Genomic DNA, 142487 nt, shown 5'->3' with positions numbered 1-142487 from the left:
TTGATTTTTTTTTTCAATGGGAATGCTTTGTTTTTAGCCATTTAAGCGTTTTGACGCGAATTCCGACATTGGCCACATGAAGGAGCCCGGTTACTCAGCCATCATCACTTAAAAACCATATACTCATAACTATTGTCGCTTTTTGACGCGAAAATCGACACTTGTAGTGAAGACCACCGGTTACTAGGCAACGATACTAGTGGAGTACAGTCGAATATTATTCATAAATAAGCCCCAAATTAAAATTAACAATTACACAAACTCACTTTCTTAAACATGGAGAACTAAGATTAATAGTTGAACCAATTTGCATAAAAATAATGCTAGACAAATATTTACAATACTTAGAAAAGTTAACCAAAAAGTGCAAAGGTCACAAAATCTCAAATATTCACCAAAAAGATACTCTTAGATTTAACTATGTGATATTTAATACCTTAGAGTGTAAAATCTTAGCAATAGAAAAATTTGAAATATCTAACCATCGTTTATCAAGAACAATCACAAATATGCACCAAGATAGGCAAAAATTGGATAAAATTTGACAAAATCAAACAAAAAATTTCAACAAAAATGCCTATATTTGCACTTTTTCAATAAAATACCAATATACTACCATATGCTATCCCCCCCACACCTAAATCTTACATTGTCCCCAATGTAAGTAATAAAGAAAAAAAATACAAAACAAAAAGGGACAAGAAAACTTTCTTGATCATCAAAGGGGGGTTGTGGCACAGTGTAGATGAGAGACAGAAGGCATGTAGAGTTCGATGGCAAAACTAATGAAAATGAAGGCTATGATCAGCAGCTAAGGATGTCAGGTGGCTCATGATGGATGAGGAAGAATTACGCGCGATGAGCAGCGATAATCAGGAATCGACGACCCACGATGAACAGCGCAATGGAAGCGGTAGAATTTGAGGTCCTTTGGTTGCGGTCTTGCGACTGGAAAAGAAAAGAAAGGAATAGAAAGGAAAGGGAGAGAAGAAGAAAAGAGAGAAAGAAAGAAGAACGAAAAAGAAGAGAGAAAGAAAGAAAGAAAAAGAAAGGAAAAAGAAAAAGAAAAGAAAGGAAAAAAAAAATTTCATTTTGTTTGGAACCACTGCGTTAGACGTGGGCACGCCCAATTACCCATGAATTTTCTGACCAACCCACAGAAATTAAGATCTTTAAGTGTGACCACCTGATGTGGGTACGCCTAACTGCCCTTGAGTCTTCTGACCAACCCATGGAAATTAAGATCCTTAATCATGACTACTTGACGTGGGCACGACTAACTACTAGCGAGTTTTCTGACCAATTTTCAAAAATTGAGTTCCTTAAGTGTGACCACCTAGCGTGAGCATGTCTAACTCATGGAGAGTCTTCTGCCCGCGGACGAGAATTGCCTTTCTTAAGCGTAACCACTTGACGTGGGCATTTCTCACTGCTAGTTTCTTGCCACAAAAGCAACAATTCACTAAGCACAACTAACACTTAACAAAAACTCCAAAAACATAAGAAAACCAAAACAAAGAGCCTTGGGTTGCCTTCCAAGCAGCACCTCTTTTTAACGTCTTTGGTTAGATATTGCCTTATTTATTCATAGGATAAAATCTTGTGCTTCGTTTCAATGTTTCATCCTCTATATAGTCCTGATAACCCTCGTAAATAGAGTAATCATTGAGCACATGAGGTACGATCTTCCATGGATTTATAGATAGTGCCAACCAAATAGGTAATGACCTTAATTCTTCACTCACTCCTCCATCACGAGCACTTATTGGTTCGAGATATTTTGCTATCGTGACTCTTAACTTATTCCTGTCATGAAATTCAAAATCTTCTAGTATAATAAAGTCAATCTCACTAACAGAAATTAAAGAATAAGAATCATGAGAATATTGATTAATGAATGGAGGAGATGTCACCGCATTTGGAGATTGTTCATTGGATTCTAGTTCTAGAGTCGGTCATGCTGTACTTGCCCTATATATAAATTAGAGATTTCTCGTGAATAAATTCTGGTATATCGGGTTAAACAAACTCTTCAAAACCATGGTGAATCAAGTAACCCATTGCACATTTAGAGTCACTGCTCCTGTACTAGAATTGACACGAAACTGCTTTGTTGGCACTTAAGATTATTATTATTATTATTGCACAGGCACGACACCTGTCACTAATAGGATCCTAAAAGTCGTAAAATTATTTTAAATTAACAGAATTTTTTTAGTTTAATTACATATATATACTAAGTAAGAGATGTTTTAATAATTTCGAAATCAAAGTTTTATATTCAACAATTTTAGCTCAATGATAGGTATTCTCTTTCAATTTCTAGCAAAAAATAATAAATAAAATTAATAGTCACTTAAACTTTTATCTATAAGCATATACTTCTAGTTTTATACATTTTAGTTGAAGATTTTCGCTTTTTTTTTTTTGGCTAAACTGGGATCTCAATATACCAATAAGCTATTTTAGCATTAAGGCTGATAAGTGACTAATTTACGTAATAATTGTATGACATTTTATATTATTTTTAGTCACTTTGGTTATATTACTGGAAGAATATGAATCATTTTGGCTATAATTGGTGAAAAATGCTTTTAAATAATTAAATGAGGTTTTTATCACTTTTTACTTGGATTTTGTGTATTTTGACAGTTTTGACATATTTTTATATTTCGGCTATAACTTGAGCTACAATGTTCAGGTTGGGATGATTCTTGAACCCATTTGAAGATAAGAAATAGATCTACAACTTCGGTGAAGACATCTGAATCCAGTTTGAAGGTTTTCCAAGTCAAAAAACCGAATTACAATAGTCAATTTCTACTGGTCGAAGCTGAAACAGGGCAATGAGTAGTCAAGGGTTTTTCGGTCATTTCTCAACCCACACAAATCCAAATGAGGTGATTCTTGCATTGGAAAGCTAATTCAAAGGGTTACAACTTTCATGTTTTGGTCAAGAGCTAAATCAGCTTTTATCATCAAGAAAAGTTCAGTGGAAGTTGATGCAAAATCGAAGCAGAGCTGGAAATTGAACTAGAAGTGACCAAATGGTCACTGTAGCAATCCGGCCGGAATTTGGCCGGATTTGTGGCCGGATTGTGGTCAGAAAAGGCTGCTATGTACTCGTAAAACTCAATTTCACCTCCACCAACTCACAGGTGATGCTAGACATGTGAGAAACATTCCCAGCTATAAAAGGGAGGTGTAAACCTCAAGTCTTGACCAATCTTTCATCTTTATATAGCCAAATTCATTGAAGATTGAGGGGAATATAGAGAGATACGGGAGAAAGCTTGGACTGCAAAAATGTAGCTCTGTCATTCTTCTTAGTGTAGGATAGTTTAGTTTTAGACAGTTCATCTATTCTTGTTTATTAGCTAGGCAAAAATAAAGATAGAGGATAAAGGAGGCAAGGAGATGAACTCATGTGACAAGGGTTACATTCCTTCCAAACTCTTTATCTTTTGTACTTGATTCCAAGTTTAGTTGATATACAAGTTCTGGATTTTATGTTCAATATGTGTCTCTAAAGTTTATGCCTTGGGTTTGGTTGAATTTTCTATAATTGTTAGTGTTTATTATTTGGTTATTTGATTGCTAGGATTTGAGCAAGTTATTTAGCACTTTGGCTCTTTAAATCATGATTAATCTGGTACCATTGATTGTGATTATCTAAGGTGTTGTTTCTGCAATGAAAATTGAGATTTAACATTAGTTCAAGAAGTGCTAAACATAGGGAGTACACTCACGAAAGTAGAGGTGCACCTATGTGGTTTTTAATGATTCATTTCATGTAATTTCACTGAAGAAATGAACTTGAAGCTAATTTCATAATCATGAGAATAAGTATGGATTAGTTATAAGCATAATTGATTCACTACGAAAATAGGATTCAAATGCATAAGGAAATTACACCATAACTAGCCTAGATGTAGTACTCAATGATCCAAATATAGCACTTGTATGAGTAGTTAGGGATACCACGACCTAAGGAGCTTTTATTTGTTATTTTGTATAATTTCAGTAGGTTAAATTTGTTATAACTCATTGATAGTCTAAATAATAGAGAAGTTTTAGTAATACCGATAATTGTTCACTCTTCCCTGTGAGATCGACCCGATATATACCCTAAACTATTAGTTGACCTGTATACTTGCAGTGAACGGGTGTAATTTGGTTTTTTTTTTTAACTTCTACGTATGTAAAATACTCGTCAAAGGCTATTTATTTTATCCTCATCTTTTCCTTGTTTTAAGGGTAAAACACCACAAAGCTTCCTGTCATTTGCCAAATGTTCAATTTAACTCCCTTTGGTTTAAAAATTTACACTCTAACTCCCTGTGATTGCAGCTAAATTGAAAGTTGGATGGAAAATATCCAATCTAATGGAAAGAAGATAGAGCAAAATTGATATATTATGATTAATATATAAATGTGTGTGTATATATGTATGTACACATATTTGTTTATACTTATATATATTTATATTTCGTGAAAATCCAAGTTGGAGTATGCATCTGTCTGAGCTGTGTGCCTATGGAGCATATGCCATTAATGAACTTGGACTTTGCAAGCTACAGAGGCAAGATTCTGAAACAACCAGGTCTTGGTTTTACTTTTCAAGGAAATTTCAATGGACTATGATGAATGGTAAGGCAACAAAATTGGGCATCAGTTGTCTTTAAATTACTTCATCTTATCATCAACTATGTGGTCCCGTATTGATTAACATTAGCTTTGGCATTTTCTTGCATTTTTTCCCCTTCACTGACATGATTCAGGTTTCGTGTCTGCTCTCCTAATTATCTTGATACCTTTTAACAGCCATTGCGATAATTAAGACTGCAACATTTTCCTTTTCTCTTGTAGGTTGGTGACTTCACTGAGTTGGGATTGTCAAAGGTAAAATGTCAGATACACTTAGGGAGCGTCCGTGGCACCCTCCATTGCATAGGGTCTGAAAAGGATTTTGATTCTTAAAGTTATCGTGTATTGGCACATTTCCTTCCCCCCCCCCCCCCCCCCCCCCCTCTCCCCAAACAAAAAAATGGCTAAATAGAGTTTATTAAGTTTCTAAATTGTGGAATGCTCATTGTAGGGGTCCAAATCTGGAGCACGATTCTGAGCCATGTCCCAAGGAGTCCCAAATTGATTGTTCAGATTACTTCTCTAAGTGGTCTTCTCGAAATCTCTTAGTTCCTTTGTAGGGCGGGGAGGAGGCCCACATTAAGACTGATTTGAAGATTTTTGCAGGAAAACTTTAGGTTTTTTTTTTTTTGAAAAATAAATCTGATTCTTGTGATATTTTAAAGTGTTTTAAAATTGAAGTAATCAAACAAATAGAGATTATGTAATAGTAATCAAACAAACAAAGATTATGTATCTACATATGCGTTGATTTTTAATTGGGAAAATAAATTAACTAATAGTAGAACTTGAACAAATTAACTAGTAGCAGAAATAATAAAAAACAAACAGAGATTATGTATCTACATATGCGTTGAATTTTAATTGAAAAAAAAATGTGAAGTTAACTTGGAATTAGAAATTTTGAATCCAGGCCGCTGAAGAATACAAAAAACGCAATTGAGCTCTAAAGAAATGAAATTCAGTTGTAGTTCGTTTGAAAAGTGCAGCTATAAAGTTCCCAAACCTGCTTCAATTTACATCCCGCCGAATCTTCAAGCTATGAGCTCACGACATTTGAGGTTCAAGAATGCCGGTCATGATGGAAACCCCTCTTCTCCATCCATCAATAATACCAGGGAGACAAGGTTTTCAAGCTTAGCAATTGAACCAAAAAGTTCATCAATTCCTGAGCTTCCTTCGATCCGCACACCCAATTTCCTAATGCTAGTTAATTAACAGCACTAGTTTGTTATCAATCAGACTATTTAAATGCACATTACACAGAGTTTGGAGATCCTTCAGAGTATCAAACTTTCAGTGGTAAATGTAGAGATTTTTAACCTTCCAAAGCATATTGGGGACCTCCACTAAGTCGAAAATGTATATGTCAAGCATTTGTAGATTTTGGAAGCAACCTAGAGAGACATGGTTCAAAGTCGTGGTCGCGGTCACGGTCGCGGCCTGGAACGTTCCACATCGGTCTCGACATATCGGTCGCGGTCTCGGTGAGACGCAAATTTTAAAGTATTTAATATTCTAAAAATTATTAATAATATAAAAAAAGTATGCTAAACAAAAATAATAAAAAATAGCAAAAGAAATAGCAGAGTCAATCTGTCACGGTGTAACTCGGCCGATTTCTCGTCTTAACTCGGGATAACTCGGAGTGACTCGGTGTGACTCGGCCGAGTCAATCCGTCACGGTGATGTCTCGGCCGATTTCTCGGCGAGTCAAGTATCTCGGTATCGTTTCGTCACGGTATCGTATCGGTAGGGGCCGATACGGTGACGACTCGGCCGAGTCGTCTCGGTCTCGGCCGAGACTTCGAACCATGTAGAGAGAGTAGATGCCTTTTGATTCTCGTGTATCTTAAACAAAGATACCTTAGAAGACTAAGTTCACCAATTTCTTCAGGTAAATACGATATATTCATATTTTCCAGGTCAAGCGCTCTAAGCAATTTGAACCTTGCAAAACTCAAATTAAACTCGTGTTCAACTTCAGTAACATTAAAGAAGATCAGGATTCTCCAGCAAACAACAGGACTAGGCAAGTCTTTCAGAGCAAGAATGAACAAGAAGATGCCAGCATTAGGTAGCTCAGTCGATGTCCCAGATAACTTTTTATCTTTCTAACTTTATTGACATGTGAAAGGCCAACCAGAAGAAAACCCCTTTTCTCCAGCAAACGTCTGCAATTTCAGGGAGACATGGTTCTCAAGCATAGCAATGGAACTGAAGTGTTCTTCAATTCTTGAGCTTCCTTGTATCCTCACCCCTAGTTTCGTCCCCAGTTTCTTGAAGCTGGTTAAGAACATGAGGTTGTTATCAATCAAGGCATCCAGGGTACAAAGAGCCACAATAGTCTCTTGTCGAGAAAAAAACGGATAGCGGAAGTACGGTTAACAAAAATAGGAGTGCTAATAACATTTTCAAAAAAAAAATAAATAAAAAGAAAAGACAGAGTACTTGATTAAACATATCGCAATTACTAATAACATTCAACTCATTTGCTAATAACGTCATAAGTCACTGCAAAATACCCCAAACTAATACCCAGGTTTGTACTCGATTAAACTATTGACATCTTCATCATAAACTAGCAAACTACAAATCATCCTTCTTTGGATTTTAACTACAAATTCATTAAGTCATTACTTGCTTGATTCATCTGAAGCCTTTAGCGTAATGGCTTGCATGTTAGTGTTTGGTGCAGAAGGTTTAAAGCTTCAAATTTCTGAATTTAAGCCCACTGATAAGGGTGTATCTCAAACACCAGTGAAGAACTATTGTGTTTACTAGTGGGAAAAGCATACCACACCTTATGGGTATGCAACTTAAGGTAAAAAACTTAAGTTTTTTTTTTCTTTTTCCAAAGCAATGCAAGTTATTAGTAGTTTTATTTTTTTGCTGCAAAAAAAAAGTTATGATTTTTTTTTCTTTTTCTGCAAACCACAGAAAAGGTTAGTGGAATTTAAAATAAAAAAGTTATTAGAAGTTACTGAATTTCAGCAGTTAACTTTAGTAAATCTTTATTTTTATATAGGTAAAATTAAAAAAAAAAAAAGATGACAAAAGATTTTGACACCAAACCCATGCCACATGTGATATATGGAAAGATTTCGGACATTGGATAAAGGACAAATAATTTTGTGCTTAATACACTCAAATACTCAAGTTAAGAACTTCACAACTTGAAAGTTTCACATGTAACTCATACTTAGTTTCTGACAAGATTCTACTTAACTTCAAATCCATTCACACACCTTTCCTTTTGTGAACTTGCTTACACAAACATTTAATTGTTTCGCAGTATGAAAGTTAAGTATTTGCCTGCTCTACACATTACCAATGTGCTTTTGTGAATCATGAGAACTTCAATATTCTTTCTCGCACAATATTTGCTGTTGTCATGGCTTGGACACTGTGAAAAATTATAACCCTTTGCCACTCTTGTTCCAAGGTCCTGTTCATGATTTACCCAAAAAAAAGACTTCAACTTTTTGTAAGAAATTATAATTTCTCAAAAACAAAAACTGATTTTTTACTTTCGTCATTGATCCAATGTAGTGAGATAATGTAGGAAAATTGTGTAAAAATTCCGAAGAACACAAAAAATGCGTATGATCTATCATTGAACAAAATTACATGTAATCCTGTAACTTAGATCATTTATTCTCCAACTACTAGAAAAGTGATATGAAGCGAAAAAAATAAAAAATAAAGGATTAACTTTTTATGTATCGACAGTATAGTGATTTTTTTGCACTAACAGGCATGGATATTTATCATATATGCATAATTTGAATTTCAAATTTGAATTCATATTATGTAGTATAATCTAAACCTACTATTATAAAAAATATATATATACACTGATAGTATATAAAATATACTCACTCAAAAATAAATTGCCATACGATACATAAAAATGTTTGCTACTTGTACCAGGAGCTTTTTCATTCATAACCATACTTAAATTAACCTAAGTGTTTTTTTCTAGCAAATCGACCTGAGTTGAAACTTCTACTTAAAAAAATAAAAAAGATAAAACATGATTGAAACATAGGAGCAAGAATAAGCCAATCATTTGACTGATTCCTATTAATAGAAAATGGACCATTTCTCAAAACTTGTGATCCTCAAAATCAAGAATTATGAAGACGTTATATGTTGATATAAGTAAAAATAATGGAATACGTAGCGCAGATTAGTTCGGAAAAATAATTTAAACCTTTTATTTCTACACTTAGTACCAGTAAACGACGCCAACTAAACAAATCTTACATTGAAAAGCATGATGGTAGGAGCAAAGCCACATTCATCACTTGTAAATATACGAAGATTCCTAAATCAAGAATTTCCAATTACAAAAATTGGTAAAGCTTCATAGAGTAACACATCATTTCACATGGAACTGTACTATGAGAAAGTATACCACACCAAACCTTAATTGAAGGCATTTGTTTGGATGTCCACACACAAAAGCTTTTTAATTCATGATTTGGTATAAAATGATGATTCAATGGACTTACCAGCCCAAAGAAATTGACCAAAGTCTTTCCCTTGGCTGTTGGCTCCCCAAGAACTTCATTATTACTCTATTACTATGATTATCATCGTCAACTTGAGATATCAAAAATCCCAAGATTTCTTTCTTTTCCAACCCAATAAAAGAACAATTAAAAACCAAAAGGTATCAAGTCTCATATTTAAGAAGCCAGCCGCATTATCTCCATCATCATTATCATTGTCAGCTTATTAATATTTATAATCCAACAAGAAGCCAAGAACTTGACTGATTTAACTAATTGAACAAAAAAAAACAAAAACTAAGGAACAAAAAGTACTACTAACTCCTTTATTACCATAGCGTCGCTAGCTTAGAAGCAATAAATAACAATAACAAGTTACAAAAGCAGTAGTAGAAATAATCAGAGAAATAGAAAGTACATAACTACATATGCATTCATTTTTTATTGAACAAAAAAAAAAAGATTAAACGCGAAGTTCACTTGGAATTGGAAATTTTGACTCCAGCTACGAAGTTCTCTTGCCCCTTGTTACACTTACGAACGCGTCTAAGACCCTTCGAGCCTTGAGCATCCCTCCCAGCATTCTAGGGTCAAGAGTGCCGGTCACGATAATGTTTGGGACATGACTGACCTTGTATGAATCCATTCCATGAAGCCTAGTGATGAATCTTTTTGGCATGTCCTCTACCTCTACCTTTTCAAGAGCTTTCATGAACCTCAGCTCTTCAGGAAGCTTTTCTACAAAGTAGCAGTTGCTGATTCGCAAGCACCTGAGCTGTGGCATTGCACCTCTTCCGATTTTGATCTCAACCAAATTAGGCAGCTGCTCAAGCTGAAGGACTGTGAGATTGGGAAACTGGTTCTCTGAAATAGATAGTTCTTTTCCCGCGTAGGCATTTTTCAGTTTCAGAATGGAAAGGTGTTCTAACTTCTCCAGTGTTGGCATGGGGTCTTCTGCAAGTCTTGTGGCACGCAACGACAAATGAGAGAGTCTTGGGGGAAAATTATGAGGGCTAGGTAGCTCAGTCAACCTGCCAGATACCCTTAGCCGTTTGACATAATTGAGGTGGGAAAGGCCAAGCAAAGATGGAAACCCCTCTTCTCCATACCTGATCAATACCAGGTGGACAAGGTTCTCAAGCTTAGCAATTGAACTAAAAAGTTCATCAATTCTTGAGCTTCTTTCTATCCACACCCCCAATTTCCTCATGCTGGTCAACACCATTAGTTTGTTACCAATCAGATTATCTAGATATACATCACACAGAGTTTGGAGATTCTTCAAAGTATCAAACTTCAGTGGTACACGTTTAATTGTTTCACAAACATATAAATGCCGGAGATTTCTAAGCTTCCATAACACATTGGGGACCTCCACTGCTGAGGCGAACGTAAATATGTCAAGCGTTTGCAGATTTTGCAAGCAACCTAGAGAGAGTGGAAGCCTTTCGATCCTCGTGTATCTTAAACAAAGATACATTAGAAGACTAAGTTCACCAATTTCTTCAGGTAAATACGAGATATTCATATTTTGCAGGTCCAGCACTCTAAGTAGTTTGAACCTTACAAAACTCAAATTAACTTCATGTTTAACTTCAGCAAGATTGAAGAAGATCAAGGAGCGGAGAGGAGGGGTTGAATGCTCAAATTCTCCAGGAAAGTTTAGTCTTTCAGAGCAAGAATTAACAAGAAGATGCCGCATTTAGATGAGGGAAAACTACTACTACTTTCTCCAAAGATTTTAAGAAACATTACCTCCTCTGCTTTTGCAACAGCTAAATCACGCAATAGATCATGGACTCGACAACTTTTGACCTTCCCATTAGCAGTCCATGCCACCACCTGGACCAAGTTCCTGTACACCAACTCATCCAAACGATCTGCTGCTACATCCTCCAATATTTCTACTCCTTTTTGATGAATTAAGCCCTCAGCGATCCACATATGGAACAACTTACGTGTTGAGATGACAAAGTCTTCTGGAAAGATAGCAAACGACAAAAAACAAGTCTTGAGATAAGATGGAAGGTCGTTGTAACTTGATGCCAAAACAGCTGAAACTCCTTTCCGGCCCCTTGACCACTGGTCGGTGAGAGTGTCCAGCACGCTTTTCCATTCACTCTTTCCTTGTAGTAGGCGTCCTATGACGGTAATCGCCAGAGGAAGACCATCACATCTTTCAACGATTTTTCTTCCGATGGCTTCTAGATCTGGGGGCAACTTGGATTCTGATGTCAAACCATGAGCAAGTGCCTTCTTGAGAAACAATTGCCAGCCATCTTCCTCTCCCAAGGTTTCCAACTTATAAGCTTTGCTTAGAGCATCCGCATACTGGGGAACCTTCTCATAGCGACTAGTCATTAGAAGTCTGCTGCCATTATTTACATTAGGAAATGCTGCTGCCAGAGAATCCCAAGCTTCTTCTTCCCAGATATCGTCAAGAACTACAAGGTAACATTTGTCTTGAAGTTTCTCCCGAACCATCCTCTCCAGATCTGCCTCTTGCATTCCTTCCAACAAGTCAAGTGACTCCTTGGTTTGTTTTTCGACTTGCTTTATGATTCCCACCAGTACTTCCTGGGCACTGCACTTTTGAGAAACATAAACCCAAGCACGGCAATTAAAATATCCAATCACGTCAACATGATTGTAAACTTTTCTGGCAAGAGTTGTTTTGCCAACTCCTGCCATTCCAACAATTGATATTACTCTGCGGCTGCTGTCCTTCACCAGAAGTTGTGCAACCAGCGAGTTTGTTTTTTCCTCCAGGCCCACCAAATCCTTGTCCTCGGTGAAAGGTGAGGATCTCAGCAATTTCCGCAGCTCCTCTCCTCTTGTGCTCGTCCCTTCTCCAAGGACTTGATCAATACCAAAAGTCAGGCGACTTTTCTCAATATCGAGCATCTTTTTCTGGATGGATTCAATTTTCTTCCCCACCTTGTACAGACATAATAACCGTTTGGGAAAGCAAGACAAATTTTCCAAGAAGCCCTTCTTCTTTAAGGCCTGCATCTTAACAATAAACGTCTCAATGACATCTTCAGATTCATACGCTGCATCTCGAAGTTTAGACACCCAGTTGCGGATCATTGGGTTGTCATCTTGTTGTTCATCTGCAAACTTCAAGAAGCACTGAATGTCGATCAGCAATGTTTTCAGGCTTTTAATTTGTTCAGGAACATTTTTGAGGAATACGATCTGCTGAACGGTTTGCTGAATCAAGAGATTGCCCAGCTTGTCAATCACCAGAGAAACAGCGGCTTCTGCCATATCCAATGTTTTCTACGCTAGTCTTGATATCAGTGTAAAAACTAGGAAGCCTTTTTGTACTTGATCGAACAACAATATATGGAGGGCTTTTCTGAACGAGGAGAACAGGCAGGTGATGCAATTGACTAACAAAGATGGAACAGAAAACTGTAGGAAGCAGATGAAAATTTGTGGAAGACTCAATAATCAAAGTAGTAATAGTAATGAAACAAGAAAGCCTGCTGGGGCTGTCTTCTTTGAGTAACTATAGATTTATACATAGAGGCATTGATAACAAACAGTGAATTTACAATGGCAACATGCATTTATTTACTTTTCTTTTTATCAGTGTCCATGCGTTTAAAGTATACAATACACAAATCTATTCGATATAAATATGCTTTGCCTGTCCTTTGCTGTGCTAAGATAAGCGTTCGAGGCTTCGAGCTGCACGCCTACAGAAACGCATATAATGAGTTTAAACTTGTCAAGTTATTCGACTTGCTTGAGCTTAGCTAAATATGATTGAGCAAGCTTCTGATGAGTAACTCGAGTGAGCTGAACTCATTGCAGCACTATGTCCACCCTCTGTCGTACTTTTTGTCCATGCTGGGGTTTAAAAAACTGATATAAGTAATTACTAAGTGACAATGATATATTTCGCCAGCGGGTGCTGGTCTAGATCGGTGGTAGTTGATTTGATTCCCCTTGATATCTTTAGATGCCCTCTTGTAACATGCCGAAGTTTAAAAAACTGATATATGTAATTGCTAAGTGAAAATGTATAAATACATAATGTTTTGTTCAGTTGTCTCTGATATTGTTTAAAATTCTAGACAATATTCTTGTATAAAGTTGTTTTATGACAATTATTGATATTTCGCCTTGAAGTGCTGAATACATTAAGCAAAGTCCTTTGATAAATGAAGCAGTAAAATATGATCATGTTAGCACATGAAATTTATTTTACTCCCCAACCAAATCGTATTTGTGGCAAGAGATAAAGCCGTCAAACCAATGAAATTCATTTCACTCCCCTCAATGTTAGCATATGATACTGTCTCTGAGTTTGATTACTGCAGCAATAAATTACAGTAATAATAATTTTATTACTTCCCAAAAAAATAAATAAATGAATAACAATTCTATCAGTGCAGGCAAGAGATAAAGCCGTCCCCAGGCAGCTTGGATAGTGGCACTAATAAAAGCGACTAGTAGGAAATTAATTTTCTAGGATGCTGCGACAATGGAAATTTCTTGCTTTTTCATTTAATCAATATTATTTTAAGTGTTAGGTAGAACTTGATTTTCATCTTCTTGGTCTGTGAGAATAAATTATAGCGCAGGACAAGCATTTTGTACTATTCTTTAATCTCTGCTTTGGACGGCTTGGTCGCGTCACAATAGTATTAAAAGAAAAAACCTATATCAACGGGTATAAAAAGTGCAATCAATGTATAAGGCTAATGCTCAATTGTTTGAACCTAAAACATATGATCCTTCAAAATTAAAATCATGAAGTATCAAAAAGTCGAAAACGCCTTTGAAAACACTGCTTGAGAGTGCTTAAATTCTTTTAGTTTTATTGGCTGCTTCTGCATAACGGTGACAAGTAGAGCCCTGGCGACAGGCAGGAGCACTCTACCAGACAAAAAGAGAAAACTAACGGAGCACTCTATGGTGAGCAAGAAAAATTAGGGATGAGATTTAGGTAGATTTAAATTTTAAGAAAAACAAACAACAATAGACTCATATTTTAACAAAATATGATATATAATTTTAGTAAATTATTTATTTATGATACGCATGGGACCAAAGAGTTATATATGTTTTTCAAAAGAAAATTATTATCTTACTCTCTATCGAAATTATTAATTTAACTCGTTAGCCTAAGTCAAGATCAAAAAAATTATTATTTAATAAACATTATTAATTTATCGAATATTTATTTATAGAGATTTTACTATACTCTAATAAAGAACCAAAAAATAAAAAGAAAATAATTATGTCACTGTTTCTTCTTCGTCTCCTTAGTTTAATTTAATCGAGTAGGTAATCCGTCTCATTCTTCGACAACTATGATCCACTACCTGATCGCGTTTATTTTTTAAAATTTTTATTTCCGTCAAAATGCTAAATCCTTGATCAATGGAAAGAAAAATTTAATTTAATCGAGTAGATAATCCGTCTCATTCTTGGACAGCTATAATCCACTACTCGGCTACGTTTATTTTTTTATTTTTAATGTAAGGATATTTGAGAAAAATATTAGCCAAGATTTAATTTTTCAATAAAGTTAACAAAATTTTCTTAAAGTGTGTGAGAAAAAAAGCATGACTATCGGAAGGAGCAATTAACTTCCTGGCTGTCCAAGCACGAGAGGCGTTACCTACTCGGTTCACAATGTCGTTTGTCCTTTCTCCAACAACCAATCGCGAAGGGCACCAAATAATTAATAATTAATAATTAATCTAACACACCACGCATTTTTTTTCATGCTCATCAGGGACCCAGCATTTTGAGGATAAAAAAAGTAATAGCTAACTTTCCTTTCCTTCTCTTTAGTTTATTTTAATCGAGTTGGTGATCTCTATCTCATTCCTGGACAGCTAGGGTGTTTATGATTACTTTTCTATCCTCAAAATGCTGGGTCCTTGATGAGCATAAAATAAATGTGTGGTGTGTTAGATTAATTATTAATTATTTTGTGCCCTTGGCGATTGGTTGTTGGATAAAGGACAAAGGACACAGTGAACCGAGTAGGTAACCTCCCTCGAGCTTGGACAACTAGGAAGTTAATTACTTCTTCTGTTTCACTTTGATAGTCTTGATTTTTACTAACACAGTTTAAGAAAATTTTGTTAACTTTATTAAAAAATTAAATCTAGGCTATTATTTTTCTAAAATACTCTTATATAGTTTAGTGCATTTTTACATAATCCATCATGTAGTTTCAAAAGTTATACATAACTCTCTCATGGTTTTAATTGAAGTGTCAAAATAACAGAATTTGCATTCCATAATAGAATTAACTAAATGTCAAAAGTATCCCTATGTAAATTTGAAAATTCTTTATTAACCACGGGAGCGTTATGTATCTATTTTGAAAATTACATGGAGGTTTATGCGATAAAATAGCAAATTATAAGAGGATTCTATGGTAAAACACAAAATTATAAAGGGTTAAAGTGTTATACATATTATGTTTATATATTTTGATCATTTCAGTCATTTTAGTTTTTAAACAAAGGTATCCGTGAGTTTCATTACAGAGGATTATTTTTACCACTTTAACACTTTAGTTCAAATAATGAACGAATTATGTATAGTTTTTGAAACCATAAAAAGATTATATGAAAAATTGCTAAATTATAAGGAGTGAAGTGCAATTTACACTTTATTTTTTCTATTGTCCTTCTTCATGCTACTAGCTGCTTCCTTTCTTTTTCTTTTGTTGTTTGTCTACTTCGAATGAATTTCTTTAATTTCTTAACTTATTGTTGTATATTTGTTGTAGTTTTTTTCAGAAAAAAAAAAAGAGCAGAGAGGATTATGATTGATATAAAAAGGTTACATCCTTACCAGAGTTTACCTTCAAATGCATGACTCAATCACAAAATCTATATGCTTTAATACAGTCATATTACATGCTTCTAATCAAGAACAGACAAAAGAAACTGAAGGAATTAAGATAACATAGACATCATTGCATGTGCTTTAGGATTGGGACCATTTTCAGCATTGTTTTGCAATCCTAATTGCTCCCAGAAGACTGTCTTGCTATGCAATCAGTCAATCAAAGCCTTGAAGCCCTGGGCGTGGAGCGCAAGCATCAACAGTGTCTTGAGGATACACACGAAAAAAATATTAGGGGTTCAAAGTTTTTATATTAACTTTTATAGTACTTAGCTCAAATTTTTGTATTATTATTGTTCAATTGTTAAATAGTATATAATTTTGCGACATAGAGTATGGATGGAAAAAAATTGGTAATTAGGCTTATTGAACATTATAAATAAATATTTAAAACTAATTATGGGTGTAAAGGTTGGTATAAATTGATAACTTAGTTTGCAAAAATGAATTTAAATTAGTTTACAAAAAATTAAAATAAATGGATTATATACGGGTAATTGGGTTACCTAATTCATTTTTTGACTTATCCATTTTACCCATCTAATTAAATGGATATAAATGGATTGACTCACTTATACTCATTATCCATTTTAACAAACTCAAAACCGCCCAAACCACCCATTTTGACACCTCTAGTCTGGTGCACCTATTAATAATCTAAACAACTAGGGGGAAAGCCGTGCTAAGCGCGGGAGTTTTAACCTATGTGATAACTGGTTTAATTAAAACTGCATGGTAATTGGTTTAATTGAATCAGTTGAAGTGCATGAAATTATAAGTAAATTGGCCAAATCAACAAACTTATAAAGGAAAACAAATTTATAAGCAAAAGAAATAGGATTGTAGTAGATAATCACACCATACCACAACAACAATAACAAAAATATCATTATCCTTTTCCCTATACCATTATAACACAATCATAGACATATCCAATCAACAATTAACATGCATAAACTATAAGGTTAGATTTAGATCCTACCCTGGTCATGAAATTAGAGTCAATAGATAATCTTTAGTCGCAAATTAACCACCTGCAGCCACGAACATCAGATTTTGAAAATATAGTTAGAAGATGTAAAAAGGTTCCAATGGATATTCATATGTATGTATCAAGTATTCCATAATGAAATTTCCATATTCACACAATAGCTGTTGAGAAAATATTGCATTAAAAAACTCACAATTTTTATTATATTAGCTAAATATCCAAAACTCTAGAAAGAGAGAAAGTAGTTGAGCACACTCACAACAAAAAATTGAGCACATGCACTTGAAGCAACATTCTTTAGTATTAAAGCCTCCATTATTGTCAAGTGGAAGAGCACTATAATTATACTTGTAACGGATTGGAAATATGAACCAAAATCAATCATGTTCATTATTAAGTGCTTCTGGAACCAATCATCTTTAGCATTAAGACTCTCTATTATTGTAGTTATAAAAGCTACTCAACAATTATAAAAGAAGATGAAGAGCATTGCAACTACATTTGTAAGTGGTTTAAACATCACTTAAAAGCTTGATAATCACGTGGAATATAAGCCAATTACAAATGGGAGGACACAATAGTCAAACCCAACTCAACTATACATTATAATGTTCCACATTTGGCTTAATCGCCTGCATTTGATTTTTTTTTTCCCTACCTAAATTATCCCTAAAGATGACAGATGAAAATTTTCCAACAGGCACTTACAAACTCCTTTTTTTATATATAGGATACAATAATGATTCATTTGTTTCTTATAGTGAAAGAGATACTAATTCCTAACCATTTAGATGAAAATAATACCGTGTTATATGACACATGGAGTTCATTTCGGAAATTTGACTTTCAAGAGAGGAAAAAGGCACACAATCCTTAACCCTTCTGTGTAATTACCTGATTAAATCTTAGTTTTGTTTCCATTGACATTCTTGTCACACAATCCTTAATCAATTTGCATGCAACTATTTCCAGTTGCGAGGATGCAAAAATAGACTTGAAATAGTAATTATGGTGAAAGGATTTTTATGCAGTGATGATTGATTAGTAATCACTCAATTACTCTGTAACTCAATTGTAATCATTGGTATTAGTTGTTAATTTGTCAATAAAGAAAGAATGATGAAGTTCTAGAAAGGGGAGGTGCCAATGATTATAGACAATTGAAGAAGATCTTTCATGACAAGCGGAGCAGTAGTGTAGTGACGAGCATAATCCATTCTTTGGATTGGAACTTCAGTGCTATTGCTATAAACTTTTTCATAAAAAATTTTTTATTTGGTGCTGGGTTCAACTAGAAGTGCATTCGAGTCGAGTCGAATTCAATTAATGCACTACTCGAACTCGAGTTTAATTAAATCTAATCGAGTCAAATTGAGCTCATTCAAGCCTAATCAAGTTCACGTAATAAAAATTAATATTTTATATCTAATTTTAAATAAATGATATTATTGACATTTCACAATAACAAATATAAAAAATTAAAATATAGATTATAAAAAGTTCGATTAGACTCGTCGAGTTTTTGAGTATAAAATATTGGAGCGCGAACTCGACTTGTGAACTCAAATTCGATCTAACTCGATCAAAACCACCTCGAGTCAAACTATTAATCAGGTAGCTCGCGAGTTTGAGTTGAATTACCAGGTTGAACATCACCATAGGTGCAAAAGATGCTATACAGATCCACAATCGGTGCTACTGCTATAGACTTTTCCGTATTCCTTTCTGTCCAGCATCCTTCAAATCTCGCCTCTCACAGGAATTGCGAAAATAAATTGCTCGCTCACGAGACTCGGCAAAATGCTCCCCCATCCCATCAACGGCTGACACCAATTCTGGCCTCCATCGAGTCAAGTGTTTTTTTTCTTTTTTACGATGGTTGGCCGGTAGCCATCATTTTTAAAAAAAAAAAAAAAAAATTGCAGCTCAGCTCGGCAGCCCAACATTTAAAAAAAAAAAAATGGCTTGCCTGCTAGGCTAGCAGGCATAGTTTTATACCGATCATGTCAGATCATTATTCTTGCGAGGAATTAGCCCACATAAAAAGGCTTGTCGGCTGGTTATGTTGAATCGGAAACATTCTTTTTATTTATTTATTTTGATAAAAACTGGAAATAATTTTATTAATAACTACTCTGGAATTCAGCTTGCAGTACAATATGAGGTGGAGCAGAAGCCCCTTAATGGAGAGGATAAATAAGATAGATTACAAAGGTAGAAGTACCCATTCAAGACATTTATGCAGAAGCTTCCATCAAATTCGAATGCGAACTTAGTTTCTTCAGCATTCAAGAGTAAAATATTCTGAGGTTAGGGACACTAAATGCCGTGTCCGCAGCAAGCCTGCTGATAGAATCCTTTGGCATGTCCACAAGCTCAAGCGTATCAAGAGTAGATATGTGCTTCAGCTCTTCCGGCAACTTCCGTAATCTGCCGCAATTCCTGATTCTCATACACAGAAGCTGTGGCAATGCACCTTTCTCCGCCTTTATTTCATCCAAATGATTTAGGCGGCTGAGCTCAAGGAATTTCAATTGGTGAAACCCATGCCTAGAAATGATCAGTTGTCGGCCGTCATATGCATCTTTCATTTTGAGGAATGACAGCCGTCCCAATTTCTCTAGTACTGGCATTGGGTCATCCGTGAGATGTGTGTGTTTCAAAGCCAAGCGAGAGAGATTTGGAGGAAAATCAGGAGGTAGCATTAGCCACAGCCCGGATAGCTTAAGCTCTGTTACATGATGGAGCTTAGAAAGTCCAGCTAGAGTTGGCCGCCCTCTTCCTCTAGTACTATAAAGATGTAACGTCGTTAGGCTTCCAACCTCAGATAAATGCATGCAGAGTTTGTCTATCTCTGACCTGTCATCCACCCAAATCCCCAGTTTCTGAAGACTTGTCAGAGTTAACATGTTATTGTGCATAATGTCATCAAAGCGTATGCCTGACAGAGTCTGGAGATTCCTCAATCCTTCAATCTTAAGAGGCACATCACATTCCATATCATACGCATATAGATGCCGTAAACTTTCAAGCTTCCAAATGAAATTTGGAACTATCACTGTGGCATGGGTCCGTATGTCAAGAGTTTGTAGGTTTCGCAAACGACCGAAGGAATGAGGGAGCCTTGTACTCGATGTGATTCTTAAACCGACGGGATGAGCTATCTTAAATCGATGCATTATACTGAGTTTGCCTCTTAAACCGAGGTATCTTAAAAGCCTGACTTCACCAATTTCTTTTGGCAAATTAGAGTACATCTCAACATTCTCAAGGTCCAGTATCCTAAGCTTTCTGAAACTTTTGAATCTAAGACTAATGTTTTCCTCGTAAATGCGGATATTGAAAAAAAGTAGAGACCGGAGAGGAGGGGTCGAAGACCCAAAATAATTTTTAACCCAAGGGAGACTATGAACAGCAAGGTACCTGGATTTGGCTGATATTTCATCATCTCTGGTGTCATGGATCTGAAAAAAAATTTCATCCTTTGCCTTTCTGATTGCAAGCTCTCGCACTAAATCATGGACTCTGCAGCTTTTAATCCTCTCATCAACAGTCATTTCCGCCACCCGGACGATATTTCTGCTACAAAGTCGTTCCACATCATCATATGCTGCAGTTTCCTCCAAATTTACTGCATCTCTTTTCTGCATTATTCCCTCTGCTACCCACATATGGATCAACTTGCGCACGGAAATCACGTGGTCTTCGGGAAACAAACCCAAATACAAAAAGCAAAATTTCAGATTGGCAGGGAGGTCTGCATAACTTAATTCCAGAATTGCTGATACTCCACTCTGGCTCTTTGATAGGTTTGTGTTGAAACTATTGAGAACTTTCTCCCATTCACTCTTCAACTTTTTCTTTGCCAGTAGCAGGCCACCTATAACCGTGATGGCCAGTGGCAGACCACCACATCTCCTTGCAATCTGTATGCCTACTTCTTCCAAATCCGGAGGACACCCAGCATTATCCCCATGGCCTAAGGCTTTTCTGAGGAACAACTGCCAGCTATCTTCCTGCCCCAAAGTTTTCAGCTCATGTGGTTTGTTAAGAGCATCTGCGTGTTGGGCAACATCCCGATTGCGACTTGTAAGTAGCAATCTACTTGATGTATTAACATCAGGAAAGGCCCTAGCAAGACAATCCCACGCTTCTTCCTTCCATATGTCATCAAGCACCACAAGATAACATTTATCTTGTAGATCTTGATAAAGCCTTTGTTCTAAGTCTTGCTCTTCCATCTGTTCCAACACTTCAAGTGGCTCTTTACTTATTTGATCCAATTGCTTTATGATTGATCTCAGCATCTCTTTGTGATCGTAGCTTGAAGAGACGCAAACCCAAGCACGGCAATTGAATCTTGCCCTGACATCAGCATGGTTATAAACTTTTTTGGCTAGAGTTGTCTTACCAGCACCTCCCATGCCAACGATTGAAACCACACAGCGGTTTCTGTCCTCTTTCAAAAGTTCTGCCACCAGGGATTTTGTTATCTCCTCGAAGCCCACTATATCCTTGTCCTCGTTGAAAGGAGAGGACCGCCGGAGCCGTTGAAGCTCTTCTCCCTGTGTACTCATCCCCTCTCCAAGATTTTTTATGCCGTATTTTTCACGGCTATCAGCTATGTCACTGAGCGTCATCTGTAAGGACTTAATCTCTTTACCTATCTTGTAGAGGTTCACAAATTTCAAGGGATAATATGTCAATTTGGTGACGAGTCCCTTGTCCTTTATGAACTCAACTTTGCTGGCAAAGATCTCAATGATATCCTCCGCATCGTAGGCAGCATCTCTGATTTCAGAAACCCAGAAACCCAGTTGCGGATCCTTGCATCTTCATCTTGCCTCTGATCAGCATCTTTCAGGAAACACCGCATCCGGACCAGATCATTTCGGAGTCTCTCAACTTGTCGTCGAACATCTTTCAGGAAAGCAATTTTTTGAATCAGCAGATCGCCAGTTCTCTCAATAACAAAAGAGAGAGCAAGGTCAGCCATCCTGGAAAAGTGAGATTTGCTTTCAACAACCAGTAAAGGAGGAGAGAAGCCCTTGCTGTTGGGTGCAGCTGCAAAACTTCTAATCTCTGTTGTTTTTAACTGATCTCAGAAGAGAGGCTCGATTCTCACGTGGTTCATTTTCTCTTCCAGTCTAAAAGAAAGCAGCTCGATTCACATGGTGGGTAATTCTGGTGCTGCTGGTGGCGTCTTTTTGGGATGGTGGAATGGATTGCCGAATAGTTTTGGTACGCGGATTTGTCTTCAATGATGGATAACTGTAGTATTAATTTTTTACAACATATGGATAGATACAATACAACCACCAATGTGGTTATGCACACTGGCATTGTAAGTATCGAATGAAAAGCAAACCAAATGATAAATTCTACGAATCTTTGGGACAAATTTGTGCTTCCAAAACGACGTAGGAGGAAAATAGAATCATTTTTAGTCCGATTAATTAGGAATCTAAAATGTAATAGAATTCGTTTATTAAGAGTTAAAAAAAAAAAAAAGCAACCAAATACGAAATTACAATAAATAACCCAAACCACAACGCATGAATTCCCTTGCAAAAATTATTCATGATACATATTACACTTTAAAAAAGATAATAATGTGTCTGTGCCTTAAAAATCTAAAATTAACTACTGACTAATGCTGTAGCTCACATGCATCTATCATATAATAATTGCAAAAGTAACTGTAGAATGCTCTGCGACTAAATACATTAACTTTTCTTCCTTAATATGCAAGTGTTCTATGTGTAAGCAAAGATAATGTTAATTAATATAAGGTGCATTAAATAATACTACGGTAAAGTCTTGATCCTTGGTTTGAACAGGCAACGATGAATTTTCCACGGGCCATAACCAAGGCAGCTTTATAGGTGGAAAAAGAACAAAATAGTACAAGATTCCTCTCTTATCAGATATAAAATTGGAACATCACTTCAGTTCTTCCAAGTCTAGTTACATATGATACATACGTGACATTAAGTCACTATAAAAAGGAAAATAAATTAAAAATTATAACATAAAAAACAAATATTTCTACCTAAAAGAAGTTAAAATTTTTTGAGATAATGACATTAGTCAACATAAAAGGGAAAAAAATTAAAAATTATAACTAAAAAGCAAACCCCTAAGTTACAAAATTTTATAATTCAAAAATTTTTTAAACATTTTAGAGCGAAGGGTTTGTTTTTGATGTTATAATTTTTAAATTTTCTTTTCTTTTTAGAGAGAATGATTTGTTTTTGATGTTATAATTATAATTTTTCTTTTTATGTTAACCTAATATCACTTTCTCAAAATTTTTAAATTTTTAAGATAGAAGGTTTTTTTTTATGTTGTAAGTTTTAATATTTTTTCCCTTTTTTTGTTGACTTAATATCATGTATATGTCAGATATAGTTAGATTTGGTTAGCACTAAAGTGATGTTTCAATTTTACCCTTGAAATCTATATCAAGTTTTCATTTTGGGATTAATTTGCTTTGTTTTTAAAATGTGAGGAACTGATTTGCTTCATTAAAAATAGCTTTTTTCCTAAAATATGTGGGTTGAAACATATCATTTTATTTCTTTTTGTTGAAATACAGAAAAATCCCCTACAATTTTAAAACATGCACTCTAATATCTCGTGGTTTGAACTAATTTAAAAAAGTGATAGAAATCATCTGAATTAACTAGTTTGAGATACACACACCACTATTGAGAGTATGTACTGGAAACAAGTAAATTTTTAAATGCAGAAGGTCCCTCGTGGTTAAGCAAACTTACAAAAATAGCCTCTTATGATTTCAAGTTATATAATTCGATATTTTGTGGTTTGAACTAATGTAAAAAATCGACAAAAATCATTTAAATTAACAAGTTTGAGACAAACGCGCTTCTATTGCAAGTGCTTGACTTGGAAAATAATTTCTTAAATCAAATTTTTAGCTGATATACCTATTGAACCTTTTAGAACTCATAAAATTTTTAAAAAACAATCCAAAACTCCTAAATACAATTCACCTTGTTTCTATACATAAAATAAATAAATAAATAAAAATAAAATACCACCCCATCTCTTTCTCCACCGCCACTCTTCTCTTGCTACCACCACCCTCCTCTCGATCACTACCCTCTCCCTCTTCGTTTTCCTCCTCTCCCTTCTTCCTTCTTCTCTTCCCCTTCCTTGCATCCTACTCTCTCTCCTCCCTTCAAGGCCATTTCTCCACAACCTTTCTCCTTCCAATGACCATAATTAGTTGTGGGAGAAAGAGAAGGGGTCGTGACCAGATCACCCTTTCCCCAAACCCTTTCCTCTCCCTTCTACAATAAATATGACCACGAGAAGAATGTGAGTAGATGCAAGAAAGGGGTCGCAAAGGGAGGGAAAGGAGATGGAAGAGAAAGGGGGCAGGAAGATGAGGTAAAGATGAAAGGGAGGGTAACAATTGAAGGTGGAGAATGCTTGTGACAGCAATAGGTAATCATAGAGGGTTTTTTCGTAGATTAGCTTAATCATAAGGGATTTTTTCATAGATTTACTTAAGAAAAAATCGTTCAAAACGTTCCTTATATTTTGCAAAATGCCTTTTTTCGTCCCTCACTTTTAAAAGTGTAATTTTACGTTCCTTACAATTTCACATTGGTCAAATTTGGTCCCTACTTAAGTTTCTGACTATTTTTTGGCAGGAATCTATCATGTGCCTTACACGTGATCATTTTTTAAGGGTAAAATTATCAAATCAAAATTTATATAATCCAATTCATAGTTACTCATATTTCACAAAATGAATTTTTTTCGTCTCTCACATTTCACAAAATGAATTTTTTCATCCCTCATATTTTATAAAATGAATTTTTTCATTCTTCATTGATCATGTGTATGAATAGCTTTTTTTAAAAAAAAAATTCATTTATATATCTATTTGATTTTATTTGAACAATATGAACAACATGCAATATATCGCTATTTGATTTCGCTTAAATATACTGTTCATGTGAAATCAAATAGATATATACAAGGGTTTAAAAAAAATTGTTAGTTTTTCACTCATGTTCATTTTCTTTTACTCAAAAATTGAAAACAAAGAAGACATTTAATTCTAAACATTATCAAGTATTTATATCAAATTAAATTTGGATAAAAAATAAACAAAGGAAAAGTATAATAAAAAGAAATAAGTGATTTGTACTTTCAAATTTTAAAATAATCATAAGACAAATAATTCAATTGTCGGTCTTAAAGGTGGAGGGTAGAAATTTCAAATTTAAACTGTAATTTATTAGCATGACTATATATTTCGAATTAGGACTTATTAATTAGATATCCTTACTATATAACTCAATAAATGAATTATTACCAAAATAGAAAAGATCACAAATGTTGAATAGGTTCACATGGTAAAATCAAATAGATATATACATGAGTTTAAAATAAAAATATTAATTTTAAATCCATATAAATATCTATTAAATAGCATGTGTATAACTACAATTAGTCTGTCTAGATGAAATCAAATAAAGATATATTATACGTTATTCATACTGTTTAGGTGAAATAAAATATATAAAGCCATGGGTACACATGGTCAATGGGGGATGAAAATATTTATTTTGTGAAATGTGAGAGATGAAAAAATTTATTTTATGAAATGTGAGGGATGAAACAATTCATTTTGTGAAATGTGAAGAACTATGGATCGGATTATATAAAGTTTGATTTAACAATTTTGTACCTAAAAATGATTACATGCAAGGCATGTGGTAGATTTCGACAAAAAACTAGTCAAAAATCTAGGTAGAGGTCAAATTTGATCAAAATGAATTTGTAAGAAATGTAAAATTATACTTTCAAAAGTGAGGGATGAAAAAAGTTAGTTTATAAAATGTGAGAAACTTTTTGAACAATTTTCCCCTAATTGGGATGGTCTTGTAGAGGCCATTTTAATATTTCGCAGAGTAAAAACAGTCAAAGAATGTCATTAATATTTTCTTTTTCGAAATATCTTTGCAATATATAATGTCAAGGGATCACTGTATGGTTGAAACACACAATGCCATTTTTGAAGTTCCTATTTAGCCTTAATTAGCCCCAATCTATTGCAAGACAACTCTATAGTTTTTCTTTTTGTCAATCGTTATCATCAATTTCTATTTCTAATCCTACTCTAACATATTTTAAAAGGAGGCCCAACTAAATCCATTGAAAAATGATAGAAACTAAATCACCATTGGATCAGACAGGTACACAATGCACCCGCATGCATTTGAAAAGCCACATATAATGGTAGAGTGATGAAATGTTAGGTTTAAAGTCTTGACTTCTTATTCCATCAAGACTTTAAGGGTCTGTTTGATAACATAAAAAAGTGCTGAATCTGAATTTTTTCAGACATTCAGATGTTTTGAGTGTTTGATAAATAAAAATCTATTTGCTGAACTTGTTAATTAGTGCTGAAACTATGTGTATTTTTTTCAGCACAAGAATCCTAACTGAATGCTTAATTCTGATAAGAATCAATAGAATTATTTCAATTACCTTATCTTATCTACCAAATCTACTCTTGTTTGTTAATTATGTTCAAAATTCTTATCTAATTAAACAACATAATATTCTCTATCTAACGATTTTTAGTTTTTCTTTTCTCCCTTTTTAATGACTTTCACATCTTTTCCATACTCCTCATATAATATATTTCATCTTTTATATTAATTTGATTTAAAAATAAATATTGTCATTTTCATACCTAACAATTTTAAACTAATTAAATCATAGATTTTATTTCTTTTTTGAATGAAAGGATATAAGGGCAAAATTGTCAAATTAAACTTATTAAGCATTCAGTTATAAATATTTATCAAACAACATAAATAGGTTTAGTATTAAAATTCAGACATTCATATATTTTTTTCAGTGCTTAAAATTCAGTAAATTAATTGTTTCAGTATTCAGATTTCATAATTCAGATTTTAGAATTCAGATTCAGTTTTATCAAACGGAACCTAAGTCATTGATGACAATTAATACATAGTTATCAATTCACATTATCCATTAATTAGTAATTACCACTCTCTCATTCCAACTCCCACGTTTATGTGTTCCACTCAACTCTCTCTCTCTCTCTTCCTTCTAAAGCAACTTCCCCTTTCTATACTATCATCCGGAGGAGAAGTCCACTAATTCCTTTATGGATATAGATATGGTTTGATGCCAATATTTCAAATATTAATAAAGGACTGTGACAGAATTTCCATATTTGTAATTTTTATTAATTGCACACCCATTAGGGTGTGCCTTATTCACTAGTGATATATAATAGTTGGACTATGTGTTTAAAGAATATTTAAACAAATTTTGAAAATGGTCCTTCTAAACTTTACCCATGTTTACGCACATTACAAAACATCTTCGCTAGCAACCACTGAAAACTATCAAGGACTAAAAAAATGTTAAGGAATAAAAAAAAGAATGTGATTTTCCAAAAAAGTTTTAATGTGTCAATGATTCCTTAAAATTCATAAATCATAATCATGCATTTGAATTCTTATATCTATTGTAAGCCATCTTGGATAGGAACCTACATTTAGGTATGAGAGAGAAATATGTTTTTGATCCCTAATTTTTACTGACAATCATTAATTGACCAATGAATCTACTAACAAAATATTTTTTTGGGTACATAGGAAAATATTTTTAAGTTAATAAAAAAAAACCAATTTATTGAACAAAAATAATTTAAAAGCAAAAGTTGGAAAATGCGAGAAAGAAAAGAAAAGGAGAAAAAGAAGAAAAGCCACGAACTCGCCCAGTTGTCCTTCAGTCACAAAACATAAAATATACACGTGTAACTTCCTCCATCAGAATCTACAATTATCAGAATCTACAAATATCTGACGTAACATCCTTTTATTCCCCAAATTGCCCTTGTATTTTCAAACAAGTGAGTCACTCTTACCAATAGTGCAAATGAGTGAGTTTAATGTTTGTTTGGTCAAATTTTAAACTCAAATTTGTGTTGAATAAATTTGAGATCAAATTCAAACAACTTAAACTACTTGTCGAGTTGAATTTAAGTTTAATATGTGAAAACTCAAAAACTTGTCAAGTTTAATCAAGTTTCACATATACACATACATATAAATATATATATTTTTCTATTTGTTAGTATTAAATATCTATTTTATTTCTCATACAAATTTATATATAAATATAAATTTATATTTCTTAAACTCATTAGGTTCAATTCAACTCGAAACAAGTTCGATTAGGTTTGATGAATGCGAAATCAATCTTGAGTTTGAGTATTGTAAAATAAAATCGAATTTAAACTCTAGTTTGACTTTCAAAAGTACGATGGATGTGCTTGAGATTGAATTCAAGTTTTTTAACTCGAGTCAAGTTCAAGTTCGAGTAATGCATCGAACTCGATTAGACTTAGATTACATTCCTGCCCTTACACCCAAAACTGTAATTTCACACAGTTGTAAACTACCATTAAAGAAATGCATCCCATTTCCGAATCAGAGATTCAATCTTCATACCCCAAAAATTCCTTTAGAAGAAAGGTTAAAAAAGAAAAAATCCCTAAAATAAAAAATGCAATCAATAAATTTCAATATCACAACCGATTTCAACGCGGTCAGGAAACCGACGTGGCCGAGTCGACTCGGCAGTGGACTCGGCCACTGCCATGGCGATTTCGAGAGAAGGCAAAGGTTGAATTGCAGACATGATAGCGATTATTCTTCGAGGTTTTGTAGGATTGTAGCTTGTGCTTCGGAGAGCCAGAGTCCAGGTGGTTCTAATCCGGGTTCGGTTAGTGGGTCGGGTTCTGGACCTGGGTCAAGCCAGGGTTCATTTCTTTCCCCGGGCCAAACTTATGCTCTGTTGAAGCAACAAATGGAAGTCGCCGCAAAATCTGAGGTTAGTTAAATTAGTGTTTAATTAACAGTTAATTAACATCATAAGTTGAGTTTGTTAATGTTTACTCAATGATTTATTAGCTAAGCATCTTTAGTTTGAATTTGTTGATTTTAATTTGGCATTCCTGCAATTGTTAATGTCACTTCTGTGACTTTTTTTTATTGATGTGAAAACGCAATTATACCTCTATATTTGCCTTTGATTACATTTTAGAGTGGTTGTAAATTCAACAGTAATATGGGTAATTTTGTCTTTCCATGCATATCACACAAGTCAATGTGAGTGTCAATAACAAAATATGGGCTTGTCAATATTAATATTGAATAGATATTGATTCTGACTTACCTTGACAATGTTGGAATATTTAGAGAGAATTCTAGTTTGTCAATTTTGCTGTGATTTGAAACTCTGTGTGTGTGTGTGTTTGTGTGTGTTGTTATTATTATTTTTTGGGTTGATGGTTATGCTGGAAGAGGTTAAGTTGGGAGAAAGGGTGGTTGTATAATAGTAGAGTTGTTTGATTATAGGATTACGAGGAAGCAGCAAGGCTGCGGGACTCATTGAAGACTTTTGAGGATCAGGAGCCAGTTTTGCGGCTTAAAAGATTATTGAAAGAAGCCATTGACAATGAGAGGTTTGAGGTATGTATTTCCTCTTTGCCTAAACTCTTTCTGTATCAAGGGATATCATATTAAGAGTGGAAACAAGACTTAAGCAATTGAAACGTAAGGAAATGCTGAATGTTGAGACAATGTTCAATAAATTGGATTTGAAGTGAATTATGCTTCTTTAGCCTTTTATATATTGTTGAAGCATTTATGATTTAAAGTGCACTATAATGCTGGTTTTGCATTTCTTTTATGGTGTTGTACATAATATCACCACAAGGTTATTAAAATGAGAATCACGGACTATTAACTAAATTTCGTAGATTATACTTTTTATTTGCTGTATAAACTAAACAATTGGCAAGTGTAATGTATCATGCTGACTGTGGCATTCAGTCCTTTTTGAATATTTGCTTGTTGGGTAATAAATTTGCTTACCTCAGCCTTCGGTACATCATTCCACTAAAGTGAGCAAAAGCACTTGGCTAAGATGTATTCTTTGCTAATCTCTTGAACTAGTTGTTTTTGATACTCTTTGATAATCTTTCTTTCTGTGGCCTGCTGCTCTTGGTCACATGCATATGTATGCAACTGCACATCCAGGATGCAGCTCGGTATCATGATGAGCTGAAGGAAATTGCCCCACATTCTCTCTTGAATTGTTCAAGCGATGCTACAACCTCGGTACGATAGCTATTTGAACCTAATGCCTCATTTCTGATATTTCATCCTGTCATTTGGAGTAGCCTGTCATAAGTGTCTTTCTTAAACTCACACTTTTTTATTTTCAGTTTTTAATGGTGGAAGCATGTTCACTGTTTTGAGGTTATCATATTGTATCAGGCGTTGGCAGCTTAGATGTAAAATTTTCCTTTTCTAATGCAAACTCTGAACTGTTTGTAATTAGCATGCAGTTGAACTTTCCTTGAATATATCTGGATTCTTCAATCATAGCACAAAATGTTGCAGACTAAAGTTTCATATGAAATAAGTTGCTGAATTTAACAGGATGTTTTAATCCGACAGTTTAAGAAAACTTGGGCTTCCTGCAGACTTATACAGCTACACTACTTGTCAAAAACCAGTCCATAGGCACTTAGTTATGTATAGCTAGGTGTGTGAAGTGCCTGATCTGTTAGTGCACTTTTCATGCTGCTTACTTGCACTCGACAACAATTGTCCTGTACATCAGATTATAGATGTTATATAGACTGATGAAAGTTATATAGTTACTGAAGCCACATTTGCTAAAAGTTATTAATCTTCAAATTCTTCCAAAGATATTCATTAGAGATTGCTCAGTAAAGTTATGGAGAAGGAGAAAGTTGTTTAAAGTTTACCACTCACCAACTACTCTTTTCATTGCTCATTAGCAGAACCCAAACTTTGCAACTACTGTTGCTAGTGGTCCTTCTAGGATTTTGGCCTATAGTTTATAGGACAAGAGATACAGGCAAGTGCTTTTGTTAATAACTCTGCAACTTGGTCTTTGTCTAGGAGGCTAAAGTATGCTACAGTTACAGTCAACTAGGGAAGATCTATGTGAGAAATGATATAGGAGATTATGTGATGCTTGTCATGTTGTGAATTGTGGTACTTCCGAGGAGTGTGTTTAGGGATATTACACAAATTTGCTATCGTTGTGGAAGAGAAGTACCAAGCAGAAGAATTGATAACAATATGGCCCATATAGTCCCATGGCTAAAGGAGCTTAAATAACACTTATACCAGATATAGCCCATAGCTCACTTTTGGTCTGATAATTAAATAGCTATAGCATTCGCAAATCGCAAGGAATTAGCGTTCTTCCAAGCAAGTCAAATCTGGAGGTGTGGTATAACTTAGAAAAAGAAGGCATTGCATGGACAGAATGAGGTAAAGGAAATCAAGAAAACGGAAATTGTTTTATTCATGAAACTTCAATTTGAGTTTACTAGAAAATTCATCCAAATTCAGGTATATGTTGCAAACTATTTGGATGACTAGAAGATCATCACAAAAGGAGTAGTTGTTTAGGGATAGTGGTAAACAAAAACCAACGTCCTTCTTATAGATGTTGGATACAGTAAAGAAAGAAAAAATATCTTTGGAGCATGTGTTAACATGTGCACCAAATGTAAAATTTTTTGGGACAATGAGGGCAAAGGCGCAAGATCCCCTTATGGGATGTTGTCCTTTAACACTCCAGAGAATCCTTGAAACTGAAATGGGCTCATAAAGCCTGGGTCTAGTTATGGATGACGGTCCCATAGAGTCCTCAGGAGGAATTGGCTTGATGCACAGGCGAATTTGTATCTAGAGCCCTCTTAGGCTGGTTTAAAAGCCAAGGGCTAGCTTTGATGTGAAAGAATCCATGCATCTAACTCAAAATGAATCCTAGCTAGTTCGGGCCTGGCATGGCATCTATATTAACTTGTTTAGGATCCCTTACCCATTTGGGACTTTGTCCTTTAGGACATGTCTACTTTAGCTACAGAAGTAATCTCTTTGGGATCCGTTTCTGGCAAAGAAGGATGCAGGAATTTTTCTGTTGGTGGGAATAAGTGAACTGGTCTATACTGGTGATATCTGTTAGGTTTCTAAGCATGAGATGCAAGTTATTTCCATAGACAGACCTAGAAGAGGAGTAGGTCACCAACCCCAAGATCTAGCAAATGACCATGCAGGTTGCTTCTTTGAAATGGTTTTTTCTTCTTTGAGAAATGACCAGTATCATCTTCAAAACTCCTGTTTCTTTTGCCTCTTAAAAAGTTTAAAAAGTAGAATTAATTCCTTTGGAAGGTAAAAATTTTCCCTATAAAGTTGTAGTTAGATTTTTTGCTATAAATTTATCTTATGTAGAAAATTTTGATCTCAACAAGTGTAACTTCTGCACCTGTCTATGTTAAATGATAGTTCTTGAACTTCAAAAATGTAATAGAGCCTAACATAGGACACTCGAAAGGCAACATAACTTCATTGCTGGTTCCAGTTTCAGAAATGGCATCACAAGTAAGCGAATGTTTGCCATATGACAGTCCTGAATGCTAGTCATTTCCCACTGAAATGACCTAAATTATCTACAGTCTCTTGAGGTATAGTAAAAAGCCATGATAGATATTTATAGGTGCTATGGATATGTGATGCATTTTTATAAACAAGTTTTGAAGCATTACAGTGCTTCTCAACTCAAATATACAAATTCAAATTGATCTTTTTCTGGCTACCATGCCCGTTTGGTATGTGGGAATTAATTCTTTCTTCACAAATCAGTTGTGTGGCAAGATTTCTGAAAAATTGGGCGACATTTATGCATATAGGGAAGTATTATGCAGGTAGTAATATTTTAAGTTCTAGTAGTGTATTGTGAAGAGTGCACCATCTCTCTCTCTCTCCCCCCCTCCCCCCTGTGTCTGTACAGAATAGTCCATTCTAGACTTTTCTCTACAAAAACATCCAGTTTCCAAGCTTCCTTCACAGGTTAAAAAGTTTGGCCACTGTAAAGTTGTATTAAGGAAGTTGTCATATTCTTGTTCCTAGGCTATGTTTGGTTGCCTGTATAGAAAATTTTCACTATTATAAAAACAAATGAACAAGAGAAATAGTGGGATCTTACGCCTTTTCTTGAAGATGAGCTCGTTCCCCTGGTTAGTGTACTTTATACAGTTTGTGTAGTTTGTGCCCTATTCAAACTGCTGTTCTTGGTGTCTGTATTTGTTACTTTCTAAAAGTCATAGTACAACTATTTGAAGTTCAAGTTATTTACATTTGAGGTCTATTTTGTTTAGTCCTACCACTTGAAAGATTTCTTATACTTTCTAAAACTACCAGATTTATTTCCTATGCAGGAAGTGATTTCTGAACATTTTTTAATTTCATTTGACTTCTGATGCTATGTATTTATGAGTTTTTCATCTCTTACATGATGGATATTGGACTTCTTTTTCATTGTACATGTATCTGCATGTATAATGTACATATACTGTATAGGAAGGATAATTTAAATACTTATGTTCATGTCCTTTTTTTTGTCATGCATCAGTACTAGTGCTTTGCACACCTTATCCATGCACGTTAGGAACTTTGCTTCATCACTCAGTGACTTATTACTGCTTTTGAGTTTGGGATGGTTGAGCAGTTGCATTTTCTAAGGATGTAGTACTGTTTTCAGGGCATAAGGGTCCAAGTTAGGAGTGTCTACATAGAAGGCCGAAGTCAGCCTTCAAAAGGCCTGTATTTCTTTGCATATAGAATAAGAATCACCAATAATTCAGAACGCCCTGTTCAACTTCTTAGAAGGCACTGGATCATCACTGATGCCAATGGGAGAACTGAACATGTCTGGTAAGTTAGATTTGCAGTCTCATATGTCATATACAGACTGAAGTTATCAAAATTAGATTTGATATCATCATCTTAATAACCCTAAAAAGCTGCTGACCAATCTAAATTTCTGGCTGTCATTTGTCTTCTTCCGACAGGGGAATTGGAGTTATTGGCGAACAACCAGTTATATTACCTAATACTGGTTTTGAGTATTCATCTGCATGCCCATTGGGCACGTCGAGTGGGAGGATGGTAAGATAGTCTGTTATTCTTTAATGGTTATACCTGATGTAAAGTGCCTATAGCCCTTCACGTTGTAAAATGTAAGATGATATTTTATTCTTTAAAGTTATACATGACGTAAAATAGCCTAAAGCATTTTAAGTGGTAGGATGGAAAGATGATCTGTTATCTGTTACTTATTAATAGTATACATGCCATAAAAGCCCTAATTATTTTCTTGGCAAAGTAAATCAGTAGAAGTTGTGGAAAATTTTTTTTTAGAAACAAAGTTGATGGCAACTCCTCAACAGTATTAATGCCAACAAAAGAGGAAAACAAATATATCTTCTCCACAAACCAAATTACTGTGGAAGTTTAAGAGAAAAATGAATGTTTAGACCATTTGAAGCTTCATTAAGTCTTGAAATGACGTTATGAAGTAGATTATTAGGTGGTAAGAACCAGTTTTTATATCCAGTAATTCCATTTTAAGCAATGAGATATTTAACCATTCTGGAATACATTAAGAAAACACATGGGTGTTTATCTTAATACAGCCCCTGGGAGAGGATGGAAAGGTCTAAACTATTGTTCACTGTTGAAATCATCTTTTTGATAATAGAGATGATTAGTGTTCTATGCGCTAAACTTTTTTCCCTTCTCCACCCCCTCTGAGTACAAAAGGTAGTTTGACAAGTACATATTGATGCCACCTTATAGTCCTGTCATCTGCTGTTCTGCACGATATTGTGAGTGCAATAAATTTTAGGGCTAAAGGGGTCTATCCTGCAGTTTGCCAATCTTTTGGTAACAAACTAATATTATTTTTCAATGCATGTTCATTTCAATTTCCTGTTTAAAATTAGTGGTATATTTATGTTTCTGCTGGTTTATTACTTGAGTAGGAGGGGGACTTCGAGATAAAGCATGTTGATAAAGTAGGCTCAAGGACATTTAATGTGGCTATTGCACCCTTTTCTCTCTCCACATTTGAAGATGGTGGATATAGTTTTTGAGACGAGAACTGAGAGAGAGACAGCACTGAGATTTAGTTGAAGATGCATCAATTAGGAAATGCACCATGTTTTAGTAAATTTGTAGACAGAGAATTTGTAGAGTAACTTGTAGGACATAGCCTTGTATCCACAAACAATGCAAGAATTTATGTTCAGGTCTCCGAGACTTTGGTTCGTTTGCTGCTGTCTGGTGAATAGAAACAACTCTCACATACAATTGTACATGCCTTTTGTACCTGCATTGTATACTCACATTGGATTATTTTTAAGTGCCAATTTTTTGAACTTGTATGTTTGTCTGATAAAATACTTATAGGTGAACTTGAAAGTAAGCTTCAGCAGCTGGGGTTTGCAAGTAGCAAGTCCTATAGCTGTGGTAAAGTTAGAAGGGACGTATTGAGTGCCTCTCCCACCATATTCCCCTGTCCACTGGTTTGCCCTTGTAACCCCCCACCACCCCCGCCCCCCCTCTCTCTCCAAAAAAAAAAATTTCCAATTAAAGAACAGATTGAGATTATCCAAAATGGAGTTTTCCTGCCACTTTGGAAGGCAAAAAGTGTCATCAACCCCTTGGTTTATGTTGTTATGCTCCAAAGAGGTAGAAATTTCCTAGTTGCACAAATTAGAGAGTACCAACATGGAAGACATTCAATTAATATCACCTTTAATAGCATAATTCATAGTTCCAAGTATGAATTCTTTTTTGTTTTGATACTCATGAGGTCTTTATTACAGTCATCCGATGATTCTTGAGTCCTGACCTGATTCCTCTTCATCAATAGATGGATTTTCCAATTTAGGCGATGCCCAAATTCCAACATTGAGCAGAGACAATTTCACACCTTCTTTTTCCACATTTCTCTCCATCTGCATAAAACAGTTTAACATATGAATCATCTCCTGTAGAAAGCATGACAAAAACGATCAAAACGGAAGCAACAATCAAGGACCAAACAGAAAGTGAAAGTAGAAAACATTCTTGTTAGGAGTTTGGGACATTCCTCCTAGAACACAAGACTCTTGATACAAGTACTCTGTTCTTGAAGGCCCAGTGACGAGCACTGAACTAAGCAACACGTAAGATGTTCAAGGAACAGCATCAGTTTTATGAAATTAAAGTGAATTTTATGGCCCTGTTCTCATCGGTTTCTGATTCTGCAAAAGCATAGTGATATTTGTTATTTGAAAATCAGATTTTGAAAAACTATTTTTTAGTATCTCATTTGGCTTGCTCTTCACTGATTTTTTTTTTGGACTTAATTCTAGATTTTAATTCTGTAAAATCTGTTATATGATGTTCTCAATGCCTTTCCTTTCAGCTTTTATCTTTTTTAGAGCTTAGTAAAAACAGCCAAGATGAGTAGTCACAAAATACATGCTTCTTTTGAATTTTGATTTTGGCATTTCAAAAATCAACATTTAGAAAAATCAAAATCAATTGAGAATTTTTCTTAGAAATTTATTGTGCAAACCTATATGCTTAGCAATCTGTTGGCTGATAGGGGAATTTAATTGGTAAAACGTCATTAATATCCTTGGATATAGTTAAGTAACCAAAATACCCTTCTTACTCTACAACTTATTGTATATACGCATATTGAGGTCTATTTGTAATTTGTATGGAGAGAGAGGATTCGGGTGAGAGAAAATAAATAAAATCTTGATATACTTAAATTATTGGTTAGGTTTAGAGGGAAAAGGGTAATTTGGCTACATAACAAAATTTAGGAACATTAATAACTTTCTACTCATTAAAATCTGCAACCAATGAATTGATTGGAGTAGATAAAGAAATTTAGGAATGGCAAGGGGGCGAGGGACACTTGTCCCCTCCTGCCCCCACCCCGCCCTACTATCCCTATGGGAGCACCCACCCCACCCACTGTTATTGTGTTTTGTTAATTGTAATTAGGAATTTAGTATAAATATATTAGTAAATTTAGCATAACTAATTAATAATTTCTATTAATATACATGTATAATTATTAGTATAATTAATAATATTAATTATATTATATATACTAATATACATTATATAATACTTATAACTAATAATATCATTATTATAAGTTTTTAACTATTTATATATACATATATAATTTTTTTAATCGGTGATAGGGCAGGGAATGGGGCGGGGGATCTCATATTTTAATGGGGGAAAAATGCCCCCCGCTAGCCCCACCAGCTCTAGTTCCACGGCATTCGTCCCAATTGCCATCTCTAAAGAAGTTTCATAGTTTGGGGGGTATATAGTGCTGAAATTAATTGTTTGTGGCACTTCGAATTTGAGAAAAGTTCAGAGGGGTACTTTTGCAGTTAAACCTTCAAATAATGAGGACATCTGGATTTTTACGTGCTTTTGAAAAAGTGCTGCCTAACAAATTATTGTATGGCATTAAAGACTGGGGAAACTTCAATTTCAGAACAAATTTTTGCTCCCCCCCCCCCCCCCCCCCCCAACACAACAAAAAAAAGTTAATGTACAACATTTTCTGGGTGGAATATTATGGCAAAATAAAATACATTTTACAAGTTTTGTAAATCAATGCATACAAGTCAGTGCAAACAAAAAACAACAGTGTGAAGTACATAGCATTATTTAGTTAGTACAAATATTTAACCTTTCTTACAAAAAACCAAAAATTTGAAGGGGAAGTTTTGGGTCATTTGGATTCAACCAAAAATATTCAATCCAACGCATAAGTTTGACTTTGTGAAATATGTAGTTCCACCAATGACTACATAGTTCGTGTAAAAGTTATATATACTAGTGTTAATGGCACACCTAATATATGTGCAATTAGGGAATAATTAAAATAAATAAATTTTGTATAAATTTTTTGTTACATACAAAAAATTTATCTAAAATTTTCATGAAAGAACTTTGCTTTACATGATTATAGTAATATGGTAGTCACAATACTTGGGTGGTTATGAGTAGTTATATTGGCAAAATGTGATTAGGTGATTATGGTAAAAATTTAATTTTTAAAAGAATAAAATTGAAAGTTCAAAAGATGACAAAAAGTGTTTACACTAACTATCATTGCTCAAGCATTATATCTACTAGTGCTTCATGCACACCCAAAATGTGCGCAATCAAAAAATACATAATATTTATGGTCATATATTTTAAATAAAATTTTTATTATTGAAGCAAACTTTAATCTTTTAAATATTTTTCACAAAATAATTTTATATTGGTAGTTATAATGTTTAGGGGTAGTTATGTTGAAAACATATACATAAATAGTTAAAAGCAAAAATAGTCATAAATAGTTATAGGTAGTTAAAGTAAAAGTTGTTTTTATAAGGGAAAAAAAAAAGCTTATAAAGTGCCAATAAATGTTAATCCTAATGTTAACCCCAAACCCCTTTCTCAAGCTTTATATATAGTATAGATTAGTGTGCAAGGCACAGATTACTAAAAAAATTGTAAAATTTTTTTATTATATTTATTGAAATCATTTTGAGTTCATTAGTGGGTAGCTTTGATGAGTAGTTTATTATGAGTAGAAAATTGTTTCACAAATTGTTAGCAGTTGTCGTCCAAATTAATTGTGGGTTTACAAAAGATATAGCCATAGTTGTCATCTTAATGATGGTTGTGGAAGTTGTAAAATTGTTTGATCCTATCATAAAGGGGAAACTTTGGTAAAACAAAAAAGATTATCTTTCCTACTCTAACAGCGCTGTATAAATGATAACTATACAAAATCTAAATTTTAAAATTGAACTTTTGCACCCATGTTGTTAATCTAATGGTGATAGTGTATACACTGTAAATGTATATAAGAGTTACTCAAACAAAAAATGATAGCAAAAGCTTACACCCATCCAAACTCTTACTTCTGCTTTATTATAAAAAGCAAATGACACTATTGATCGCTAAACTATGCATAATTCTCTATATTTTGGTCATCAAAGTTTACTACTTATTCACCTAAGCAGACCATATAGATAAACCCATTTTTTTAAGAGTTCACTTACAAAAATTGACTACAAATTATGATATTATTATTACCAAGCGATGGAAACAAATATGAGAATCTCTAAAGCATCGTTTGGATTGAGGGAAAGGAAAATAGAGGGATTTGGTTTTTGTTGATTGGATGGAGGGAAAGGAAAGGAGAGGAATTAGAGGGATTTGGTTTTTGTTGTTTCGATTTTTTTTAATGCAAATGCATAGCTTTTATTGATAGTAGAAATGTAGCTTGACAAGAGAATCTCAAGTGGATGAACTATACTCTTTACAGTAAAAATTAAGAAGAGAAACACTTGGGAGATATACCCCACTCCAAGCACAACTTCCAAGTTTCCTGATTCTTTGGAATTTTTTCCATTGCAAGCATCACATGATGAATCGCATCTATAATTTCCAGCTTAATACAAATATTTGTCGTAGGCTTTGATTGAAATAAAGCAACATTCCTAGCTTTCCAAATATGATAAACCATAACAGCAAATGCTAACCTTTTGATTCTAGGAATAAAACTGTCACCCACCCAATAATGAGTAATCCATTGTAGTTCCTCCTCCAATTGAGAGAAATTGTTGTTTGGATTGACTTTTTGATAAGGGAAGGGAAAGGATAGGGTGGGAAAAGAAGAAAGAAGATTTAGTTATTTTGTTGAATTATACTTTCTGTGCAAAAGTGGGCGGAAATTGAGGGAAATAAAACTAAATTAATTAAAATAATATAAATTCTTTTAAAAGATCATTTTTCTCTATCTTTTTCATGAAATTAACACTTAATCTTTTCCTTCTTCAATCCAAACAAAAAATTAGTTTCCTTTCTTTTCCTTGCATACTTAACCCAAACAAGATGGAAAGAAATCACTTTCCTCTACTTTCCTTTTCTTTCTTTTTCTTCGGTATCCTCTCCTTTTTTTTTTCTTCCTTTTCTTCAACCCAGGTGGAGTTTAAAGGAAGTGAATTATTTTTTAGTTTGTTTTTATCGTTTAATTGTAATGTTGCTAAATATAGGATTTTCCTTTTTTTTTTAAAGGTGAACTTAGAAAGATAGATGAAATACAAAAATCTACATATCTACGTGATGCATTATTTTGAAGTTGGTAAGAATTGAGTTTCCTCATCCTAGGAGACTGATTTATCTAAAAAAAAAAAAATTATTGGGTAATATACTTTTTGGATACCATCGGTGGGGATGGCAGAATTCGATAGGATTTTGGAATTAGAGTAGAAATTTTTCTAATTTGCTGCTTCAACAAAGAAAAGGAATAACTTCTTTATTAGTAGTAGTAAGAATTTCCTCATTACATGAGAAACTCGTTCTCTTTTTTTAAAAAAAAAAAAATTATTGGGATATATGTTTTTTTTGGAAACTACCACATATAACGGGGTAGAATTCGATAGATACTAGAATTTCACAATAATTTCTTACTTACTCTTTCGACAAAGAAAAGGAATAACTTTTTTATTAGCACCAGTCTTGGAACAATCCTTAACAGAATTGTTTAAGTATGGAAACTTGGAGATGTCCTAACAATTTGAATATAATCAAGTAAAATTCTACAATCTCTTTTGAATACCATATCTATGATTGTAAGCTAATAAACTCCTAAAATCATCTAATGATTGATATCTTTTTCTACATATCTAACGGTGAATTGATACTCATTGGATATAGCACGCAAAAGATACCGTGCAAAAGATACCATAGGACTCTCCTAAAATTGGTCTCCGTGAAATATTGTACCATAGTTATCCTCTTAGGAAACTACCGTAAGTAAGAATGGTAGAGTTTGAAAGGGAAAAGGATTCTAATCCTTGAAGAAGTATTATTTATGCCAAGAACTTATCATTATAAATAGCAGTATAGTGTTAGGTTTATTCTGCACCTCCTCCTTCGTGTTCTTGAACTTGGTCTAACAAAATACCCAGCGTTGCGGGGCGTTTCAAAAGTCCAGGGGTTATCGCCTTCATCATAACAACATAATACAGTAAGTTTCTTTAGATTATGTATTTGCTTTGCAGTAATATTTTTTTTAAGAGTATTCAGTTGTTTTTTTCTCACTTTTCTGTTCAAGTACTACGTAAATTGTCTATTGTTGTTCAGTTATTTTACTTGTTGGATATATATAGAGCAAAGGTCCATTGACAAATAGATATTACGTGTTAGGTTTTATTGGTTACTTTTATTTATTGTTTGAAAATTACATTAACATCATGAATGGGTTCTTTTTTTAATTGGTAAATTAATAGGGAAGGGATTGCGGTTGAACCACTAGGAATTTTTAGCGATTCAATGGTTCTTTCCCTCGGAATCTAATTAAGACAAGGTCCTTCGCCACAAGGGCAATGCGAAAGCGGTATGGCATATCACCCGAAAAATTGGACATCAACTGGTGGATTAAAATTAGCCCGCAAAGCCTTGTAAAGTTAATAGGTGCAATATATTTAGCAAAAATAAGCTATCATTTAACATTGTCAGTATGTTTATTCCATTTTTTGGTTATATTTGTAACCACGTGGTCCACAGGGGCAAAATTACGGGCCTGGTCAATTTTTTGGATGTTTATAATAAATTTCACTTTAACTTATTGTAGAAGTAGAAAAACTTTGTGCAGGGATGGAGCCAGAAAAATTCTTAGTGTGGGCAAAATTAATACTAAAATTTTTACCTACTCTTTTTCTAGTTTTTTAAGCAAAAAAAAATTTCACCAACAAGTACAAATGATGCATATATTCCATGAAAAACATAAAAAGACAAATTCAAAATTATTAATGTAATAATAATTTTATTTCAAAAGCAAACTAAATTATTTACAATTGCTCACTGCGAGTTTTTATATTTTGATAACTAATTTGGTTGTGGAAATAAGAATGGCTTTCGGTTGTGGGCTAATTTCTTAGAATATATGTAAAAAAAAAAAAATATCGCATAAATGTATCTCTGACAGCACGGCAGCAAGAATGAGTTTTGCAGACCTGTCTGACAACTGCTGAATTTCTGGTGTCAGACAGGTCTGCAACTGTCTGCACGGCTGCGGCTGGCACTCCCTGACCACTCCAGCCCCTGTCGGATGACTTTGGGAAAAAAAAAAAAAAAACTTTTAAACGTATTTTGATTTTATAGCATGGCATGAAGGAAGAGCTCTTTTATAGCAAAAGGTGGCTGCCACTCGTGCAAGTCAAAAGTGTGTAATGAATGTATCTCTGACATTACACACTACCACTATTTTTCATAGCATCTTTACGTGGAAAATTCTTTTTCCATTTTTCCAATTAAAATATTGATTTTTGTGCTGGCACTTTTGTACAAATAAATTGCCGTATAAATTTATTGCTCTCTTAGCATTAGGAAAGTTTTTCCATTTAATTTCACTTCTCCAATTACCATTGGGATCTCTTTTAATTAATGCCCATTTAAGACCCATTAGACAAACCTTTAAAATACTTGTCTTATTATGAATAGACTTGAGAGATCCCTTAAAATACTCAAACTCAAATTAGTTTTAAGTAGTACTACCTAATAGGGTTAGAAAAACACTGCCTTAATTAGTGGAAGCAACTGATTCCCATTTCAAGAAAAGTCCAAAAATTAATATATTTAACTTCAATTTGCATGATAAATGAGTTCTTCTTATGGAGATTGCCGTCGTTTGATTTCACCTACAATGATAAATGAGGACTACAACATACAGCCTGGGCCTCGCTATAACCTAATAACCTTATGCCATTACACACTTTTGACTTGCACGAGTGGTAGCCACCTTTTGTTATAAAAGAGCTCTTCCTTCATGCCATGCTATAAAACTAAAATACGTTTAAAAGCTTTTTTTTTCCCCAAAGTCATCCGATAGGGGCTAGAGTGGTCAGGGAGTGCCAGCTGCAGCCGTGCTGACTATGCATAGCTGCGGCTAACACTCCCTAACACTTGTTGAATTTCTGGTGTCAGGCAGCCGTGCACAGTCAGCACGACTACGGCTGACACCAGAAATTCAGCAGTTGTCAGCTTTCTTCCGCCCCTGACTTTGTGTATTTGATAGTTAGACAAATTTTTTATTTTTCTTTTTTTTCTTTCTCCTCCTTTTTTCCCACATCGCCATTGCTTTTCATCCTCCCTTCTCCTTCACTGCCGGCCATTGCTCTCCCTCGCCACCGCCACTGATATCGACAGCTACCACAACATTTCCCCTATTTTCTCCCTCTTTCCCTCCCTCACTCCTTCTCCTTCTCCCTCCCTCCCTCCTTTTTTCTCTCCTTCCCTAGGCTCCTTCCCGCCCCCTCTTCTCTGGTCATGCAACTATTGGTCGCAAGGGGGGGAGGAAGAGGAGAAGGAGCAGGAAGAGGAGGAGGAAAGAAAGAGAAAATGAAGGGAGGGAAGAAGGGGAAGGGGAAAAAGGGAGGAGGAGAGGCAGAGGAGGAGAAGGGAGGAAAAGAAGAGGACATAGAAAAAAAAAGGAGGAAGATAGTACTGGTGTTGGCGCTAGCAGTGGGTTGAGGTACGAGGGGGGAAGAAAGAAGAAGAAAAGGGGGAGGAAATAAAAAATTGTATGTTTTTGGGATATTGTTGAGGTTATGTATATTAAAAATTTTGGGGGTGATTTAGAGAGGGATGCAAAGCCTGAACAGTTACTAGTAACAACCATTTGGAACATTATAACTCTATGTGAACAAGGTGTAATTCTACGTGAACTTCTTGTATATTCTTACAATAGAGGTAGATATTCTGTCACTATTCATGTGAGTTCCATATGTGATATTAGAGGTGTGATATTCTGTTACTGTTTATACGAGTCCCATATGTAATACTTATATCTCTGTTAAGTTTTACAAATAGTTTTACACTTTGTTCACGTAGAATTACATTGTTCCGAAATAACCCCTCAGGCCCCGCACCCTTTAGAGAGTTACTATAGACAAAGTTGAAAAAAAAACTTATCTATTAAATACCATTCAAAAAACTTGGTATCCAAATAAACCCATTATGGGTTCAAAATGACCAACCTAAGTTACAAAGTAGCCTGTAGACTTAGGGTGCATTTGATAAAATTGAAGTCTAAAATCTGAAATCTATTAAATTAGTGAATTGTTAAGTATTAAATTTGATACATTTGAGTGTATATCACATTAAGTGATAAGTAAATAGCTTATCACTTATTTTTTGGAGTAGATTTTGTTTAGAGAATTCAGTGCCATTTAATAAATTTAGATGTTCTAGTTTGGTTATCAAACACGTTTAAATATATTAAGATCTAAATCCATTAATTTTAAGTATTGAATTGAATTATCAAACATGATCTTAAATTCTTATACAATTCCTTTCTTTTTCACATCTTCGTTGTGGGACTAGGTACCTGACATTATTTTGCATCCTCGCAAAGTCCATCACAATATAAATTATCCAATCAGTCATGCTCGAACTCTAGAAGTAATCCTTATCCGATGTAACATTTAGTCTTGTAGGTTCTAGAGGTGGCCCTCGTCGAGTATGGCACATAACTTGTTGCGTTTCCTCGTGTAGTCAGAATCATAATACCGTTTGGCCCTAAATTCACCCTGCAAAAGACTACACGAGATTTACTTTAATATCAACTATAACGCTCTAGGTTCATGGGTTAATCTAAATAACTTTTGAGTAGAATTACGAGTTCAAAATGATTAATCCAAGGCACTAAGTAGCCTGCGGGTCTAGATTATCTTGTTTTCTTTTAATTTTTTCTTCAATGTGGGATTAAGGGCCTCCCAAATGTTTTTTCATTATTATGTAATTATTGAATTTGTAAATGCTCTTAAATTACAATAAACCCATCCTATGGATAAATATTTGAGTTTATAGATTTCTTGTTATTTTGGCATCATATATTTTCTCATGCTTAGGGTGTGCTCTTGTAGGAGATCTTTAATAGATAAGTTTTTTTTAACAACTTTATCTATAGGAATTCTTTAAAAAAAACTCAAAATTTTTAAAATACACGTTCCAAAATTTTGTTTGCCTTTCATCTTCTCCCACTTTACCATCTTAGTTCACCTTCAGTTGCGCGGCCATAGGTTGTGGGGGTGGGAGGAGAGGGAGGGGGCAAAGTGAAGGAAGAGGGAGTGATGGTGGAAGGGGAAAGGAGGAGAGCAGGGGGAGGAGAGAGGGAGGAAAGGAGGCAAAAGGCAAAGAGGGAGGAGGAAAGGGAGGGGGGAGAGAGAGAGAGAGAAAAAAGAAAAGAAAAGAAAAGGTGGTGGTGGCAATGAGTAGGAAAGAAGAGAGGGAGCAGGAAGAGTAAGATCTAGCATGGGGAGGAAGAAGAAAGAGGAAGATAAGGGAAAAAATAAAGAAAATGAAAATGAAAAAAAAGAAAGTTTTTCAATTTTTTTAAACCCTAAATACGCAAAATTTTCTACAATTTTTACAATAAATTTTCAAATAGACACCCACAAAATATGCGTTCTAAATTTATTTTTTTTTTAAGACAAAACATATTCCCAACAAAAGAGTTTGTTTCTGTCACAAGATTGTAACCTTGTCTTCAAATAGTCATCTTAAATCGCCATTTTTATCATTCTTTTTCTCAATAAAATACTAGCAATAACACTTCTATGGTAAGGTTTCACTCTTTCCTAGTCCTGCTCCAACTTCATCAAGAATGGACCATCTAATCTAATTAATTAAACAAAAATATACTTTGCCTCCACTAAAAGATTTTGCCGTCGTAATTTTCTTAAGTACATGAATTTTTTGCATAATTTTCTTGAATACATGTTATTTTGATCAAGTGACTCCATAAATTTGCATGTTACATTATGCTAATAATTTGTTAAACTATTTGATTGTAAGTTTACTAGATTTTATTTAAAAGTAAATTTTATATATATTAACAGTTATACATTGTTATGGTTGGTCAATGACACATGCCAAATTTGAAATCTATATGTGCTAAATTTCAAATTCAAAATTTTTTAAATTATTTTTCATTTAATTCTTTCATTTAAGTCTAACAATGTAAACACTGTCAATGTATAAAAAATTAAATCTTGTATTTAATTCAGGGATTACATTTTTTCTTTAAAAAAGCAATTATTTACTAGTATTTCAAAGAAGTGTTTCTATTTTATCGGAATTTTTTAGCTCTAACAAAATTTTAAGGGTTAGGGTTTGTTGACTCAGAGTACCTCTCTTGTGAAGATGCCTGCAAAGCGATTACTTGAAGGGGATAGTCATCATAATGTCAAGAATCCACCCAAATTTAAGCGTGAAAGGGCAAGTCAAGGTTTTTCAGAGGTGAAGGACATGGATGAAATTTATAAAGCTGCAACTGCTATAGTTGCGGCTATGAAAGCCAACCTATTGAGAACTGCAGGACCAAGTGAAGTGAATAGTGAGTACATAAAGCCAAATGATGCAAATAATGTCAAGTCTTTTAGGGCGAAGTTGGATTTGAAGAATGTGAAATTTAATTCAGCAATGGCATCTAGGGGGCTTCATTGGGATGTATTGTTGCCTAAAGCAATAGATGATATGTCTCACTCGAATACCTCGCATCAACCTCTACCACTTGGTAGTGATCATCAAAAGTTGAAGGCTACAAATTCAACAATAGCAATAAGGGAGATTGAGATTGATTGGGATGCTTTGCCATCCGATAAAAGTAATGATTTGTCTAACTTGAAGACCTTCCCCTTGCCCCTGAAATGTGCCAGCGAATATGGAAACACAAAGATTCAAGAAGGGATTGTCCTTTTCCACAAATCACCAAATTCTGAAGAGGCTCATCCTTTGGCCAACAGAAGTTCTAATTCTGAAACAAAGCCATTCAAGGTGAAAGTAGAAACTAATAAGGACATAGATGTGGATGAAGACAATGATGACTGTATCATTGTTGAAGAGAAATCAAGTAAAGTTTGTCAAGGAAATTTAGTCAAGGACCTGTTCGTTTCTAGTGACGTCACCCAACAAATTTCCAACCAATATTTTCAAGGGCAAACGTTTAGACGATGCGAGGTCAAAGAAGAGGAAGATGATAAGGAAGAATATGACGAGGATGTTTCGGTCCTATGTGCTTTTGAGTCGAAGAATCTTCTTCAATCAGGATTCAAGGACCACAACAAAAGTCAGATAGACCATACAGTTGAGATTAGCTCTTCATCTGAGAAATCTGGGGAATCTTGTGTCGGAAAAATTGGCAAGCATTCTGATATTTACTGGGTTGATGATTATAACAAAAAGAGTATGGAAACAAAGGAGGCCAATGATTTGATAAATATGAGTATTGTTCCTTATGATGCAGCCATTGACATTGTGAGTCGTAAAAAGGTGCAGAAGATCCGTAGTCTCTATAATGAGCTATTCAAAAGTCTCCTGCATGAACATGAAGAAAAGCGGAAAGGAGAAAAAATTTCACAGCAGATACATGTTAAAGCAGCAATGGTTTTAAAGAAAGAGCAGAGATGGGTAAATGTTAAACCCTCTTTTGGACATGTTCCTGGTGTTCATATTGGTGACCGGTTTCAATACAGGGCCGAACTTTGTTTGGTTGGCTTGCATCATGAACTAAATGCTGGTATCAATTATGTAACCGTTGGAGGAAAAAATTATGCCAATAGTGTTGTGGATTCAGGCCGTTATGAGAACATGGTCAAACGTCCTAATATTCTTCTGTACTCAGGGCAAGGTGGAAATCCTAAAACCAGTAGTAAGAATATAGAAGATCAAAAACTAGAAAAAGGTAACCTTGCCTTGAAGAATAGCATGGATGGGAAATTGCCAGTGAGGGTTATTCGTAAAACCAAATTGGCACAGGATGCAATTGGTAAAGAGATGTACATCTATGATGGTCTTTATGCTGTGAGTAGGATTTTGCCTGAAAGATCTGCGGTTGGCAAGTTAACCTTTATGTTTGAATTGGTTCGAATGTCAGACCAACCAGACTGTACTGCCTTAACAATCAGCAAATCATGAAGAGTATAAGTTCAATAGCCAACTTGGACCATAGTAAGGCTATGTTATGATGCGCGATGCCAACAGGTCTAGTCAAGCTCAGGAGACAGGTATTAATTTTAATATGTAATTCTTAAGTTTTGAGGAGTGAAGTCAATAGTCTAGTCAAGCTCAAGACTACAAGTTCAAGTTCACTTTGATTGCTAATTGTCCATTTCTGAGAATAAATTCTTATTCCTTTCCTCCGCTACTTATTACCATGTTTAAGTTACGGAGTTCACAACCCTCGATCTTCTGTCTCTCCTCTCTCTACCCTCAACCTTCTCTCTACTCTTCTTGCTCCGTAGGAGAGAGATTTTGGCTTTAAGCCAATGTCTCTCTTCCTCTTCCTTTGTTCTTACTTTTATTCAGTAAAGTCTTTTCCAGGCTATCCTGGTGAGAGCTTTTTTCTCTCCCACTCTATCCTAGTGAGAGTTTTGTTTAGATTTTATTTTATTTTTTGTTATTTATCTTCTCAGATCTAAGAATTTCTTCAGATCTATATGTTAGATTGAAAATTTTTTGGATCTTCTCATCAGATTTCAACATTAGTTTTGAGCTTGGACTAGTTAGGCACAGATATCTATGGAGCAGTTCATTCAATTGGTCAGATTTAATGGTTTGTAATTCACAGTGTAATCCTTTATATTTTGTAACTCTGTTAAATCTAATGATTTTTTAGATCAAATATATCTGCGACATGTTCAATGTATTTTCTGCCATTAGTGCAGATTACTTTATCAAGCAAATCATGCTGAATGATTTCCAGCTAGATTATTAATAATATTGACTAATGTTTTATATATATAAAAAAGGTTACGGAGTTATGAACCAATTTATCAACCTTGGCTTTGTATATGTCATAATACTTATATCACACTAAGGGTGCGTTTGATAAAACTGAAATATGAATTTATTAAGTTATTGAATAGTTAAGTACTAAATTTGATATATTTAAGTGTATATCATATTAAGCGATAACTGAATAGTTTATCACTTATTTTTTAGAATAAATTTTATATAGGAAACTCAATTCCACTTAATTAATTTAGATGTTCAATTTTTTATTATCAAACACACATGAACATGATAAAATCTGAATCCATTAAATTTAAGTGCTGAATTGAATAATCAAATAGCACCTAAATCTCATAAAAATTGAGAGCCGATTTGTATCCACTATGCAGATTCGCGCTCGGCAAGACAGATGTGCTAGTAGGGCGGACAAACGAAGTTTTTAGCCATTTTTACTTTTTAATTGCTTCGTTTTCTATTCTAATTAGATGTATTTAGGAGTTTCTTACATCTTAATTAACTTCCCTATTGTACAATTTTCTATTCCTTATATGTAACTAGTAGTAGTGGTGCTCATAAATAGATTTAGTTAGGACTATTGTATGAATCCAATATCTTTCACAAATAAATCAAATTAACTCTTTGAGTTGTTGGCTTTGCCATGTCCCTGAGGGTACGCTCTAAATTTTTAGATTCTTATTGAATCTTTTTATTTTTGAGGTTCAAAATATATATCGACCTTGGTTCTTTCTTATGAAAGGTATTCATGTGACCCTTTCTTCTAAATCACTTTTGTCGTCGCGCTAGTTGGTACCAAAGTAGGTTTCTTCTGCGATGACCTCTAATACACATCACGAAGGCCTAGATATCATTAACGCTCACTAGCATCAATAGATGCTACTCTAAATAGGATAATACATAAACTTAAGGTCCAGTTTGGACAGCCATTTTCAGCTGAAAAATTGCGTCGTTTTCCGTGATCACATTTCCCTATTACCTTTTCTCCTCATATACATCAAATTGCTACAGTAATTTTTCTACAAAAAATTCAAGAAAATGCAATCCAAACAAGGCCTAAGTATGCAGCTACAAGAGAAAGCCGTAAACAACATGTTAACATGTTCGAGATTGATATGCAGTTAGGAGATTCGCTCATGACAAACCAATTATTCATGATGTCTCTCCATGACCTCATAATTATCAGATTTATGAGGGTCAAGACCAGATCAATTAATAACAATATCATATCTAAGAGATTATAACACCATTTGTTGTAGCAAAATCTGAGCTAGAAGTAACAGAACCTGAGATCGAGGAGCAGGAATATATCTGTGAACTTGAGAATAATAGGAAGGATTATATTTAGGATTGTATTTATGATCCTAGTGAAGAAGATGAAGAAGCTAAATTTATTCCATGTTTGTCCATAGTAGAACCTAGGGTAGATTTAAATTCTCCAACCATAGAACTCGAGGTGTTGGAAGAATTTAAGAATCTAGAAATTGATGAAAGTTTTGTAGATTATGCACCAATAAATCCACCCCCATCGGATTTGTTGTCTAACAATTTTGTGGAAACAGTTGTTTTCCCAAATAGAGAAAACATCACTCTTGGTGAAGAAATTATGTTTGACAAATTTTCTTCAGCTAAAGATTTTCTTGTAAAAACTAAAAAATTTAAATTTTACATCACCCCGGCATGCACAATCAATTTTTTAACCTTTTTTTTTTACCCTTTCATCCCTACCTACCCCTACCTGTCAGGCACATGATTCGATCCTTGAACTTGACAATGGAAAATATTCAAAAAGCCTTTCTCTGGCCATTGGAATTTATTTAGTTGCTTCTCTAAATTAAAAAAAAATAAATGTTATTTGGAGTCTATTTTTTGTTATTTGCACTCCCACCATTTGCTTTATCATATAGTCTAACAAATGAAAACTATATGAGTAAAACAATAGCGGAAGTGTGAATAACAAAAATGGAAGTGCAAATAACATAGATATCCAACTTACTGATTTATGAAATGTGGCTAAAAGAATTCGAATGAAAGCTGATTAACAAAGATATTGAAAAGTATACTAACCAAATATCGCTTAATTGGTAAAACACTTCATCTGTAATTTAGAGATCACAAGTTTGAAAGTAGAGAACTAGTATTGATTTTTTGTTTTTTGAAGAACAAAAAAGATGAAAAGTAAAACAAACAAAAGAAATACATTGTTTGTCCCATCTTGACTAGACTTAATCACTCAAAATCAGTATTCAAGCAATCGATAACAAATGTAAGAATAGTTACTTTTGATCCTATTGTCATTTCCATGCATGTCAATAACATTTTCAGGAATATGAACCAAAGAAAAGCTATCGCCAAAGAAAAATATCAAGCAAAATATGAAACTAAACATGGATTGAGTTTCTAAACATTCTTTTTTTTTTTTCAAAAACGGCATCGTTTTATTACTAGTGAAAACGAATTACATCATAACTGGGCAACTGCCCATACAATCTGCTTGTGCATGCTCAAGCAGCCAAGCTGGGAAGTTTTCCTTCCATTCAGTAACTTGCTCCAAATTGACAGCTAGTTTAGCTAGATTGTTACTAACAGAGTTGTTTACCCTATTTGTAAAGGCAAAACAACATTCATCAAATTTTGACTTAAGTTCCCTAATATCATGCACTGCTGTTGTAGTGCCCACATCATCTTCCTTCCCACAGACTATTTTAACAACCTGCCTGCAATCAGTTTCTAACTCCACCTTTCGCCAACCATGTTGCTGTGCCACTAGCATAGCCTCTCTTAATGCCTTCGTTTCCTCTAGCTTGGGATTGGAACAACTTGAGTTTGGTATAGCCCAAGCCCCCAGCAACTTTCCTTGGCAGTCTTGCTACCAATCCCCAACCTGCTCTATCACATTTTTGGTTCAAAGCTGCATCATAGTGAACTTTCACCTAGCCTGCCTTTGGCTTCCTCCAGCCTATCAAGGCTTCATCCTTGCTCGCACTTTGTTCTCTAGCACCCACCCCCACTTCCTAAGTGTCCTGATACTCCTTCCACTCCCTCATAGTTCTATCAACAGTTAGCCTCGAGTCCCTTTGATTGTCATTGAACTGCCTCTCATTTCTTGACTTCTAAATCTACCAAAGCAAGTTAACAGTTGAAACAATACGCTCCCTCCTATTCTCCTTCTTTGCTGCCCCCCTCAACTCTTCCCACCAGTTCTAGAACTTATTTGTATAAACCTCCAGCCCTTCCCAGCTCAGTGGTGTAGCTTTCCATATGATCTTTGCATTGTTGCAAAAAAACAAACAGTGTTCAATAGTCTCCGTACTCTCCCCACAACATTTGCACATATGGTCCCCTTTTAAACATCTCTCCCTGATTACAGCATTTACTGGACGAACACCATGCAAACATTTCCATATGAAGTGTTTCAGTTTATGTTTCATATTTAATCCCCATAAAAAGTTTCAATTCTATTTTGTGCCTATTCTAGTACAGCTAGTGTCGGTCTCTGTTCTTCCCTGCACCCCCTTCCTTCTCCTTTTTTTTTGCCATTCTATATCCTAATTTGACTGTGTACATCCCAGTAGTAGACCAATTCCAATAAATTCTATCTTTCACTGGCTGCACACTAAGCGAAATTCTCAGTATACTCTTCCCTCCTCAAACACTTGTTTAATCAGCTCTGTATCCCACTGCCCTTCTTTGATAAGTTCACTCACCCTCTGAATCATGATTCCTTCCCTTCTCTTAGTCCTGACTCTGCCACTTTCTAAGCTAGGAAGCCATCGATCCTCCCAGATATTAATGGATTTCCCATCCCCCACCTTTTTTCTTATCCCCTCCTGCAGTAGTTCCTTGGCACTCAACAAACTCTTCCAGCACCATGAATTAGCACCAGAGGCCTTTGTGTTCTAGATGGATGCACCTTTGAAATATTTAGCTTTCATTATCCTGCTCACCAGTAGATTAGGCCTAGTCAAAAGCCTCCAGAGCTGCTTAGCTAGCAGTGCTAAGTTAAACTCATGCAAGTCTCTAAAGCCTAGTCCTCCATCTGCTTTGACCTCAGTCATTCTCCCCCACCTGAGCCAGTGAATCTTATGCTCCTCCTCCCTCTGTCCCCACCAAAAATTAGCCATCTCTGAGCATATCTCCTTGCATAAAGCCTTTGGTAACAAGCAACAAGACATCACATACGTAGGCATAGCCATTATGACAGACTTAAGGAGCACTTCTTTTCCAGTTTGACTCAGCAGCTTCTCCTTCCACCCTTTGAGCTTTGCAGTGGTTTTCTTCCTTATAAAGTCAAACACTTGCCTCTTAGATCTCCCAATAACCAAGGGCAGACCTAGATATTTGCTCTGCAGCACTTGTCTCATCCCTTGCAGCTCAGCCATCACACATTCCCTATATGCATTCCTAACATTCCTACTGAAGAAGATGGATGATTTCTCCATATTGATCAACTGTCTAGAAGCTCTTTTGTATACTTCTAGAATTTCCTCAAATGATCAGTTTCCTTCCCACTTGCTTTGCAGAAAATCAGTGAGTCATCTGCAAAGAACAAGTGAGAAAGCCTAGGGGCTCCTTTAGCAATCCTCAGACCTATCAGCTTTCCCTGTTCATTAACTTGCTTTAGCAAAGAAGAAAAGCCCTCTGCACATATCAGAAACAGATATGGGGATAAAGAATCCCCTTGCCTTAACCCTCTAGTTGATCTAATGAAACCTGTCTTCTCACCATTAATGTTCACTACATAGGTTACACTAGTTATACAGTTCATAATCCAATTAATCCATCTGGGACAGAACCCCATTTTCAGCATCACTTTGGCCAGAAACTCCCACTCTGCCCTGTCATACGTCTTAGATATATCTAGTTTGATAGCCATATATCCCTCTTTCCCAATCCTTTTGTTTTTTAGGAAATGGACACATTCATGAGCTACAAAGACATTATCTAAAATTTGCCTTCCAGGAACAAAAGCAGATTGTGACTCACTAATGCAGCTATTCGGGACAGTTTTAAATCTATTTGTGAGCACCTTGGAGATGATTTTATAGACCACATTACACAAACTAATAGGTCTAAACTCTGTGATTGTGCAGGGGGAATCTGTTTTAGGAATCAGACTTATTAAAGTCTCATTGAATGACTTAAGCAAAAAACCAGAATGGAAGAAACTTTGCACTGCCTTGACAACATCAGACTTAATAATGTGCCAAAATTTTTGGAAAAAAAATAAGACATACCATCTGGCCCGGGAGACTTGTTTGGATGCATCGAGAAGATTGCTTGACTTATTTCTTGGTTTGTGACTGGCCTGATCAGTCTCCTGTTCATCTCAGCAGTGACAGTCTGTGCTATTCCTTGTAAAATTTCTGCAAAATCATCTGGCTTTTTTGAAGTAAAAATCTATGCAAAATAGTCTAATATCTCCTGGTAGGTTTCCTCTTCATTTTCACACCACTCCCCACTCCTTTTCTGCAGTACATTGATCCTATTCATTTTCCTCCTACCATTCACCATAGCATGGAAATAGCTAGTGTTCTTATCCTCCTCCTGTAACCACTTCACCCTAACCTTTTGGCTCCAATATAATTCTTCCCTCTTATATGCCTCAGCCAGCTTCTTTTTTAGATGTAGTAACTGAGTCCTATTACCTTCATCTGTCTTCTCTTTGATTTCCTTGATTTCTTTTTTCAGCATTTCTATCTGTTTCTTTGAGTTTCCTGCACATCCTTTACTCTACCTCAGCAAGGTCATTCTGACTTGCTTGATTTTACATTTGACTTTGTATAGTTTGGAACCTTGTTGCTGCTCTCCCCAAGCCTTCCCTATCATCTCTCCTATGTCCTCTTGCTGTAGCCATCTTCTGTCAAATATAAATCTTTTCTTCCTTCTCCTTCTATTAGGCCATGTATCCAACACCAAAATACAGTGATCAGATGCCTCAGTTTCTACATGGAGGCACCTTGCCTTATCAACCTTTCCAGCCCAATCTCTAGTACCTAAAATCCTATCTAACCTCTTTTTTACTTCACTTTCAATTCCCCAATTATTACTCCATGTCCATGGAATTCCCACATATCCTATATCAACCAATTCATTATCATTTATGAAGGATCTGAAATCCTGAAAACTCACCTCTGCTCTATGTGTTCCTCCTCACTTTTCACTGTTAGACAGAATATTATTAGGATCTCCCATTATGGCCCAGTGCTTTCTCCACATCACACTTCGCCTGGTAAGTACCTTCCACTGCTCTCTTCTGATTCTTGTATCTGAACTAGCATAAGTGCCTATACACCACCAGTCAAACTTTGCTTCATTATCTTCTATCAGCAGCTCTATAGTAAAGCTGGTAAACAGAATCTTCTTTACCGCCAACTCCTTTTTCCATATTACAGCCAACCCCCCTGCTATACTAACTGGATCTACCACAAAAACATTGTCAAATTGTATCCACTGCTTCACTTTATTTAGGTAGCTCTTATTCTTCTTAGTTTCTGATAGAAACACTAGAACTGGAGAGTGGAGTCTCACGACTTCCCTCAGTTGGGGAATTGTCAAGGGACTCTCCACACCTCGACAGTTCCACACCAGAGCCTTCATGTAAACCTTGGAGCCCCTTTTAGGGTGGGCTCCATTCCCTCAGTCAAGTCCATCCTCTCACCAGATTCATTCCCAGCTTTAGCTCTCTTCCTATTTTCCTTGCCTTCTTGCCCCTCAAACACCTCCCACTCTCCACTCTCTAGCTTCATTTTCCCTTCCCTAGCTCACTCACCCCCACATTAATCTCTCCTAGTGGCGTCCTCTTACTTACCTCCAGCACAATCCTTCTCCACGTCTTATTGCCCCTTTTCCTCCCTGTAGACCTGCCCTTTTGTTCACCCTCCTTCCTTTGTCCCTTGCTTTCCCCACTCAACACCTCACCTTCCCTCCCCCCTAATAATCCCTCAGCAAGCCTGTTCTCATTTGCTCTGCCTTGTACTCCATCAATCCACATCAAGTCATCATCCCCTTCCCCCTCCTCCAAACTTCCTTTATCCTGTTGTTCCCGCAGCCCCCTTCCCTCTCATATCCCCCTCATCTCCACCCTCCCTAACTCTGCCTATTCCTGCCTCCCCATCTCCCTTACTCCCCCTAGCCTTTTCAACTTCCCCTCCTTTAGTACTTTTCCCCTCTCCCGCACTCTCATTTCTTTCACCCCTCCTAGACAAACCATTTGATTGCTTACCTTTGTGAAAGTCCTCAGTATAGGTTAATAACAACTTATTCTCAACTCTCTCCTCATTCCTATTATTCCTCCTCATCAGCCTCCCATTCCTATTCCTCCTGTTTGGACTTCGAGGATGACTCGCTCTCAGCCAATTTCCATACTGGGAATCCCCCTCTATAGTCATCCCTTTCTTTCCACAATTCCGTTCACTATGCCCAATCAGACCGCAACCGAAATAGAAATCTGGGCATTTTTCATATCTAAATTCAATCCACCTCTTCCCACCACTACAACTAACTATGATCCCCTGAGGTAAAGGCACTGAAAGATCAATCTCAACCAAAATTTTCAAATGTTTACCCTTCTTCCCTTCACTCTGTGGGATAATCACATCACATACCTTTGGGAATATGCTACCTATCTTCCTTCTAGCCTCTTTTGTGGCCCAATGTAAAGGAATGTTCCAGATCTGGACCCAAATTAGCGTTTTCTTCAGAGCCTCTGCATCATCCTCCAGTCCTGCTACCCATTTCAGCAGAACTAGTGGTTGTCCATCGTAGATCCATGGCCTCCTACTCATCACTGCATCTATGTCTCTTTCCCTCTCAAAAATAAACTGAAACAAATTGCGTCCAATTTCTATTACTTTCACATTCTTCACCTGAGACCACATACCACTCACAAAGCTCCTCATTCCACCTATGTTCACCTGCTTGTCTCCCCATACCTTCCCGATCAAACTCAGTCTACATTCCAGTACTCTTTTTGCTACTTGCTCCTCCTCCAGGCAAACACCCTCTCTTTCCTCCTCAGAGAGCTTGAACTTTCTTAGAACTTCTTCATTATTCTCCATTCTTCCCACAGCCTATCCACTGCCTTTTCCAGGTTCCTTCACAGGCCAGCACCAATCTGGAATTAGTCCGCATCCTATGATGCCTCCAGTCAAGATCCAAAACCAAATCTGAAAAAACGCACCAGCACAAAATCAGAGCAAAAACAACACAAAACACGAAAACGAAACGAAGAAAAAGAAAAAGACACAAGTTCTGTCACTCCTAAAACGTAAAGGACTAGAACATTGGGATAAATCTGGCTACATCTCCTAGAAATTCCGAGCGCAATTTCAAAGAAGTAGGTAAGTTTGGTAGGTTTCCTTCTTTGGGAAGTTTTTTATTTTGGCGCCTAGATATGAAATTATTTTGGGAAAGTTTGAAACACCTACAGGGGGTGATTTTCTCTCTCTAGAATAGAGAGAAAGTTGCTCTCATAGAGAGAGATTGTAGATGGCAGTGAGTTTCTAAACCTTCAATAGATTAAAATGTTGGTTCGAGGGCAACTTTTTGTTACTGTTTTCGGTTTTCTTCATTGAAATAGATAAAACTTATCAGACATTGATTAAGAGCTTGAGATCATGTTGCACGGGTTTGTGAATTGACATAATGGCCATCACTTATATTTTTCTATTGAGAACTTTATGTACTTTTCTTTTCTTTAAAGACATTGGATACTGATTATTTTTTGGGTATATATATATTGTTTTAATTCCACAGAATGATAGTATAAACCAATAGTAGTACTACGCTTGATAAATCTCCTAGGCCTTCAAACAATTGTCCAAGCATATGCCTAGCTCCTTTGCATCTGCGAAATCAAATACTAATTGTTAGTCTCAAAAACAATGCATCTCTGTATATTATCGGAAGTTTTTCTTAATCCTATTGATAATGTAAGCTTACACCTCTGGCTGTTTCATCCGAAGTGTCTGATTTTATCTTTTAACAAAAACAATTGCGTTGAAAAGGTACGTAGCTTTAAAACTACACATTAACAACAGACCCATTTATATTGAATGTTCAATAAATTCATATTATGAGCAACTTTTTTTTTCAAAATTTTTTCCAACAGGGGAGGGATGGAATTTAAAAAGCAAGCAGAGAGAGGAGATTTGAGCCCAAAACCTCTGCATTCTAATGTCTCAACCTAAATAATACAAATAGATAATTACATGTTTGTACCTTTAACATATGTATACACGACACAGAATATACGCCAGCATCACTTGTGATTAATTGATATTAGTTTTATTAATTGTCGACAACGTCATGTCATGCTAATGAAATCAAATTAACAATTAACAATTAATTGACTATTTAGACACTAGCAAAATTATGTATGTTAAGAACCACGAGTAAGAAGAGCCTGTGCCAATATTATGGGTTTATGTCATTCCTTGCATAAGAAATTTGTTCATAATCCATGACTCTATTCAAGGAAATGTATCTAACTTACTGTGTATATATATAATCACAATTATTACACCTCACAAAAATTAATTACAGTTTTTCAAATTAATTACACTTTTTCTATAAACTAAGGGTGCATTTGTTAAAATTGAAGTCTGAAAACTGAAATATGAAATCAATTCATTAAATTATTAAATTGCTAAACACTAAATTTGATACATTTGAGTGTATTTCACATTAAATGATAGTAGTAATAAGTAAATAACTTATCACTTATTTTTTGAAGCAAGTTTTTCCATAAAATTCAGTACCACTTAATTAATTCATATGTTCTATTTTCTATTATCAAACACATCTGAACATGTTAAAATTTGAACTCATTAAATTTAGTATTGAATTAGGTAATTAAACAAAACTAACACTTGAAAGCTTTATTAATAAGTATCCAAACTGTATATTCAATATGAATTAAAGGAAATATATACATATATATAATATCATCACATTGATCCTTTGCATTTAATTTATATATTCACTATTAAGGTGGTAAGAATGTTGAAGATTTTGTTAGGTAGGCTTAGGCAAATACAACATCATTGTTTTTTGGATTTGTCTAACCCCCAAGTCTTATTATAATGAAAAGGTGAAGTTGATCAAGGAAACTATCTAAATGCAAAGAAGGGTGAAGATTTTATTGGGTGCATTTAATACAATGGATTTTTTTTTAGTGGAAGTATAATGGATACACATTTTAGTTACTTAAAATTATAGCTAAACTATCATACAAATACATACTAATAATTATTATCCTAAGTTAGATACATTAAAGGTATCAGAAAATCCAATCACTAAATTGAATTAATGATGCATATCTTAACGTAAGGATGGAAATGTGATTCAATTAATCCTCAAGAAAGCAAAGTATAATTATATCTACACTTGATAGATGGCCCAGAATGGATGAATAGATAATATTAATTGAAATATTATTTAGAATAATTATTGTAATACCTTTTGTGATGTGATATATATGAGATGAAAAAGTAATTGAAACTACAAAAAAATATATTGGAAAATATATTTATAACACGAGAAATATTATTTGAAAAACTTATCTATCCAAACACACCCGCAAATGAGTCCAAGGTGAAGTGGAACACCTTTTTTTTCTTCTTTCTGTCATGAGTTTATGGGAGAGTACTCTAAGTCGTACAAATTTAGTAAAATAAAGATGATTTGAGAGTTCAACGTAGTATCTCACAATTAATCATCCCCGCCGGTTGCATTGGCGCGGGTTGTCTCCCTGGCTGCTGCGTTCTGATCTTGAGGACAAGTGAAGAAGAACTTTAAATTATTTAGCACTCAAATTGGTTACAAGAATATAGTGACTGATATTCCAGTTTTTGAAAAAAAAGAAAAATCAATACTGTATTTTTCTCAAAATGGTACAGTTTCTATTTATAAAGTTCTTTCAAGTCCTACACAATTTGTGTTTCAATTTGCACTTCTTCAAAGCCTTCATAAAAAAATGTAGATTTTACATCTGAAGTCCCAAATTTTGTAGAATTAGTAAGTTGCATGTACATTTTATTGCTTCATATGCATTTAGTCACTTATCTGATTTAATTTCACTTTTTCTAACAGGAAAAAAAAAACTTCGAAATCCACCTTCAAATCATGCAACCAACAACGTAGTCCCCGCTTGTACTAAATGTAACAAAACCCTCTGAATGTCACTCTCTTATTCCTCTGAAAAATTGGTTTTTTCATCTTGTGCTTCTATAGAGTTTTAAAGGGCTATTTCTTGTTCCAATCCATACTTATGGCGCTTGTGGATTGACTTTTTGCGGCACGTCATTTTTTTTTTTTTTTGCGGCACGTCATTTGATCAAGGAAAACTAACAGAAGGCATAGAGTCATAGACCATGCAAAAAGACAAAATAGAAAGCACATAGGAAATTTTCTGTTTTTCTTGTATTAATTCATTAATTTCTGGTCCTCCTAATGGTAAGTGGCAAGTATACATCTCCACAAGAATTCACCCCACTAATATTTTGAAATCGTTCTTGTAATTTGTCCTAATTACTACTTTATCATCTTGTCGATACCATACAAACTATTGACTAAAAATTTTTTTAAAAAAATTCCCTCCTCCAACCCTTTTTTCCTGGTAAAAGGAGAGTAGGGAATGCGAGCAAGGAGATTGAACTCACTATACCTAATCCACTAGAACAATCAGAGTTTACTACTGGCGATTCGTTTTATCGCCCAATTGCTAAACGTTCTCCAATTTTATGCTTCATCAATATACGACCAAAAGTTTGGCATTGTTATTGACAATTTTGATGCATAAATAGACCATCTCACAATCAGTTGTCGCGCCCCATTTTTGAAATAAAAAAGAAAGTGTTAAAAATAAATATTTTATTTTATTTTAGAAAATAAATAAAAAGGGTCTAAAATGGAACTTAGAATATGCGACGGTTTAGACCCAAAATAATAGTTTAAAAAGAGTTTTTAGAAAAAGAGAGTTGTCATTTAGTATTGGATTTAGGTGTACCAAGTCACCCAAAATATATTTTTAAATGAAAACAAATAGAACTCTTTTTAGATGACTCCAGATCTTTAAAAACGAGAGAAAAGAGCTCGGGAGTCGCGGCTGAATAAAAAGAAGGCAAAGATTTGATTCATTCAAATCTAAGGCACTCTTTCAACCTAACCAAGGTTAGTTGCGAGATTTAGTCAAAAATTTTCCTAATCTAACCCTTAACTTATTACAGTTGGATGTTTCCTATATAGATGTAAAACTAAATCTAGGGGGTATCGAGAGAGACAAAATGTCCCTTTGAAATTTAGTTGGTGCAAATCATATTAATTGTGAAGTCCACGAATGATCATTTAAAAAGGTCACGAATATGCAAAAGATAATACTTAAAAAGGAAATTATGATATATACATGACCTAGAGGGTAATGTAACATAACAGATATGAGAGACTAAGATTTGTGACACAATTTTTCTTCTTATAGAGGGGTAATAGCATGGTAATGCTTAAAAAAGCCATACTCTCCATTTCCCATATTTAAAGGGTGACTCTTTTAATTTAGACAAGTAAATGGACTAGCCTATTTTTCTAATTATCTAAATGAAACACAAGTTTAAATGATATGATTTGCACACATAGGGATAAGGGAATAAGAGAACATATCTTGAAAATATCCTAAAAGGAAAAACGCATGAAATGTGATAAATGCCACACAAAGTATGAATCTAGCACGAAAATGGCCTAGAAGGGTCTAGCATTGGACTAGTTCATTTCTACAAGTTCTCACTAGCATTGGACTAGTAAGAATCAGGGAGAAAAGACACAACTAGTGTTGGACTAACGTGGTGATGTCATACACTCACCATAAATAAATAAAGCATATAAAGCATAATTAAAATAAATAAATACATAAAACACATAGAGCATATAGAGCACATAACACATGGGTATAATATCTAGATGCAAAACCCTAGAGAAAGTGAATAAAACACATAAGCACTTAAGACCTAACTATTACATTGGGAACCCTAATTATAATCTAAAAGGGGAAATATAAGATAATAAACCTATCTAACCTATCTATTATATTTATCTAACTAATTACATTTTTTGTAAAAATAAACTTATCTATTATATCGCCTATCTAATTACATTTCTTGCACAAAAGGATATTACGTATCTATTACAATTTGGGCATTTAAATGCTTCCAAATAATCATAAAACTTAAATTAAACAAATATAAAATGAATGAAAGCTTAAAACAAACAAATAAAAGAAAAACACCTAAAACATATAAACATATAGGAGCACATAAAAGGAATTTAAAAGATAATAGGGGTACCTCTCTTTTGAAATAGCAGCTAAATGTGGGGAAGGGAGAGTTGTCTGTTTTTCCAAAATCAACACACGGCTCAATTCACCAATTTAGTTGATAATTTTAAAAGATAATGCAAACATATACTAAACTCCCCTTTTTATTGTGAAAAATGTAAATAAACATAAAGCAACCAAACTTTACAAATTAAATACATTTAAATGAAGCACAATTAGCAATTAAAAAAGAAAAACAATTATAATTGAGAAATAATAAAAACTAGGGACTAAATTATAAAAATTAAGAAGTTTTTGGGGTTAAATTATGGTTTTTAAAAAGATTAGGGATTAAAGTTCAGAGACCACAATGCAATTAATTAAGGACCTATGTGAAAGAAATCTAAAATTTTAGGGCTACAATAAAATTACTCAAAGGATTACGGGCCAAATTGCAGAATTCTTTTTCTGATTTCACAAGAAAATTACATTTTATTCAAAAGACAGCCCAGCCCAATTCATTTCTACAACCTTAAACCTAATAAGTATTTGGGTTTGAACTCTAAAACCCAATATTACAAACCCAAGCAAAATAAAACAGCAATCCACTTCTCCCCAGTAAAGATAATATTCCAAGACAATTTTCCTTTTTCTGCCCGTTTCTCTCTTTTTCTCTCCTCTTGTTGCTTGGCCGACTTTTCTAACCCTCTCCCTGCTCCTTAAGCACTCATCTCTTAGCTTTTTAAACGAAACCAATAAGCTAAAACCTTGAGAATAAAGGCTGAGATGAAAACCAGGGTTTGGTAGCTTTATTTGGTCCTTTAGATCCATTTTACCAGCTGTTTCTTGCTGGATTTTGGGTGGTGAGGTGTTCCGGTACAAACTAGTCTTGGGGGGAAAGAAATGGGAAGCAAAAAGGAATTTAAATTGCTCAAGAGAAAAAAAAATCCAGCTGTTTTCTTTGCTTCTTGTATTGCTGCGAAGGAAGAAGAAGAAATCGTACACGCAAGAGGTAAAAAAAAGTTTTTTTTTGTTTTTGAACAAGAAACGCATGGGCCAATGGGCCTTTTCTTGACTTCTTCTTCAGGCTTTTTGGTCGGTTTTTGCTTGGGTTTTTGGGTGGATTTTTGGTAGGAATTTTATTTGGGTTTTTTGGTTGGGATTTTTATTGAGTTCAAACAAAGAAAATCCCTGCTTTTTTTTTTTCAATTTTTGAAATCCCATTTTCATTTCTCCTTTTCGGCTTTTCCCTACAAAATAACACAAAAATAAAAATGATTACTTAAACAACAAAGATGCAATAAAAATAAACAAGTTTTTTTTTTTTTTGAGAAAAATTTGGTGCCTACATCAGCTAAATCTAACCTTCACCTTCATCTCCATTTGAGTGGCAAGGCAAAACCACGACATGCTTCATTTTTAATTCAGAATATTCCCGAACTCCATCAATGGTCCAACTAGGAATTATATACACATCATATTTTTTTTTTCCAAATTTATCTCCTTCTGCATAAAACAACTAAGGAAAGATGTCATATCCTATGGAAAGCATGACAAGAACCAACCAAAATGGTAACGGAAAAAAAAGAAGAACCAAATAGAAAATGACATTAGTAAATAGGTGGTGGAAATGATGCAAATGCACGTAATTAGAATTAGACAGAGAACTGAACAATTTCAACTTTTGTCCACGAGGATAGAGGCTGTAAAAAGGATGTTCTAGGTAGGCCATTAACCCTCGAAGAACATAAGACTTTGGGTACAAGGACTAATGTTTATGGCCACGGGCCTTTGGTCCAGTGGTCATCCCAAGCCTTCTTAGGCTTGGTGGTGCGGGAGGTCGAGGGTTCGAACCTTACCTCCCACAAAATTTGTCATATTATGTGACGGTCTTCATTGACCAACTTCGATGGAGTTTCTACTCACATCGAGTCCCCTCCCCCCTCCCCCTAAAATAGGCTTAGCTTAGGTTATACCCACTAGCCCCTACCACAGCCTCTATAGGTTCCTCCTCCCCCTAAATTAGGATAGATTAAGTTATATATATGTATCGTTGCTGACAAAAAAAAAAAGTACTATGTTTATGAAGTTTTAGCTACTAAAAATGACTAAACAAACAAAACCCAATAGTTTTGAAGAACAACATTAACTATATCTAAAGCCTCAAAGACAATTTAAGCGAAATGGCATAAGCAATCTGTAATGCAACAAAATCGCATGAGCCAGAGACCACCTAGACGAGATATAGTCATCATATGACATATACCATTATAGTAAAGTCCTCAAGAGAAAAATTGGGCAAGGCTTAATTCCTCAGAAATCAATGCATTTTTACTCTCATTAGTTAAAGTTTAATAAGTCATTATACAAAAAAAAAAAAAGTCATCATAATATATATGTGGATGCAGATTAATTTTGAGATAATCACCGCAATTTAAACTGCTATAACAAGTCTTGTAATTCCAAAAAGGGTGCAATTTTTCAGAAACACAATCAATGATCAGGAAAACTTGGTCGGTGTAAAGTCCTCAAAAAGCCTAGCCTTTTGGAAGAGCATTCTCAAAAGTCAAAACAGTGAATTAGGTTTCATTGAGTCCATAAAGTAGACCATAACCAAGTAATGGTTCAATGTTGCCAAAATTCAATCCTTTCGGCAATAGTTTCGGAAAAAAGAAACGTCAACCAAGGTGTATTGTTACGCAGCGCCAAGAATAACAGTTCCACGTTCATCAAAAACTAAAGTGCAGTTTGGCAGTTATAACAAACTACACCAAATTACAATAAAAAATAGTGAAATTCTACCATCCCTTTTGGTTACCATATTCATGATTGTAATCCAATAGATTTTTACTATATCATTCAATAATTTAAATTTCTAAAAAAATTTGAGGTCTGATAATTCTTTTAATATATCCAACGGCCAATTAAAACTCATCGACATGGTATCCAAAAGGTACTGTGGAACTCCCCTCAATTTTATTTTGCATTTACCTTCGGAGGTAAGGTTTATGTCTTCAAAATTTGGCACTGTGTAATTTTTGTTCTTAAAGTTTTGACAAAAACAAATTTGGTCCCCAGTATTTGGCATCTGGTGTGATTATAATCCTTAAAGTTTTAGCAAAAACAGATTTGGTCACTAATGTTTCCTATTTGAAGTAGATTTAAGACAATTGATGAATTTTCTCAATTACTAATGGAATCAGCCATGTGCAGTCATGTATTTGTTAAATTAATTTTTTTTAAAAAAATCAGGAGAGCACTAACTTTGAATAATAAAAATAACTCACATAATAACAAATAGCTAATTTTAACCAAGAAATCATTAAAAAAAAAAAAAAGAAATTCGTTGTACCGTACTAAAAAATTGAGTGTTAGATTTTCTATTTGGAGGCAGTGGGTATAGAGAGTGCAAATGAGTTCAATATCAATGAATTAGATGCTGTGACGGATTTCAATTTCATAGTTTAATAAATTTTATTTTTATCTTTTTTTAATGTTAATTAGTTAGCACATGTGTTACTATTCCTTAATGTTGTATTTCTCTATTTTTAAATTCAATTTAAGCAACACATTGGGAACTAATTTTGTTAGTAATTGTCCTCAATTTACTTTAAATTGCAGACATTGGGAACCAAATTTGTTCTTGTCAAGGTTTTAGGAACTAAAATTATACCTGTGCTAAATATTGGAGACCAGATTTATTTTTACCTAAACTTTAAGGAATAAAACTGCAAAGCTAAACATTAGGAACTAAAACTACATTTTTGTCTTATTAACATTAGGAACCTCAAACTTTTAACTATTCTTGATCACAGATGAAACAGGAACCTAAAAAACCAATTTTTTTTTTTTTTTAGGGTGGATCACTTAAAAAATGGAATGACAATTGATTTAGGGGTGCAAAGTTTATTATTTATTGAAAGATTTTTCTTCAGAGCTCAGGCAACTTCAGCTGTCAGTATTATGAGGTCCATTGTGGATGAGATACAACATGTGGTAGTAGCTTGGTGGAAGATTCCACTAACACAGTAACCTTGGAAATTAGCTCTCGAATGGGGCCTGTCCCAGAAGTGTTTTTGCTGATCTACTTGTATCTAGTATAGGCTTTGCTTTACTATGTAAATCTACATTGCTGATCTTAACAAAAATTCTTATAGTTCCCCCCCCCCCCCCCCCCCTCCTCCAAAACACCAAAAACGCCAGCAAAGGAAAGGATCAACTAAGCAAATGCATATATTCATTTAGCCCAATCCGCTAGCATGAGATCCATGGCAACTTCATTTGGTTTTGGTTGAATTGCAATGGCAACTTTACATGAGATCCATTAGCTATGCTATAAAAACAGGATTTGATTCTTAAGACTTCAGTGATTTCAAGTGGAATTATTAGTTTAGTGAGAATCCGTCTTGCTGCAAATCACTTCACCACTCTATGGAGAATTTGAAGAAGGAACATGCTTGTGAAAATGGTTCAACTTTGAAGCATAAAATTGTTACATTATTGATTTTGCTTTCAAACTATGTAGAGTTGCTAGAAAATTAGCTTTAAGTTCGATTAAAATTAACAACTCCTTATTTTGGAGTTTCAGTATATTCTTTCTCCAAGAAAAAAAGAAAAGTTTGACAAATTGTCTTTTGAGAATTAGTCTTGTGATCGGACCTTTCAGCAGTCACAAATAGACTTCATCACCTTCAGTACTGTTTTTCCTCACCCTCATGTATACAAACTTTACATAAACATCTATTTTAATATAACATTTTCATTAGTTCCTAAAAACTTTTTTCTTCTCTGATGTTTTTCTTTCTTCTTTCTTCAAAAAAAGCCGAATGTATTGTGTTTTAGCGTCTTGTCATATTCCGGACGTACTCTTTTTCTTTCTTGGTCACTTTATATTGTACGTTTGATTTTCTTCATTTAGGTACGATCTTAACTTTTCAACCGATTCAAATAATTTAACTTAGATAAAAGTTTCTGAATCTAATGAAAGCAAATTAAGTTTAGATACTGATTGATGTTTTATAGCTCATTAAGCTTTCGGGTTTCTCATCCGTCATGATTCTTATTCTAAATTAATTTCCTGTTCCCTACATCTGTTTGGTTCTTTACAAAGGAATTTTTCTTATTCAAGTCACACGAGACTAGATATAGTCCAATCTAGCCATCAAATTTTGATTGACATCTTTTCTTTCTGTTTTTAATTGCTTTCTTTGGGGAGAGATGTGTATTCATGCAGAGAAGTTTTTAACATCTTTGTACTTGTCAGATTTCTCTTCCTACCTATTTACTATTTGTAATTTTCACGAAAGAAAGACCGGAAAGAAAGCCTATTGCCCTGCAACTACTAGTTCAGCATCCCACATGAACAGCTCTCTGGGCTGGACAGTTATCAGCACAGAAGGAATGAACCATAAATGAGGTGCCCATTACAACCTCCAAGCTTGACTTTAAAAGCCTCTTAACATCTTCTCATGTCTTTCAGGAGCTGAATTGGGATTGATCATCAACTCAAGTATCTCCTCGAATAAGAGGTATGCCCTTCTTCTTCTGTCTACTCTCTATGCTTTTAGGCACTTTTAACTTTTTTTTTTTCATTCTAAAGATTAATTTGTAGGAAGCAATATCTGTCCAAATCTGTATGTAATTGAGCATATACTATGCTGTGACAATGATGAGTGGATTTTGAGTGAAATAAAAGGAAAATCTTAGTAGACTTTGGTCTTGTTGATGTTTTTAAAGGTCCTTTTTCCTTTTAGTCTTCATTAGGAGTAACACCATTTGCACTTCAGTAAATTCACATTATTCAAAAAAATTGTTGGAATATCATGTAAACACGTTTTCGACTCACCTTTTTATTATACATTCCACACTCACCTTTTTAACTGCACATTCAAACAGTAATCAGTGCTATTCTTGCAAAAAAAAGCAACTGAACTGGAGGTGCTTTTGATAGGGTAAAAACATGCACTATTCTTCGTTCTTGTGGCAAATTAATAATTACTTTGCTAGGCGAAAAGAATGTCCTTTAATCTATTCCCTGATTTTTCACTATCAGTAAAAAATATCGCTTAATAATCTTTTACCTTTTCTCTGTACTTACTAGTAGTTACTACATGATTTTATCTTTTCTCTGTAATAGTAGTTACTCCATGATTGTGGTTTTGGCATAAGAACACGGAGTTGCTTTACCGGGTGCTTTCCAGTAGCTAACTTTGGATCCTGGAGATTAAGTTTCTAGCAATGAAAGGTAATTCTTCTTCTTCTCTCTTTTATTTTTCCTCTTCTTCTTCTTTTTCCTCTTTTAAGCATTCTAGTGATCTTTTTCTCTCTTCTTGGACCACCTTTATGAAATCCCTTTTTTTTTAAATGGAAGGGTTAATTCTACAAATTTCGTTCACTTGCATTTATTGTACATTGGACTATGAATCTGAAAAATAAGTCAATCTTGAAATTTTGCATCAAATTTTGAAAAAAAAATTGTTTTTCCTCTTCATGTTTTAAAAGACCAAAAATAACTCAAGGGCTACTTTTTATTAATAACTGGTAATCATATAGGATGTAAAAGCTGCAATAATTAGTCCATGAATTGTCATCTTGAACTCAATGTCTAGACTTAGACAAATTTGCCAAGTCCATTTTGTGACATATTACGTACATGTGAATGGAATAAAAACAGCCTAAGCCCTAAACCTTAAAAAAAATAATTATCCAATTTTTCCTTGTGTGATAATGAAAAAAAAAATTAGCTAAGAAATACTAATCATTGGAACAAAACGAAAGAACCCTTTTACACAAAGGCAGCATTATCTGTATCTCTAATAAAAGAACCCAAAATCTCAAGATTATAATTGATGAATCATTATTTTGTTGCCCCTATGTTGGAGAATGTCCTGTCCTATTCAGTGTTGGCATGGCGTCAATCCATCTTTCAATGTTTACTTATGGAATAATTAATTTTACTTCTTGAAAAAGGAACAATTTGCTATACGTGTGTTGGCACCCTAAGATTCCAAAATGCAGGGTCCTTTGGCCCATCTAATCACGGGGTGTTTGATTGAATTCATCCACTAGTAATGTAGCATATGACCACGCAAAAAGCTACTACTGCCTAAGCCAATTGCTTTAACTTTGGATCATCACATGTACCGAATCTTCTTTGTATTGTTTCCTTTTCTGTTTTGCTGAGGAGATTCTAATGCTTGGTACAGCCTTCATGAGACATAAATCATCAATTGTCATCGTCTGCTCTAACGAGACATTGAGATATAAGAATGATTCCTCTTCCTGTGAAAAGATGAATATAAGATTTATTGTCGCTCTAATTGTCTAGTTTGGTTGGTCAAATTTCAAATAGATAGGAAATAAAGGGTATGTCATGCAATTAAAGCCCTTTATAGTGGCGTTCGTCAGTGTAAAATAGGTTTATCCTAATACGATAGGCAAAAAATTATTTTATTTTACCCGCACATTGTAAAAAAAAAAACTTATTCTTAGAGTACAGATTTCATTTCCAAGTTTGCTAACCAAAATAAAAAAAAAAAAAAAAAAAAAAACCGCGCAGACAAATGCATACACATATGTAAACATCACACTTTACAGACTAATCAGCGCCTCTAATTGTGAATTAGCATATTGATGAATTGTGGATTGAGCCCTAACCTTGCCCTTAAATTAAATTAGACTCACCATTTCATTAATTAAGACTAGTCTGAATAATTAGTTTATATCATAGTATGTATTTGAACTTTGGACTGATCCTACTACAGTAATGATATTTAAACTTTAGCAATCTCAAAAAATTGCTTGAGAAATACTTGAAACATTTTACCCTAGGTTTCATGATTATTTGAAGAACATCTTTAAAGTTGCAATCCTACAGTTGAAAGTAGACATGGGGGACCTAGACATGATTTTAGCCCCAAATGGTCAATATCAACAATGTCGGTGTATTTTAGAAAGTCCTTAACAGATTGTTTCAGATTTAGGAAGTACCAAATCAATCCCAAAAAAAAAAAAAAAGTGATGAAGTAGTAGTCAATCGTCAAAAACATTTATGCTTATAAAAAAAATCCCAAAAAGTAGAAACACAATAATGTTGTAAAATTGAAGATGGCTATTTTTTGAAGTTTTTATAGAAAAATATATTGTAATGATTTGATATATATATATAAGGAAAAAAGATAATTAGAAAATTAATTTACGGAAAGCGTAAAAATTTTTCTGAAGAAAAATAACAATCCAAATGAGACATTTTTCAACCTTTTCTATCTCAAAATATAAATGAAACATTTTGGGAATACATTTATAAAGGAATGGAAATGTGTGTTGTGAATCCCATAGGAGCAAACATTGGGGAAAATTTTTCTGATCTGAGAATGTGTTGCGAGTGAATTCAACAAGAGTAATCATTGGGGATAGTTTTTCCGATTTCTAGTCAAAATCAAACTTGACTACATTTTGAAGACCACAAAAAGTGGGGGAGGTCCAAGGTGGACATAACACGATTTCCCAAAGAAATAACTTCAAGAGGAAAAGTAGTGATAAATAAATTTAAAAAAAAAATACAAAGAAAGGAAAAAAAAAAAAGAAGAGGTTTTCTGTTAATTCTGTTGACCAGGGTCCCCACGAACATGAGGTCCCACCTACACCGACATAGATCAAGACCTTTCCGCAAAGAGTATACGAGTGTGATAACGAGTCACCTCTTCAAACTTGGGAATTTTTTTAGCACCGAACTAAGGATAAAACGTGTACGCAATGTATATATGTGACAATTGGTGTTCTCACCCTAAATTCCGATCTTTCTTGTTCCTTGCCCCTCCTGGTTTGCCTCATTAAGGTAAGGCATGTAGCATGCGATGAATAATAGGTGATAGGAGACAAAAAAATGTGATTGTGTGTTTTACTTACAAATAAATTATCATATCAACTGACGGGAATGTCACATCCTATGCATGTGCAAATTTAAAAAGAAATTTTTTTTAAAATATTTTAAATTTTTTAATAGTTGTTGGGACTTTTGTTTAAGAAATACGGATGAAAGAATTGTTGTGTTTTTCCTTTTTTTTTTTTAATAAAAAGTTATTGGTAGTTATTGTCTCATCGACAGTTTTGTTTGGCTAAAAGAGTGGGGCGTGTGTGTTCGTCGTAGTGGTAGTTACGTACGGAAAGTTTAATAAATAATATATGGGTAGATAATAGTGAACATTGGTACTTTATATTGTTTTACTTTATTCTAAGTTCTTGGGTACTCATGTAGGAAAAAAATGAATGCCTATATAGCGAAAAACAAATGTATACTTAAATAAAATGATCATTTTGAGATTATTACAAAGAACTTGTACAATAATATGTACTTGAGTTGTAAAAGTCAATGCTGCATGTAGTACATGATTGTATAATTCTTTAATTCCTGAGTTATTATGGTGGACTGAGCTAATTTTTGGAAGCTCTAGTACAAGTTAGATTCGATATAATTACTGCAATATGCAAAATTTTACCATAGGATTGAAGATCTGGACAATGTGAAGAGTTAAAATATGGCTTTGATTGGTGGACTAATCTTGATCTTTATGCCAAATGGGGGGTAGCTATAATTATTTCATAGAGACGTCCTTGTACAGACCTTTATGCCTTTATTGTGAGTTCAGAACAAGTTATTTAAATGTTCAAAAAGAAACTCAAAGCAATCCAACACAAAATCCATGTAAACAGAGATGGGTCCCAATCCCATATTCCACTGTTTGAGGAATATCAAAATCCACAAAAGAATTAAACGGGGCAGCTGCACTGTTACACTATACAAGAAAAGGTGACAATACCTTCAATTCTTGAAAAACAATTAATTGTTTAATATTTGCATGGGACTTTATGCTATATAGAGATTGTGACAGGAGATATAGACTAGACTAGTCCTTTATTGTGAGATGATCATATGGGGATAAACAAAAAAGAAGCTTATGCTCCAAGAACAGAACAGAACACCGCCCTTTATATGCCCCTGTTTTCCCTTTGTTTGATTATTTTCTTATAAAGCAAAGAAGCAAAGCATCTCCTCCCTCCACATATCTTGCTTTTCCCTGTAAGTATTCCCCTACTTTTCTTTGCTTGCAATTAATAACAATACCCTTCCCTTTTTCCATCTTTATGTTTTCAAATATTTTTGTATGTGTGTATCTTTCTGTGTAAATTATGCTGCGCATTTATCTTTCTCTGGAAATGCACAGTGAAAGTTTGGAATCTCTGCTTGCTTCCTGCCATGAATGTTGCTCAGTTTTCATACCATCATCTTCCCTTCATTGGTTCTAGCTGGCAATATTCAATGCTTAGGATTTCCACAAATCATTCACTTCTTTTGTAGTTTTTGATTCAAGTATTTAAGTACAGCATTTTGTGCTTTCATGGACTTTGTTTTTAAAGTCCTATACCACACACTTCTGTTACAAGTCTCAAGTTCTTGTACTGAAAAGCCTGCATTTCACAGAAGATAGTTGAAACTCTATTTGTGTTGTCTAGCTTTTGGATTCATTATCAGTTCCCAAATTCTCTATAGGAATTGTTTCTGTTAAATTATTCATCATCCCAAGTTATCTTTTGATACACTGGGAAAACTTAGCCCTTTTTCTTTTTTGCCTTGAATACAATTTTTGTTTCATACAGAAGGAAATTTCTTAGAAATTTGTTTATTCTTTGGTTCCAAAACCTGTTCTTTGGGATTTTTGTTCCCATTTTGGTTTATCATCCTTTTCCAAATTTAATTTGGAACCAAACCAAAGCTGAGAACTGGCAATATTCAGCTATTGTGTTGCTGAAGATTGAAGCAGAGAATTAGACGAGTTGGATATTTAACAGCATGAATTTTTTAACAGGACCTTCAAAGAATTCTTGGGAGCCAATCATGACTGGGGACACAACAACCCCAAGTTACTGGCTTAACTGGAGGGTGTTGCTTTGTTCCATTTGGTTATTAATCTCGTTGGTTTTAGCATCAATTCTTATTTCCAAGTATGAATGTTTGCGCAATTCGAAAAGTAGAAGTAAGGAAAGACTCAAAGATTCAGCCGGAGTTTTGTATGAAGATGAAGTTTGGAGGCCCTGCCTCAGAAGCATACATCCTGCTTGGCTGCTGGGATACAGAATTGTTGCTTTTATTGTGCTAGTATTAATGCTGATCCTAAATGTTGCCGTTGATGGAGGAGGCATTTTTTTATACTATACACAGTAAGTTCCCTGAATTTCCTTTTCTGTTTCTTCTGAGCTATCTAAAATCAAGGTTCAGGCTTAGACAAATGCTTTGGTGGAGATATTAATTTTGGCACATAATGGAAAATCAGGGCAAATACCTCCTTTATGAATTGCAGATGTGTTATCCGCTGGATTTGCTACCTCCTACTCCCTTTTGTTGTGAACATTCGTTGGCATGGAAAATGCATCTAATTTTGCTATTGGGTGATTGGCAGGTGGACCTTTACATTGGTTACTTTCTATTTTGCGGTAAGTCAATGGAACCTCTGTTAGTAAGCATTTTTATCTTGTACCCTTTCTTATGAAAATTGATATGTTGTAGCTTGGATCTGTGCTCTCCATGTATGGATGTTACCAATATCACAATAGAATCGGTGCTCGATATGATGATGAGAGGGTTGATACTGAGCATGGTGCTGATGGAACCTCCAGAAATGCTGCAGAAAACTCAAATGTGTCCAATGGTGCAAAAGGCTTTGACCCTAGTGAGCAACTACATGATCGGAAGATTGCTAGTTTTTGGGGTTATGTGTTTCAGATCATTTTCCAGGTATGGACAGATGCAGCTAGTGATATTTCCTAAGAAGTGAGAGCAGTATTACGTTTTCAATTAAGATAATAAGCACATTCAAAAATTGTAAATCTTTGTTTAATTTTGTGTACCAAATTTTGACAAATAAGCTATTACTGTTTTCTAGATGAATGCTGGAGCTGTATTGCTGACGGATTGCGTGTTTTGGTTCATAATTGTACCGTTTCTTGCCATCAAAGATTACAGACTGAATTTTGTAAGTATCATAACAGCTTGAAGTTCTTTCAGTTTTCATTTGAATGAGATTGTAATAAGCATCATAATGCTCAGTGTTTACGCAACCTTACGCATGCTACCACATGGAAATGTTTTCGTATCAAAGTTTGATAAATCATACCAAATGATCCTTGACGAACTGTGTTTCAGCAGAAACCTTCTGGAACTTGAGAATTTTGCTTTATATGAGTGGACTTTTCTGCTCTCAGCTTAACTAGGATTTTGCTTTCTAAGACTATGGTATAAAGGGCAAACTCTGTGCATGTGCCTGGCTCTAACATCCATAGGTTCTAAGGAGCCAGCTTTTATGCAGCTTGTACCCTACGATATGCTCAAAATTACCCCAACTAGTATATGAAATTCATGCACTTATAAGTTTGTTACATAGACAAGGTGTCTGCAACAGTCTGCAATGGGAAAATCATCAAAGTTCCAATGTATGGTGTATCCAAGAAATTCTGTTCCTAGCTTCTCAAACTTACTTTTCTTTTTCTAACTGATTGTGGAACTTTCATTTTGCAGTTGATTATAAATATGCACTCAATCAATGCTGTTTTTCTGCTTGGTGAGACTGCATTAAACTGCTTGGTGAGGGCTATCTTGCTGCTTTAATATTCATTTCCTAGTTCTTATCATGAGTCGCGACTTACTCTATTCTGTTACTTCATTTTCAGCGGTTCCCTTGGTTCCGAATTGCATACTTTGTCCTATGGACAGTTGTTTATGTCATTTTTCAATGGATTGTTCATGCTTGTGTTTCACTTTGGTAAGCTAGTCTCTTTCTTCCATCTTCGTTTCATATAAACGCTTGTTCACGTTTCTGGTATCATAAATAACATAATTTCTGAAACAGGTGGCCCTATCCATTCCTTGATTTATCATCTCCATATGCTCCGCTGTGGTACGTATCCTCGCAAAACTCCTATATGAAGATTGAGATGGTCATTATAAGTTGGTCTAGAGGAGAGGTCTTTTCTTCAATTATTAGTCAAGAAAGAAAAAATTTGTATGTAGTGATCGATTTTTGAGTTTGATCCATAACTTGTCTTGGTATTCAGATATGTTTTACCTTCAATCTTTAAGATCCAATTAGAAGTACAAAGTTTTGGTCCTTTGTACTCTTTTAAAAGCCATCAGAATGAAGTAGGAAAGATTCACCTATATTTTCCTCTCCTTTTCTCTTTCAATGCCCTTTCCCTGGTTCTGGTGCTCTGATACAATGCAGAGCCTAGCTGTATGTTTTCAGATCGTTGTTCAGATGAGATACCTTTGAGGACTTGCATGATATTTCTTTAACTTTAATATTTCATGTTAATGACCAAGGATCAAGCAGTAGGTCTGAATTACCTGTGTATTGACAACGAAAATTATCATTTTTGATCACCTACATTCTGCTTCTTAGACTAACCAATGAGTTGTATGTCTCAAAATGGATATTTCAGGTACTCATCTGTGGCATTGCTGCACATACCATGTTATGGTCTTTTTGTTCTGGTAATTAAGCTGAAACACTTTCTTCTGTCAAAATGGTTCCCGCGGTCTTATCAATGTGCTCGGTAATGCGTGCTGAATCCAGTCTTGAAGCCAAACTCAGCTCCAGAAGGAAAAAGTTGGTTTTCTCCCTTGAACATACTTGCTAAACAGGAAATCAAGAATGCTATCCATGACAACCAAGGTTATTTTGAAGATCAGATTTTGAAGGTGTTACAGAAATACAGCATACTGTTACAGTAGGTGCAAGAGACCATAAGGGGGGGTGCTGCATTAAATTTTGGTTTGCAGCACACAAAATCTAGTAAAGCAAGTAGAGCAAAATCTTGTTCATGCAACCGTTTTCCAGTGCTAACAGACATGTAACTGTACACAGATGGTAGAGAAATACATAATAATTTCCATAAGTACAGATTGCCCTATTTTCAGATATAGTTTGTGTACTTTCTTGATGATCTTTGTCTCCTACAAGGTAATGCTGTTGATTATTAGGCAAGCCTGCAGAAACTGTCTTTAACTAAAATCTCATTTCTAAAACTCTAAAAGCATTATTCCAGATAGGACTGCAAATGAATTGAACCTCTCGCAAGAGGCTCGAGTCCGAGTTCGAGTTGACCAAATCGAACTCAAGTTCGAATTCGAGATAAAAAATACTAAGCTCGTTAGCTCGCGAGCCGACTCGAACTAGATTATATATATATAGATATATATATTTTTTATTTTAATAGTAAAATTACATATATATTTCTAATATTTTATTATTTATTAAGAAAAATTATTATTTTATTCATTTTTCAAAATAAAATTTTTATTTTTTTTATTTTTTTATTTTTTTAATCTCGAGCTCAAGCTCGTGTTTGATTCAAATTTATTTCGAGCTCGTAAAATTATATTAAAACTCAACTTGATTAGGTCGAAACTCGACTCGACTTGGTTCGCGTGCACCCCTTCCAGAGCACTATAACAACATAAATGAACAGCTAAGTCAGTTATGGGTAGCTTTAAGTAACAACAGAGTTCTCGGATCAGCTCGTGTCAGGATGCAAAACAGTTCAGCAATCATTAGAGTGAGCACCCAGAGTGATTGAAGAGGATAACAGCTCTTGCACCCAGAGTTTTTTTAGAAACATTATTGTACGTCATAATACTCGGCACAGTTCTTGCAGTATACACTCTGCAAAATTGACTCCAGAAGCGATAGGAAAAGCAAGCTCTCTTAGTTCAGCAGTCATCAAATGGCAGACAACTACAAAAATGCATCTCTAAACACAGATTGTGCAGAGACTTAGTCATCGGTGCTGCTTTGGCAACCATTAACAAATACTATTTTGGTAAACTGCATTTCCATAACTCTGATTAGAGCGAACACTAGGGACAGGAAACCAGGTCACGGCCTTGACAAGAATTTCACTTCATCATGTGGACTGTGGTTAATCCGTGCAGATATGTTTAAGCTGATCAATTACTTTTGCTGCTCAAGCTTCTTAGGATTCCAGAGTAAAATACAACTTACATCACTTCAGCTTAGAAATATCAGTCAGACTACTCCTCACCACAGATGGTTGCATGATATCAAGCTGAACTTCTCCTGGCAAGTTGGAAATTAATGTAATATGAAATTTGATTGAAAATTTCTGATAGGAGAAAGCAAAAGTTTCAGATCTTAATTACAAGGTCATATGGGGATTGCTATCAATCATAGAACAACAGATTCCAGAAGTTTTTTTTTTCTTTTTCCTTTTGTTTTCTGGAATTTATACATGGCAGTGTTGAATAAGTAGACTTTTTCTAACTAAAGGACTATAAATTTCTAACAGTGCTCTAGCTTTACATGATAATCGAAGTTACAACCAAAATAGAAGCAAAATTTTGAGGCTTGAGAGATATGTGGCTTCACTTCTATGGACAAAGTCAAGCATGAACTGAGATTGCAAATAAGAAAATATGAGATGCATCAAGTTTTGCAAAATTTCATCCCTTCTTTTTGTGTGGAGTACAGGAAAATTGAATCTTGAGGACAAGTCCTATGCTGCAATATATGACCATATACAAAACATGAATTACTCCTACTTCGAAAAGTTTTGCTCGATGGCTACTTCATTTCATGATGCATCTGCTCCCCAGGGGAGTCCTATTCCATTCCTTCTCTCTGCCATGCTTCCGTGCCAAAAATGAAAAACACTTATGTTTTCCAGCAGCATAGATTATAGTCATCTTTTCTTCTTACTCACTTTTCTTTGTGTACCAACTCAAGAAATCAGCATAGACTCTATAGTTTTCTTTGCTTCTTACTCACTAATTTTTGTGTACCAAGAATCAAGAAGATTTCGGTTGTATTAGTAAACTAGGGAAGTAATTTGATTGTACTTCTATCACTAAATTCAGTGCTCCCATATCTTGCTTCCTGATCGTTTAAAATCCTTTGTGAGGAGCTGCCGAAACCGGAGCGAGATGAGCCATGATGATCCATTTCATCATAGATGTCCTCCTGAACGTCAGTATACAAGGGATATGTTTCTTCAGAGATGAGTAGAACAATAATATATTAAAATAGTGGGGAAAAAAAACCAATCCTTACTTTCAGTAACTCCTCAATGACATCTTCCATGGTAATTATACCAACGACTTCCTCTTCTTGAGGGACTGTCAAAAGAGGGTTATCACTTATATTCAAGATCTCTGGGTGTGATTCTCCAGACCATCTCCTACTCCTTGAGTTTCTTCTTCTGGAAACATTGTCATTTCCAGGCAGAGTCTTCAGCATCCTCAGTGATCTTTTGAAGCTTCTTTCCCCCAGAAGGCTTTGACCATGAGCTTCCAACCTTATTTCTCTTTCTGAAGATGAAATCTCTTTCAATTCAAGATCTTTAAGAAAGAAGTGAATGCAGCTTCTAACATGCAGGTGGGACTAACCATTATCAGGGGGTCTAAAAGCCGGCTTCTCGAACTTCCCAGTTTGTGGTCTAGTGACTACAGCCATGTGGCTTAGCCCTCTCTGAAACTGATTCAATAATTCAACTAACAGCATTGTTTCTGGCACCCTAGCAGGTCAATGATTAAACTTTATCCCATAACGTGGCAAATACGCATGTAGTATGAATCATTAGTCAAAGAATATCATTGAAGAAGTTGATGGATGAAATTCAGATACACCATGACAGCACTCATCTAGATGATCAGCTCCAAATGTACGTTGAAATAACTACTTCATACAACTAAGTTATGCCAATGAGGGAAAGCAGTATGTATTCCTTCCCCTATTTGAATTTCGAATCTAACGTCTATGGAATTCAAATCTTTGTTATGTCTGTAGAAATCAGCACTGGAACCTAAAACATCTGTTCAAGGAACATAAATCCAAATTATATGAAATCCAAATGCAGTGTGTATGAAAATTTTCTGCTGTGCTTGGACAAATCATCAGTGCACAGTCATTCTGTGTGAGGATCAAACACAAGTACAGGAAGGAGAGGGTAGAAAAGCATTATAAGGACCATCAGAATATCAGATACAATGGATGATCAAATCAGACAATACAAGTTAGTAGCTTCCTTTTTATCTTATTATTATTATTTTTTTGCTGCATTTATTGGGCTCACAAATACAGTGTAAACAGAGTTTGAAGTTTCTCTTTTCAAAAATATATTACAAAAAATTTCTTTCTAATTCATTTAGTCGAACATTTTATGAGCTCAATTGAATGATGCAGATACCTTGGAATAGAGCGGATCGTGATGTTCTTTACTGTTACTTCCTCTGCTGGATTCATAGTAAGTAAGTTTTTCACCTGCAGTTTACATTTATCATATGAACAACAAGCACAAAAGAAAGATCTCCAGATTTGCACATTCTATAGTATTATCTTAACCTCGAGTAGAACATGATTAATGGATGACAGTGAGGAACTCTTGCTCATCAAACTAGAAAATGAGAAGCATCGGATTTGGAAATGTAAAATTTCAACTATATGTACTTTTTAGTATTGATATTTCAGGACCAAAATCGATGAAATTGGACACCAATAAAACTAGTTGACTTTCTCAAATACTACTTGTAATGGTTCAAAGACTCGGCGAGACTAAGACGAATCAGCCGAGTCGTCACCGGAAGGGCTTCCCGAACCGATACCGGGACGAGATGATTTTGAGATAATGAATCACCGAGAACTCGTCCGAGACATCTCCAAGACGAATAAAAAAGGCCAAGTCACCCCGATTCATCCCGAGCCATCTCAAATCAGTTCGAATATTTATTATTTTTGCTAATTTTTTAATTATTTTTTATCATTTTTTTTACAATTTTTAGGATATTAAATATTTCAAAAAATTGCATCTCGCCGAAACCGCGATCGATATGCCGAGACCGATGTGGAACGGTCCAGACCAATGTTGAACCATGCTTGTAACTTTCATCATTCAGGCATTGTTTTACAGAGTATTCCATGGTAAATATGAGGTGTATCAGTAAAAAGGAAAACAATTCTACAAGATTCCTGTTGCTAGAGTACCTGGAGTATTCAAAGGTCAGAATATCCAACATTCATCATTGTCAGTATCAAGGACAAGCTATTACAAAGAGTAGGAAACTACAAAGTCTAGCAGACACCCAAAGAAGAAGGAAAGAAGCAGAACTTGGGGAACATTACTATTTTACAATGACAAAGACAAAAAGGGAAACAAAAAACCAAAGAAGTTGCAGTAGCATATTACCAGAATAAGTCCTATGATATGGCTTGGATGGTCATGGTATACTGGCACCCTGCTATGTCCCTTTACAAGGATCAAGTTTAACAAATCCCTGCTTGCACAGTTAAAATGTTAAACATCTCTACTAAGGCTTTAAAAAAAATCTTTTTTTTTTAATACAGGTTGCAACTTATGAGTCGAAATATTGGTCCTACCTGTCAAGTTTTGCGTTGATGTCAATTGAAAAAATTTCAGATGCAGGTGTCATTGCATCTTGGGCTGTTTTTTCAGTGAGTTCAAGTGCGCCTTTGATAATTGATACCTCATGATGTGATAAGTCACCACCTTTCCCAGCCTATTTCATTCCGAAATGAGGAAACTTTCTTGAGCATGGTTTTGGATCCATACAATTTGGACGACAAAGCAGGAGACAAAAGGTGGTATCCACTCATGATTTCCTCTACATATGTAGATTACAGCATTGCCACAATATAAAACAAAAGAATCCTGTTGAATCAGGAATAAGCAGTACCTGATTTCCATGCAAGTCAACCAGTGTTTTCAACTCAGCCCGACGATACAGCGCAATACGCCCTCTTCCTAGCAGAAAGTCTAATAGCTGACACAGATATTTCACTATAAGTTGGTAGTCGAAAACTATATATCGAGGAGTAAATTTAACACTTCAGTTATGACTTAAATTAGGAGGTTCACTGGAAAGACACACATGAAATTAGGACAACTAGGGAACCTTGCTGATAGGATATGCAGCAGGAAAGCAAATCCAGACAAGTAAATGGACAGCAGGAGCCATAGCTGCACCGGCCACCAAACCATGCTTGGAACACACAGAATGTGGTATAATCTGCATATGAAATGTCCTTTTAAATCAGAACAATGAATGATATACTAATTTGTTATTAAGGATTTGCACTCCAAGTACTTTGTGTATTGGCCTCTTTTGGCCCTACCTTAGCTTTTATTCCCTTATCTTCACTGCAGGAGAGGGAGAAGAAGCAGAAGAAAGACAAAGGGTAATATATCAAACACCTATTAAAGTATTCTATCAAGTTCTGGAATACTAAATTTTTATCTTTCTGACAATTTATCAGGTTCAATATAAGTCGGTGCTATCCGGAATCCAGAGAGGAACTTACCTCACTAAAAATAAGTATTAGTGCTGAAGAAATAAGTATTGTAGCTGTTTCTGGGACCAAATGATGAAGCAAAATAGGAAGTGCCTGAAAAATTGAATTTAATCAACTTGCTTCAAGTCTTGGCACGTTGGGGGAAAAAAGAAGAAAAGAGTACAAATATGAGGCTATGTAGCTGCACCAATTTAGTGTGTGCATCCAATATATATTTATGCCATACCTCCACAGCAAAGGCTTTGCTGATTAAAAGTGTGCAGAGCAACAGATGGCGTCTCTTGACAAGAGACAATATCCTTCCTGTAAGAGTGTTTAGGCACCATGTATAAAACAAGCACTTCAATGATCAAGAAATGCCTAAGAAATTGTTAATAAGAAATTGCAATAATAAGCTTTTTAAACTCCCTACTCAATCATAGAACTAAGGAGTTTATAAGCTAGATTTTTGCATCAGTTTATAAACTTTCCATTTGTCCCTCTGCACTATATACCTTCTTAGGCTGATGTGCTCAATAATTTTAGCCTCCTGAAGAGAAAAAATGAACGACTTTCATTTCTTTTTATCTTGCTAACTCCATGTGTGGAAAAATGGCTAAAAAAGACAAAAAGGAATGGAGCGTTTGTCGATTTTCCCTGTCTAGCACTTAATGCTGTGATGGCCTTTGTCAGTGTTTTTCAGCTAGATAATCAAACAATCAGCTGAACAATCAGAAGTTCAAAATTACGCATATATAGTCAGGTATTTCGGGTTACAAGTCAAACAGTAGTCATCAAAGAAATAAAAATTGGATTCGAAATCAATAATTCGACATGGTATTTGTGGAGCAGCAAACAAATTAAGGAAAAAGGACATCATCTACAAAGTGGATTTCGGTGGCAGAAACAAGAGGGGTCGAAATGAACATACTGGCGTAGAGACGACTCTTGGATACACCAGACTTCACAAGAACTTCAAGATCAACTAGATCCATAGACATGTACCCCAATGTAAGGCCATTCATCAATCCAGAAAACAACATTAAAATAATGACTACTAGAATCTGGAAAAAGAAATCTGAACCACAGCATTTGATATACTTCTTCACATGATGATTCTCTACATAGTTATCAAAGTTCATCTTTGCCTTTCTTGGCTTCCAACTTCTCATGTGCATTCCTCATGATCTTGTCCCTAATTATAGTACCAAGAAGAATCATTTATTTCTCAAGGCTAATGAGCATTTAGTATTTAGAACTTAGGTAATCAATTGGACAAAACTGCATTAATGGGGCGACAATTCCAAACCTTGTATAACTTAAAAGCAAAGTTCAACTTGACTGGCGTAAAAGCAGAATATTATGGAATAATCCCTTGTAACAAATGGCTGAAACCAATTATTTGAACTGAAAACAGTTGTACTTTTGATTGAGCTTTTTGTTTCTTGTGCCTGCTGCTATATACACTCAAAGCTGCTCATTGTTTGTTGAGTAAAGAGTTCAAATGATAGCAGCAGAATTGTATGCATTGCATTTGGATCATATCACTTCTATTCATTCACTCTGACCCTTTTTGCGTTTCTGTGAACAATCCAGAAATGATTTGAAAAGCTTCAAATTGCACGAGAGAACCAATTGGAGAATAAAACAAATGTTAGGGGCCATTAGTACAATGTTCTCCTGATCAACATGGCGATGCCCGTCAAATATTGTTGGACAGAATAATAAATTCAACGAATAATTAATTACAATTCGTTCATAGTTCTGTGCTTGGCAAACCATTTAAACAGGTTTTTTTAGAATTCTGCCAAATAAGTTAATGGGCTAAAGCGCTGAAACTGCAGTGAGCAAGTTTTAATCTTAGGCTGAGCTACCAAAGAAAGTTGAAATAGGCAAAAAAAGGTAATTGCTACCAAAGTTGAAACTGCAATAGCCAGAAGGATTAGTTGTCAAGCATGTTGCAAGATGACAATAACTATTACCTATGCACTTAATTGGATATTCCAATATCCAAAGTACATGTAACATCTACTTTTCATACAAAGACCTGCTGAATATTCTTCGGTCAACAAATGTTCAAAAGGAAGATTTCCAATTCATACTTCACATGGTTTACAAAATGTCATTTCTGAAAGTTACATATCAATCCACGAAAATTAGTAACCCTCTATCCCATAACAATATTACAATGCCTCATCTTTACTCTCTAGAAAAGAACATCAAAGTTGAAGATAAGACATTTTGCTGCAAATCCTATGTAAAGGAAAAAAAAAAAAGAATCATTATTGTTATTTAGTATAGCGTTCCAAAGAATACAAAGAGGCTCAAGAATAAGGATACAGAAAACGTGCAACAACATTTTGAGACCAAAGTCTGGCCAGGTCTGGCTAATATATATACAAAGGTACAAGAATACTCTAGGTGTAAGGGTTTTAGAGGTGATACCAAGAACGTCTAGAAATACAATGCAAGAATTCACAAAGAGGTGCTTGGCAATGAACCCATTAAGATGACAGTATTTTTGTCTTTAGGACCCTCTTTATGTCCCTGGGACATCTGTGGCGTTGCCTTCGAGAATAATCCAGAAAGAAATCCATCACTTGCATCTGCTGACTTTAAAGTGCGAAACATGTCACTGACAAAACCGCGCCTTATCCCAGCTGTGATTCCCTTGGCCTCCTCAGGCTTAAGACGTGCACCACAAGGACAAGTCTCTATTCTTCTGAAGCAATGGCTGTGGAAAACAGAGTCACAAGATCTGCATCTCTCAACCTCTCCACCCTGTATAACGAAATGTCAAAATTTACACATTAGCAAAGACATGCACACAAACAGATATACATATGTACACTTATTTGATTACATTCTTCAGATTTGTTAGAAGTGGGGCAAATCAAGATTGCTCAGCAACAAACTTGGCAGCACTGAGCTTTCATGAAGAAAAAGAATATTAACAGTCAAAAAAGATAATTATGTGACAAGCAATTTCATAGCAAGATCGGTCTTGGTATTCTCAAAACTGCCCTGAGAGAATTATGCAGATTCTGAGTTGGATTGTCGTCCGCTGCCTTAATCCCTCTAGATGAAGATCATGTCTTCGGTGTGGTGACAAGGGCCAGACAAAAGGAAGGTATCAACATAGATGCAGAAAAGCAAAATAAGACTATGCACATACCTGAAAAGGAAAAATGAGAGATGATGGATCATTACAAGCTTGCCGAGCATTACAAGGTATTCCCGAGTCACAGCAAATGAGGCATTGTTCTATGATGTGTTCCTGGATTTTTTTTGAAACTGTTTCTACAATCACTGGTAATGCTGTAAGAAGCACATCAAATATCATAAGAAACAAGAAACAATTAAATAGAGATAATCCATATACTACTACAAACAATAACATGGCTGACTATGAGCTAGTTCTTTATGACACACAACAATACCTAGGCAACTAGTTAGTTTGACCTAAACGATATTGCACACATGACAATCCCTTGGCCACAAGTGGGCTTCAACCAATTGATTCTCTGGGACAGTTTAACAAAACAATATCAAAGTACTGAAGGGATAACGAGATTCTAAATCCAAAATAGGGAAACAAAGGTAGCACAACTTAATTCAAGTCTGCAGCCTATGTAAAGCTGCATGGGATGAGGCAAGAGGAGCTGGAGAGAAAACATGGAAAACAACGGACTGAATCCTAATCAGTTGGAGCCATGTGATTGTCTGAGCACAATTTAGAGGGAGGCTATTATTCAGCAGAATGATACAGAGTTACTGAAAAGATATCACGACTTATGTATAATTTACCAAGACTGCATGCCTGACCCTACATATCTATTTAGAAATCAAAAGACATAACAAATTTGTCTTATAATGCTAACCTGCAAACATGCCCTTGGAGAGATCAATGAGATCTCTAAGTGCAAAGAAGTCATTACTTTCAAGAAGATATCTACGAGATCCAAGACCTTTATTAATGGACCCACGGAATGGGCACCGAACATATGGAAGCATAGCTCCTATCTTTTTTCTAACGTTTGTTACATGTTGCAAAGCAGGGACTCTCGAGAATAGGAACGGGTTAACTGCACTGACACAAAGCATTGGCTGCAAGGAGGAAAATAAGTATTAAGTGTGAATCCATTCTAATAAACATATCAAATATCAATATGGCAGTGGAAGCAAATTATTCATTTATTTCTAAAGCTCCTACACGCACCACAAGCACTAGCCTTAATTTCAACCTGGATCCTGATTCCTGAATGGTGTGAGATGCTACCACAAAAAATTGCAAAGTTCAAAACTTGTACTCAATCAAGCAAAGGGGAGCAATTCCCTCCTGCTAAGTTACACAAATTGTTATGATTGATTATTCACCAGAAATTTTCCTAACTGAAGACCAAAAATACAACTATTGATACAATCCTGCATCTATAGCTACAAAGAGTCTTTTTATTCTGATGTCTTCTGAAGCAAGAATTGCCCTTCTATTTTTCATCAAATAATTTCTTTCCATGTGTCAGAACTAGCAAACTAGTAGTCTGCTATCTAAACATATAGAAATCAAGGTGTGGCCCTTTTAGCAAATGTATGTCACAGAGAGAGAGAGAGAGAGAGAGGGAGGGAGGGAGGGAGACCCAGTGTTACATCAATAAAACAATCCAAACATTCTGTTTTATTCCAAACAAAAGAATTTGAAGATTTTCCAATTACCTTGTCAAGGATAGAATCCAGATAAGATTTTGCAAGCTGTGAAACTGGGTATTCAGCAAAGTCCCACAGATGCAGAACTCTGGCAGGCAAGACAGCCGTGTCATTACTATGGCATGATGAGCAGAATAACTGCCCACTGTACTCACAAAGTCGGGGTTTGCCCCATCCAAGCGTCTGTACAAGTTCCTTCATCCGATTTTTTCCCTCATCGAAATTCTTGTGGCAACCAGCACAGATATTATGTTGAGCATCTAGCATCTGTTTTACAGACTTGTGAGGCCAGACTTGAACTACAAGAGATATAGTGCTCCCCAGCATGGAAGCATTCTCTAAATCACTGCCTTTGGCAGGCAGTTGTGATTGTGATAAGGGTGTAGCATTTAAAGGAGAACTAGGAATGGCTTTTGATGGGTCTAAGAAGCGTATCAGAGGATTGAGAGTGCTGGAGGAAATATTGAAGTCGATAACAGATTGTAAACACTCCTGGATCAGAACACTTCTCTCAGCAATGACATCTGGAGAAGCATTACCAAAAATCTTTCTAGATTCTCGATCAACAGAGGACCAAGGAGGAGGAAGAATCAAGCCTTGATCAGCAAAGAGCTTCTTTAATTGGTGGTAGAGAGCATAGAAATCACGATATCGGCGCTCAACTTCCCAGGTTTCTTCTCCATTCCACGCTCTTATAATATAGACCGTGTATTTTTTCACACCAACCAATCTTTCACTAAATGAAACATCACCTTGCTTCTGCCGGGCACCTACAACCTCTAAACCATCAATCCTCAGAGGAAGATGAATCAGAGGGTAGGCATCATCTGTACCAGAAGTGGAAGCAGTAGAGCCACCATCTCTTGAGGGTACAGGTATCTGGGGTTGAAATGCAGTCCTACCCTGAGTTAATTGAGCACCATGAGACTTGCCTGTATCAAGTAATATTTCTTCCATATCATGAACCATCTCATCATAGAATTCTTTACAATTTCCTCTCTGCATCACATTAGAGAGAAGAAAAAAGAAATGAGTCATCTTGTACAAAGATAGGAAAGCCACTAAATCCCATCCCAAAAGAAGAAGATGACAATCTAGACTCTAGAATGAAATAGGCAGCCTGCACTAGCAGAAGAAAAGCAGATCTATACTCCAGATTCCAGCCCCCTTGAGAACACAACTACCAAGAGGAAAAAGATAATGCAAGTAAATCATCCAGATGTCTCATGCCTCTCAGAAACTCCAATTTGCATTTTGCAATTTTACAAAAGCTTAAGAAACCACTATGATCAAATAACAAGTTGTGCAATCTCAGCAACCAAATTAAATCTACATTAAGCATTGGCCTATAAACAACACATTTACAGTACATAGAGTAAATAGACAATACAGACCTAGCCACTTTACTCCTTGAACAGTTCACAAGAACGCTAAATTTCCAACCTTCCGTTCAAACAGAATCCAGCAGAACTTCCCTTTCCCACATGAACAGACAAAGGGCAGTTCAAGCAATCGAGAAGTAAATACTTGAGAAAAGCAACTGCCCCTAGTTCCTTCTTATACAACCACATAACTAGGTATGGGGAAAACTTACTTCATGGAATATTTAGTTTGTTCATGATGCGTAAATTTCCAGATATGTAGAGAAGCACCATTATGGGCCGAGGAGAGAAACACTGATTGATGATGCATGCAAAAGCTAATATTACTTAATTTGTTACTAAATGATTGTCCGCATTCAATAACTATTGAACACGTCTATACATTTAACATGCTTCCAATCACCAATGGATGCCCATAAAGGGATAAAATACAGTGCAAACACAGTAAGCCTCAAACAGTCTCAAATTTATGATTGATATAGGAAAGAGAATAACAACAGACCTTAACTGCTGAAAAGTGATCTTCAAAGTGATTGAATAAAACAGGTGGATTCTCCATGAACCCATTCGTTTCATTCTCAGCCGGCAATGATGATGAGCACGTGTTATTCTCCATAAAACCTTTGTCCTTTCTATCCTCAGTATTTTTTCTTGAAAGTGAAAAGGATTGATTATCCACATTATGAGATAGAGGGTCACAAACTAAGTTTCTTTCCTCCAACTTCACTTGCTCCAAAACAAAATCATCAAGATTGCTAGTTACTTCCCCTTTGTTTGCACATTGATGCACTTCTTCCATTTCAGGGTTCTGCATACCCAAGGTTATACCTCGAGGGTTCTCTTTTGTTAGAGAACCCTGATCTAATCCATTAGCACAACTGATTTGGTAATCTTCATCAGAAACGCCTTTCCCATCTCCTTGCTCTGCTTTATCAAATTTCATATCTGAAGTGTGTGAAGATGAAGCATTCACAGACTCTGATGATTCACCATTATCATATATCTGATGGTTGGTTCTTGGAATATCTACCACCTCTTCCTCCTGCTCTCTATAACCAGAGACAAAATGTCCAGTGCTATTAGCAGAAGCTGAATCCAAATAATCAATTTCATTACCAGCAATCTGTTGTTTCTCATCACGATATCCATCGTGTACCATGGTATTCACAACATTTCCCCGAGTTTCTTGCATAAAATCATCCCAATCATCTGATCCAAAGGCTACTGCTGAAGTCATAAACAATTCATTTTCGTTTTTACTAATTCCTTCTCTACTTGAATATTGTACATTGTTCATGCTGTACAAATCAGCCTTTGTCCCACCATCTGAACCACCACCAGACATAGAATCCTCACCTTCAGAATGCTCATACCTTGATGAGCTCTCATCTTCATCAGAGCATCTCCCGTCATGCCCTCCATATGATTCTGACTTAGATGTTGAACCTGACCCTTCCAAGCAACCATCCACTAATTCAACACCTCTACTTGACCTAAACTCCTCTTCCTGATTACCATTTACCACCTCTGAACCCTCTCCAATGTCTCCACTTGAACCACGACTAACCCCTAATCTAATCAAATTCCCATCATTACTTACTCTATTGACATCTTCATGAATACCCTGATTTCCCCAAGAATCTTGATTTCCCATAATCCCCATTTCATCATTTCCCACCAAGCCAACCTCATTGTTATTCACTAAAACATCAGAATCTTCATATAAATCCATCCCCTCACTCATCCCCAAAAACCCATCGAAATGTTCTTCGTCACTTCTCTTTTTCCCATCAAAAAATCCATTTCTTGAATGACTACTACTACTAGCAGTACCAGGATCACTACTAAAACATGATAATTTCATGCCAACACCAAGATTCTTTAAATTTCTATTTTCACCCCCAAGTTTGAAACTTTTCAAAGACCCAAATTCAGAATCAGCAAACTCATAAACTGAAGAACCAGAAACACTGGGAGTTCCCATAGCTGAATTAGCAATACCTCTCAAACTCCGATTCACCGCAGGATGAGTAGGCTGACGACTTGTCCTCTTCTTCACTGTCTGATTTCTGACCTTCCCAAGGCAGCAACTCATCACCATCATCCATTTGATCCTACCTTGATGAAAAGGCAACCCCAGATGATAATTTCTCCTCAGACCCCCTGCTCACAAAATTCAAAACCCACAAACGATTTGATTGAAATTTAAGCAAAGATTCAATAACAAAACTTGATAAAACCTGTGCAGATGGGGTCTGAGAATTGGGGGAGTGAACAGATTTGGGAAAAAATAATAGACGAAGGCTATCATTATCTTAACAAGAACAAATCAGTCATGATTTGATTAGTAAAATTACACAAAACCCCCCTCAAATTTTTAGATTGTTTTGACTTTACCTCAATTTTGAATAATTGGAGGTTGTTGGACAAGCAGCATAGTAGAAGACTGGTAGTTAACTTTTATTTTTTTGGTCTAGTTTTTAGTTTTTTCTTCTTTATTTTCTTTTCCATTTTATTTTACATTATTCAATAGCAACCCAAACTTTTTGTTAAAAGGAATAGATATTCAATTGAGATTATTTTATCTTTTAAATTTGCATAAAATTTTTTTAGTAAATTAGGAGATTGAAAATGTCATATCTTAAATTTTTAATAAGCTTGTCTAATGAGTATTTGTAACAGGATATAAGCACTAATTTTTTAAAAAGTAAAATTAAGTTGAAAATTAGAAATTAATAAATTTCTTATTTGATAAATATCCAACAAATTGTTAGAAAATTGTAAACAACTAGTTAACAAAAGTAGAATGATAATAAAGTAAAATACGAAATGATAAAAATGGGAAAGTGATTATCACTCCTTGTATAAGTTTTCAACAATTTTTTATTTTTAATTATATTTTCATCTCATATAAACAATTTAATAAACATTACAATAATGCATTATACAAAATAAAATTTTCAAAAGATTGCAATTATTATGTCAAAATAATCTTTTTCAAAAGACTACAATTATTATTTATAAAACTCTATTTCTTTTGCAATTTTTACAAAATTACATTCAAAAAAATAGTTATGTGCCATTGACAATATTTAGAGTGTCTATGATATTAAAATTTTCCAAATTATATCCAAACTAGTCCTTTTTTTCTTGTAAACTTATTAATTAGATATTTATATTTAAAAAAATGTAAAATTATATGCAATTTACAAGTATTTAATCTTTTTTCATTTTATACATTTTTTGAATATTTTACTGACTATTATTCTTAATATTCGCTATCTACTTTTATTTAAAACCTTTAAACCCTAACTAGTTCAGATGAAAAAATTTGAACAGAAAAGATAAGAAAGGAAGGACAAGTTGATATGAAAAGAAGAAAAAGTTAACTTGTCAAATATTTTTGAGAGATTTTCATAGGATAGGAAAGAAAGAAAATAAACAAATTTAGAAGGATAAAATATCTACTACAGTTTTAAAAAAAGGGATAATTTCAGAAACCTCCTCAACTGACAGTCTCAATCACCTCCCCTGAAGTTTGTAAATTCTCAGCTACCTACCCTAAAACTAAGTAGATGATGTCAAATTCAACCCATTTGAGGTGGACAATCAATATAAAATATGTATCAGCAGAGAGAAAATAAAAAAATTTCACCTCTGCCCTCAAGATTGTCATTAGTGAGGATGTTTATGTTGAATAGTACAAAGGCTTCTAACAAGTATGAAATTTCAGAGGGTGTATGTGAAACTGATGGAAAAAGGCAAGGATGCTATTACAATTTGTCTTCTGCTTCATGCCAACGGCCCTTTGTCCAGTACAATTTAACGGTCAAAAGAATCAGTAATCTTGCCTGCTTCTCTATTTAATTGCAAAGTGGAGTTGTAACAGATAACAATGCATATTGTTGGGTTGTGGCTGAGGTAAAACAAAAGTAAACAAAGAAGTATAAGCTGAACTAGCTACAAACAGATGCACATGGCTTCTTCAAGCCTGGTAGATTCATCATGGAATTCTCCAACTTCATTTTCAATAAGAAACAGATATTGCCTAAACTTCAAGTTAATCCCAGTTAAGTTATGAAACTGATTCTTAGCCATTTACAATCTAGTTATCAGATGCGGTCCTTTTCAATTGGCAACATTAAGCTGCATCTCTTAAACAGAATGTATCATCTTTTGTTGTTTGGTTGCGAATGAGTTTTTCATCTATGTTTGAAATATTACAGTGAATGTATGATTAGGTAATCTAAGATTGTTTTATTTTCTTCACTGACTACCCTTGTGACTAAAATTCCTTTAGGAGGATGTCAACAGAGACGAGATTCTATCCATTGAAGTAAAGCCGGGATGGAAGAAGGAAACAAAGATAACATTTCCTGATAAAGGGAATGAGTAGTTCAACGAGCTTCCTGCAGATCTTGTATTTCTGATTGAAGAGAAGCCTCATAACATATACAGGAGAGATGGTAATGATCTCATCATGAAATATACAGTGACGCTAGCTGAGGCATTAGGAGGGATAACAGTAAACATCACAATGCTGGATGGACGCGAATTGTCAATCCCAGTGAATGACATTATCAGTCCTAGTTATGAACTTGTGGTTGATAAAGCGGGAATGCCTATTGCAAAGGAGCCCCATAATAGAGGTGATTTGAAGATCAATTTTGAAGTTAAGTTTCCAACAAAAATGACAACTGAGCAAAGAGCAGCGATCAAACGTGCTTTAGGAGGTTAATATCGTTTAATGTTAATAGCCCATAGATATCGTGTTGTCAGCTTTGGCATTTATACTGCCATCAGATCACAGCTTTCTAACAAGTTGCAGCCATTATGTATAGAATTTAAGTACTGTAGTTATTAGTGTTTAGATTTAGCAGCATGGAAGATACTTTTGCTTTCAGTTCTCTTTGATTGGGTTAAGGCACTTGCCTATTCACACAGGGAGAGATGAAAGAACGCTGAAAAAGAGCAACTGTCTGTACTTGAATTAACTAAAGAACGAACCATGAACTTTGAATTTCTGGAAGGATGATAATTCAGCTTACAAAGAGGAAAAATGCAGTGTTGTTCATATTCTCCAGATTCCACCATAAACCAGAAGGTGGGGATGAAAATGTATAAGCTGATATAACCCTGAACTATGCAAAAATAATACTAATGGCAATGAAACATCATGAATCTTGCTAAGAATAGAGAGGAAATTTGGATCGCATCTGATAACTAGATTGTAAATGGCCAAGATATTGCCTTTTCTCTAAATCGAAATTAGGAATTCATTTTGTATCCAAATTCCAGTTAAGTTAGTTAATCCTATGTATTACTCATTTCACTAATTATTTCATTGCACTTTTCAGAATATATTATAATTACTGAGGATATTTCTGTCAATTCATCATCCATGATGTCACAATTGGGGCCCAATAATCTGACAGGGGAGGTAGCTGAGAATTTACAAACTTTAGGGGAGGTGATTGAGACTGTCAGAAACCTCAGGGAGGTATATGAAATTATCCCTAAAAAAAATTTTCGACCAAATTTGGGAGGAAAACAAAAGAAAATTTGAGCCAAACAAAAGAAACTGTTAAAAGCCTACCGATACTTTTTAAATACCTATCTTACCCTTAAAAAGTCATTACATGAATTTATATACCCAAAATAGTTCCATTTATTTTCAAAGCTCCCAAACAAATCACTTTTCTTCTCTTCTTCTTTTCTTTTCTTTTCTCTCAAATTTAGGCGGTTTCTCATCCTTTCCTTTCTGTCCTAAACTCACAAACTAGCTATAAAACCCCTAGTGCACAAAACCCCACAACCAATAACCACCGGACTCAGCCATGCCAACCGCCGCCGTCACCGCCGGAGACGGCCCAGAAACCGCGGCGGGCATAGAAGCCCTCCGGAAGCTAAAATCTACCGATCCACCATTATATCTCTCTCCATCAGAAGACCTATCTAAAGCTGCTCGTTTAGCTTCAGAATACTTGTTTTCTTCTCTTAAACCCTACACCCCAAAATCCCCGTTTTCGCACCTTTTAGTAAATGGGTTCGACGCTGAGCAAATTTGGCAGCAAATTGACCTACAAACACAGCCGTTGATATCCTCCCTCCGCCGCCAAGTTAAAAAGTTTGAGAAGAATCCTGAAGAAATCAGGAATTTGTTTAATTTAGGTGAAAAAGATAAGAAAAATGATGGTAATGACGTTGGTACTATCAGTAATGGTGACGAAAAGATGGAAAATGAGGAGGGTTTTGATGAGTTTGAGGATGAGGAGATGGAGGGGGATGATGATGATGATGATGATGAGAAGGAGGAGGAGGAGGAGGAGGAGGAAGAGGAAGAAGAGGGCAATGCGCACGAGGGGAAGGAAGAAGATGGAGGAGGGGGAGGAGTTGAGGATAAGTTTTTGAAGATAAAGGAGTTGGAGGAGTATTTGGAGGAGGACGAGGCAAGGGAATACGGGTTGAAGAAGGAGAAGAAGCAGGGGAAGAGGGATCAGGAGGATGACAACGACAAGGAGGGAGATGATGAGGGTGAGGATGACGATGAGGATGAAGAAGAGGAGGATGACGAGGTGAGTGAACTTTTGAGAAGTTGTAGCATAATTTGGGGAAAGTTTTCATCTTTAGGGTAGTTTTTGGGGTGTTTCATTTTTTATGTTATTTGCTTTCAACTGCTCTAACTTTTTTTTTTTAACACTCGTTTATTTTTGTAGCTAGGAGTAATGGGGGTTGATGTTGGAGAAGATGATGAGAGTGGAGAGGAGTTGGAAAACGCCAGGTTTTATACCTATTTTTTGGTTTTAATTCTTTCTGTTTCTAGTTGTAAATATGTAGTTTTGTTGTGCCTGTAGGGTGAGGAGAGCTAGTAATCGCTTTAAATTTTGTAGATTTAAGTTCTTGAATAACAGCGTGTTGAAAAAAAAAAAAGGAAAAAAAGTGGTTTGAATGAAGTGGTAGAGAAGATATCAGTTTTTTATAGGTAAATCTTCAAGGTTTGCTGGATTTACAGACCACATGGATGTTAAGTTATTGTTTCTGGACAAGGGGTCAAGTTTTGTGTTCATTAAAAATTGTTTCTGCAAGGTGCAGTAATAACATCAATCTGCCTCCACATGGGTTTTAGAAAGCTGGAGGCAATCCAGTTTTAGGGTATTTGACTGCTCACCATTAGCCCCTTATGTGATGGTTAACTGATGCATCTTTGTGCATCTCAATCAGAACTTCTGTATCTGCAGCTAACGCTTAGCTAATAAGATAAAGCAAATTAAAATAGAAGATACCTTTCATGTTAGGTTTTATGTATTTGTATTTGTTCAGCTCTTTGGCTTGGTATTGGAATCGTTGTGGAGGGCAAGGCTGTCTTGTATTTGGGGTCATCTGCATGTAGATGGTGCCCATTCCTCCACAACAAGCAAAAAGAACCCAACAGATAACCTGATTGTACGGTTGTACCCTTCTTAGTTGAGAGAAATGTCAGAAGGAAACCACATTTTCAGAAGAAAACTTAGCTTTTACTTATAAGTGTAGATTTTTTTTTTATTTCCTTTTTGATTTTTGGGTAAGTAACATTTCCCATCTCATCTTATTCTAAGCTTTCAAAATTTCCATTCTGGCATGTCCATCTCTTGTTTATTTTTTTTTTAAAAACCGTTCAGCTTCCTGCTTATCTTGATACAAGATCTAGTGGATGATTGTGAGAGAAGTTCCTCTTACTCATTAAACATGAGAACTGTTACATAAGATATGTACTGTCTGCCACACTGCTGAAAGAAATTGCAGAAAAATCCAGGCTTTGTAATTGCATTGTAGTGAATGATCATTGGAGCTAAGTACTTTAGATACATTTTTACAGTATTATGGATTCTTAACGTAAGATGCCATACTCATGTAAAAATGGGTGTCGGCTAATCAGTTAACCAATGAGAGCTGCTCTGTGTTCCCGACAGTATGAGGAAGAAAATTTTCTCTAATATTGTTAATCAAGGATTAATGTGTATATAGTTTATAACTAAAACTTCATGCATATCCACCGATGAGCATTAAATGTCATAACTTATTGCAAATCGGTTCTTGTTTCAGCTTATAGGTATCATGAGGGGCCTTCTGGTTACAATAGCATCTTTAATGCATCATTAGGTAAAAGCTCATGCGTGGCAGGGGGGAAAATCTGCAACTGAGATTGCTTGCTTTGTGGACATGATGTATGCAAATGATTAAATAAGAGTTGGAAGGTAGATGCTTTTCATGAATGCTGACTAATCAATGACTAGAAACCTGCAGAAGCCATACAGTATGAAAGAGACTGATCATTCATTTGACATCAATTTTTGTCCCCAGGCTTCATGTTTGGCCTCCAACAGAAGCACTTATTTTAGACGTTACAGATTTCTTCTTTTTGAATGCCTTTTGTTCTTCTTTTGCCTTGCCTACTTGCACCTTTGTCCCTGTCTCTGTCTCTTTCTCTTTCTGTCTCTCTCTTTCTCATGTGCACAATCTTATCCAGTTGTGTGCTGGCTACAGATGAGCCCTCTACTTTGGAGAATTTAAACTTTTGGCATTTCCTCTAGTTTTCTTCCTCAACCATATTATCACATCACCAAGTAACTTTCTGATCTTAGCCTGTGATCACAATTTCATTTAGCTATGGCTTGTTTTTCAATTTGCTTGACCAAGCTCAGGTAGGACATTAGGAACTGTGATGAGTCAATTTCAGGCTAATTGTAAAGTGCATAGCCATCAGTGGAAGCTTTAAGGACTTTAAACCTGGAATTGGATGTTCTGATATTAGTTCAAATTCACGTCTTCCTTAAAAGATATGAGCAATTTGAAAACCTGTCTTTCTTGTTAGTGAACTGATTATGCTTAAAGTCCCCTTTTTCCTCAAGATACTGCAGATTCTAAGTTTGTTAAAAAGGAGCTGCTATATTTATCTTTAATGGATGTTAAAGAGCATGGTGGTAGAAGGTCTATGCCTTGTATTCAAGTTCTTACAGATGCATGCCTTTTTTCCTTTATTTTCCCCTCTTCTCTTTTTGCTTGTTTCTACATTTGAATAGCTAATTGGTGATTGCAACGTACTAGTGTCATAATCTATTAAGTCATGATATATGTCGCTGCTTATTGCTTTGGTCTCTTGTTCATTGAGCTTCAGAGGGTACCTTATGCATTATCACTGTACTTTTTTATCGATTGTTATACCTTGAGGCTGTATTTTTCCTTTTTGTGCATTTCTTCAGTTTTTCTTAGTATACATTTTGGTTTCTCTTTGTTTGTGTTTAATTTAAAAACTTTGAACAGCTCTCATTTCTGTACTTGCAACTCATAGATATGAAGACTTCTTTGGTGGTAAAGGGAAAATGGGTCAGAAGAGAAAATCTAAGCTTCTTCATGGATCTGATAACTTGGACATGGACGGGGAATTGAGTGAAGAATCAAGTGATGATGAGAAGAATCAGGTAAACAATTGTTTCTTCTCTTACTGAGGAAAAAAAGCTGGAAAGAAAAATAAGAATGGATTCATTATCTGTATCTTAGTCACGTGCACATTGTTGCCTCCTGTCAACAATCCATATGTCCTTGCTGTTGTAATTATTGATTATTCAAGGAATTTGTTTTCCTCTTTAGTTACAGAAGAAACAGAAGCTTTCCACTCATGAGAAAGAGCTTGAAAAACTCCGTTCTACAATAGAGCAGATGGAGAAAGCGAACTTAGAACCAAAGACCTGGACTATGCAAGGGGAGGTATTGTTCTTAGTTTCTCAGCATAATTATCTTCCATCAAGCAATGTAGATCTAGTGATGCATTATATGCCTGATAAGTCCTGAGCCATATAGTCTATGATCACAGGTAACTGCTGCTAAAAGACCAAAAAACAGTGCATTAGAAGTTGATCTTGATTTCGAGCACAATGTGAGACCTGCCCCAGTTATTACTGAAGAGGTTACTGCATCCCTGGAAGAATTGATTCAGAAGAGGATCCTTGAGGTGAATTTCTCTTCTGACAGTTGCGATATTTGTTTATTACAATTTAAAATAGTGTACGTGCTTGCTTCTTCGTAGATGGATTGATTACAATGATTTTGTTGTAGCAGTTGGTTTTCTTAGAAATGAAAATGAACCTCAGAAGTGAGTGTTCTCCTTATGCTTATGCCCTTTTTTTCTTAATGCCTTTAAATCTGTTTCCCCTGGGTGTGCATGGTTTGAAGTTTCTGGACTCCTAGTTTTATGTAAATCTTTAATACAATGTGCCATGACAGGACAGCAGCTAATGTCTTTGGGTTAGTATATGAAAATTGAACTGGACAATCATTGATAAAGTATGTGATTGAATGACAAAAAAGGATGGAGAACATGTATGTCTACTATTGGCTTGTGTTAGTAACTACCACAGGGGCAAAGGATATATTAATTGTCTGTTTGCATATTTGTACCATCTGATTTGTGTCTGTATGTGTCTCAGTTCCTGTATCATTCTTTTACTTCTAAAACATATTGCTTCAAGGAATTGATGATGTTGTTTTATCTCCGTTGAAGTGCTGATGTTCACTTTCTTCTTCTTCTTCTTCTTCCTCCTCTTCTATATTTTTTCCCTTAGGGGCGCTTTGATGATGTTCAGAAACCTCCTACTTTACCATCCAGAGCTCCAAGAGAAGTAAAAGAATTGGTAATTGTATTTCGTGCGAGTTTTCTTCTTCCTGTAAGGTGGATATTCAATGATATCATCCTTAGTAAGTTAGATTAACATAAGATATCTGTGTTTTTTTTCCCCCAATAATCTGCAGGATGAGAATAAAAGCAAAAAAGGCCTTGCTGAAATTTATGAGGTTAGTATAGCTGAAATTGTTGTTACCTATCTTATAGAAATCTATTGGCTACTGTTGATGCAACATTTACCTTTACATGCATGTGTATATACTTTTCTCTCAATCTGGATTATTCTTCTATGCTAACATGATAACATCGTCGTTTTCCTATCAATGCAGGAAGAATATGTCCAAAAGTCTGGCCTGGTTTCAACAGCCCTTTCAATCTCAGATCAACAAAAGAAAGAAGTACTTCCTTGCCCTTTACCTCTGCTTCATAAAATCAACACATCAGTCTCTATTCAGCTTTTCTGCCAATTTCTTTGTTAATGCATATTTAGATAGAATGTATTGAGTATAATGATTATTACAAGTAATTTTTTTTCCCAGTTCTTTGAACAATATTTTTTGACTTTTAGGGAAATCTTTCTTTGTTTATTAGTACAGTTATTAAGTTAAATGTAGGATTCAACTTCACTCTTTATAATCTGATGCTTGAGTTCTAGTAAAAGGCACCAATTATACAGCAGGTATAGAGCTGCACACCTTCAATTCTGTTGCATGAAGGAACACTGTACTTTCCTTGCATAGAAATCGGAAAAGGTTCAAAGATATAAATAATATTTGGTGTTCAACTTCTTTGTGATCTCTATTTCCTCTTTCTTTTTGTGCATATTCAGGCAGGTATGCTGTTCAAAGAACTGTGCTTAAAGTTGGATGCTCTATCACATTTTCACTTCACTCCGAAACCGGTATGGTTTCTGCTATAATACATCGTATAGCATAGAAACCTTTTTATGCTACTTACATTTGACTTTGATGGGGGTAGGTCATAGAAGATATGTCTATACAAGCCAATGTCCCTGCACTGGCTATGGAAGAGGTATGTTTTGCTGTCTTAAAAAAGTTTATCATCCGCAGTTCATAGTTTTATAACTTGGGGTGAAATTGAGTTATTTACTTTTGTAATTGTAGATTGCACCGCTGGCGGTCTCTGATGCAGCCATGCTGGCTCCTGAGGAAGTTTTTACTGGAAAAGGAGATATTAAAGAAGATTCAGAGCTAACACAAGCAGAGAGGAAGAGGAGGAGAGCAAAGAAGAAGCGGAAATTTAAAGGTCAGATTTGCATAACTGCTACAATGGAGGTCAAAGAATCGGAATGAGGGAAACTTTTAGGATCCAGTCATGATATATGAGAACAAAAGATTTAACATTTTCTTAAAGTTAAACTTTGGCGATATCTCTTTATTTTACCTCTTTTTCTTGATCTGAGTTAATTAACTGATTGTGTTGTTTGAATCTTTATATGAAGATCAAAATGGAACTTCCTCTTGAAACCATCCTGCTTAGTACTAGAGCATACTTGGTTTGGGCAGTTGGTCCTTATGGCGGACAATATGCATAACTGGAATTTCCATTTGATTCTTGAACCTCTTCCCTTTTTTTTTTTAAGTTGTTCGGGTAGATAGAGGCTCTTCTAAGATTTTCTTCATCTATATGTTCTGTCTGTCTCCAATAGGAAATTCTGTTCATTGTGTCTTGGATTTTGAATGTGATTAAGATGTTTCTATCGTTTCTTGAAGTGTTGGCTGTTTCTTTTGATGGTTGGAAGTCTTGTGTTGTATGATTGAATGTGCTGGATAGTCCTGCTAATGGGTTTCTGAAATGTTATATCTATGTGCTATTGGTGCATCTTTTCTAATTATCTTTAATTAATTCTCAATAAGTTCCTCTTCATGACTGTTTTCTGGACAACAAAATCGCAGCTGTGGCAGCAAAAAGGATGACAAACAAGGCACAACACAGCTCACTGCAAAATCGTGTCGATGGTAATTATTCTTTCGTATTTCCTGGTGAATTTTTATTAAAAAGTTTAGTTTCAGAATAATTATCTTATCCGCTTTTCTTATAATTACAGGAAATGAAGAATCATGAATCAAGTCAACTTTGATGTTTAAAGAGCCCTATCTTTTGGTATCACCTTAAGTTGGCAGTTTTATTTGGGGACTGCAATGAGCTTCCAACTTATGGACTTGACAACTGTCTTCTTCTGGTTCTTTGTTTATCGATTACTAAAATTTTCTCCCAGTTATGGAAGGCAGCCAGAGGCAAGATAATGCAGAATTCAGAGAAGCTAAAGGTAATATACGAGAGAAACAGAAGACCGAAGACACAGGAAGCAATCAAATTGCGCCGCATAATACTCGACAATTGTTGTTCGCCTAAGTATATTTTCAAAAAAAAAAAAAAATTATAGCATGAGTAGGTAAACCTGTATACCTGTGGATGAAATTGATTAAGCGTATACTTATTATTTCACAATAACCTTTTCATTGTTCGATAGACGTGGCAAAGTTACCTTCATAATGAAGGTACAAGTACATTTTCAATGCATCTAGGAGAATTTTTCTTCTGTATAAATATATGCCGATAATGTCTTGACTAGAGTTGTTAAACGAACCGAGCTGTTCGTTAGCTCGACTCGTCTAGGCTCATTCGTGTTCAATAACGACTTGTTCAAAATTTTTTGAGCCGAGTTGGAACAAATATTTTGGCTTGATAAGTAATAAAAAGAACACAAGTTCGTTTGTGAATTTAAACAATCGTTCGCCAACATGGAACTAATTGTCATTTCATAAAATTTATACTCCCTCCGTCCCAAAATTTGGGATGTTTTTTGGGAAACGCACTTTTTATGTACAGTAACATTACGGGGCAGGCTTATCTGACTCTTTCAAGCGTATCCTTTGCTGTTTGTGGAGTGAAACAACAAATTGGTGGGACCACTTGCCATTAAGTCACTTTGACTAAAAGGCAAAGACAACCAGAAGGGTATAACTTCCGATGATGTGTTGTGGCTGGGTCCATCAGAATTGGTTAGTGCAATATTGACTTGCCAATAGAAGGGTATAACTGGAAAATAATTGTAAAAGTGATTTGACTTTTTCAAAGTGACTCAAATTTTGGGACAAGCAAAAAGTGGAAATATGACATTAACAATGGGACGGAGGGAGTAGTTAATATTGTATTCTTACTTCCTAATTCTAGGTTTAATTGTTCACAAACGGCTCGTTTATATTAAAGGAGTTGAGTTCGAGTTTGAACTTAGATTTTGCTTAACAAATTGAACACGAGGACAGATTTGGAGCTCGAATATTATCCAACAAACATGAGTATTGCTTGGGTAGCTCAATGAATAGAGTTCACAAGAGATACTCGGTTCGACTCGATTCGTTTATAGCTCTAGCTATTACCACTTTTGAACCATTTTTTTCTATATCTCAAGATAAAAGAACAACCGATGAAGTGTAAAACAATACTATGCACTATTTGTGAAGCACTTCTGCAGTGGTTGAAAGATCAAAATCTTGGAGCTTCAGGACCTCTGAACATTAGTTCAATTATCCAATAGGGGAAAAAAATTGCATCCTCAGTCTAAAAAAATCTTAGGCTGAAACTATCGAGCTATAAACATGTAATCCAAATTTGTTTTCGTCCCAAATTAATGGCAGCAATTCCAATGAGGTATGAGTTTTTATAGTTGAGATCATCTACGTCCTTGCTGCAAATTTGGAACACACATGTAGAGGTTACTTGCCAAGAGATATGGTCTTATTAATTACTGTCATGAGGGGTTTACAAAGCTTCATCTTATTTCATATCATATCATATCATAATGAAGCTCATAAATCATTCTTTTTCGATTAATATAACATCAATAGAAGGACAACTGCTATTCCTATTGTGCTTAATTAGTTATGCAGATGTTGGAGGTGGTGAGAATTGATTTGGTGGTTGTGAAGGCGGGAATGGTGGTGGTGGTGGTGGTGGTGGTGGAGTTGGTAAAGATCCATTTTGTCTTCATTTTCTGATGCTTTAGCCATATCAGACCACCCTCTAGATGGATTTCGAGTTAGTTCGAGCAAGGACTCCCTAACATGATCTGCCTGGAGCATTTCACTGTCCTTTCTCTGAAATCATAAGAAGTAAGAAGGCAACGATTACATTCATCCACTTATTCATGGTTAGACAAATTAATCAATTCAATCCAGAGGAAGCATATACAATTACCTCCACTTTAAAGATGTATGACACTAGGCATGTGTGTCTGGTTGCATTTACATTGTTGACTTCCAAACCAATTGAATTCAAGGCTTCCATCAACCTAACAAATCCACCTGGTTTATGCTCACAAAATACCTTGACAAAGAACTCATTCCCATCCAGTTGTGTAACTTCCACTTGTGGCTACAAATGTGAACTATGCATCATGATGAAAGAAAAATTGGACAACAAAAAATCAGCACTATAATTGAGTATAGAAGTGGTTATACCTCCATTTGCTGCACCTTATCAGCAATATTCTCCGGTTCCTGACTTGACAGATCCGTGCCACCATTACCTGATATTCTCTTATGATTTCCATTTGAGGTAGTTTCATGCTCAGATTTATATACTCCAAAGTTCATCCCATTTCCCTGAAACACATTTGGTGGGAGAATGTTTGGATTATTGGTTATTCCAGAGTTCCTCGGATCCTCATCGTCTGAGTTCTCTTCAAGCTCATCCTGGAGATCTTTTACTTGCTTCTGTAATTCCTTCACATACTCAATTGCATCCCCAAGTATGGAAGCTCTATCCAACTGTAAGACATTTCAAGTCATAGATAAGAAACTAATCATGGTTATTGATTTTAGACTCATTACTATAGCCTGATATTGTTACCTTTGAAATTTTAGGGACCAAGGCACGGAGGGAGTAGAGCCTATCATTAAGCTTCTTTCTACGCTTCCTCTCAGCCATAAGATTTTTGGATTGCCCCTTTTCTGTTCTCCTTCTATACTTGGCATCATCCTCATCATCATTTGGATCACTGTCAGAGACTGAATTAGAAGGACCATTCTCCTGTTTGTAAGAATCATTTTCATTACCTTGATCTTCCTTGTTAGGTAAGGGTTCCATCATTTGCATAAGCATGTTTCCTGATTGGCTCATCATGTGCTTCTGCAATGCTGCCTCCATATCCTGGATTCCATTTTCCATGGAAGATGTAAAAGTATTCAATTCATGTGTTCCCTCATAGAACATCGTATCATTCTTGCTTCCAGCATTATCCGAAATATAACTAAAGGCTTGCGCGATATTCAATGGAGAATGGTTCAAGTGTATTTGATCCATGGATACATCAGAAGGCAGCTCCAGGGTTTGTTTCCCCGTAGAGGGATTAACTGGTGAACTGAAAATTTTGCATGAGGCCTTTCCGTCACTTCCTTCAACTGCATGAAGCCCATCCACATTTGCTGAGAAGCTTGAGTGAATTGTGTCTGCATGAATGAATATGGACTGCTGCTCCAAAGAGATGTTGCACTGAGCCGTAATAAATTCAATAATTTCTTGATCCTCAGGTACCTGTAGCAGAAATATGAGAAATACACCAGAAAGTACATTCAACAGGAACCAAAATTTCATATCTATAGTTGCATATATTTATTAGTTATCAGAGGCAAAATCAGTCCTGATGAAATAGAAATAGGCTTCTCTAAATCACATGAAGAGGGAAGAAATTAGACAAAAGAGTTTACCTGCTTAGCAACATAAAACTCAACCAGTCCACCAGGTACCGGAGTCAAAACTCTCGTTCCCATTGAATTCTGTAGTCACGTGACATAAAAGAACAGGTTATTCTAGCATTGCATAGGAGGCTGCTTAATTATGGGAAGTTTGGTACTCACGAAAACTCATTCTGAGGACTAAATCTTACTCCAGAAAGGGACGAATCCACGTTAGGGGAGAAGTTCAACCATCTGGCCTGGTTAGACATCAAAGTCTCTCCATACATGCTGCAAAAATTGGCCATTATGATCCAATGATTCAAAGAATCATATAGATGGAATATGAAAATCAAGTTGCATAGGAGGCTTACCCGCAGCCAGAATCCAGAGGAATTGAAGAAGGTAGCTGTGCTAGCAAATCGCAGGCTTTGGTTCTTGGATGCTGATAGATGACATCTCTGCAAGGAAGGGAAGGAGAAAGAGGGAAAAGTTCTTCACCACTATGGATATTCTCAGTTCCAGCACAGCAGCAGTCCACCAACTCAAGAGACCTGTAACAAAACTAAATTTTGAGTATAGGAGGGACTATTCATTATGCATGGCATAGATTACAATGCATGCTACCTTTGATCTTCAGTCAACCCCCAAATGGCAAAGTAATCCCAACTTTTCAAGCCCAATATCGGCCTCAACCGTTCTGTGAAGTTCTGGACTAGGTTCATATTTCCTATCATATAACATCCGAGCATGCGTAGTAAGTACTATTTGCTTAGATAATCAATACAGATTGGAAATAGGAATTGGTCAGAGAATCAGAAGATTATGTCATTTTCATTATGTTTCAAAGCACCTGTCCAAGTAGACTGCTTTGTCTTGCTTAAATTGTCTTTGGCACTACTACTTTTGACTGAACAACAAAGGGAAGATACAAGAAGAAAAGAGCAAGATATCAATATGAAGCATAAAACACAGCACCACAAGCCCATAAATTTTCAGTTGAAAGCGATGTCTAACTGATGCATTATCCCAGATACCATCATCATTCCAAGAATCCCATCTCAGCAAATGCAGAAAAAGATACTTTCTGTCTACTTAATATCGGAGTCTATGATTTGGAGAACCATGCATGGAAGCAAAGTGATCACTTGTCTCCTTGTAATTGACAGTCTCCTTTCTCCTTTTCCTTTAAATGTAGAAATATAGTTGGCTGCTGTTATATTGGTAGGTAAGCAGCAGCTGATGCATGACAAAGAGGGAAACTTGGGTTCGTTACAACTTATAACATTTGAAAGAAGTTCCCAAAACACAAAGTATATGACATAATCAACATACAGTTATGGCCTTTTTCATGATTTTCTTTTAATTGATGGTGTATATGTTGGTTTATTATAGTGTACAAAATTGTTAAAAACTGCTACCATTACTCCATTGGAATATTTACCATTTGTTGGGATGATGGCAGGGACATATTGCATGAGCTATGATGGCGTACAAGCCCTAACTACCTTGAAAGTTTTTCATTTGTTTGAGTTTGGCACTCTCTCACACCTCAGCTTGTACATGCCGGAAATCAGGAATTGAAACTCTTGCCTCCCTGATGAAAGAAAATCAGTTCAGACTCAAGATGAAAGTTTTTTTTTTTCAAATACAATACTAAAATAAGGCTTAGGCATTTGCATCCTTGCATGGAGCAGAATGTGAAACTAGAAAACACTTTCTTTTTTTTTTGACCTTTTTTCCTTTTTCTTTTGGGGTCTTCTCTACTTAAACTCGTGGACCGTGACCTCTAATTTCCTGACAATGGACACATAAGTTGTTGCCGACAACCATCCCAAAAGGTTCATGGCCCAGATTCTGTCAATAATGCAAAAATTCAAAACATAGAGACTAAAAAAAAGTCACGTTATTTTTATTCAACTGAAATATACAGTCTCACGTGAGAAATAATTAAATATGACATTTCTATAAGAACTCTTATATGGTTTAAAAACGGTTGCACCAATAATTTTGCCTGCCCTTCTATCTTATTTAAACTCATTGTCATATGGCATTAGATTATTGATATTTTTACTTAAAGTTATAGACTATATGTTGTAAAATCATCTAAAATTAGCAGGAACTGCATGACTTGAACCCACGAAATTGGGCTCAGTGGTAAAATATTGTTTTTGTTATACTTTTTTATCACTAAGTTACCCCAGAATAAAGAAACATTTATATTAGTGCTAAGACAACGCTTGATGGTATACGTCTAATTACATTTTAAAACGTTTACTGAATATTGCTTAAGTTGGTATCTCTTCTTCCAAAGCCTATTAATTCAACTTTGCAGCCAAACTTGCAACTACTAGGTTTTGCCCAAGACAAAATTTTCTTTCTGGCATAACCAAAACGATCCTCCCAAGGAAAAAATAGTCCCATAATTTTGCATGTATGGTCGTGTTATATAAGCTCCAACTCCGATAACATAGGATTAAAATAACCTTCATGGTAGAAATTTATAATGGATTAGTTAGAGAAAATGCATATTCTGATAGCAATATTTGGATCACAGAATCAAGGGATTTGAACCTTCCTGCACTACAAAACAAAATTGCTAAGGTGGTCTATGGCTAGATCACCAAATTTGTGGGATGCCCTGCTGAGACAAAAGTTATTTCTTATTATAGTTGATGGTGATTTTACATCATTTCTACTTCATGTCGACCACCACGAGTCATGCAAATATACATGTATAATTCTAAGAAAGGCAGGATTCCAAAGGGGAAAAAAATATTCCCCAGCAAAAAGAGAGATTAGTGAAAGCAAAAAAGCCTATTCTGCTCCTCGTGACCAAAGGAGCTGAAAACAAAAAGGATTTCATTGCTGAGAACTTAGAGCTGTCGCGAGTCCTCTCCATCTCTGGCAGCTTTCGCAAAGATTCTGGCGGAACTGGATTTTGTTCCCAACTGTTAAAACAGTGCTGCTTTGCCCAAAAGTCTATTGACTAAAGACTGAGCAAACCAAGTGGTTTATTTACTTAACTGCCCCTCAAGCCTCTGAATTGCAGCACCAACACCGGTCTTTCCTCCTGTAGGATCACTCTTATCATAAGTAGTAGCCAGTTTCTCTTCATTTGCTTTTTCTACAAGCTTCAAATGAAGCCAACCTGCAGTAAAATGGTTCATTAGACTTTTAGTTGTGTTATTCCCCACAAACATCTGTCGACCTTTTCCAACTGATTTTCCTCTTAATACAACATTAAGATCCGAATCTGAAACTTTAATAAGGGTGGACCAATAACATCAGATGTTGAAACAAGGAAGTTGTAAAGTCAAGCAATAGAAAAGAAAGTTCCATAATGCCACACAACTAAACTTAGCTCGCTCAAACATTTGTGCATGACATGCGTGCAATAGCATTGAAGAGCATAATTTGGTAGCTATAAGTTTGAATGAGAATCAAGCTAATTTGGTAGCTAAAGTTTCATGATCACAAGAAGATTCCTGTAAAATACGTTTGAAGGTTCTTAATCACTAGTTATGGGAGACAAATGTCCATGAGTGACAAACTTAAATCTTATTCAGGGATCAAGTTCTTAGGCCTCAATATACTTTGCCTCCTTTGACTTCAATTCTGTTCATGCATGCAGAGGTAGGGGTTGGATTGGGGGAGAAGGGTCAAGAGGAGGCTTGCCAATTATTCCTGATCCTTCATTTGTAGCGGAAAATTAATAACCCAAATTGACAGACTGAAGAAACATCAGAAACAAAAACCATAGCTAAAAAACAAAATGAGAAATTGAAGGAGAAACTTTTTGTCAATCAATTTACGGCAACAGGTATGATGATACTGAATTTTCCACAGCTCACAAAATGAAGAATGAGAGGAAGAAAGATTTATGACACCCTTCATAAACTAGAAAGCAGATTTGATGGTGAAACAGTCAAGGTTAATTATATTACCAAGAGGGAAACAAACTGCTGCACCCAAAGCTGATCCCAGCATCACGTTCCTTACACGCCAAAGGAGTGATCCTGGCACTACAAACAGAAGGAATGCATGAATTTTAGTAGACAAATAATAATTTCTGTTGCTATAAGGTGTAAATGGATAAAACCAGCCTTCGTGTTATGCACCCCTAAACTGACTATCAAGAAAAAGAAAGACATAAACACAGAGAGATAAAGGGGTTCTTACTAATTAGACCAAAGGTTGCAGCAGTAGCAGAACCAGCTCCCACAACGTTATAAACATCATGCACCCCTCGTTTTTCAGTAAGTAGATTTTGTAAGCTGTAAAAAGCAGCAGTAAACATCCCAAGACGAACTCCACCAACTATAGAGCCCCGAGTAACTCGGATAAATCTTTTCTCCATAGCATCTCGCATCAGTCGATACTGTTCACGTTTATCTGGTGTGCTTCCCATCTTCAACATTACTTCAGCATCTTTACTCTGGGTACAACAACACAAAAATGTCTTAAAATTTAAAGTTTATAACAGAAAGTATGAAAAGTCCAACTAAATCACATCTTATAGAAGTATCTAATGAGCAATACTTGTTCAAAAATTACCAGAAAAATAATTAAATGGCTATACACCATCAGATTTGTTATGGAGATATAAACTAAGCTATGATAATGCAAGATATAAAATTGCACTAATTTTCAAAAGCTGACCAACATTGCTCATCTGCAAATTACTCTGATGAAGTAAAACAGAAAAGAAAAAAAAATCATATTCTATTTCAGATTATAGTTGACAGAATACAATATATTTGTTTGCTAAAATAGCTGGATTATACTATCTTGGTAAAAGTCACTCCCTTCTATGAAATTCCAAGACTTTAACTTCATCATCTGGCAGTCCTGAATGTGAAAATATGGTTGTACAAAAATTTCTCCAAAAAAAAATTTTCTTTTCTCATTGTCAAAGACACTAAACATGTTTTTGACTCGACAAGAATGGCACAAGGCATAAATGCGATCCTACAATGAGATAAAAGCTCACGAAATTCAAGAGATCATAAAGCTATCCATTTCTAGGAAAATCAAAAACTGACCCTTAACAACCAAAATAAATGCCTGTTCTCTATCCAGAACTGAATCAGACAGCAGGCCAGACAGGATATATACCTTCAGCAAATGGTGTGAAGCTTAAATATTCTCATGCAACAAGATGAAATAATAAACATATATCCTGAAGCATACTTACAGAAGAAGCAGATGCCTCCTTGCTACCCCCATATAACATGCCAGCAAATATTCCAATGACAGTTGCCGTACCCCAGTTGACTGTTCCAGCCATCTTTCTAGTTTCCTTTCAAGAGGGGCAAAAAGAAAAGAAAAGAAAAGAGTTATTCTACTAATACACAATTTTGTCTCCCTTGTCATCATCAACCTGCAGTGTCATTCGACACTACAATCATTGTATATTTCACAGTATCAATACAGTTAGTACAAAACTACAGCAAAATCATGTTATGACTAGTCTTAAACAGGTTTTTCTACTGGTACAACAACGAATTGCACTATAAAACGAATATTAGGCCCTCTCCCCCTCCCTCCAAAACCACCCCAAAAAAAACACACACACACATACACACGGGGTAGCTGCTACTTCATCAAGTCCAAAACTTGGGAAATTAGAATTTGTTTCATCACTTTGCCAATGCTTAATACTAATCCACTAATCATGGCAATAATTCTCAGTCCAATACTACTTTTTCAATTCTAAAATTACATACATTGGTTTTATACTCGTTGGATCATATTTTAAATATAAAGAGGATTCTCAATATGCTTGTGACAGGGTTTTTCGTTCTTTTTCCTTTTCTTTTCCCTTTCTCAGACACTAAGAAAATCAAAATGAGATGCACGAGAATCAAACTCTCTCCTTAACTACTCCATCCGCAAAAGAATATACAGTAATTACCAACTAGCAAAAATATTACTAAAATTGAACCACAGTCGAAATAACAATTCCTTTACGATTAATTGCATCCAAACCTAATCATTTCCGCACAAAATCCCAACTTCTTCTATTCACTATAGCGTATACGCGTTGGGAATGAAGGAAAAAGTTCCACAAAAATTCAACGGTAAATGGACATGACGAAAAAAAAACTACACAAATACCCAGCAAATGGAATGGAAAAATAAAAAATTGAGTGGCAAATGCTTACTTTTGAAGCAGTTTCCTGTGGTGGTTTTTCAGGGGTGTCCATAATGATGAAACCCTAATATCTCAATCAATTTGTTGGGAGGTGGGGAGAGCTGTGCAGGTTCTTCAGCGACCGATTGAGGCGACGGCCCGTGGACTAACGTCTGAATTTCCAAGCGTCGCCGGTTTGAAGGAGTAGGGGCAAGTGGCTCCGCCTCTAGACGGTAGGCAGTAGTAGTGTCGAGTGTGTGGAAAACGGTAACGGGTCGGTTGGAACCAGGCTCCACCCGAGCTAAATCGGGTAATTATTAGATCCATCGGTTAGCTACCGGGTAATAATTAATAAACGCCCAAAAAGGACCCTGATGGAACCGAATATTTGATGATTAACATTAATATTGTTTTATTTAGTATTTTTTACGACAAAATTATCAAATAAATCTTTTATATACTAACACTATATATATAAACGAAAATAGGTGCATATCATGTATATAAATTTTAATATTTAAAATTTAAATTCAGATAATATGATATATATTCATCTAACTCCATCAGTGTATACAAAATTATTTTATTATTTTAACAACTTAAAATTACATTTAAGTTTGACTTATTTTATCTTTTGTACCAAACTTGCTCAATTTTTGTCGAGTCAAATCAAAGAGTTGAGTCTAAATTTAAAAGTAATTATTAGTGTTAAAGTTTGTCAGTGTTTAACTTGATTTTTAAAAAATATTTAATTTGATAATTCTTAACAATTCTAATATTAAATAACTTGATTCATCTTTCAGGTTTCAGCCCTATCATTATTCAATTAAAGCAAAACTCACAATCCTTTTCTTAATAAAATTTTTTTTCCGTCCTTAGTTATGTAGACATCATTTAGGATTTCATTTACATGGTCAAATTGCTTAGCAAAGTAGTTGTTAAAATTGCGAAGTATTTGTGTAATAAAAAATTATTAACTCCAAGAGATGCTAAGATCTAATCAACCAAAAAAAAACATAGGTGCAACATTACCAGAGCTTTAACATTTATACTTCTTTCTTCTAGGATGAAATAAAGTAAGTTACTAGATTAGCAAAGTGCACTGGTCTTAGAAGTTTGTGAGCAAAACTATCCTCCCTCTTAAATTGTTCATGTGCTGGAGTTCAGACTCTTCCTGCAATCATATAGACACTGGTGAATGGTGATAGTTATTTTAGGAGTAAAAAACCCGAGAAGCCCCTAAATTATCATCATTATCTACTTTTGGCCCCTAATCTATTTTTTGTCTCTAATTAGCCCTTGAACAATTAAAAGTGTATAGTTTAAGGATTTCTGGCCATTTTAGACATAAATCCAGATGGAATCGAAGGGCATTTTTGTCCAACATTAATCAAAGCATCGAGCGCAGGAGTAGAAATTCCAAAAAAAAAAAAGAAAACCCTTCATTTTCCTTAAACTCTTTGTCAAATTTCTCCATAAAATTTCCAAATTCATTGATTTCATACTTGAGAGGGACATGAAAAGTTTGATGAAACTTTGGCCACTAGGGTATGAAATCAGTGAATTTAGAAATTTTGTAGAGAAAATTGATGAAGATCCAAGGAAAATGAAGGATTTTTTCTTTTCAGGGTTTCTACTCCTACTCTCGATACTTTTTATTAAATTCTCAATGATTTTGATTATGATCGGACAAAAATGCCCTTGGATTCTAGTAGAATTTATGTTTAAAATGACCAAATGTCCTTAAAGTATACACTTTTAATTGTTCAGGGCCAGTCGGAGACAAAAAAATAGATCAGGGTAAAAAATGGACAATGATGATAATTTATGGGCTCCCCAAATTTTTTACTCTTATTTTAGTGATAGAACCTGCTTCAATTTTCTTTCTTGGATGTAATTCCTTTTTTCTCCCTCTCAGATTCTGAGCTTCCTGGTGCACACACATGTTAGTCTCTCTGCTGTAGAATACTACTAAGTAGTAATTGTGGAATTTCATCTTCAATGAAATCGATAAGTGTTGTTGGACCACCTGCAACCTGGAGTAACAACAATAATAATGTCAATAGCATGTCAATATATATTTTTTTACCATAAAGCAACCAGCAGCATCATATCCTTCAAAATTTTTATTATCAAAAAGCATATTAAAGCGAGCATACAACTATACAAGCTCAAAAGTCAGACAAATCTTCTGAAAGAAACCACAATCTTCTCCTCATAAAGCAACTTAAAAGTTAAAACCTGTATACAAATCAATCAAATTCTTCACCCCCAACATGTGAATATGAATAAGGTTCTAAACTCTTCAGCTTAAGCAAAGAATCATTGCTTCCTCTAATATCCTTTTTCCTTTCACTAAGCAGATTAAAATAACAGTATCTTCTCCGATACAGTCTTCCTTTATTCCCGTCAGGAATCAACAACTCTCATCTCTGTCAATATCAAGAGTTTCATCCATGGCTTGCCTCCTCATGTTCATTCTGTTAGTTCTATTTCAGGCAATAATCCCAGTAGTTCTCAGCCATGGCAATGCTCAAACATGTAGATCTTATTGTGGGAACCTAACAGTTGACTACCCTTTTGCAACTCAATCAGGTTGTGGCCATCCAGGCTTCCGGGACCTCTTATTCTGCATCAATGATGTACTTATGTTTCACATCAGCTCAGGATCATATCGCGTTTTAGACATCGATTATGCTTACCAATCTCTCACATTACACGATCCTCACATGTCAACCTGTGACTCAATCGTGCTAGGAGGCCGAGGCAACGGCTTTGTAGTCGAGCAGTGGCGATCCCCCTTCTTAAATCCTACTACAGATAATGTGTTCATGCTGATAGAATGCTCAGCTGAGTCACCATTGTTTGAAGGTTTTCCAGGGAAGCACTTGCCTTGTGGAAATGTTTCAGGGATGGGATGTGAGGAGTACTATAACTGTCCTGCCTGGGACATAATCGGGCCTAAACGGGTTGGCCCGGTGTATGGATCGGGTCCTCCCGAGTGTTGTGCAGTGTCATTTGAGGCTATTAAAGCTGTGAATCTTACAAAACTTGGTTGCCAGGGGTATAGCAGTGCTTATAGTCTAGCACCCCTGAGACTTTCAGGGCCTGATGGTTGGTCTTATGGGATCAGGGTGAAGTATTCTATACAAGGGAATGAAGCCTTCTGCAAAGCATGTGAGGCCACAGGTGGGACTTGTGGATTTGATATTGATGGCAATAGTGATTTGTGCATGTGCGGAAGCTGGAATTCCACCTCAAATTGTGATTCAGGTATGATTTTTATGGTCTAAATGGAAACTTTTTTCAACTTGGTTTGATTTCCAACATCAAAGACTAGTAAGGGTTTCTTTGATGTAGCCTGCATCATGATTACACTTGTTGGTTATTCAATTTCTGGTGATGTTTTGGTTAAAGGTCATTGTTCTTAGCAATTGAATTCTTGTGCAATGCAGTCCACTCAACATCCAACAGAATAAGATGGACTTTCATGGATGCAATAGCAGGTATGGTCTAAATTTCCATTAGGTGACTACCAATTTCAGTTTTCATTTCAGATTTAAGACAAAGATCTAATTGGCAGGAAGGAAGGAAGGAGTTTTTAAGTGGAAATTCCATCTTTGGGTTAAACTGGACTTTTTGTGGTCTCCACAAGTAATTGTCAGAAAGTAGTGCATAACTCCTCATGAGGTCTATTTGCTATACAATACATCGAATTAGAACTCCTACAAATAGAATTTCCCCTTTCTAAGAAATATGAGAGGTCAGCACCAAATATAAATGTTTTAGATATTGGAGCTAAATAATCTAGAAACGGCATTCAATTGGCTTTAGTTTTCCTTTTTTTGGCTTTTTATTTATTTATCTTTTGTCTAGTAGGATAGGTGTGGAATTTAAGAAGTGCGAAGGGAGAAGGGAGATTAACCTTAGTCACTAGACCAAGATCAAAGAGCTTTAGTTTAGTAGAGGTTTTAATCTAGTGGTTAAAGTTGAAAATTACCTTAACTGTCTCGAAATTAAACTAGCCACTTTTCTTTATCATATTGGGTGACATAATTTTGGAACTCAAACGTTTGAAGAACCATATATAAGATACTTCTAGAATTCTATGAGAAAAAGTCCCAGAAATTATGTTGGTTTGTTTGTATTTGCTAGTTATTCTTATAAATTCTCAGTGTCATCATGCCAAAAAGAAAACTGAAATTAACAAGGAGACAAGAAGAGAAAAAACATGAAATGAGACTTGAAGGGATTAAGATGCAAATTGTACTTGTATCAATAATTTAAGGGATTCTAATTGATTCTACTATTATTCTTGTCATTGGTTATTAAAAGTATTTGACATTCCACCCAATTAACACCCCAAATATTTTTGCAGGCCTCTTGATGACTGAGATTATTTGGAGAAATCTCCCCAGCCTTCAGTAAGAGAGATAAAAAATCTTTTTGGGCAAGAAATGCTGAGTATAATTATGCCATCTAGTATAATAGCAACCCAAAAAAAAAAAAGGAAATTTTGTTTTTACTTGTGATATGCTAGCATCCCCATTTTTACAGCTCAGTGTATTATTGATCAACAAGGGAGAGGTTTTTGTGAATCAAATGAAAAAGGGGAAAATTTATGCATATCTTGAGATCTTAATCTCCTGTAAAAGAGAACTTGCATTTTGACTATTGAGAAATGAAAACCAAAGAAAGGATAGGTTTATGCATCTCTAGGAATCAACACCTTTTTGTGAAGCTTGAAATGTAATATTGTCTAGTTCTTTCTTAATTAGCAACTTGCAATTTGATACTTTTATCTGTGCATATTTCATGCCTAAACTCTAATACAAAAGTTCAACAATGGGTAGCATTCACTGAACAAGATGCAAAACAAAAAAACCTGTAAAAGAAACTGTCTATATAGTACTATCTATACTGTATATTAAAGGGAGGAAGCTTTTGATGCAAATTCTATCATAACTATTTATATCATATATATTTCAAAAAAATTCTATTGCTTTATGTTATTTCTAAACTACCCTTAATAACACTACTCACTGTCAATATATATGTCCTTCTACCCGTTAAAATCTATTTCTTATTATTTTATAATTCAACTTAGTTAATAAATCTTAATTTTTATTGGCAACTGTCAATTATAGTTATAGATTATTACCAAATAATAATCAATTTGTACATCTTAGTTTGGTGAATTTTCTACATATGTATTATCAAAATAATATAAAAATGATTTTCATGAAAATAATCTTTAACTTATATACTCAAAAAATGTTACTAATATTTTCTTCTTTAATTGCACTTGCAGTGGTATATATGTTGGCTTGAGTACTAGTTAAGAATTAAGAGTGTGGGCAGACATTGTGGTGGACCTAGTGGCTATCGAGAAGTTGCCTAGATATTTTTTGGTTTTTAAATTTTGTACCTTTATAATTTTAAAACTTTCATTCACACCCCAAAAACAAGTAACATTTCGCCTTGTGTTGTGTACCATTCAAAAGGGGCAAAATATTTAGGTGACAATTATTCAACTATCAAAATTATGATTCAATTATTAAATTTGAAAACCTTCAACCAAGAAACCGAGAATTAAAAGAGTTAGTACAATATATGACATTCCTTCAAATTGGCATGGAATATCATTTCTATCGTTGTTGCAACATATTTTTTCCAGCTGCTATGTAAATGGGAAAAAAATAATCTAATGCATAAAAATAAACAATAGAGTAACTAAAGTATATGGGATTAAAGTGTTGATTGAACAACATTATGTTGGAAAATTTTTTTTTGGATAAGAAGCAAATTTCATTAATAAAATTATCGAAAATTATCCGATATGATTTGATTTATATCACAGAAACCCGCACCAATGGCAAAATAAATATGCATTAAAAACAATAGATATCTAATTTAACAGATATTAAAAAAAGTTACAATATATTGTGTATAATTCAGAATTTGGAAACGAAAGCATGCCAAAAGGAAGGCGAAAGACGGTTGATGCTAAGATGGGCAGAGGAAATTTTTTCAATTACATGGAATCTCATAAAAGTTGAAATTTTATATAAATATTTGAAAAACATGTAGTAAAAAGGTAGCAACTACAGTTTGATATTTCTGCCAAATGATAGTGCTATAGACCACAATTTATTTTCACAAAACTTTTCTTAAAATGCCAAAATTATTCTTTTCTAGGTCCAAATTATTTTGCATTTGAGTAGGACAAATTTGGCATTTTATACAAAATTAACTGTAGAAATAAAATTTGAGTTGTACATGATATTAATTTTAGATAAATGACACTTATTAAAATTTGAATTTAATAATTTTTATTTATTCATTAATTTTACCCAAAAAAGGGGTTGGAAGAAAAGAATGCAAGAGAGCCAAAGGAGGAGGCAGGGTCTTGCACGTGTTTGATTTAGGTAATCATTACCAACACACGTGTACGCAAAGCCGACATCTGGTGACTGACTTCACAACCCTGCCGTTTTTCTTTTCTTTTGTTTTTTTTTTAAGAAATGAATAAACAAAACCATGTGAGTCATGCATACGTCTTGCCCCTCGGTCTTCATTTATGATTTAATTGAGTTGGGCAATGTACAATTTGATTTTTTTGATGTACGGCTCCGTATCAATTAGTTGTTTTTTGACGTGTTTTAAAAAATTTTACTGTGATATTATTATAAAAAAATTTTATAATAAATATTTTTGGTGATGTTTTTTGAAATATTTTTTAAAATACTTTTAAAATTTATTTTTTAAAAATTGAACCAACTACTAACGCCACCTAGCGCCAATCCCTCTCCTCTCAAATTGAAATGCCACTACCCTAGTTGTGAATGGAAGGTTACAATCAGTCGCGGCTGCGGGGGGGGGGAGGGGAGGTCTAGGGTGGCAGGAGGAGGAAGGGAAGGGGAGGAGAGAAGGAGGAAGGTGGAGGAGAAGAGAGTGGGAGAAAGAGGCAGTAAAGAGAAAAAGAGAAGAAAGGAGAAGGAGGCGGGAGGAAAGGAGCGGTGGCGGAAAAGCAAAATATGATTTTTTTTTTTTTGTATGTATGAGTTGTTTTGTTTGGTACATTATTACAGCATTGTATTTCAAAAATTGGTTTTTTGGAGAATCCAAACAAAACTGATGTATTTTAGTAAAATGTGGAATGGATATAATATGAAATATTATACATATTTGCATATGAATTTTTTTTAAAAGAATAACTAAAAGTTCGGGAAAAAGAATATGTGTAAAATTACATTAAATGTTTATATATTTGAAAGGTACAGAACTAAATATATGATTAAAATTACTACTATTATTTTTAAATAATATATTACATTTATGTCAATTTTTAACTCTTATCCTTATGTGGATATTAAATTTATTAAAATTTTATCATCTTATTATTTTTATATGTACAAATCTACAGAATTATGTTATATGTCGCTATTATTTTGTACAAACTAGGAATTAATTCATTGTATTTCTCAAATTTTAATTTTTTTAAAAAAAGTTAAAGTAAGATCTTAGTTAATGTGTGTGTATATATATATATATATATATATCATGCATTAATTAGGAAACAAACTTTAAGATAACATGATTAAGTGAACTCGTAAATTTAGTTCCGTAATTTTCAAATATATTTACAATATTCACTTAGCAAAATTTTTTTAATCATAATTTGAAGAAAAATTCACCTAATTTATGTTCATTTTTACTAGTAAATAAATATAGCAATAAACCCCTACCAAACTGTAGAAGTCAAAGCAAACACGATACGCTGCAAAATCTCCCAGACAGAGCCAACGGAAAATTTCCTGTCAACATCTTCTTCTTCACCACCGGCAACCATTATTCCTCTCCCCCTCCATTTAAGAACCCTAATTAAAGACCCTACAAGATTCCTTTATATGCAAGAATTCCATTCTGCCTCCACTTGCCCATGATTTTGATATCATAGCAGCCCCAATTTACTCAGCATCATTAAAATTGGTCCCCTTCTGGTACAGCTCCACAAGCACCACATTCTTCCACTTGTACCTTATTTATTTTGTCAGAAGGGCGGGGAGGGGATAGAATAGATTATCAGTAATGGCCCTGTTTCAGCATTGTCATCTTTCTGTAGCTTCACTTCAGTCTTCCGTTTCAGCCCAGAAAAATGCTCCAATAAAGTATGAGCTCAAAAATTCAATCTTTTTCAATAGCCCTTTTGGGGAAACAATCAAAAGAAGGTCCGCAAATGCTCTCTCGGCCGTCACTGGTTCTAATCAGCTCTCATCATCCATTACTTCTTTTAGTCAGGTAAAACAAAAGGTTTGAATTTCTGTTTGTTTTGGTGTTTCGTTTGACCTACTTTGAACAACCCTTTTGGCCTATGATTCTGATTCTGGTTCTGAATGGGATTTTGTGATTAGTTGATTGAGACTTTGATAAGTGGGGTGGACTTATCAGAATCTGAAGCTGAGGAATCCCTTGACTTCTTGTTGGATGGTGCTGACGAGGCATTGCTCAGTGCTTTTCTTGTTTTGTTGAGGGCCAAAGGAGAAACTTATGAAGAAGTAAGTGTTCTTGCAATTTTCTTTTATTTTTTTAATTTAATTTAATCCTCTGAACTATGTTGAAATTTGATAGTAATCATGGTTATTGATGAGTAGGTGGTAGGATTAGCAAGGGCAATGATAAAGCATTGTCGGAAAGTAGAAGGATTAGATGATGCCGTAGATATTGTTGGGACTGGTGGTGATGGTGCCAATACAGTGAATATCTCAACTGGTGCTTCTATTCTTGCTGCTGCTTGTGGCGTGAAAGTTGCAAAAGTAGGCCTTTTCTTATATCCTTTTTATTATTTTGGATAGTTGGAAAAAGTGGCATTGATCATTGAGAATTGTATTGCAGCAAGGGAATAGGTCAAGCTCTTCAGCTTGTGGAAGTGCTGATGTCCTTGAAGAATTGGGAATTGCAATTGAATTGGACCCTGAAGTAATGTGCATTTCAACTAATTCGTTAAAGATTAGTTTGTTAATTGCCTCTGTAGTATATAAAGGTGGAATATTTTACTTGCATTGACTTAACTTTAGCATTTAATTGGTGGGAAGCTAGCCTGCAGATTACTCATCAGTTACTTGAGAATGGTTTCCTCAGTTGTGCTAGAAGAGTGTCTTGCTATCTGGTATCCATTGGCATAATTTGTCCAGAATAGGTGAATGTTATATTTTGTTGTTCCTTGGCTGCTATGGCCTCAACTAAACAGGGCTACATGCAAATTGTTCATTTTCAAACTCTCAAGTTTATCACTTCTTGTGCTGAATACATCACTTGTTTTGTTGTGCCGTTTCTCTTGCAAGTCCATTTATTTGCTTACGTGTAATTTTCTGACTGCGTGTATCGAATGAGCAGAATCTGTCATACTCTGTGAACTCTGGTCCTAATATTCTATATTTGGATTGCAACCAAAGTTATACTCTTGGGGAAAAGTTTACATTCAAATAAACTGTTGTGGCATCAAAGATGTTCAAATGACTGCCTGACTTATCATGTTCATCCATTTGTTTTGATGAATATCACTTCCCAAAACACATGAATGCCATTACCGCACGGAGTGTTTTTTTTGGGTGGGTCGTGTCTTTCAAATATTTACTTTGGCTGAATATTGAATTAGGGTGTGAAAAGGTGTGTAAATGAAGCAGGAATTGGTTTCATGATGTCTCCAATCTACCATCCAGCCATGAAGATTGTTAGGCCGATTAGAAAGAAGCTAAAAGTTAAGACTGTTTTTAACATCCTGGGGCCCATGCTGAATCCAGCAAGAGTACCTTATGCTGTCGTGGGTGTATATACAGAAGATTTGGTATGTACTTCACTCTGCAGCCATTGTGGTTTAGGATCTCACTTTTTGTATTTTTTTTTAAAACTGAACTTTAGCAGCTTCCTACATCAGGAGGAATGCTTAAATCACCAACTCCAATGTCCAACCTTGTCTTTGCACACTTGCATGATACCTATCATAGCTTGTCCAGCTTTTTGATTAATTATTTATCATTTGGTGGTCTTTCAGGTCCACAAAATGGCAAACGCACTTCAGAGATTTGGCGTGAAAAGAGCACTGGTTGTTCACTCTGAGGGCCTGGATGAGATGAGTCCCTTAGGTAAAAGTCCAACTTTATCTTGTCAATGTCTCTCTTCTGGCTATTATTACGGTTTAATCTATTTTAGGTACATTTGACAAAAACCATGCCCCCCACTAAATTATGAACAGGGCCTGGGGTAGTTCTTGATGTCAAAGCAGATAAGATTGAAAAGTTCTCGTTTGATCCTTGTAAGTACTTTCCATTTTATCTCGATCCTGCGGATTCAATCTCCTTTTTTTTCATATTATTATACAGCAATAGGTGCAAAGTTATCACTTCTGATTCCTCATTTCCAATGTTCTTATCACGTCGTCTTTTAGCATAATATTGTTGTAAATTTAGTGACATATAGCTCACGCATTATTTTGATAGTGGACTTTGGGATTCCGCGTTGCACTTTGGATGCCTTGCGAGGTGGAGAACCAGAGTACAATGCAGAAGTGCTGAGACGTGTGCTATCTGGTGAGCAAGGGGCCATTGCTGATGCATTTGTAAGTACTTTATAAGGATTAATCACTCTATGTTCTAATTCGGAGCGGTCTTAATAAATCTGTCAATCAAATTTTGCACCAATGAAATAACACTAGGACATATTTTTCACCTTAGGTTTACCATGTTTCACTTGCCATGATTTTGTAATCCATCGTGCTTGTGAAACTGTTAGGTGCTAAATGCAGCAGCAGCCATCTTGGTTAGCGGACACGTTAAAGATCTGTCTGAAGGAGTGACCTTGGCTCGGCAAACATTGTTATCTGGGAAAGCATTAAAAACCCTTCATTCATGGAAAGAAGTCTCAAATGTAAGTGCAGCGCACTCAATTATATGATTTCTTCAGCTTCCAAATTGACAATACCTCACTATAGTTTTTCCTGCATTTCAGAAGGCGAAAGAAGAAGTACAGAGTACTCTGATATCTGCATAATTTCATAGCAAGTGTTAGTAATGAAAACACACAACAGAGTTAATTCATAGCGCAGAGTCAAGTGTATTTAGAGCTGTTCAAGCACTGCAAGTTTGATCACCATCTTGCCCTTTACATATTTTGCACCATTCCATCCATGAGGATGCAGATCACAAAGAATGTATATGAAAGATCAGGACAAGAAATAAAAACAATTTTTGTTTTGTAGGATCCATCAAAGAACTTCCAACTTCAGTAGAGAGTATTGAGTTGTTGTATTTCGTGTAGTGATTTGAAGGCAAATGAATGTGAGTGAACCCTTCTAGAGATAAACACGCATAATTCCTGTAATCTGTTGTTGTACACTTGGTTTGATATAATTAGTTAATTACAAACTCTTGCGTTTGTCATGCTTCAGTTTTCTGTGTAAAAAGATAGGAGAACTAGCAAAATGATGTTTTTATCCGACTGAATCATCATTGTAGTTTCGAATGCAAATATACGAAGAGATTCATAAAATTCTGTACATGATCTAATAGGGTGTGTCAGAAGGTAACATAGAAGACACTTTCCAATCTTTTTCCAGATGACAAGATAATTAAGTATTTTTAGAGGTTATTGGGTGCACAGTGGACTTGCATCTCAGAGCACCAAACAAGAGTATTGCTGAACACATGATTACCGAAATTTAGTATATATCTTCCATCATTTACAGACTCAAGTCCGTTGGCTTTACATGTTATTTGCTACTGGCAGGCAGAGTGACAGATAAATTGAAAGGAGACTAGGAGTTTGGGTCATTTTGAGAGCAAAATTTTGTCCCTTGAGACCAGGTTAATCTGTGGCTTGAAACTAACGGTGCATCAGGTTTCAAGACAAATGAAACTTTTTTTCCTTTTAGGCAAGTCAAATGAAACTTGGAATGCAGACCAATCAAAGATGCAACATCCTTTCTTGAAAAAAGATTCCCTGGACTCCTTGATTGAGGTAAACAAATAGCATAAGTTGTGGGAGTTACCTGCAGTAAGAGAGAAGTCCTCGTGGCTTCCAGCAGACAAAAGTAGCAAATAAAGGAAAGTAGACTGATACGAGGAAAGGAGAAAACTAGAGGAGCAAACCGCTTCGGAGAATAGACTGATACTGTGAAGAAAGGAGAGAACTAGGGAAGCAAGGAGACTGTACTGTAGAAGTTAAACAAGGAAACAAATGGCATCAGATGCTCTTTTGGAACTGATGTAACTATATATAAGCAACAAAGGCAAAAGGGCATTGCTGCAATGCGTATGGCTTTGTTCACCAGATATTGGTGGCGCAACCATTCTGCAATAAATGCCTATTCTGGAAAGCTGTAGGGCTCAAAACTACCCATTTGTCCTCTTAAATGCATGTTGCATCAATGAACGCAGGCAAGAAGTTCTTGTATAATGGACCATTCTTCTTTTGGGAAAAGTTTTGTATAATGGACCTTTACAAACAATTGTGGGAATTTATCATATCATATGCAATTGCAAGGAATTAGAAACAAAATATTCTTTACACTAGTTAATCCAGATGCTTAATGCATAAGCACTTGTTAGATGATATGACTAAATGCAGAAATGCACATTTGGCTTGAAAATCTAAACCCACTCATGCAAAAAAAAAAAAAGTTACATAATCCATAATGTAATATTCTAATTCATTAAGTCCCAATTGTATAAACATCAGTGCTAGTCAAATAACTGGACCAAACATTGCTTACATAGCCAAAGAGTACATGATAGGTTGTTAAAATTGCGATTCAGATAATAGGTAAAATTGCGATTCGGATAGTAGGATCGTACAATCGCGATCCGAATCTTACAATCCTACGATCGAGAAAGTCAAAATCGATCCAGATCGCACTCAGAATCGCAAATTCCTTGAATCTGCATAGGATCGGTAAGATCCTACGATTCTATTTCGATCCCACAAATTTTTGAATTTGTGAAATACAAGGCTCATTTTGTAAGTAAATGAAAACATTTGGAGTAGGCTTGTAATTTATCAAAGAATTGCAGGCTTTAGTTGCAATGTTTTAACAAATTTTGCCTCAAAGTCAAAAAGTTCCGTCAAAAAAAAGCTTCGGGTCTTCTTCATCTTCTCCTCAAGCAGACCTTTGTCGTTTCTCTTCTCCTCTCCGCTGCCCAAATCAAATCCCAACCATCAAACCACCTCAAGCTTCGGCTACAGCTCTTACCAAGAACCCACAAGACAAATCGCTGCGGCTTCTACCAAGAACCCACAAGCTACAGCTGACAGCTTCAAGGCTTCAAGCTTTAAAGCTTCAAGCTCCAGCAGCCATTGCTTCGGTAAGAATATCAAGCTACGAAATCCTCTGTTGCCGCCAGATTTTGGCCGTTTCAAGCTTCAAAGTTTGAAGCTCCAGCACCCGTTCTTCTCCAATTTTCGTGCTACCAGCCTGCCACCACACTGAAGCTCAAGCACCAGCACTTCAATTAAAGTCACATGTGAGTCTGGTTATTTTCTTGCTTGAAATTTGATACGTGTGGAGATGGTGATTGATAAAGTTGTGATTTGTATTTGGTTTTCTTGGTATTTGAACGTATATTGCCTTTGATTGAATTGAGTTGAAGGGAATTATTGACGGGTCCATTAGGATTTGTGAAAATTTGGTTTTCTTGCTTGAAAATTATTTACGGTTCTGAAGCACCAGCACTTTGTCTTAGGATTTGTGCTCTCAGAATCATTAACGGGTCCATTAGGTACACTCTTTTTTGCCTTCTCCATAGGAAGCTCTGATAATCGAGACTCTGCTACCATATAAATCTTCCCATTGAACTTGTTGAAGAAATCAGAATTAGGAGTATTATTATTTTATAGTAATGAATTAATGATTAGAGACTAAATCAGAATTCAGAAGACATTACTAGATAGAGAAGCGTACTTACCAAAAAACTTAAACACAAGGGATCGGGTAATTGCAATTCTCCTTATAAGAGAATAGAACAACCTACAATCTCTCTTATCATAACTTTTCGTTGAATGTAATGAATGATCCTTAACTTAACTAGCTAAATGCAAATATTTTTCTCTCGGACTTGAAGAAAATTTGGATGTTTCTTTGCTAAGCCGTTTGCTAATGATGTGACCTTGCACACACAAATCCAACCTTTTGTTTAGATGTCAAGAGAAAAAGTCTCTTTTACTGGAAAACTAACCTGGAAAAATATTTAAAATATCAGCCCATATAATATTAACAAAAATTTCAGCAAATTAATGATACAAATCAGAGGTAAACTAACCTGGAATGAACAGAAATTTCACTGCAAAACCTTTTCTATTTTCGGACCAAAGCTGAAAATTAGAAAAAAAAAATTACTGATCAGTATATATGTCTGTGGTGCAAAAAAATAAAGAAAAAAAGAATGGCAAGAAATGTATTTACTAGGATGCAAAGGAACAAAAGGCACCAAACCACTTGCGAGGATTCTCCACTTTCCAAACAAAGCTGAAAATACCAAAAAAAAAAAAAACACTAATTGTGTAGCATTCGTGTCTGCTATGCGAAGAGGAAAAAGGCAAAGATGAGTTATTTTGATAGACTATATGTAAAATTCATCTAAGAATTTATGGCATATTCAACCTTAAAATAGACTTGACAGGCTAGTTAATGGCATACGACAATGTCAATAATAAAAGTCTGTAACTTCAGTCACATCCAAATGAATGACAGAATATTCCACACCAAATAATGCAATTGAACACCGACACTTTTCTCATGTTGCATTATGCTGGGTAATTTGCAAAAGGTGAAGTATGGATGTATGATTTTACGTGATCCATTTCTTACACAAAATATGATTCATTCAATAGTCAAAATTTGACTCAGCACAAGAAAAGCTACCCAAGAGTCCACAAAATTAGGTTAAACAACGTCAACAGCTCTCAACACACAAGACTTTTTCAATCAGGAATTAACATTGGAACCACAACCATAACACATTTTAAGTTAAGATGACAGCCAAAGCAAAGAGTACTACGGCAGAAAATTTAATTGCAATACGGCCTTAAATTCCACGTTACAAAAAGAAATAGAACAAACGTTTTTCTTTTTTGAGAAATAGAACAAATTTGAATTAAAATATTAGATTTAATTTTTAAAAAGTATTCAAAATAGATCGCAAATTTAGCTCCCGGATTGCCAATAAAAGAAAACCAAAACCTCAGTATCACAGGGGAAGAACAAAAAATAAAGCAGGATTTAAGAAGAAGCAGTAGCATAAGAATACGTAAAGCTATTCAACTAAGTATCTACTAATTAATCCCTAATCAAGATTGTAATACATACAGAGAAGGAAAATTACCATAGATTTCAGCTGAAGTGAGAAATCAGTGTGCAGAAAAAACCCAATTGGAAGAAAACGGTAGGGTTTCAGTGGCAGTTCAGGCAGGGCGGAATTGATGATTGATGGCCAATAGAGATGAAGAAACCTTGAAGATTACGAATTAGGGCAAAGAATTTGGGGGAAAGGTCTGGAAAATTAAGGGCATGTTTGGTATTAGTGTTTTTCTGTTTTTTCCAAAGCAATTTCTATGTACCTCGCTCTGTTAGTTTCTGCTTACACTAGGACAAAATATGAACCTACGTGTTCTCACTTATCACTCTACAAAATCTCAGAAATAAGAAAAAGGGTAAATTACACTAACCCCCTTATAGTTTTGATAAAATCACAAACCTCCCTTCTTGATTTTGAAATAGTAGGGATTTTCATTTTATAAAGTGATAAGTGAGAACACGTAGGTTCATATTTTGTCCTAGTGTAAGCAGAAACTAACAGAGCGAGGAACATAGAAATTGCTTTGGAAAAAACAGAAAAACGCTAATACCAAACATGCCCTTAATTTTCCAGACCTTTCCCCCAAATTCTTTACCCTAATTCGTAATCTTCAAGACTTCTTTATGCCTATCGGCCATCAATCATCTACTCCGCCTTGCCTGAACCGCCATTGGAACCCTACCGTTTTCTTCCAATTGGGTCTTTTCTGCACACTGATTTCTCACTTCAGCTGAAATCTATGGTAATTTTCCTTCTCTGTGTGTATTACAATCTTGATTAGGGATTAATTAGTAGATACTTAGTTGAATAGCTTTACATATTCTTATGCTACTGCTGCTTCTTAAATCCAGCTTTATTTTTTGTTCTTGCCTGTGATACTGAGGTTTTGGTTTTCTTTTATTGGCGATCTGGGAGCTGAATTTGCAATCTATTTTGAATGCCTTTTAAAAATTAAATCTAATATTGTAATTCAAATTTGTTCTATTTCTCAAAAAAGAAAAACGTTTATTCTATTTCTTTTTGTAATGTGGAATTTAAGGCCGTATTGCAATTAAATTTTCTGCCGTAGTACTCTTTGCTTTGGCTGTCATCTTAACTTAAAATGTGTTATGGTTGTGGTTCCAATGTTAATTTCCTGATTGAAAAAGTCTTGTGTGTTGAGAGCTGTTGACGTTGTTTAACCTAATTTTGTGGACTCTTGGGTAGCTTTTCTTGTGCTGAGTCAAATTTTGACTATTGAATGAATCATGTTTTGTGTAAGAAATGGATCACGTAAAATCATACATACATACTTCACCTTTTGCAAATTACCCAGCATAATGCAACATGAGAAAAGTGTCGGTGTTCTATTGCATTATTTGGTGTGGAATATTCTGTCATTCATTTGGATGTGACTGAAGTTACAGACTTTTATTATGGGCATTGTCGTATGCCATTAACTAGCCTGTCAAGTCTATTTTAAGGTTGAATATGCCACAAATTCTCAGATTAATTTTACATATAGTCTATCAAAATAACTCATCTTTGCCTTTTTCCTTTTCGCATAGCAGACACAAATGCTACACAATTAGTGTTTTTTTTTTTGGTATTTTCACTTTGTTTGGAAAGTGGAGAATCCTCGCAAGTGGTTTGGTGCCTTATGTTCCTTTGCATCCTGGTAAATACATTTCTTGCCATTCTTTTTTTCTTTATTTTTTTGCACCACGGACATATATGCTGATTAGTAATTTTTTTTTCTAATTTTCAGCTTTGGTCCGAAAATAGAAAAGGTTTTGCAGTGAAATTTCTGTTCATTCCAGGTTAGTTTACCTTTGATTTGTATCATTAATTTGCTGAAATTTTTGTTAATATTATATGGTCTGATATTTTAAATATTTTAATATTAGTGTTATGTGCCTATATGTTTGGCTATTTACTCTTATGATAAGTTTTTGCTTATGCTTCTTAAGAAGATATAGCCGCGCTTTACTGGTTTCATGTGGTATTTTAAGGCATCGAATTATTAATAAAGTATATTTTAAAAAACATTCTTATTGGCCAAAAAATTAGTGATTTCCCCCCCCCAATTTATGCTTGGCCTTCCGATTTACCTTCTATGTACACTATCTCATCTCCCAACCATGCAATTCTTTTTTTCCCAGAAAAAGGAGAGAATCAAAGAGGGGAAAGCACTATACATCTCCCCTCCCCACCCCTATTTGCCTTCCTAGCCAAAAACACAAAGAAAAACTCACAGTTTCACATCAATTTTCAGCCATTTGATGAATTTATTGTTGAGTTTTTCTAGTCTTTTTTTTCCCAAATTGACCTCCTAGCAGAAATGTTTGCTTTTTTTATTATTGATTGTTTTGTAAGTTTGAAAGAATCAAGAAGAAGCACAGCAAAGTAAACATCCAGTGTTTAAGATGTGTGATCATCTCTTACAATTGTAGCATGCTTTGTGTTTGATAATTTGCTTCTAAAGGTAGCTTTACCACTACAATGGTTTAGTTTTCTGAAAATTTACGTGTCCCATTGTTATGGAGTATTAGATGATTTGAGAGATGTTCTTTAGCTTACTGTTTGGTCCTAATAAAAAATGATTTTACTTTTGCCTTTGTGTTTGTATGCTGAATTATCCTTTAATGTCTTGCAATGGCTCGAACTATCTTTAAATTCCATTGGAAACAATACTTTGATAGACCTAGAAACATTAATATCATCGATTGTTTTTGACTTTTACTGCATTGTAATGTTAGTGACTATCATAGTTAGGACCAAAAACCATTTAAAGAGTATTTCCCCAGCTTCTACTATCTTGGTTCTAATTTTCCACATGTTTTGGGGCTCAACAAGTAGAATCTGCACTCAAATCATGGTTTGTTTGTTACAATTTGGTTTCTGCTTAAATTTTGGTTTTAGGAACTGGTTATGCACTGATTAATTTCTGGCACGGATAAGCACTTTTGAGTTCCATACTTTGGTTCATTGAAAGGGGATTGTTCAATGGACGGTCCTAACTTGGGGGGGACAAAGACTTTTAACATACCTCAGTCTTTAATTATTTTGCAGCTTCCTTGTTATATTAGTTTCTCTGGTTTTGCACATGGACATGGACATTGCTTTAATTACTCTACTGCTATAATAGTTTGCACATGGACATGGTTTCTCAACATGACGACAATTAAATATTCCATGTTCTATTAATTTTAAAAATCGGAGTTATGGGGAATTTTTCAATATTTTTTACACAACAAATTGGGCATTGCACAGCCAGAAAATTTCTAGTTTTTTTAAAAAATGACCAATCCAAACACGGAAGGTGGCTCATGATTTTGGGATACGAGAAATGCCCATTCTGATGATGGGGGAGCTAACTCTAATTTTCAAAACTACAGGGAAGCACTTCTGAGAATGTCATATTTTAAAGGGGTTCAGTGTAATTAACCCATCGCGAAGTTTTGGCGGAGCAAGAGACCCACCAAATTGCCACCTTCCGAACATTCCACTGCTAGGGTTCTGCTGCTGTTGATGCGACGGTCCTTCTGACCAGGTGAACGATTTCCAGTACGCTGGTCCTCAATTAGGACTATTAGTTTCATTGATTGATCGAAGTATGCATTCCAAACTGACTAAAAATGCAATCTTTGAAGCTGACAACTCACTTGAAGTCTCGCTTAGAGAAGCTTTTCAGCTTCTGGAGCCCCAACTCAGACCCTTTTCCTTTAAAACTTCCAACTCAAGAAGAGTACTTCAACCTGAACAAAGCAATTCTTTGTGGAATTTTATGTGAACCCCAAATGGCTAGAGTCCACATGAAGCACTTGCATGCTATTGTCACTGATGGCTACACTTATTTTATATCCATGCTTATCAAGATTGTTAATGAGTTGTATGCCAAACTCGTTGATTCGGTGAAAACTCAGTTGATTTGGGTGACGCGTGAAATGGTGAATGTGTTGGGAGTAGGATTTGATGGTTTATTGGTGGCCCTTTTGAGGCAAATTGTTGGTGGTGACTTTAGCGGAGGAAATTTGTGGTTGTATTTTGAGATGGTTAGTCTCTTTAGGGACAAATGAGATTGTTTGTTGGAGGATGGACCTCTAGTTTTGACCAGTGCTTTATATGTGTTTCTTCGTTTATTGGCTGATCATTGTAGGTTGCCAAATGACTCAAAAGTTGAAACCTTGAAGAGGTTTGAAATTGATTTTTGCATTAGGATGTTAAGGGAGAAATTTGGTTTGTGTTTGAAGATTGGAAGAGATCTTGTTCGGATTTTACAGGACTTGGTTCATGTACCTGAGTTTCGCTCACTTTGGAAAGACTTGTTATTGAACCCTAGTGTGTTTCAGAATGCTGCATTTTTAGATATCTCACAGCTCTACCTTTCAAGGACTTCCAGTAGGTATTTTCTGCTGCGGATAACTCCTGAGATGGAGAACCAGTTGAGGTTCTTGCTAATGCATGTTAAATTGGGAAATCAAAAGAGGTACCAAGTTTGGTTTGCAAAGAAGTTTCTTGGTGTCCCCAAGATGGAGACTCTTCTAACTGACATTGTTAGGTTTATTTGCTGCGGACATCATCCACCTAATGAGATTATCCAGTCAGACATCATCCCTAGGTGGGCTGTCATAGGCTGGTTGCTAAAATCTTCCCAAAGGAATTATGTCGAAGCAAATGTTAAGCTTGCCTTATTCTATGATTGGCTTTTCTTTGATGAGAAGGTAGATAATATAATGAACATTGAGCCTGGGATATTGCTAATGATACATTCCATTCCTAGTTATGTTGACATAACTCATGCTCTTCTAGAATTTCTCTTCATGCTGGTGGAAAACTATGACATTGGAAGAAAAGATGTAATTGTCAAAGGGGTATCTTCAGCTTTCACTTTTCTTGTTCGAAAAGGTGTGGTTCGATCTCTTGATGCTTTGACTTGTTCTGATGTGATCTCTCCTTTTCTCAAGCAATTGATCGAAAAAATCTTGACATGTTAGCGAGCCTTTCCGGGAGGGCAGTTGCCAGTCTTCCTCTTAAACCAATTTCTGCCCCTTCTTAACTGAGTTTGTTCTTATCACCACCTTTATGGATAGTCTGAGGCTCAAGACGTGCTTTTAAGATGCATTTAGTGATGATGGTGGTGATGTTTTTGTTTCATCTTTATGTGAAGAAGATGGAGGGTTGAGCCTATCAGAAGTGGTTGGTCATGCTTCACAGTTAAAGATCTTGAAATGCTAATTGAAGTTCATAAATAAGGATTCCCATTTGAGCCTGTTAGCTGGTCTTGGCATTTGCTGTAACTTTGTAGAATTTTGTTACTGCAGTGTTCAAAGCTTTTTGAGCCTATTGTCCCATGGTGATAGTTCATGCGTCTTCTTAGGACAGTTTATGGACCATCTGTGTCTGTTTTTTTATTTTTGTGTTCCCCTTTTCAAAAGCGTGACTGTTCTTTGTTTTGCTCTATCCTCAGTGGTGCTTTTCAACAATAAATGCCCCTTGCTTTTATTTTAACTAAAATAACCACTGTTTTCTTCTTTTTAAATTTTTGAAGAATATTGCAGTAAGCATGGCCTATGCTACCAAAGGGCTTGTCCTGTAAGCATCCTAACACATCTGTTAGGAACTTGGTGTTAGGAGAAAAGAAAGAGGAATGCCATAACCTTAGGAACTGGAAAAGGATTGTCACTGGTGCTTATTTTGGCTGCATCACAGTGGAATCTATGCTCAAATACACAAGGCATGTTGATCATTAACTAATTCAGCACCTTCGATAAACTATTTGATAATAGCTAGCTTTTCTTATATCAGAATGTTTCATCTTTTTGGTCAATTTAGTACAGTTGAATGTAGTGAAAACAGTTCTGAGTTTTTATATTCTTGTTTTGAAACTATAGCAATGGCTATAGAAAATGTCCGACTTATTTCCAGCCACAAGTTTTTGTGACATTGTGCCCTGTCAGTGCGTGCTTGTGCATTGAACCTTCTCCGATGTAACATAATTAAGATGCTAAATGACAAAATTTGAGTAAATTGACTGGAATCGGATCATTTCCTCTTCCTGGTCCTTTCTATTAAATAAGAATTCATGTACAATCTATTTTTGGTAAATCCCTATATATACTTGATTGATTGACCTAATATACAGCTATTGTAACCGATTTTCTATTCTAGGTAAGAAATATATACAGATTTTAGCCACAATGTCTGTCATAATCTGCCATAATCTTTCCTATAACCTCTGTCATATAATCTGCCATAATCTTTCCCATAATATCTGCCACAATCTTTCCCATAACCTCTGCCATTGATACCATTGATATCCCCCCTCAAATTGATGCTGGCTGATCAACAAGCATCAATTTGTCAACAAGAAAGTGATGACGATTTTTGGAGAGAGCTTTAGTATACACATCCGCAATCTGGAGATCAGTGGGGATATGCGGAAGAGAGATGACCTGAGCATCATATGATTCACGAATAGAGTGACAATCCACTTCAATGTGTTTGGTACGCTCGTGAAATACTGGATTAGCCGCAATTTGAATTGCACTAGTGTTGTCGGCATGAAGCGGTGTAGACCCTTTTTGAGGAAACCCGAGCTCACCTAACAATCCACGGAGCCAAACAATTTCAGAGCATGCAGAAGACATAGCACGATACTCAGACTCCGTAGAAGACTTAGACACCCTGTCTTGCTTCTTGCTTTTCCAGGAAACGAGAGAAGTACCAAGGAACATGCACCAACCAGTAACTGAACGTCTAGTATCAGAACAACCAGCCCAATCAGCATCACTATATGCAATCAAGCGAATAGGAGAGTTTGCTGGAAAGAAAAGACCACGAGAAGAAGTGCCTTTCAAATAGCGAACAATGCGGCGAACAGCTACCAAATGAAGGTGCCGAGGTGCTTGCATAAACTGACTAACTTGTTGAACAGCAAAAGAGATATCAGGGCGAGTAATAGTCAGGTAGTTTAGACTACCCACCAGCTGTCGATATAAAGACGGATCAGAAATAAGATCACCTTCATCATGACGATACTTAACATTCACTTCCAAAGGGGTATCAACGGATCGACCATCTTGAAGACCAGCCAAAGCAATTAACTCCCGAATGTATTTGTGCTGGGTTAAGAAAATACCGGTGGAACTAGAATATACCTCAAGACCTAAAAAATACTGTAAAGAACCCAGGTCCTTCATATGGAAACAACGTTGAAGATGGTCTTGAAGTTGAGAAATCAATGCATAATCAGTCCCGGTAATAACAATATCATCAACATATACAAGAAGTATGACAATGCCTTTAGATGTCTTGCAAAGAAACAAAGAGGAATCATACTGGCTTTGGACAAAGGAGAAACCAAGAAGTGTGGAACGAAATTTATCAAACCAAGCACGTGGAGCTTGTTTCAAACCATAGAGTGATCGTTTCAACTTACAAACATCACCTGAAGGTGTGGAGAATAACCCTGGTGGTGGAGTCATATAAATGTCTTCTTTCAGATCTCTATGTAAAAAGGCATTCTTAACGTCCATCTGTCGCAGTGACCATCCCTTAGAAGCAGCAATGGCAAGAACAAGTCGTACCGTAGTCATCTTTGCTACAGGAGCAAATGTCTCCTCATAATTGATTCCATATTCCTGTCGATTACCAAGGGCCACCAATCTCGCTTTATGTCTATCAAGCGTTCCATCGGACCGTAGTTTAGTGGAATAGACCCATTTACAGCCAATGGGTTTGACACCAGTAGGACAAGGTACAATATCCCAAGTATGATTCTCCAAAAGAGCTTGAAGTTCTTCGTCCATAGCTTTTACCCAACATGCATGTTTAGTTGCTTGAGAATAAGAGGAAGGTACTGCAGTGTCAACTAAAGCGGCAGAGAAACCATACCTATCAGGAGGTTTGCTGATACGGGAAGATCGTCGCAGAGTCACAAAATCATTAGAAGTGGTAAGAGGCAGTGGAGCAGGATCGGGAAGGATTTCTACTGATGGAGGTCGTCGACGTTGATAGACAATGCCAGGTCTAAATCGTTGAATTGGTGGAGAGATATCATCAAAGCTAAGAAGAACAACATTGTTGGAAGGAAAAGTGTGCTGCTGAAAATAGTACTCATGCTCAAAGAAAATGACATGTCGAGAGACACGCAAACAATTAGCAACAGCATCATAACATAAGAATCCTTTTTGAGTGGTGCTATATCCCATAAAGGCACACCGAACTGACTGAGCTGCAAGCTTGTGGCGCTCATGAGGTGGTAGGTGAACAAAACAAACACAACCAAATGTGTGTAGCATGTGATAATTAGGATGTACACCAAAAAGACGATAATAAGGAGAATCAAAACCCAATTGTTGAGAAGGCAATCGATTAATCAAATACACAGCAGTTGACAAAGCTTCAACCCAAAATATAGGGGGTACAGAAGATTGCAAGAGTAATGTTCGAACCATATCCAACAAATGGCGATTTTTGCGTTCAGCCACCCCATTTTGTTGAGGGGTATAAGGACATGATCTCTGAGATACAATCCCTTTGCGTTGCAAGTAGGCTTGGAAGTCATGTGACACATATTCCCCACCATTATCAGACCGTAAGATCTTAATACAAGTGGAAAACTGTGTCTCAATGTAAGCCACAAAGGTTTGAAAAACAGTAAACACCTCAGCTTTAGTGCGCAGGAAATATATCCATGTGAACCGACTATAGTCATCAATGAATGTCACAAAGTATTTATACTGCGCATGTGAAATGACAGGAGTAATACCCCAAACATCACTATGTATTATCTCAAAGCATGCACTAGCACAACCAACAGAAGTAGGAAAAGGTAACATCTTACTCTTCCCCAATTTACACACAGAACAATCAAGAGATGATGCATGAGCAAAACCTTGATCTTTAGCACCAAGAAAACCACGCTTTATTAAATCAGATAAAATGACATTATTTGGATGACCCAATCGTCTATGCCAAATTTCAGCCTTATTGTCAACAATCATAGAGGCTAAAGATAAAGTTCTAGAAACAGTAAATTGCAATGGAAATAATCTTCCCACTCTAGGCCCCTTCGCGATTACCTTCCCCGACATCTGGTCCTGCACAAGACAACCACCACGAGAGAAATGTACATCACAATGATTCTCCACTAGCTGTCCAACAGAGATTAAATTAGTAGACAACTTAGGAGCAACAAATACATGGCGAAAAGAATGTCCAATATCACCAATAGCTGTAATTGGAAGATTACTACCATTAGCAATCTGAATATTTTGGCAACCAGTATAGGGCCGCAAATTTTGTAAAAAATCAGATGAACCAGTCATATGATTGGTCGCTCCTGAGTCGATAAACCAAGTAGATGAAGCTGGCTTACCTTGACCTTGAAGTCCAAGGGCAGAAAATGCAGTAAGAATCATCTGCTGGACCATTTCTGGGGTCATAACAGTCTGGCTGATTGTAGATGTCGGACCAATAACAGGAGCATCTGGAACAGTAGCTTGAAAAGCTTGGGCTCGCCTGTTTTCCGGACGTGTAGGACATTCCTTGAGAATATGTCCACTTTGCTTACAGTAACTGCAGAATTTCTTACCACAATTGCGAGCAATATGGCCAAACTCCTTGCAGCTGTAGCACTGCATTTGTCCCTTTCCTCTATTCCTTCCTTGTGCAGCATAAGCAACATTGACAACCTCGGATGTCCCACCAGCTGCACTTAGAATTGACTGTGTAGCCAATCTTTGTTCTTCCCGTAACAACTCACCAACACACATATCCAAAGAAGGAACTGGATTTCGATTCAGCAATCCACCCCGAGCAGTCTCAAATTCTGGCCTCAGTTTCATCAAAAACTGATCACGCATGCTAACTTGATGAACTTTTTGAAAGCTTGCTAAGGCCTCCTTAGGTATCTCAAAGTAGATGATATCAGAATATTCACCACACAGATTTAGAAACGCAGAATAATATTGCTCAATAGAGAGATTACCTTGACTGAACTTACTGATATCAAGTTCAAGCTGAAATCGTCTTGCAGTGTTGTGTTGATGATATATGCGTTTCAAAAAATTCCATATCTCCTTTGCAGTATTAAATGAACGTAAGCTGTTCACCATATGAGGTTCAATGGATGCTAAAATCCATGAAATAATTCGTGAATCATTTGATTCCCATTGACTTATTTCTTTCTCAGTTCCAGAAACAGTAGAAGACCCATCAATGTGACCCCAAAGCTCCTTCCCTTTCAGAAACATTCTGAACTGAAATTCCCATGTTGCATAATTCTTCCCTGTAAGTCTGATACCCAAAGTCTCTGCAGATTGTCTTCTAAAAGAATTCTCAGCAGCCATCTTTAACAAAACTCAAATGCAAATCCGAAATCACAGATTGATAAACTAAGAAATATCAAAACCAGAATGTTGATTAGAAATCAACCCAAAAAGCTATAGAAAAAAAAAATACTCAAAATATCTTATAGATTCAAAAGGTAGGCTGTGATACCATGACAAAATTTGAGTAAATTGACTGGAATCGGATCCTTTCCTCTTCCTGGTCCTTTCTATTAAATAAGAATTCCTGTACAATCTATTTTTGATAAATCCCTATATATACTTGATTGATTGACCTAATATACAGCTATTGTAACCGATTTTCTATTCTAGGTAAGAAATATATACAGATTTTAGCCACAATGTCTGTCATAATCTGCCATAATCTTTCCTATAACCTCTGCCATATAATCTGCCATAATCTTTCCCATAATATCTGCCACAATCTTTCCCATAACCTCTGCCACAATCTCTGCCATTGATACCATTGATACTGAAGAGATAGTTTTGCTTCACCATTTTTATGAGCCTGTGTACTAGTTGACATTGAAGAACACAATATCTCTCTGTTGCAGCATAGATGTTTGCATTGATGTTCTTGATGTAGTAATCAAATAGTCTGGCTCTCAATCTTAATTACAGATATTATGCCTTTTCTCATACTTCTTTCACTTTCAAATTCGGATTTGAGCCGCATATTGTTTTGACTTTCCTGATGAATTTTTGTAAAATTTGTCCAATCTTCTAATCTGTTTTACAGGATGGTAAATAAATACATAGACTTGATTCAATAAATAAATAAATAAATAAATAGATGGCGATCCCTTGCAATGTCTTTAATAATGCCTCTATCTCTTTTCCAACTACTGTTTCAGAAAGAAAGAAATTCCAAAATTTCTGAATATGGGGTGTTTTAATGTCATTGGCTGTTGACATAACTCATACTCTTCTAGAATTTCTCTTGATGCTGGTGGAAAACTATGACATTGAAAGAAAAGATGTAATTGTCAAAGGGGTATCTTCAGCTTTCGTTCGTTTCTTTGTTTGGTTCACTTTGAATAATATATTGTCAAAATTTGCTGCACCTGCCAGGGACTTTGAAGTTCATGCAGGATAGGTTATCCAAGATTGTCAAGGGATCTGATTGGACTTATGCCATTTATTGGCAAGTTTCTACGTTAAAATCTAGGAAATCAGCTTTGATTTTGGGGGGGAAGGGAATTGCAGAGAACCCAAGGGAACCGAGAAGAAGGATGGAAATGATTATAGAGTTCAAAGATTTGTTGGAGGAGATAGGGGAAAACAGGTGCTTCAAAGATTCATACTTGGTTTGGCGGCCCTTTTGGGTGTTTGAAGGATGATAATGATGCCGCCAAGTTGGATTCATTCTCAGAACTAGAAATGTTATATCTAACATCCATGTATTATGCAATTCCATTTGATAAGTCTTCTACTTCTCCTCAAGCCTTCAATATTAGCAGAACGATCTGGGTTTCTGATCCAAGAAGTGAATGATGAGATGAGACCATATATGAAGAACTATGGGTTCTCTGTAACGACAAATTTACCCTCTCATTTTGTGTTTTTGGTCGACCTAAACAGTCAAATTGGACGGAAGGATTATGAATATGCATATTATTAACTGAAGGACTAAAAGTGCGCCGTATTAAAAGTTTAAGAATTATCGCGATTTTTTACCCTAAAGAAAAAGAAGAAAAGATGTAGTATAGTTTATCTATCCCTTCACCATATCCACTGATAAGTTTGATGTGTCCAGATTTTAGTAGGCTTTGCAATTGATGCGTCCACACATAATTTGTCATCATCGAAGATAGCCGGCTTTGCAATTGATGTTGCATGCATGCATGCATAAAAGCCTTAACTCGAATCTTTATAACTTTACATGTTTGTAGAAAAGTGAAACTGATCGATCGTAAATAGATGTCCTGTCTTCATATGAAGAAGCTTATTTATCCAAGCAGCAGATTTTGATTTAACGCCACAGTTGGACAGAAGATGTACAATCAATAAGCTAGCTAGTGACACAAAATTGGCTGTATACATGACCGACGGAGGTCTAAAGTCTAAACTGTGTGAAGCCAAGCCAAATTGGCTGCGTCCACCATCCATCCCCATTTTCCATGCAAATACTATTGGACAAAAAATGGTATGTACTGGACAAAAAGCTTGTGTTTGGATTGCAGATTACCAAAGAAAAATCATTGCGATTTTCCGTGAACGCATTTTTCAATCACCTTTTTACTTCACATATATCAAATTGCTATAGCAATTTTTCTATAAAAAATCCCAAAAAATACAATCCAAACACAGACATGCATGGTTGCATGGTTTATATATATATATATATATATATATATATATATATATATATATATGCATTTTGTTTTGGATCCACTGAGTAGTTGTGCTGAATATCGACCTCTAAATCCTAGATGTATATATATGTGTGTGTGTTGGCTTGTGTCTTTAATTATTTGAAGTGAGGAGTGGGGACTGAAACAACTTTGCAAGACATCGTGATGAAACCCAAGACATCACATGCATCTGAAACCAATAAATTTGTCGGTGTTTTTTGACATTTGCTTAGATGTTCGAAACTCCGAGCGCGAGTTACGCTCCACCATATTCACTGCCTGCATGTGTGAGGACTCGTAAAAACTATTATTTTATGCCTAATTTATGGCTTAATAAACTATTTAATTGGATTTTTGCCACGAGGAATATTTTCTAGCCTTATTAGACCTAAATACATGGAAATATAACTTCGTTATATTTTTAAAGTGACTCGTTCTGAAAATTAATTTCCTGGAGTACGTTTAGTAAAAATAGTGAATAGTACTTGGAGATTTTATCCGCGTAGTAGCACAATAAGCTTGGAATATTGAAGACTTGTACTATGGTTCTAAAATAGGTAATCTTATGAATAAATACTCAAGTGATAGTTAGTAGTACAATCGTTATAAGAATTTCTCGGAAGTTTCGCGTTATATCGTTAAAATTGACGGTACGCGTTTTCACACGCGCGACTTTATTTGAGGGACTTGAGACCCTTATTTCGGGACAATTAAGAGTGAATAATATTTACATGAATATATATGCATTGGAGGTTTAGTGCATTAGTGAACCAAACGCGCGAGAAAATCGAGCCGTAATCGCACCAAACGGCCCCTAATGAGAGTTGACTTTTGGGTGAATTTCCACCACTTATTTCACCTTCTCTTGGAAGCTAAAGGAAATCAGATTTCTCTCCATCTTCTCTCTCCTCATAGCCGACCAAACACCCTCCTCTCTCTAACTCCATTGCTTCAAAATTTCTGCTCACTAATCTCACTCAAAACCACCCCAAATCATCTCCAAATTCAACCAAACTTGCACCACACCTAGCTTGACACTTGAGGAGCATTTTGAGCTGCAAACAAGGGCTGGAAATCATGGTTTTTCTGGGGTAATAGAGGGCCGAAAATTCTGCTGAACATCAACCCAAAGTAAGTGATGATCCACTCTTGGAAACTTGAAGTTTGGAAGCTATCTTACCTTGTTAAGTTCATGCATGCATTTGGTTAGCTTGATATGGATGTAAAATGTGATAGTGGGCTCTTTGTATTCCCACACTTGGGTTATTGTTGCTGATTTGAGGATCAATGTTGGATTTAATGGTAGTTTAATGGTTATAATGATGAATTTATGGAGTGTTATTGTTGGGAACTCAAGTAGAGGTCATGACCAGAAATTGCCGAATCTGCCCCTGTTTTGTTCGGCCATGATAAGGCCCATTTTTGGTGATTTATTGGCATGATCCTGATGTGTATATGTTATATTATGTGTGTAGAAATTTTCGTTGGAAAACATTAACGATTGGATGGGCAAATGAATTTATTCATGAACTAGGCATGCTGGAAAATTATTTTCGGGTAAAACTGTCCAGTGGTCGTATTTTGGCCATAACTCTGTCCTCGGATGTCGAAATCAAGTGCCGTTGGTGGCGTTTGAAACTAGACATTCCTAGCTTTAATTTGAGATAAAATGCACGTTCTGATTCTTTGTGAGTGATCCGAACCAAATGTTTTAAGTTAGCTGTCCTGTCTCTCGGATTTGCTGGAATGGCTTGTTGAGGCAGCAACTTGAGGCTCAATTTTGAGCTGGTTGCTTGCCGAATTTCAGAACATTTCCTTCTGTGAACTTTTAGTCCCGTGAATTTATTTTCTAACGCCATAAACCATGCCTCATTCCGAGTTAAATTGATTGAGTTGTGACTAAAACAAGAGGACTGCCCTGTTTTGGAAAAACGTAGTATTTGGACTGATTTGGGGCAAAACTTGGGAATGATTTTATTAATTGAAGTTCTTGATGCTCATCACTTACCAAAGGTATCATGGATGTGTCTTAGACCTTTGTTTCACAAATGAACCATGTTCGGATAGTTTTCTTGGTTAAACGATTTGAAGTTGTGAAATGAAAGTCACAAGGCAGATTGCCTTAGAATTTTTCCTGAACTTTGGTTGACTAATTTACTACCTTCCCGAGGGTATTTTTCCCTGAAATTTGATAGAGGAATACCTTGCATATAGGAGTAAAATACTGCCAATTTTGGCACCAATTCAAGTTCGTTTCGATACCGAATTAAATTGCTAGTGTTGGAGGTTCAAAACTGGAAATTCTTCTTCGGTCTTGAATCTTCCTCAACTTTGAGCTACCGTATCTCGGTACTCGAAACTCCGATTCTTGATCCACTTGTTTTGTTATAAACCTCACTTGTAACACTAATTGAGCTGTAAATTTCAGAGGCCGGTTTGCAACATGTGAATCGTGCCGAATTTCCAAAATTGGCCGAAATCCAACTTAATTCTGCCTTGTACGCCGAACCTGTACCTTCAAGCTCATTTTTGAATACCTTCCACTTAGATTCATGGAAAAGTGTCTTTTAAGAACTTTTAGTACTTTCTAAGAGGTTTCCAACGGTACCAAGTTTTATAATTTTGGACCTACTGAGTGCAAGATCTGATTTTTCTAAATTTGACGCGCAAAGCTGAAATTTGCTGATTTCTTAGAAAATGAAAATTTGAAAACTTGTTACTCCTTCTTGATGATAATTGATCGCTTTAAACTTGATTTCATGAAGGAAATCAGTTTTTCTTGTGTTAATAAAACCTCACTTTTGAACCTTTATTTTGAATGGCTAAGGTTCTTGGTTTGAGGTATTGACTAGTCCAAATAAGCGTAACTCCTTTCTTGATTAATACGTGATTGTGAGTGAAAAATACTTGTTAATTGCTTCAGGTGCTCAAGCGAGTCTTGAAAAGAATCCCGGAGGGGACAACTAAAGATTTTCTCGCTCAATTACTTTTGAATTGGTGAGTGTCAAGTGCATGACTTGTTGTGTTTACTTGATTTACCTGCTTATATACGTGAATATCACTTGATGAGACGAGTGTGTACTTTATCGCACTCGCTCTCCTTTACTTGAACTTTACTTGTATTAACTTGGTTTTCAAAGTCGATTGAGTGAATCTCGTCGACTAAAATATACCCGTTTTCGTGTGCGTGTCGTGTTGCCATGCATGTCGTGTATGTCGTGCGTGTCTTGTTGTCGGGTGGAGTGAACCTCCTCGACTTATGGGGACGCCCAATTCTCTTAACCAATCTTACAACTCGAGCCGGCATGGGTTTGGTCGAGAAGTTTGATAAAACAAGAGAGTAACAAAACACAACTTGATCTTTTGAGATCTTGTTCGGCATACTCGTGGAGTATCGCCCTTTCCGTGCGTGTTCAAAAATCAAAACTTGATCTCTTGAGATCTCGTGTGGCATACTCGACGAGTATCGCCTTTTTTGTGCGTGTTTGGTTTCGGATCCGAGAGGGTGGAATGTTGGTCGGAGGAAGTAATAAGTGAAGTTTCTACGGATAAAATACCCACCAGGATAACGGAGTGTCATCACGAGGGGGTATCGGATCGAGCCGTGGCGAAGCAAGAGGAAAATAGCTCCTGAGAGCTCCTATATCCTTGAATTGTTTCTGTTTATTTTTCTCGCTCGAATTGTAAATTACTTGAATATTGGGATTGTTATTTGGACAACGTGCTTGCATGTGTGTTTTCTTGGCCTCACGAGCGTTTCGCTCACCCCGTAGATTTGTTTTCCTTAACAGGAATGGATGGAGTGAAACTCGTTGGAACCCTTTGGATGTACTTTTGTATTAGGGTTTCAATTGTAATTGACTAGACATTTTGGCTATTGTATATATTTGGGAATTGATGTATTTTTGGATCCTGACGTAAGAATTGGATAACGGATGTATTTTGAACACGTGGTACAAGACTTGGATATTCGTTTATGGAAGCGATTTTTCCTTATTAGACTGGTATAAATTATTATATATTGTTAAGTTTGAATTGATTTGTCTCGAGTCCTGGCGAGAGCTAGGCAGGCGTTCCGCGGATACCCTTGGGTTCGCCCTTGGGAGAAGTGGGGGCGTCACAGCATGCCCTTTAAAAAAAATGAGTCCATTACATACATTTTGCTGCTAGGCAGAATGCAGAAGAGAAGTTCAATTTTTGGTTGGTATTGTTTGCAGCGCGAGTTTATATAACTAGCTAGCCATTCACATGGAAAAGAGGTACATAGATATAAAAAAAAATTGCAATTAGAAAAAAACCAAAACTCATATTTGATTCAACATGAGGAGGGAGTATATGTATATTCTTTTGTTGTTTTTCGACAAA

General features: G+C 35.5%; 13 protein-coding genes, 3 long non-coding RNA genes and 1 pseudogene across 18 annotated transcripts; 7 read left to right on the top strand and 10 right to left on the bottom strand.

Moving 5' to 3' along the window:
* Nucleotides 1-9579: 9579 nt before the first annotated feature.
* LOC113741298 (putative disease resistance protein At1g50180) lies at nt 9580-12985 on the bottom strand. The gene has a single exon (XM_027268793.2). It carries the CDS (start codon nt 12432-12434, stop codon nt 10827-10829), a length of 1608 nt encoding a protein of 535 aa, XP_027124594.2. The 5' UTR covers nt 12435-12985; the 3' UTR covers nt 9580-10826.
* A 6343-nt stretch (nt 12986-19328) lies between these two features.
* On the bottom strand, nt 19329-21680 carry LOC113741173 (disease resistance protein RPP8-like). The gene has a single exon (XM_027268653.2). The coding sequence runs from the start codon at nt 21678-21680 to the stop codon at nt 19329-19331; it is 2352 nt and encodes a 783-aa protein (XP_027124454.1).
* Nucleotides 21681-28541: 6861 nt separating this feature from the next.
* On the top strand, nt 28542-35291 carry LOC113741286 (uncharacterized). Its single transcript, XM_027268781.2, has 6 exons — nt 28542-28956; nt 29484-29597; nt 30168-30248; nt 33715-33887; nt 34025-34121; nt 34997-35291. The coding sequence occupies exons 1-6, from the start codon at nt 28630-28632 to the stop codon at nt 35105-35107; spliced, it is 903 nt and encodes a 300-aa protein (XP_027124582.1). The 5' UTR covers nt 28542-28629; the 3' UTR covers nt 35108-35291.
* An 18037-nt stretch (nt 35292-53328) lies between these two features.
* On the bottom strand, nt 53329-55451 carry LOC140005464 (uncharacterized). Its single transcript, XM_072046462.1, has 5 exons — nt 55016-55451; nt 54647-54928; nt 54330-54568; nt 54089-54233; nt 53329-53951 (listed from the first exon to the last, which is right to left on the bottom strand). The coding sequence occupies exons 1-5, from the start codon at nt 55449-55451 to the stop codon at nt 53329-53331; spliced, it is 1725 nt and encodes a 574-aa protein (XP_071902563.1).
* A 12184-nt stretch (nt 55452-67635) lies between these two features.
* On the top strand, nt 67636-76129 carry LOC113741813 (uncharacterized). Of its 2 annotated transcripts, none has more exons than XM_072047665.1 (10): nt 67636-67685; nt 68297-68401; nt 73023-73374; nt 73614-73647; nt 73721-73948; nt 74097-74186; nt 74729-74794; nt 74881-74972; nt 75060-75107; nt 75649-76129. In XM_072047665.1, exons 2-10 carry the CDS (start codon nt 68395-68397, stop codon nt 75764-75766), a joined length of 1035 nt encoding a protein of 344 aa, XP_071903766.1. In that variant the 5' UTR covers nt 67636-67685; nt 68297-68394; the 3' UTR covers nt 75767-76129. The 2 variants fall into 2 exon arrangements, with proteins under 2 accessions (XP_071903766.1, XP_027125256.2); XM_027269455.2 differs by having other exon boundaries at nt 68294-68401.
* A 1171-nt stretch (nt 76130-77300) lies between these two features.
* LOC113740777 (DUF21 domain-containing protein At2g14520) lies at nt 77301-82766 on the bottom strand. Its single transcript, XM_027268301.2, has 11 exons — nt 82441-82766; nt 81757-81833; nt 81540-81623; nt 81134-81247; nt 80915-81001; nt 80598-80737; nt 80407-80494; nt 79411-79484; nt 78611-78738; nt 78276-78532; nt 77301-78185 (listed from the first exon to the last, which is right to left on the bottom strand). The coding sequence occupies exons 1-11, from the start codon at nt 82685-82687 to the stop codon at nt 78042-78044; spliced, it is 1440 nt and encodes a 479-aa protein (XP_027124102.2). The 5' UTR covers nt 82688-82766; the 3' UTR covers nt 77301-78041.
* Nucleotides 82767-83767: 1001 nt separating this feature from the next.
* Nucleotides 83768-90009, bottom strand: LOC113742393 (uncharacterized). Its single transcript, XM_027270231.2, has 5 exons — nt 88098-90009; nt 86223-87212; nt 85391-85616; nt 84685-84827; nt 83768-84290 (listed from the first exon to the last, which is right to left on the bottom strand). The coding sequence occupies exons 1-5, from the start codon at nt 89697-89699 to the stop codon at nt 83985-83987; spliced, it is 3267 nt and encodes a 1088-aa protein (XP_027126032.1). The 5' UTR covers nt 89700-90009; the 3' UTR covers nt 83768-83984.
* Nucleotides 90010-93282: 3273 nt separating this feature from the next.
* On the top strand, nt 93283-100849 carry LOC113741174 (M phase phosphoprotein 10). Its single transcript, XM_027268654.2, has 13 exons — nt 93283-94170; nt 94312-94376; nt 96924-97053; nt 97223-97339; nt 97446-97583; nt 98194-98262; nt 98381-98422; nt 98582-98650; nt 99082-99153; nt 99231-99284; nt 99377-99518; nt 100169-100231; nt 100321-100849. The coding sequence occupies exons 1-13, from the start codon at nt 93433-93435 to the stop codon at nt 100335-100337; spliced, it is 1716 nt and encodes a 571-aa protein (XP_027124455.1). The 5' UTR covers nt 93283-93432; the 3' UTR covers nt 100338-100849.
* A 1151-nt stretch (nt 100850-102000) lies between these two features.
* On the bottom strand, nt 102001-105106 carry LOC113740775 (transcription factor ABORTED MICROSPORES-like). Its single transcript, XM_027268300.2, has 9 exons — nt 104805-105106; nt 104579-104681; nt 104326-104505; nt 104164-104242; nt 103985-104053; nt 103128-103811; nt 102737-103045; nt 102474-102650; nt 102001-102373 (listed from the first exon to the last, which is right to left on the bottom strand). The coding sequence occupies exons 1-9, from the start codon at nt 104938-104940 to the stop codon at nt 102155-102157; spliced, it is 1956 nt and encodes a 651-aa protein (XP_027124101.2). The 5' UTR covers nt 104941-105106; the 3' UTR covers nt 102001-102154.
* Nucleotides 105107-106596: 1490 nt separating this feature from the next.
* On the bottom strand, nt 106597-110344 carry LOC113741529 (uncharacterized). The gene is made up of 5 exons (XM_027269061.2): nt 110119-110344; nt 109149-109253; nt 108134-108389; nt 107899-107976; nt 106597-107102 (listed from the first exon to the last, which is right to left on the bottom strand). The coding sequence occupies exons 1-5, from the start codon at nt 110158-110160 to the stop codon at nt 106966-106968; spliced, it is 618 nt and encodes a 205-aa protein (XP_027124862.1). The 5' UTR covers nt 110161-110344; the 3' UTR covers nt 106597-106965.
* Nucleotides 110345-112276: 1932 nt separating this feature from the next.
* LOC113741822 (uncharacterized) lies at nt 112277-114827 on the top strand. Its single transcript, XM_027269465.2, has 3 exons — nt 112277-113360; nt 113543-113593; nt 114466-114827. The coding sequence occupies exons 1-3, from the start codon at nt 112544-112546 to the stop codon at nt 114513-114515; spliced, it is 918 nt and encodes a 305-aa protein (XP_027125266.2). The 5' UTR covers nt 112277-112543; the 3' UTR covers nt 114516-114827.
* Nucleotides 114828-117824: 2997 nt separating this feature from the next.
* On the top strand, nt 117825-121525 carry LOC113742962 (anthranilate phosphoribosyltransferase, chloroplastic). 2 transcript variants are annotated; one of them, XM_072047664.1, is made up of 10 exons: nt 117825-118388; nt 118502-118645; nt 118742-118903; nt 118983-119130; nt 119774-119934; nt 120142-120232; nt 120343-120402; nt 120587-120705; nt 120879-121013; nt 121095-121525. In XM_072047664.1, exons 1-10 carry the CDS (start codon nt 118179-118181, stop codon nt 121134-121136), a joined length of 1272 nt encoding a protein of 423 aa, XP_071903765.1. In that variant the 5' UTR covers nt 117825-118178; the 3' UTR covers nt 121137-121525. The 2 variants fall into 2 exon arrangements, with proteins under 2 accessions (XP_071903765.1, XP_027126795.1); XM_027270994.2 differs by having other exon boundaries at nt 117826-118388; nt 118983-119066; nt 119746-119934.
* Nucleotides 120736-122317, bottom strand: LOC140006051 (uncharacterized). The gene is made up of 2 exons (XR_011813635.1): nt 122134-122317; nt 120736-121128 (listed from the first exon to the last, which is right to left on the bottom strand). It is a non-coding gene; the product is annotated as an uncharacterized lncRNA (long non-coding RNA).
* A 6515-nt stretch (nt 122318-128832) lies between these two features.
* LOC140006049 (uncharacterized) lies at nt 128833-142121 on the top strand. Its single transcript, XR_011813633.1, has 3 exons — nt 128833-128966; nt 141046-141119; nt 141914-142121. It is a non-coding gene; the product is annotated as an uncharacterized lncRNA (long non-coding RNA).
* On the top strand, nt 128962-130759 carry LOC113742561 (uncharacterized; annotated as a pseudogene).
* LOC140006048 (uncharacterized) lies at nt 134449-135106 on the bottom strand. The gene is made up of 2 exons (XM_072047662.1): nt 134796-135106; nt 134449-134517 (listed from the first exon to the last, which is right to left on the bottom strand). The coding sequence occupies exons 1-2, from the start codon at nt 135058-135060 to the stop codon at nt 134480-134482; spliced, it is 303 nt and encodes a 100-aa protein (XP_071903763.1). The 5' UTR covers nt 135061-135106; the 3' UTR covers nt 134449-134479.
* Nucleotides 135212-135613, bottom strand: LOC140006050 (uncharacterized). Its single transcript, XR_011813634.1, has 2 exons — nt 135408-135613; nt 135212-135321 (listed from the first exon to the last, which is right to left on the bottom strand). It is a non-coding gene; the product is annotated as an uncharacterized lncRNA (long non-coding RNA).
* Nucleotides 142122-142487: the final 366 nt, after the last annotated feature.

Source organism: Coffea arabica, chromosome 4e, assembly GCF_036785885.1.
Source record: "Coffea arabica cultivar ET-39 chromosome 4e, Coffea Arabica ET-39 HiFi, whole genome shotgun sequence".
Classification (NCBI taxonomy): domain Eukaryota; kingdom Viridiplantae; phylum Streptophyta; class Magnoliopsida; order Gentianales; family Rubiaceae; genus Coffea; species Coffea arabica.
Note: the sequence above shows the minus strand (reverse complement) of the source record. Positions and strands in the feature narration are given on the sequence as shown.

Excerpts from the sequence above, each read along its gene's own strand:
- LOC113741298 (XM_027268793.2), bottom strand. The coding sequence starts at position 12,434 with ATGGCAGAAGCCGCTGTTTCTCTGGTGATTGACAAGCTGGGCAATCTC.
- LOC113741173 (XM_027268653.2), bottom strand. The coding sequence starts at position 21,680 with ATGACGCTCAGTGACATAGCTGATAGCCGTGAAAAATACGGCATAAAA.
- LOC113741286 (XM_027268781.2), top strand. The coding sequence starts at position 28,630 with ATGCAATCAATAAATTTCAATATCACAACCGATTTCAACGCGGTCAGG. Across the intron at positions 28,957-29,483 it reads AAGTCGCCGCAAAATCTGAG|GATTACGAGGAAGCAGCAAG; the intron begins GTTAGTTAAATT and ends GTTTGATTATAG. Across the intron at positions 29,598-30,167 it reads TTGACAATGAGAGGTTTGAG|GATGCAGCTCGGTATCATGA; the intron begins GTATGTATTTCC and ends CTGCACATCCAG.
- LOC140005464 (XM_072046462.1), bottom strand. The coding sequence starts at position 55,451 with ATGAAGGCTCTGGTGTGGAACTGTCGAGGTGTGGAGAGTCCCTTGACA. Across the intron at positions 54,929-55,015 it reads TAATAATATTCTGTCTAACA|GATATGTGGGAATTCCATGG; the intron begins GTGAAAAGTGAG and ends TGGTTGATATAG. Across the intron at positions 53,952-54,088 it reads CAAGTCTCCCGGGCCAGATG|ATTCCCCCTGCACAATCACA; the intron begins GTATGTCTTATT and ends TTCCTAAAACAG.
- LOC113741813 (XM_072047665.1), top strand. Across the intron at positions 74,973-75,059 it reads CATGCTTGTGTTTCACTTTG|GTGGCCCTATCCATTCCTTG; the intron begins GTAAGCTAGTCT and ends TTTCTGAAACAG. Across the intron at positions 75,108-75,648 it reads TCTCCATATGCTCCGCTGTG|GTACTCATCTGTGGCATTGC; the intron begins GTACGTATCCTC and ends TGGATATTTCAG.
- LOC113740777 (XM_027268301.2), bottom strand. The coding sequence starts at position 82,687 with ATGCACATGAGAAGTTGGAAGCCAAGAAAGGCAAAGATGAACTTTGAT. Across the intron at positions 81,624-81,756 it reads GCAAAGCCTTTGCTGTGGAG|GCACTTCCTATTTTGCTTCA; the intron begins GTATGGCATAAA and ends TCAATTTTTCAG. Across the intron at positions 78,186-78,275 it reads TCATTGAGGAGTTACTGAAA|GAGGACATCTATGATGAAAT; the intron begins GTAAGGATTGGT and ends ACTGACGTTCAG.
- LOC113742393 (XM_027270231.2), bottom strand. The coding sequence starts at position 89,699 with ATGATGGTGATGAGTTGCTGCCTTGGGAAGGTCAGAAATCAGACAGTG. Across the intron at positions 85,617-86,222 it reads TGGATTCTATCCTTGACAAG|CCAATGCTTTGTGTCAGTGC; the intron begins GTAATTGGAAAA and ends TCCTCCTTGCAG. Across the intron at positions 84,828-85,390 it reads CTCCAAGGGCATGTTTGCAG|CATTACCAGTGATTGTAGAA; the intron begins GTTAGCATTATA and ends TGCTTCTTACAG.
- LOC113741174 (XM_027268654.2), top strand. The coding sequence starts at position 93,433 with ATGCCAACCGCCGCCGTCACCGCCGGAGACGGCCCAGAAACCGCGGCG. Across the intron at positions 94,171-94,311 it reads AAGAAGAGGAGGATGACGAG|CTAGGAGTAATGGGGGTTGA; the intron begins GTGAGTGAACTT and ends TTATTTTTGTAG. Across the intron at positions 97,340-97,445 it reads CCTGGACTATGCAAGGGGAG|GTAACTGCTGCTAAAAGACC; the intron begins GTATTGTTCTTA and ends CTATGATCACAG.
- LOC113740775 (XM_027268300.2), bottom strand. The coding sequence starts at position 104,940 with ATGGGCTTGTGGTGCTGTGTTTTATGCTTCATATTGATATCTTGCTCT. Across the intron at positions 104,054-104,163 it reads TGGATTCGTCCCTTTCTGGA|AATTCAATGGGAACGAGAGT; the intron begins GTAAGATTTAGT and ends ACGTGACTACAG. Across the intron at positions 102,651-102,736 it reads ATAAGGTGCAGCAAATGGAG|CCACAAGTGGAAGTTACACA; the intron begins GTATAACCACTT and ends TCACATTTGTAG.
- LOC113741529 (XM_027269061.2), bottom strand. The coding sequence starts at position 110,160 with ATGGACACCCCTGAAAAACCACCACAGGAAACTGCTTCAAAA. Across the intron at positions 109,254-110,118 it reads CACAGGAAACTGCTTCAAAA|GAAACTAGAAAGATGGCTGG; the intron begins GTAAGCATTTGC and ends CCCTCTTGAAAG. Across the intron at positions 108,390-109,148 it reads AGGAGGCATCTGCTTCTTCT|AGTAAAGATGCTGAAGTAAT; the intron begins GTAAGTATGCTT and ends TGTTGTACCCAG.
- LOC113741822 (XM_027269465.2), top strand. The coding sequence starts at position 112,544 with ATGGCTTGCCTCCTCATGTTCATTCTGTTAGTTCTATTTCAGGCAATA. Across the intron at positions 113,361-113,542 it reads CACCTCAAATTGTGATTCAG|TCCACTCAACATCCAACAGA; the intron begins GTATGATTTTTA and ends TGTGCAATGCAG. Across the intron at positions 113,594-114,465 it reads TTTCATGGATGCAATAGCAG|GCCTCTTGATGACTGAGATT; the intron begins GTATGGTCTAAA and ends ATATTTTTGCAG.
- LOC113742962 (XM_072047664.1), top strand. The coding sequence starts at position 118,179 with ATGGCCCTGTTTCAGCATTGTCATCTTTCTGTAGCTTCACTTCAGTCT. Across the intron at positions 119,131-119,773 it reads TGCCTCTGTAGTATATAAAG|GAATTGGTTTCATGATGTCT; the intron begins GTGGAATATTTT and ends TAAATGAAGCAG. Across the intron at positions 121,014-121,094 it reads CATGGAAAGAAGTCTCAAAT|AAGGCGAAAGAAGAAGTACA; the intron begins GTAAGTGCAGCG and ends CCTGCATTTCAG.
- LOC140006048 (XM_072047662.1), bottom strand. The coding sequence starts at position 135,060 with ATGCAGTGCTACAGCTGCAAGGAGTTTGGCCATATTGCTCGCAATTGT. Across the intron at positions 134,518-134,795 it reads CCTTGGACTTCAAGGTCAAG|GACCAGATGTCGGGGAAGGT; the intron begins GTAAGCCAGCTT and ends TGTCTTGTGCAG.